General features: G+C 45.0%; 2 protein-coding genes across 5 annotated transcripts; one reads left to right on the top strand and one right to left on the bottom strand.

The window, feature by feature from the left end:
• The first annotated feature begins 235 nt into the window (after positions 1–235).
• Positions 236–44,155, top strand: CARD19 (caspase recruitment domain family member 19). 3 transcript variants are annotated; one of them, XM_069736741.1, is made up of 7 exons: positions 2,020–2,170; positions 35,505–35,647; positions 35,762–35,915; positions 38,627–38,686; positions 39,037–39,108; positions 40,269–40,303; positions 40,405–44,155. In XM_069736741.1, exons 1-7 carry the CDS (start codon positions 2,059–2,061, stop codon positions 40,483–40,485), a joined length of 657 nt encoding a protein of 218 aa, XP_069592842.1. In that variant the 5' UTR covers positions 2,020–2,058; the 3' UTR covers positions 40,486–44,155. The 3 variants fall into 3 exon arrangements, with proteins under 3 accessions (XP_069592843.1, XP_069592842.1, XP_069592841.1); XM_069736742.1 differs by lacking the exons at positions 2,020–2,170; positions 40,269–40,303 and adding an exon at positions 236–363; XM_069736740.1 differs by lacking the exon at positions 40,269–40,303 and having other exon boundaries at positions 2,039–2,170.
• A 304-nt stretch (positions 44,156–44,459) lies between these two features.
• On the bottom strand, positions 44,460–94,545 carry NINJ1 (ninjurin 1). Of its 2 annotated transcripts, XM_069736743.1 has the most exons (5): positions 94,269–94,425; positions 86,048–87,029; positions 51,764–51,983; positions 51,324–51,490; positions 49,805–49,940 (listed from the first exon to the last, which is right to left on the bottom strand). In XM_069736743.1, exons 2-4 carry the CDS (start codon positions 86,168–86,170, stop codon positions 51,339–51,341), a joined length of 495 nt encoding a protein of 164 aa, XP_069592844.1. In that variant the 5' UTR covers positions 86,171–87,029; positions 94,269–94,425; the 3' UTR covers positions 49,805–49,940; positions 51,324–51,338. The 2 variants fall into 2 exon arrangements, with proteins under 2 accessions (XP_069592845.1, XP_069592844.1); XM_069736744.1 differs by lacking the exon at positions 86,048–87,029 and having other exon boundaries at positions 44,460–49,940; positions 94,269–94,545.
• Positions 94,546–144,179: the final 49,634 nt, after the last annotated feature.

Below are 144,179 nucleotides of genomic sequence, written 5' to 3' on the forward strand. Positions count from 1 at the left end.
ACAAAATGTATTGCTTGGAACTTCGGAGACATGTTGTCAGAAGTTTATAGAATAAAAGAACAATTTACATTTTACTCAAAAAATATATCTATAAAGAGAAAAATCAGACAAACTGAACATTTTGCAGGAGTCTTAATTTTTGCCAGAGCTGTATATACCCAGCAGGAGTAACAGGACATAAGCAGGATTCCCGCGTGTCGGGATTACTCCCTCCCAGTCTCCCTCTGCTGGATGCAGCTGGTATTGCACCTTGGCTGTGACGTCCCCGTTTCACTTTCTTTGACAGGGAGGGTCTTTCCAAGTCTGGTGATGATCTGTCAGCCGATCCCAGGAGCCGAGCGATGATCCTCCGGTACCGACCATGTGAGTCCATGATGTGTATCTGCTCCTATTGACATAGTGAGACCATTATTACAATGGAGGCCGGGGGGCGGCTGCACTACTCCGGGGTCTGTGTAATAATATTGGGGCAGTGGGTGCAGAATACGTTAGTTTGGGGGTCACAGATATTGAGGGAGTGGGAATAGTTAACCCCTTGCTTCCAAGAAACTTGCATTGTGTCTTTTCTCCCTTGGAGGAAGTGAATGTCACAGGTGAGGAGTGTGGTGGCAGCCGGCGGTGGCAGCAGGTGACAGCACACCGACAGGGACGCAGCTGGCAACCTTCGCCATCAAGCCGCTGCTCCTCCTGGCAGCCAATCACATCTCAGCTGCTAAGTTTGTGAACAAAACAGTGACCATATCGGTTGCTATGGCAACTATACTCATGTCATGCGTAATGGGTTTACAAATAAAAAAAAAGTTTCAAAAAATAATTAAAAAAAAAGTAAAACAAAAAAAAGTAAAATAACAAAGAAAAAAAAATATGTGGAATTCTTTGTTTATGGATGGAGGAAAAAAAAGTGTTTCCCTTCTGAAAATAAATAAATGGTGAAAAAAAAAATAAGATGGTTCTTGGAAGAAGGGGAAGAAAACTGCAAATGTGAAAACTAACTGACTGCAGAGGCAAAGGGTTAACAACATTCAGGGGAGCGGATGAGCATGTGACCACAAATATGCAAATCACATATTTATGGTCACGTGACGGCGGCTCGAACCGGATAACAGAGACGAATCCTTTGTATTCTGCAAACTTAACGTTTTGTCAAAAGTTTGCCCAAGGATGAAAAAAAGCTTTAATATATAAATATAAATAAATAAATATATATATATATATATATATATATATATATATATATATATATATATATATATATATGCTCCTTCATTTATGTTCAGATCATTGAAACATCTACTTGATTTGACCAATTTTTTTATTTAATTCCTTTCCTTGCTGACCAGTGGGAGCAAGTACCACTCCTGTAGGATTTGTTTTACACAGCTTTTCCAGGCTCCTGAATGGTGATTGTACATAGGTACTTTCCACCCTGTCCTTATATTAGGGACTAACTAGGTGCATTTTCCATTCAGGAGGCCGGAAATGCTTGATGACAAGGGAAAGCTATAGAGGCCGGCGTGTCGGAGTGGGGGGCCCGGGGCCCACCAATAACCAGCTCCAGGGTCCCACTCTTCAGCTACACGCAAATGTGACTTTATCCTCATTCACAAGTTTATATAGCAATAAATGGGGATGATTATTAAATAAATAAGATGCCGCCTTTGTCTGTAGATAGTGAATCAAGTGTATTGTGCCAAGTACTGCTCATATAAAAGGCTGATGATGACCCTCTGCTGCACAGGGGCCACCGGAGGATTCTCCGCTGGGCCAGTCCACGCAAGACAGTAATGCTGGCTGATCTTTCCAGTCATTCCCTAAGATAAGCTTCTGACTTAGGTATCCCAGGATTAATCCCTTGTGCAGAGCAGAAGGAAAGTGTTCCTTCTCCTCTCTGTGTGCACATAAAGGGTTAACCTTTCCCAAATTCTGGCCTTGTGTTGGCTGCTGCACTGAGCAGAGAAGGGAAACCACAGGCAGAAGTGGCAGCTCCACCTTAAGAAGAGGGGAGGGTTCTCTGGGTGTAACCCAAGCTGGAGCCTGCTGCTGTCACTGACAGTCATCATGGAAGTACTGGAGGAGGGACAGACAGACAGACAAACAAGGAAGTCCTCTGCCCCAACACTGCCCTGTCCACCAGAGGAGGCTGCAGCATCTCCTAATCCCAGCATGTCAGGTCAGTGCCCCCCTCACAGAGAGACCACCCCGGTGACTATGGTGTGCGACCCATTCTGTGCAGCCAGGGGGGAAAGTGACATTGAGTAACTTTGTAGCCTGTGATTACTCCACACACTGTATCAATGGAGTGTTATCAATGAATGAATGTGAAAAGTGAAAGTGGCTCAGTCATCAGGCAGGAGTGATGTGAGAACGAGCTCCTGACACCATACATCTCACCGCTGCATTATGTGTGTGTGTGTGTATATATATATATATATATCTATCTATCTCGTCTAAGGGGCACTTCTGTCTGTTTGTCTGTCACGGAAATCCCCCCCCCCCCAGTCAGCGCCCACCGCCCACATAGCGTTTTAGCAGTCCGTTAAACCGACCGCGTTACACCGCAGCATAACGTGGTGTATCGCAGTCTGTTAACGCCGCTATTAACACTGTGTGACCAACTTTTTACTATTGATGCAGCCAATGCAGCATCAATAGTAAAAAGATATAATGTTAAAAATAATTTAAAAAAAATAAAAAAATGGTGCTAGACCGCTAAGTCATCTGGGTAATTTCGCAATGCATCACTGGGAACGGAAGCTGGCGGCAGCCTGGCACGCATTGGGACAACTTCGGTGGACGCCGGAGGGTGAGTATATAACTATTTTTTATTTTAATTATTTTTTTTTAACAGAGATATGGTGCCCACACTGCTGTATACTACGTGGGCAGGGTTATTTACTGCGTGACTGATATATACTACGTGGGCAGTGTTATTTACTGCGTGGGCTGTGCTATATACTACGTGGCTGTGCTATATACTTCGTGGCTGTGCTATATACTTCGTGGCTGTGCTATATACTTCGTGGCTGTGCTATATACTTCGTGGCTCTGCTATATCCAGCGCCCCTACATCCCGCGACCAATCAGCGACAGGTGCAGTCCGGCCGCAAATTGGCGCCACATTTGAACCACGCTTCACTGATAGGCCAGCCGGGCTGCGACCAATCAGCATTATTGACACGGAATTTAACCCCCACTCACAGCGCGACGTACATACATATTCTAGAATACCCAATGCGTTAGAATCGAGCCACCACCTAGTGTCTCTCTGTCTCTGTAGTATATAGCACCGGCCACGCAGTATAGAGCACAGCGATGTAGTATATTGCCCAGCCACGTAATATATACCACAGCCACATAGTATATAGCACAGAGATGTAGTATATAGCACAGCCCATGTAGTATATAGCACAGCTCACGTAGTATATCACACAGCCCACGTAGTATACAGCAATGTGGGCATCATATCCCTGCTAAAAAAGAATTAAAATAAAAAATAGTTATATACTCACCTTCCGCCAATGTCGCTGATTTACTTAGGCAGCATCTATAGTAAAAAGTCTGTCACATAGGGTTAATAGCAGCGTTAACACACTGCGTTACACCGTGTTATGCCGCGGTGTAACGCAGTCGCTTTAACGGACTGCTACAATGCTATGTGGGTGGCGGGCGCTGACTGAGGGGGTACTAAGTGCAGGGGAGTTTTGCGGCCGGACTGTGGCCGTCGCTCCCAAGAGTGCATTGCGGTCTACCGAGATGATGACGTAGCGGTCTCGTGAGACCGCAATGCATGGACCGGTCACCGGAGCGTCGCGTGGAGCGGAAAAGGCCTCAGCTGGATCCGAGGGGCCGACGGACAGTGAGTATATAATGATTTTTTTTTATTATTATTATTTTTAAGATTAGATCTTTTTACGATTGATGCTGCATAGGCAGCATCAATAGTAAAAAGTTGGTCACACAGGGTTAATAGCAGCGTTAACGGAGTGCGTTACACCGCGGCATAACGCGGTCCGTTAACGCTGCCATTAACCCTGTGTGAGCACTGACTGCGGGGAGTAAGGTGCGGCCATTTTGCCGCCGGACTGTGCCCGTCGCTGATTGGTTGTGGCTGTTTTGCTGCGACCAATTAGCGACTTGGGATTTCCGTGACAGACAGAAAGACAGAAGGACAGACAGAAAGATGAAGTGACCCTTAGACAATTATATACGGTAGTAGATTATTATTAGACAGGAGTTTGGCCACATCTGTGCTGGAGCCTCGGTCACAGATTCTGTCAGCATGTTGCTCAACTTTTCCTGGTAAAATGATTGACCTCGTTATCGTCAAAGAGTCCGTCACCTGGCAGATCAATCCATTTTCTGTTTTTATAGCAGAACAGAATTCCTAACGCAGATATGAAGAGAGGCCTCTCTAGCTGTTGTAGAACTACAACACCCAGCTGTGATAATTGTCATTTTGCAGCAGAGCAGAGAGGACTGGACTAAGCAATGGCATCAGGCATGTGCTAACTTCTGGAGGAGCTTAGATAATGGAGGACATTTATTTAAAAGAAAATAAATAACATTTTGGTGCCTCCCATAAGCTGTATACATGCAGTGCGCCTCAATGTCCAATGCGTACACTGCATGGAGTAAAGTTTTAAGAAGCATGTTGTAGGCTGAATTTAGATTTCCCACCATGGACCAACAGCCTCATATATGGCTATGAAAGCGTGAAGTTCAGGTCAAGAGGCCTGTGGTCAGTCCGTGCTCGGACTGTGTTTTACAAACCTCTAAATGAGTCCTAAATCATTAATTTTGGGGTTTTTCTTTCAGTGCTAGTGACTCCGGTGTTTCATTCAGCCGCTCGCCTGCTGTCTGCCATTACTAATGTTTGTGAAAGAATAGGTCTAAAGAATAGGTCTTCTAAAAAGGTCACCGATACCAGTGCGGTCCTGTAATAGGTCCATTCATGACATTTCTTCCCCCATCACCTGTGAGTGATATTATTGAGAAGCTAAAGGAGCTCTGCCACGAAGTGGAGACCACGTACCATTATAGAGCGTGGTCACCGTTATGGGTATAAAACAACAATATCTAACACACAGGCATCATAAACAAGACCAATATTGTCACATATTAGAAGCTTAGTCCTGTTTATTCCTTGTGGCATGATTCAGGCTTTCTTCGATTTTATATATACATACCAAAGGTTGTTAGGATATTAGAGGATATAGGGATATTAGTTACAGAACTATTGCAATTGAAATTTTGGTGTTAATTTGAGCTGAGGATGAAAATTTGTTTTGTGGAATTATCAACTTACAGTAATTATTGAAGTGAATACACATATGAAAAAATCGTATGTGCTCCCATAGAAGTCAATGATAGATACCACTGCCCGTTATGAAAGAACTACGCTGTTCTCTAGTATCACTCTATACTGCTATGAACCTACCTAACGTGGAGGTTGGCACCCTATAAAACCTGCGCAAATGGTGCCCCCACTCAACGGCGGCTGTCCCTATATACCTGTCCCTACCAATTCCTATAATGGATAGGAAAGCTGTGCGGGTGTATAGGGAATGAGAAATCCCACAGATTTCAGCAGCAAATTGCCTGCTCCCTTATCTTCCTGAGACGCTGCATGCTGGCTGGCACAGTGGCAGAGTCCTCAGTGCAGTGTACTGTGTAGCCAGAGTTCACTGCAGTCAGCTCTTCTCCTGTGTAGCCGGAGTTCACTGCAGTCAGCTCTTCTCCTGTGTAGCCGGCGTTCACTGCAGTCAGCTCTTCTCCTGTGTAGCCGGCGTTCACTGCAGTCAGCTCTTCTCCTGTGTAGCCGGCGTTCACTGCAGTCAGCTCTTCTCCTGTGTAGCCGGAGTTCACTGCAGTCAGCTCTTCTCCTGTGTAGCCAGAGTTCACTGCAGTCAGCTCTTCTCCTGTGTAGCCGGAGTTCACTGCAGTCAGCTCTTCTCCTGTGTAGCCGGCGTTCACTGCAGTCAGCTCTTCTCCTGTGTAGCCGGCGTTCACTGCAGTCAGCTCTTCTCCTGTGTAGCCGGCGTTCACTGCAGTCAGCTCTTCTCCTGTGTAGCCGGCGTTCACTGCAGTCAGCTCTTCTCCTGTGTAGCCGGCGTTCACTGCAGTCAGCTCTTCTCCTGTGTAGCCGGCGTTCACTGCAGTCAGCTCTTCTCCTGTGTAGCCGGCGTTCACTGCAGTCAGCTCTTCTCCTGTGTAGCCGGCGTTCACTGCAGTCAGCTCTTCTCCTGTGTAGCCGGCGTTCACTGCAGTCAGCTCTTCTCCTGTGTAGCCGGCGTTCACTGCAGTCAGCTCTTCTCCTGTGTAGCCGGCGTTCACTGCAGTCAGCTCTTCTCCTGTGTAGCCGGCGTTCACTGCAGTCAGCTCTTCTCCTGTGTAGCCGGCGTTCACTGCAGTCAGCTCTTCTCCTGTGTAGCCGGCGTTCACTGCAGTCAGCTCTTCTCCTGTGTAGCCGGCGTTCACTGCAGTCAGCTCTTCTCCTGTGTAGCCGGCGTTCACTGCAGTCAGCTCTTCTCCTGTGTAGCCGGCGTTCACTGCAGTCAGCTCTTCTCCTGTGTAGCCGGCGTTCACTGCAGTCAGCTCTTCTCCTGTGTAGCCGGCGTTCACTGCAGTCAGCTCTTCTCCTGTGTAGCCGGAGTTCACTGCAGTCAGCTCTTCTCCTGTGTAGCCGGCGTTCACTGCAGTCAGCTCTTCTCCTGTGTAGCCGGCGTTCACTGCAGTCAGCTCTTCTCCTGTGTAGCCGGCGTTCACTGCAGTCAGCTCTTCTCCTGTGTAGCCGGCGTTCACTGCAGTCACCTCTTCTGTACAGGGCGGGGGTCCTTATTATACTTATTATTACATGTAATAAGTGCTGTTTGGGGGGGCTGATGGGGAGATTGGGGGCTTATTATAAGCCCAGCCTCTTAGTATAACAAGCCCCCATACAGTATCCACGACATGAGCTGTGTTATATGTAATACTGTTATAGTAAGTGACTTATTGTTGTTATAAATAAAGTTATTAACGTTCTCCTGACCGGTGATACAGGCCGCTCATGGTTTGTACAGCGTCTGTCAGCATCGGCTGTAGTGTACCAGACGGACATGTTTGTCTCTGTGAGGGTAGGTGCACGCGGTCAGTAAATGCTGCGGGTTGGACTCTGCGTACTTGTGCCTTTAATTGAAAAACATACTAATAGCTGCTGCCTAGAGAGCGGCGCAGTGCACTAGTCCTACAGACAGGTCCCAGTAACATTGACTTTGGGGAGCCCACTTCTTCACATACATTTCAATGTTACACTTCCCTCGTTCACAAATTTACCTATGCTTCTATATAATAGTAAACTGGGTAGTTTGGTTAATGAGTGATGAGATGCTGTTTTTTTCTGTACACAGTAAATCAAGTGAATTATGCCAAGTACTGCCCATAGAGCGGGTTTGGGGGCCTATATCTACACAGAGGCCCACCAGGGGATTCCCCGGTTCCCCTATGGGCCAGTCCGAGCCTGGCTGTACTGTAATCTCCTATCTGTTCTGCAGTAGCGGTATCTAGCACCATATGGTGGTAATAACAGTGCTGTTTTTTATAGAGATTTATTTTCACTAATACCATGGTCATCAGCAGCGGTTCCCCTATGCTGACAATAGTTGTAATCAGGGTTACCTGGCTAGGGGCCCACTCAGATGTTTCGCCCCCTGAGCTAAACCCCTAGCTACACCTCTGCCAAGAGATTAATAAGTCTCACCATATGTGTACATAGGGAAATGTTGTCTATCACTTGGAGGTGGGGAGGACCTGCAGCGGTCTCATCTCATTTCTCCTGACCATCTCTTAGGCTACGTTCACATTAGCGTTGCGCCGCCCTGCGTCGGCGACGCGACGCATGTTAAAACGCGCGCAAATGCGCGCGTTTTGCGACGCGTGCGTCGTTTTTGACGAAAATCGGACGCACAGAAAATGCAACTTGTTGCATTTTCTTGCGTCCGACGCTAGCGTCGGAAACGACGCACGTGGCGAAAAACGCCACCCAAAAAACGCACGCGTCCCCTATGTTAAACATAGGGGCGCGTCGCCGCTGCGTCGCCGCTGCGTCGCCGACGCAACAGCGGCGCAACGCTAATGTGAACGTAGCCTTAAAACCATTTTTTTTTCTCTGAAACATTTGGTCGTTTCAGAAAAAAAAAATTAACACCTGGCTGCAATCATGCAGTACAAAGTACGCTTGCGCAGGAGCCGCAGCAGGAAGAAAAGAAGACGTCATCGTAGAAGATAGGAGGCGCTGGACCGGACCGCGACACCCATCGGACCGGACTGCAGCAGAACCGCCCATGGGTGAGTATAATATAACTCATTTTTCTCATCTTTCAGGTTACATCGGGGGCTTATCTACACCATTACAGAATGCATTACAGAATTCTGGAGATAAGCCCCTGATGGCGGTGGTCTTAGTTTATAGGCCAATTTTGGGGTGACAGATTCCCTTTAATGTTGCTGCTTCTGTATTGATAGAAAGGGAATGCAACATATTTACTATTAATGCATTTACAAAGTAAGGGAAGTCATCATGTATTATTTGCATGTAAACCTCAGTGTTTTGGAAGGATGGCCTAAAGGTTTTGCATTTTTAAAGGGTCTTTTGAGCTTGTCTGTTGTCAGCACTGTTACACCTGAGGTTTACAAGATTCCAAGACTTTGATTGTAGTGAAGTCTTTAATGAAATGAAAGAGGATGAATTGATGTGGACCTCCATATTGATTAACCTTTATTCTATCTACTATATAATTGTCTAAGGGTCACTTCTGTCTGTCTGTCTGTCCTTTCTCTCACGGATATTCAGTCGCTGATTGGTCTCACCAGCTGCCTGTCATGGCTGCCACGACCAATCAGCGACGGGCACAGTCCGATTAGTCCATCCATACTCCCGTCCAGTCAGTACCCGGCGCCCGCTCCATACTCCCCGCAGTCACCGCTCACACAGGGTTAATGCCAGCGGTAACAGACCGCGTTATGCCGCGGATAACTCACTCCAATACTGCCGCTATTAACCCTGTGTGTCCCCAACTTTTTACTATTGATGCTGCCTATACAGCGTCAATAGTAAAAGGATCTAATGTTAAAAATAAAAAAATTAAAAATCATTATATACTCACCTTCCGCCGCCTTTCTCAGTCCTCTTGATGCTCCAGTAACCGCTCCATGCAAGCGGCAGGTTCCGGTGGCAAGGATGGTATGCGACGAGGACCAGCCATGACGTCACGGTCATGTGACCGCGACCTCATCACAGGTCCTGCGCTACCAACCCTGGGACCGGAAGCTGTCGCGTGCACCGCACACAGGCGACATGACTACAAGGGCTCCCTCGGAAGGTGAGTATATGTTTATTTTTTTATTTTTTAACCTGTGACATACGTGGCTGGGCAATATACTACGTGGCTCTGTGCTGTATACTACGTCGTTTTGCAATATACTGCGTGGCTCTGCTGTATACTACATCACTGGGCAATATACTACATGGCTGTGCAATATACTACGTGGCTGTGCAATATACTACGTAGACATGCATATTCTAGAATACCAATGCGTTAGAATCGGGCCACCATCTAGTAATAACATATCTTCATAATCTATAAGTATCTTGTTTTTCAACAATTGGTCTGCCATAAATATGGACACCTGAAAGACTCCATAAACTTTAATGGGCACTTGTTCTATCTTTTTAGCTGAAACACGAATGTCTGAATGATATCTAAATTGTATTCCTATGTGTATAACGGTTTAAAGGGAACCTGTCACCTGAATTTGGCGGGACTGGTTTTGGGTCATATGGGCGGAGTTTTCGGGTGTTTGAGTCACCCTTTCCTTACCCGCTGGCTGCATGCTGGCCGAAATATTGGATTGAAGTTCATTTTCTGTCCTCCATAGTACACGCAAGCGTGTACTACGGAGGACAGAGAATGAACTTAAATCCAATATTGCAGCCAGCATGCACCCAGCGGGTAAGGAAAGGGTGAATCAAACACCAGAAAACTCCGCCCATACGACCCAAAACTAGTCCCGCCAAATTCAGGTGACAGGTTCCCTTTAATGTTCTTAACTCCCCTTTCCACTCATACCATGAATCTTCCTATAATTACAGGGGTTGTGTGACCGTTTGAAAAGAATTAAAAAAAAAGTAATTTATAATACAAAGCTGCCAGATTTTTATATTTTCTGCTTTAGTGTTAAAGTAACTTGTAATGTCCTAAATTTCTTCTCAACCTTGTTTTGCATTTGTCTTGCCCTGCGGAGAACTAAATGTTTATGAAAACATTAATAATACTAGTATCAAGGTCATGGGAGGTGTCTAGATGTGAAAACATGAGGAGTCAGCTTTTAGGAGTTGCCTCTTTAAATAACATACTTGGCCTCATGCTTTAAAACTGTTCCAATGCTGGCTTCAGTGCATTCATGGCTTCTGTCTGGATTCCTGAGAAAAGCGGGATCCAGAGGTGCCCTTGATGGAGCTACTCTGGACAATGAGACAAATAGAGTTCAGTGGCCTTCCTTGCTGGCAGAGCCTGTTCCATGACTGACACCCTGTTCTGCAGCGTGTGTGCTGCCCAGGATGTCTGTGAAGGATCAGGGGGGCTGATTACAATCCACTCATTGTGTACGAAGTGCTGACTGGTCACATCCCCCTAGCACCTCCTTGATAACTGGAAGCATGTAGCCACAGTGAGAATATAACTTCATATTCGGGGATGTTGGGCGTTCAGGGATCCACTGGGAAATTCACCCGCTTCCCTATGGGTCAGCCTGAGTCTGCCTCTGACAGTTGCCAGTAAGAGCTGAAAGGGAGAAACCTATCACAAGCAGAAGTCAAGGAGACAGCCTGCATCACATAGAATACACTGAGATTCTGCTGTGTGAATCAAGAAAAAGGCATTAATTTATCATTGCTGCCCACAGACCAAACTGAGAAGAGGACAAGTGCTATGTGTTAAGACTCTTCCCTGTCTGCACAGTAAAAGGCATCGTGGGAGATGTCTGTGTTAGGGGGAACCACAACAGTCGGAAACAAGGGCCTAAAAGGCATATGCAAAAGAATACAATATGCTACACTCAAAAAATGCCGGAGTGCTGCATTATCTCAACTTTATATTTTTTTCAGCAAAACAATAGTTGTTCTTGCTCCCTTTACTATGTGAAGTAATGCTAAGACCCCCATATACATTAATGTTGGATGAAGCAGCCGAAAGGCTAAGGAGTATGGTTGCTTCCCGTCTCTTTCCCATCAAATGGGAAAGGATTTGGTTTCATAAATTTCAACACCACTCTCCCCTTTGTTGAAACTATTTGTACCATGCCAGATCAACGGTGTATAATATTAATCAAGCTATAAACCTTTGACCGTCAGAATCGTCCTGGTTAATATGGCTTCCACTTCTCTCCGACGGCCGACATCACACGTTAAAGATGTTAGATTCTGACAATAAACCCTACTCTGGCTGTTATATTGACGATCTTCAGAAGGAGTTGTGTAAAGGAGACTGAATATGTACGTTTTATAGCATTATAAAGGGCATACCATACGGTAATTATATTTTATTACATGTACAAACCCAATAAAGGTCCAAAACTAAAGTCAGGAATTCTATATAGGACAAGATAACTTCTGTCTATGAGGCTTTTCTTCCATACAGGTATGTACAGTAATGGTATGATGAAGTCAGCAGAACTTCTCTCATCAGTACGATATCAGGTCTTCTACCCCAATTAAGCCAATGATCTGTGCAACTTATAGGATCTACTTGAATAGGGTAGTTCCTACTGGATGTCCTTAAAGACACTTCCTTGTGCCTTTTTCCACATTAACTTTGTCACGATTCCCCTGACCGCTGTCAACACTGGGTTAGGATTCCCACCGTGACCGTCACCCCTACGTCACGGATTGAGGTGACTTCAGGCCAACAGACGGCTATCACATGTGCAGGGGGGCTTATCTTAGTTATCCCTCCACTCCACGATGTGATGAAAAACCACACACAAGGCTATTGACCTCTTGCTTACAGCAGGGGCTTATTCTAGGTATCCCACTGCTTTTCTATATACCACGAACTGCAGGGATTTATGTATATCCCGCTTACAGTTCCACTTAACACTTGCAGCTCTCTGGCGCCCCCTTAATTTCAGGTCAGATTAGGTACTGCACCCTGGGTAATTAGTCGCCAGGAAGGCTGCCTGCTATGTACTGGCTATTGGGCACGCTGCAGCGACACGGTAAACTACTCCCACTCAGGCAGGAACAATAATTATCAAACCCGCAGTTGCTTCAGCATAATCCAACAGTCAGCGCACTTTCGCTGCCACCAGCTTCGATTAAACGGGTCTGAAGCTAACCCAACTCAACAGTAACAGTAGCGTTTTCCCTTCAGAAGACTTAGGGTACGGTTTTTAGAGCATGGAGAAGAACTAACATATAATAGTATATCCCATTAAAAATTAGGCAGTGCGTTATCAAAAATATTTTATAAAGAAGTTACAAATGAGACAATTGCAAATATGTACCAGGGTAATTATAACATAAAGGGAATAAATGAGAAAAAAGCAACACTTACATGTTCAAAGCATGACAGGCAACCAGGCTAGTGGAGTTTTTCCCATACGTCCCAGCTCATTGGGACGTGAGCAGGGCTCTTCCATGACAGGACAAGAAATCCAGCAGCAAGAGACTCCTCAGAGCCTGCCAGACACTTAAAACATTAAGGCTGTGACATCACAGAAAGGCTGGCTTATCCAGACCCTCCTCTCTCTACATTCTGCCTAAACTTTAAACTATTCTCTCTAGTTTCTATAACTTCACTACAAAACATGTCAGCGTCCTAAAAAGCTCATCATTCATCTCAGATTAACGTGAGCATTCTAATGAGATCAAATATGTCCTAACTGGGATACATATTTACAGAGAAATCCCTACTTCTTTACCAGATGGAGTTAGAAGCCCGAGTTTCATGAGATGTGTAGCTACACCGAGTGAGACTACGAATATATTTTTTCGTATTTCTAGCTTAAATCGTTTGCCTAATATCTAACAAAAACTAAACAAAGGATCTTTCATGAATTTTGGAGCCACTTAACCAGTTCTGACTAGTGAAGGTGGGAGGGGTGAGGGACTTTCCTCTGAGCCTGGAATTTACGACCCCAGGGCAATAAAACCCCCTTCTAGCATACAGTCCGTAGCCCAGAGAGAAACAAGTAGAGTCAGCTAGTGAAGGGGGGGTTTAGCCCACCTCATGAGCTGACGAGCAACTAAACTTATATGATATTTCATACCATATCGTGACACCTCCCCCTTTTGGTGTGCGCTAGGGAGGCAGTACCCCACGGTATGCCTCCATGGGCACCTCAGTAGGTTCACCCTGGCGGGAGAGTCCATCTGCATTCCCATGCTCTTTGCCCGTTTTATGTTCAATGGTGAAGTCAAACTGCTGAAGGGCAAGGCTCCAGCGTAGCAACCTGCCGTTGGTTCCACACATGGCGTCTAGCCAGCGCAGAGGGTCGTGGTCGGTCACCACAGTGAAGGTGTGACCGTACAAGTTGGGCTGCAAGCGCTGCAGGGCCCAGACTAAGGCCAGGCACTCCGTCTCGATGGTGGAGTAGGCCACTTCCCTCGGCAAAAGCTTCCGGCTCAGGTATAACACGGGGTTCTCTTGGTCCTCCGAGTCAACCTGGCTGAGCACAGCACCAAGGCCAAACTCGCTGGCGTCGGTCTGCACCAAGTACGGTCGACTGCTGTCGACTGCTTTCAACACAGGGGCGTTGCACAGTGCGGTTTTCAATGCCTTGAAAGCCCCCTCACAGCCATCTGTCCAGTTGACGATGTGGGGTAGCTTCTTCCTGGTGAGGTCCGTCAAAGGTTTTGCCAGGCTACTATAGTGCTTTACGAAGCGCCTATAGTACCCTGCAGTGCCCAAGAAGGACATCACCTGTTTCTTGGTCACGGGAGTGGGCCAGTTCACGATCACTCCCACTTTGTCAGGCTCTGGCTTCAGGGTGTTACCGCCTACCCGGTGCCCCAGGTAGTGAACCTCCCTCATGCCCATCTGGCACTTTCCGGGCTTGATAGTCAGTCCTGCTTGGTGAATTCGCCTGAGCACCTCCTCTAGATGCTGCAGGTGTTCCTCCCAGGAGGAACTGAAGATGGCAATGTCATCCAAGTACGCCACAGCGTACGTCTCCAGTCCCTGAAGGTTGACCATCCGCTGGAAAGTGGCAGGGGCATTCTTCATGCCAAAGGGCATGACCGTGGACTCGTACAGTCCGAAGGGCGTGATAAAGGCGGACTTCTCCTGCGCCTCAGGGCTCAGGGGAATCTGCCAGTATCCTCGACTCAGATCCATTATTGTTAGGTAATTTGCGCCAGCTAATTTCTCAAGCAGCTCCTCGATGCGCGGCATGGGGTGCGCGTCAGAGGCTGTAATGGCGTTGAGCCCCCTGTAGTCCACGCAGAACCGTGTGGTCCGGTCCTTCTTTGGCACGAGAACTACAGGTGATGCCCACGCGCTCTTTGACTGTCGAATCACCCCCAGCTGTAACATCTCATCGATCTCTTGGCGCATAATCTGCTGCACCTGGTCAGAGATTCGATAGGGTGTTCGCCGTAGTGGGGCGTGATTCCCGGTGTCCACCTCGTGGACTGCTAACTCAGTCCTCCCAGGTCGGTTGGAGAACACGACCCGGAAAGGTTCCAGTGTGGTTTGCAACTGCACCCGCTGGGGTTCAGTTAACGAGGCGCTTACCTCCACATCCTCGATGGACCCATTGGCCTTGGCTTGGGCCAGCAAGTCCAGGAGGGTGTCTTCCTCCCCGTCTTCGGGTAAGCTGCAGACCGGTAGGACGAAAGGTTCACGTTCGTGATGAGCCTTCATCATGTTGACGTGAAAGGCCTTTCGCCTACCCCGAGCGTGGTCAAGCGTGACCACGTACGTGACCGGGTTGAGCTGTTGGTGGACGACGTACGGGCCCTCCCAGGCGGCCTGAAGCTTATCCGTTGGTACCGGGACCAGCACCCACACCTTTTGACCCACGTGGTAGGTCCGCTCCCGGGCGTTCTGGTCGTACCAGTGCTTCTGATCAGCCTGAGCCTGCGTCATGTTGTCATGCACCAACTGCGTCAAGGTCTGCATCTTGTCACGGAAGCGCATGACATACTCCACTATGGACACTTCAGAAGGGTTCGGCTCCTCTTCCCAGGATTCTCTTACCAACCCAAGGGGTCCCCGGACTCGCCTGCCGTACAGGAGCTCGAAGGGGGAGAACCCCGTCGAGGCTTGCGGAACTTCTCGGTAAGCGAACAGCAGGTGTGGGAGGTACCGCTCCCAGTCGCGCCCTTGAGTCTCAACCAGCATGCGTAGCATCTGTTTGAGGGTACCATTGAAGCGTTCACACAAGCCATAGGTCTGTGGGTGATACGCACTCGATACCAGGTGCTTCACCTGCATTCTCTTACAGAGAGCCACCATTAGGCGAGACATAAATTGGGTCCCTTGATCAGTAAGCATTTCCCTGGGAAATCCTACACGTGAAAAGATGGCCAACAGGGCATCCGCCACCTTATCTGCCCTAGTTGACGACAGAGCTACTGCCTCTGGGTACCGGGTAGCATAGTCTACCACAGTAAGGATGTATTGCTTTCCAGAGCTGCTGGGGACGGCCAGCGGGCCCACAATGTCCACCGCGATCCTCTGGAAAGGCTCCTCTATCACTGGCAAAGGGATCAGGGGAGCCTTAAGAGCAGGCCCCGCCTTCCCCACTCTTTGACAAGTGATACAAGAGCGGCAGTAGTTTGACACATCTGTCCCCATCTTAGGCCAATAGAAGTGTTGAGACAGCCGGGCCTTAGTTTTGCTGATCCCCAAGTGTCCAGCTAGCGGGATCTCATGGGCAATCCGCAACAACTCACCCCGGAATTGCTGTGGGACGACCAGCTGTCTTTCCCTCAACCACTCCTTTTGTGATTCTCCGGGTACTGTCTCCCGGTATAACCTTCCTTGTTCCCAGAACACCTTCTCCTTATCAGTCTCGGAGAAGGGCGTCCCGGCAAGTTGTCTCAAACTCTCTAGGCTCGCATCTGTGTGCAGAGCGGCCTGAAACTCCTGGCTAGGGGAAGCCAGAAGCGACGTCAGGGTCCCTTCCCCACGGGAACCCTCTTGGACCTGCTCTGGGTCCACCTCTGGTTCAGTCACAGTGGTGACTGAGGAGGGTCCGGAAGGCTGACAGTTATCTGCGTTCCGGGCACTCTGACTGCGGGTGACAGCAGCTACGTAGGCTGTCTCCCCGGGGGTTCCTACAGACCCATCAGCCGGCGCTGCTCTGGGCTCTACCTCCCCATCCACCCCCAACACTCCAGGGGCAGTGCTACTTATGGGCCAGTTACCTTCCTCGGTGGCACTGGTCACTTTCATGGCATCACCTTCCTCACGGTTCCCATGCATCTCCCCATTTCCTGTAGCACCGACACTTGCCCCTGTTAGGGGTTCCTCAGCCGTCTCACTCCGCAGAGCGACGTGGCTGGGCACGCCTGTACCTATGGACACATTAACCTTCACAGAAAAATCATTATCAGGTTCAGCTGGCACAGGTACAACATTTTCACCATCAATCCTAGGGAAAAAATGGTTATTAGATGCATCATTACAAGATAAAGCATGGTCAGGTAACACATGCGATTTCCCATCATCATCATCATCAGGGTTAACTCTACCCTTATTAGTAGATTGGGGAGGGGTGTCAGGGACGTAGTATGCAACCATCCTCCCCAAATCAGTCCCCAACAAAACATCAGTGGGCAAATTATCAGACAGCCCCACTTCCTTCACCCCGCTCCCAGCACCCCAATCAATAAAAACCCGGGCCATCGGTAAGGGACAGCTGATGCCCCCAATCCCAGTGACAGTTAGGGTTTTCCCCGGAATGATTTCTTCAGGGGCTGCCAGTTCGGGTCGGATGAGGGTTCGTTCAGCCCCGGTGTCCTTGAGGCCTGTAGCAACATGGCCTCCCACAGTGACGTGCTGTACGTTGTCACACACCCTCCCAACCACACCACCCACCAAAAGAACTGCTGCATTAGGCCCTGGGGCCTTGGCTTGGGTGTTCTTCTGCTTGGCTGGGCAGTAGGTACTGATATGACCAGTCTGATTGCAGTGGTAACACGTGCGAGGTTCGGTGGTCGGTCTGGTGCTGTTGGCCACGGGGCCAGGACCTCTGGTGTGTTGGTTGCAGGCTTACCCCCTCTCCAGCTGGTGGTGACTGGCTTCCGCCCTTCCGATCTACGGTTGGCCTCATAGGCATCGGCAATCTGGGCTGCTTTCGTCACATCTTTGGGTTCTCTGTCCATCACGAACTGTCGCACCTCAGCTGGGCAAAGATGAAAGAACTGGTCTTTGATCATCAGGTCTCGCAGCTGTGCAAAGGTGGTCACTGACAGTCCTTGGGCCCACTGGTCAAAGTGGGTCCCCAGTCCATGCACCACATCACTGTAACTGTCGTGTGGGCCACGTTGGAGGGTCCGGAACTTTCTACGGTACACCTCGGGTGTAAGCTGGTACTTGGCTATCAGAGCCTTTTTGATGGCCTCATAGTCACCTGTTATGTTTGCTAATGACAGGTGTTATGAAGGCAATCCAGAAACACAGTGTGCTTAGCGATCAGAGCGCACACAGTGATCTGACAAATACCCAAAAATACAAGAACGAGCTCTGAGACGTGGAATCTCTGTAGACTGCACACCTGATCCTATCCTAAACACAACTAAAAGCGGCTGTGGATTGCGCCTAACAACTACCTAGGCAACTCGGCACAGCCTAAGAAACTAGCTAGCCTGAAGATAGAAAAATAGGCCTGACTTGCCCCAGAGAAATTCCCCAAAGGAAAAGGCAGCCCCCCACATATAATGACTGTGAGTAAGATGAAAAGACAAAACGTAGGGATGAAATAGATTCAGCAAAGTGGGGCCCGATATTCTAGGACAGAGCGAGGATAGTAAAGCGAACTTTGCAGTCTACAAAAAACCCTAAAGCAAAACCACGCAAAGGGGGCAAAAAAAAAACCACCGTGCCGAACTAACGGCACGGCGGTACACCCTTTGCGTCTCAGAGCTTCCAGCAAAACAAAAGACAAGCTGGACAGAAAAAAAGCAACAAAAAAGCAAAAAGCACTTAGCTATACAGAGCAGCAGGTAACAGTAACAATCAGGAGAAGCTCAGATCCAACACTGAAACATTGACAAGGAGCAAGGATAGCAGCATCAGGCGGAGTTAAGTAATGAAGCAGTTAACGAGCTCACCAGAACACCTGAGGGAGGAAGCTCAGAAGCTGCAGTACCACTTGTGACCACAGGAGTGAATTCAGCCACAGAATTCACAACAGTACCCCCCCCTTGAGGAGGGGTCACCGAACCCTCACCAGAGCCCCCAGGCCGACCAGGATGAGCCGCATGAAAGGCACGAACAAGATCGGAAGCATGAACATCAGAGGCAAAAACCCAGGAATTATCTTCCTGAGCATAACCCTTCCATTTAACCAGATACTGGAGTTTCCGTCTAGAAACACGAGAATCCAAAATCTTCTCCACAATATACTCCAATTCCCCCTCCACCAAAACCGGGGCAGGAGGCTCAACAGATGGAACCATAGGTGCCACGTATCTCCGCAACAACGACCTATGGAATACATTATGTATGGAAAAGGAGTCTGGGAGGGTCAAACGAAAAGACACAGGATTGAGAACCTCAGAAATCCTATACGGACCAATAAAACGAGGTTTAAATTTAGGAGAGGAAACCTTCATAGGAATATGACGAGAAGATAACCAAACCAGATCCCCAACACGAAGTCGGGGACCCACACGGCGTCTGCGATTAGCGAAAAGTTGAGCTTTCTCCTGGGACAAGATCAAATTGTCCACTACCTGAGTCCAGATCTGCTGCAACCTATCCACCACAGAATCCACACCAGGACAGTCCGAAGACTCAACCTGTCCTGAAGAGAAACGAGGATGGAACCCAGAATTGCAAAAAAATGGAGAAACCAAGGTAGCCGAGCTGGCCCGATTATTAAGGGCGAACTCAGCCAACGGCAAAAAGGACACCCAATCATCCTGGTCTGCATAAACAAAACATCTCAGATATGTTTCCAAGGTCTGATTGGTTCGTTCGGTCTGGCCATTAGTCTGAGGATGGAAAGCCGAGGAAAAGGATAGGTCAATGCCCATCCTACCACAAAAGGCTCGCCAAAACCTTGAAACAAACTGGGAACCTCTGTCAGAAACAATATTCTCAGGAATGCCATGCAACCGAACCACATGCTGAAAGAACAAAGGTACCAAATCAGAGGAGGAAGGCAATTTAGCCAAGGGCACCAGATGGACCATTTTAGAAAAGCGATCACAGACCACCCAAATGACTGACATCTTTTGAGAAACGGGAAGGTCAGAAATGAAATCCATCGAAATATGTGTCCAAGGCCTCTTTGGGACCGGCAAGGGCAAAAGCAACCCACTGGCACGAGAACAGCAGGGCTTAGCCCTAGCACAAATCCCACAGGACTGCACAAAAGTACGTACATCCCGTGACAGAGATGGCCACCAGAAGGATCTAGCCACTAACTCTCTGGTACCAAAGATTCCAGGATGACCAGCCAACACCGAACAATGAAGTTCAGAGATAAGTTTATTAGTCCACCTATCAGGGACGAACAGTTTCTCTGCTGGACAACGATCAGGTTTATTCGCCTGAAATTTTTGCAGCACCCGCCGCAAATCAGGGGAGATGGCAGACACAATGACTCCTTCCTTGAGGATACCCGCTGGCTCAGATAAACCCGGAGAGTCGGGCACAAAACTCCTAGACAGAGCATCCGCCTTCACATTTTTAGAGCCCGGAAGGTACGAAATCACAAAGTCGAAGCGGGCAAAAAATAACGACCAACGGGCCTGTCTAGGATTCAAGCGCTTGGCAGAATCGAGATAAGTCAAGTTCTTATGATCAGTCAATACCACCACGCGATGCTTAGCTCCTTCAAGCCAATGACGCCACTCCTCGAATGCCCACTTCATGGCCAGCAACTCTCGATTGCCCACATCATAATTACGCTCAGCGGGCGAAAACTTCCTGGAAAAGAAAGCACATACACAATCCCTATGCGGAGGTAGAGCATCGGACTTGGGCTCTTCAAATACATCCTGATAATCAGACAAGAACTCTGGGACCTCAGAAGGGGTGGATGACGAAATCGACAAAAATGGAACATCACCATGTACCCCCTGACAACCCCAGCTGGATACCGACATGGAATTCCAATCCAATACTGGATTATGGGTTTGTAGCCATGGCAACTTCAACACGACCACATCATGCAGATTATGCAACACCAGAAAGCGAATAACTTCCTGATGTGCAGGAGCCATGCACATGGTCAGCTGGGCCCAGTATTGAGGTTTATTCTTGGCCAAAGGTGTAGCATCAATTCCTCTCAATGGAATAGGACACCGCAAAGGCTCCAAGAAAAACCCACAACGTTTAGCATAATCCAAATCCATCAGATTCAGGGCAGCGCCCGAATCCACAAACGCCATGACAGAAAACGACGACAAAGAGCATATCAAGGTAATGGACAGAAGGAATTTGGACTGTACAGTACCAATGACGGCAGACCTAGCGGACCGCTTAGTGCGCTTAGGACAATCAGAAATAGCATGAGTGGAATCACCACAGTAGAAACACAGACCATTCAGACGTCTGTATTCCTGCCGTTCAACTCTAGTCATAGTCCTATCGCACTGCATAGGCTCAGGTTTAACCTCAGGCAGTACCGCCAAATGGTGCACAGATTTACGCTCGCGCAAGCGTCGACCGATCTGAATGGCCAAAGACAAAGACTCATTCAAACCAGCAGGCATAGGAAATCCCACCATGACATCCTTAAGAGCCTCAGAGAGACCCTTTCTGAACAAAGCTGCCAGCGCAGATTCATTCCACTGAGTGAGTACTGACCATTTCCTAAATTTCTGACAATATAGTTCTATATCATCCTGACCCTGGCACAAAGCCAGCAAATTTTTCTCAGCCTGATCCACTGAATTAGGCTCATCGTACAGCAATCCGAGCGCCAGGAAAAACGCATCGACACTACTCAATGCAGGGTCTCCTGGCGCAAGAGAAAATGCCCAGTCTTGAGGGTCGCCGCGCAAAAAAGAAATAATAATCAAAACCTGTTGAATAGGATTACCAGAAGAATGAGGTTTCAAGGCCAGAAATAGCTTACAATTATTTTTGAAACTTAGAAACTTAGTTCTATCTCCAAAAAACAAATCAGGAATAGGAATTCTTGGTTCTAACATAGATTTCTGATCAATAGTATCTTGAATTTTTTGTACATTTATAACGAGATTATCCATTGAAGAGCACAGACCCTGAATATCCATGTCCACACCTGTGTCCAGAATCACCCAAATGTCTAGGGGAAAAAAAAAAATGAACACAGAGCAGGAAAAAAAAAAAAAATGATGTCAGAACTCTTTCTTTCCCTCTATTGAGAATCATTAGTTGTCTCCTTGTACTGTTATGTTTGCTAATGACAGGTGTTATGAAGGCAATCCAGAAACACAGTGTGCTTAGCGATCAGAGCGCACACAGTGATCTGACAAATACCCAAAAATACAAGAACGAGCTCTGAGACGTGGAATCTCTGTAGACTGCACACCTGATCCTATCCTAAACACAACTAAAAGCGGCTGTGGATTGCGCCTAACAACTACCTAGGCAACTCGGCACAGCCTAAGAAACTAGCTAGCCTGAAGATAGAAAAATAGGCCTGACTTGCCCCAGAGAAATTCCCCAAAGGAAAAGGCAGCCCCCCACATATAATGACTGTGAGTAAGATGAAAAGACAAAACGTAGGGATGAAATAGATTCAGCAAAGTGGGGCCCGATATTCTAGGACAGAGCGAGGATAGTAAAGCGAACTTTGCAGTCTACAAAAAACCCTAAAGCAAAACCACGCAAAGGGGGCAAAAAAAAAACCACCGTGCCGAACTAACGGCACGGCGGTACACCCTTTGCGTCTCAGAGCTTCCAGCAAAACAAAAGACAAGCTGGACAGAAAAAAAGCAACAAAAAAGCAAAAAGCACTTAGCTATACAGAGCAGCAGGTCACAGGAACAATCAGGAGAAGCTCAGATCCAACACTGAAACATTGACAAGGAGCAAGGATAGCAGCATCAGGCGGAGTTAAGTAATGAAGCAGTTAACGAGCTCACCAGAACACCTGAGGGAGGAAGCTCAGAAGCTGCAGTACCACTTGTGACCACAGGAGTGAATTCAGCCACAGAATTCACAACAGTCACCATCTTGCTCTTGAGGGAGGGCAGCAAACGCCTCCAGAGCTTTACCTCTCAGCCCTGGTGTCAGGTATCGGGCCCATTCATCTGTAGGCAGCCGGTACTGTCTGCAGGCTTTCTCAAAGGCTCGCAGAAAAGTGTCCAAGTCCCCGTCCTTCTCCATAACAGGGAAGTGATCGGGCCGGGGCTTAGGTATCTGAGCGCTGCTGGGCTCATGTCTCTGGGCGGTGGAGGGCATCCCCCCTTGCCGGAGCATCTCCAGTTCATGTTCTCGCTGGGCTTGGCGCTCGGCTCTTATAGCCTCCCGCTCGGCTCGCTGGGCCTGGGCCTCTCGCTCAGCTCGGGCCTCTCTCTCGGCGCGCTCCTGGTATTGCTGGATCAGCTGCAGACGTCTCTCTAGGTCATCTGCGGAGCATTGTTGCAGAGCCAGCTGCAGGAGGAGGTCTGCACCCCCCTGGTTGCCAGTAGGGCCCGTATTCAGTGGTTGGACCACTGCTGCAGCACCATGTTCACTTGTGCTGGCTTCTGCGGCCTCTGGGCTCTGTGACCTGGCTTGGTCTGCTTCTCATAAAAGGTTTCTCCCAGCACAACCATGGTTGCCAAATAAAAGATAGGATAGAAAAACGAAGAGAAAGGGAAGGGATAATTACCAGTACGCAATTGTCTCACAACTAAAAAGCACTGAGTTCGTTCTCCAAACTTATTTGCGCAGAGTCCTCGCAAGAACTTTCTGCAAGTTTTTAGTGAGAGGAATGACTACTCAAACCAAATCACTAATGTTCTAAGATATCCCACCGCCTTGCCACCAATTGTCACGATTCCCCTGACCGCTGTCAACACTGGGTCAGGATTCCCACCGTGACCGTCACCCCTACGTCATGGATTGAGGTGACTTCAGGCCAACAGACGGCTATCACATGTGCAGGGGGGCTTATCTTAGTTATCCCTCCACTCCACGATGTGATGAAAAACCACACACAAGGCTATTGACCTCTTGCTTACAGCAGGGGCTTATTCTAGGTATCCCACTGCTTTTCTATATACCACGAACTGCAGGGATTTATGTATATCCCGCTTACAGTTCCACTTAACACTTGCAGCTCTCTGGCGCCCCCTTAATTTCAGGTCAGATTAGGTACTGCACCCTGGGTAATTAGTCGCCAGGAAGGCTGCCTGCTATGTACTGGCTATTGGGCACGCTGCAGCGACGCGGTAAACTACTCCCACTCAGGCAGGAACAATAATTATCAAACCCGCAGTTGCTTCAGCATAATCCAACAGTCAGCGCACTTTCGCTGCCACCAGCTTCGATTAAACGGGTCCGAAGCTAACCCAACTCAACAGTAACAGTAGCGTTTTCCCTTCAGAAGACTTAGGGTACGGTTTTTAGAGCATGGAGAAGAACTAACATATAATAGTATATCCCATTAAAAATTAGGCAGTGCGTTATCAAAAATATTTTATAAAGAAGTTACAAATGAGACAATTGCAAATATGTACCAGGGTAATTATAACATAAAGGGAATAAATGAGAAAAAAGCAACACTTACATGTTCAAAGCATGACAGGCAACCAGGCTAGTGGAGTTTTTCCCATACGTCCCAGCTCATTGGGACGTGAGCAGGGCTCTTCCAGGACAGGACAAGAAATCCAGCAGCAAGAGACTCCTCAGAGCCTGCCAGACACTTAAAACATTAAGGCTGTGACATCACAGAAAGGCTGGCTTATCCAGACCCTCCTCTCTCTACATTCTGCCTAAACTTTAAACTATTCTCTCTAGTTTCTATAACTTCACTACAAAACATGTCAGCGTCCTAAAAAGCTCATCATTCATCTCAGATTAACGTGAGCATTCTAATGAGATCAAATATGTCCTAACTGGGATACATATTTACAGAGAAATCCCTACTTCTTTACCAGATGGAGTTAGAAGCCCGAGTTTCATGAGATGTGTAGCTACACCGAGTGAGACTACGAATATATTTTTTCGTATTTCTAGCTTAAATCGTTTGCCTAATATCTAACAAAAACTAAACAAAGGATCTTTCATGAATTTTGGAGCCACTTAACCAGTTCTGACTAGTGAAGGTGGGAGGGGTGAGGGACTTTCCTCTGAGCCTGGAATTTACGACCCCAGGGCAATAAAACCCCCTTCTAGCATACAGTCCGTAGCCCAGAGAGAAACAAGTAGAGTCAGCTAGTGAAGGGGGGGTTTAGCCCACCTCATGAGCTGATGAGCAACTAAACTTATATGATGTTTCATACCATATCGTGACAAACTTCCTATGGAAACTGACCTTTTGAACCTTTTTTTTTAGTTCTTCAAAAGGAACTGTTCCTAAAAGGAACTTTTCCGCCAATCTTTGTTTTGTTCCATCAGAACAGACGTGACCTTTGCAAGCAATCACTGACTGCAGTGGTTTCCAAAATGTCTTTGTTGCAGCCAGTGATTGGCTATATTAACCAAATGACTGTCAACAGCCAATGTTTTTTGAAACATTGCGCAATGATTTACCCTCTTTTAAGAGTTTGATAATCCTCTCCTGTGTTTCAATTGACATCTCTCGTGTTGGAGCCACGATTCATGTCAGTCCACTTGGTCCAACAGCTCTCCAAGGTGTGATCACTCACTTTTAGATGCAGAATAACGAGCAGATCTAATTTGATGCAGGTGTTAGTTTTGGAAATTGAAATTTAGAGGGTGATTCCATAATTTTTTCCCACATAATTGAGTGAGTCCATAATTTTTCCCCTCTGCTTGTTCTAAAAAAACAATTACTGACTGCAACATTTTTTGTTCTTGATTTCTTTTAGTGTTAATTAAAGCCAGAAAGTTGCCATTTGAAATGACTGCAGTTTGGTGCCCTGTCTGTGATCTGCTTTTTTTAATAAAAAATAAAGAACTGAATGAACATCCTCCAAGGCCGGTGATTCCATAATTTTTGTCAGAGGTTGTAGTAGTTTGGTGAATGCCTCAAGAGGGGCCAAACGTGGAGGTAGAGAAGCTGGATCCACCTTGATTACCGGACTTCATTTTAAAAAGGGAATGTCAGTATGAAACATGGCGTTTATTTGTAAAGCTGGCCATACATGTGTTGATAGCTGTCAGCTGAACGATCTTTTGCCTGACACCTGTCGTTCTTTAATGGGTTGTCCAGTGTTTTTATAATGGCGGACTGTCCTCAGGATAGGTCATTAATATCTGATCTGCAGGGGTGCGACACGCTGCACCCCTGCCGATCAACTGTTCCCCGGTGGCGGTCGGATGTGATCAGTTGTGGAACAGCACAGTTCCATTAACTCTAGTGGCCGATGCTTGGTACTGCAAGTCTGCCACTGTTTGAAAGACGCTCTTCTGTTCTGCCCCGCAACTGATCACATCCGGCAGGCACCGGAAATAACTGATCGGCAGGGGTGCTGGGTGTCGCACCCCATGTATCAGATATTGATGACCTACCCTAAGGGCAGGTCTTCAATATAAAAGTACTGGACAACTCATTTAAGTCTCAGATTGAACAAGCGCTCCTGTGTACCCTATGAGAGAGCTGCTGGCAGAATTATCTGGCGGCAGCTTTTTTTTTTTTCCCTTCTAAACAAGGATCTGGTGATTGAATTCCAACCACGTGATCCTGATCTCTTTCGATATACTGTAATCTGTAAAAGGACAATCGTGAGGCCGTCTATACACAGCAGATGGTTGGCCGATCTTCTCAAAATCATTCTTAGGCCACATTCAGTATTCGTAAGCCAAAATCGGAGGAAAAGTGTAATAGAAACACATCACCACTTCTGTATTTATCACCCACTCCTGGTCTTGGCTTACAAATACTGAGGTAAATTACCGACCAAACACTGACCGTGTGAACGTGGCCTTATAGATGCGATGTCACAGATTCTTCAGCTTGTGGCAGGAAAAGCTTTTAGTTTGTTTCGGCTCCTTCTGAGTAACTTCCCATCCATCGAAATCGCTTATCCTATTCTTGCAGACCTTTCTTTTCCATGCCGAAAGTCAATTCAGCCGGGACATAAGTTCTTATGCGTAAAAGGAGATGAGTCCGCCGCCCGGTCAGTAAGAGGATTACTGAGCAGTGTGTCAGTGCTGCTGCTTAAGAAGATGATTAAACTTTCCTCCTAACAATGTGAACAGCGCACACAAACTATCCCAGAAGGATGAGGTTTACCTTTGAAGAAACGTCACTTGTAAAATATTTGGATATATAGAAATTACCGAAGTATATTTATATTACCAGAAATGTCCGTTAGACGTCAGTCTGTCTCTGGCACTCCGTAAACTGCAGCAATCAATGTCCGTCAGTATTCTGCTGAAAAAGCCAGGATTGGAACAAGCAATCATGGGTCAACACTCGCCTTAGCAAAATCTGGGATGAAGGAAGGCAATTTTCAGCACAAGTCTCTCTATATTTTTTTAATGCACACAGTGATGTAACACTCAATGCACAAAGTAGCGTCATGGCACACAAATCATGGACATATTCGAGTCTACTGTAAAGGGATGATGTACATAGTAATGGCACAGCGTAGAAATTGTGCAAAAAGTGAACTCATAAGTGATTTGCATTTAATTCTTCAATCTCCTGATTTATCATGCGTAGTCATCACTTGCTGGCAAATTACACATTCACTCCAATAGGGGGCAGATGTGGGGGCCGGTACCCGGGTGCAGCCACTATACAGTTGACGTAGCTGTGCAGGGCAACCATTGAACACATCCGCTGCCATAGGCACCAAGAACTGCTGATTGATGGGGATGCCCCCCCCCCCACCGATCTAGTATTTTATGACCTAGTCTAAGTATAAGCCATCAATATATAAGCACCAGACAACTTCTTTAATGCGAATGTTCTAGCCTTTCGTTCTCCAGGTAGATAAAGGACTGCCAGAGATGTATGGCGGCAACTTATTCCTTTTTCCCCATGAAGAACCCCGGATTATTCATCCGTTTGTATTCAGCCCACATGTATGTAAGATCTATGGGCACGTTCAGGAAAGTTGTGTCAGACTAACATAAGGAGTTGACTCTTGAGTAGGAGAGGAGCTGCAGTTCTTGGTAACAGCCACCAAATAGTGTATAGGGGTATTCCCATCTCCAATATCCTATCTCAATATGTTGGAGGTGTAATAATAATAATATTAGCAAATAACTCCAATTAGAAATGTAGTATAGTTCTTCTGATTCGCTATGTCTTTTTCCTCGTGTGCAGGTATTGTGGGACCTTGGGCATCATGGGTTACGACCACTAGCATCTAACTGTCACTATATCAGTGGTCGTAACCATGGATACCGAAGGTCCTGCAATACCTGTAAATAAGGAAAGAGACAGTGAATCAGAAAAACTGTACTACATTTCTAACTGGAGGTATTTGCTAATATTATTATTATTATTAATCTATTTGTATGGTCTATTTCTTTCTTTTCTCTTGTATAATGGCATATTATATATAGACCTGGTTGGATCCCTCTAAAATTGTGGTGCCCCCTCTCTTTGCTTACTATTATTATTATTATTAATCTACTATATATTGAGATAGGCTCTTACAGATGGGAATATCCCTTTAAGCTGATTGGTGGGAGACCTCGATAGATCTGATATTGATGACCTATCCTATGGATAGATCATCAGTGCCATAATGTAAAAACCCCTTAAGTATATGTGCACACAACGTCTTTTTCAGGTTAATTACTCTTGGATCCACCAGAAAAAGCACTGAAAAAGTACCTAAAGAATGCACAACAATGCAAAACCGACTTGCTGTGCACATGTTCAGTCTTCTTGAATGTCGTTTCACCGCTACAGGCATCCAGAGCCGCAAAGTGCTTAAAAGAAGTGACTGGTTCAATTTTCAGGCGGCTTCTGCTTTGGAGCCTCTCACTATTAATCTATGTATTTTCTAAGAAAAACGCTGGTGGGAAAGCCACCGAAACAGACATTTAAAAATATGATGAAAGCGTTTTTTTGCAGGAAAAACTCAGCAGGCACGACGGCATCTAAAAGACGTTGTGTGCACGTACCCTAAGGCCATGTTCACACAGTGCGTTTTTTACCGCGGAACCGCGGCGGTTTTGCCGCTGCGGTTCCGCAGCTGTTTTCCATGCAGGGTACAGTACACTGTACCCTATGGAAAACAGGACACACTGTGCACATGGTCCAGAAACTGTAAAAAAAAAGACGCGCTGAATAGCTCCCGGAAAAAAGAAGGAGCATGTCAATTCTTTTTCCGGAGCCGCAGCGGTTCTGCACCCATAGACCTCCATTGTGAGGTCCAAACCGCAGTAAAACCCGCAGATCAAAAATATATCTGCGGGTTTTACTGCGGTTTGATGTGCAGAACCGCTGCAGCAGGAAGTGCGGGGAGCGGGCGGAAGTGCGTGGGCGGAGTGTGGCTGCCCCCCCGTGCTCCGATCCCGCCCCCCCCGTGCTCCGATGCCCCCCCCCAGTGCTCCGATGCCCCCCCCCAGTGCTCCGATGCCCCCCCCGTGCCCTAATCTCCCCCCCTTATACTCACCCGGCGTCCCGGTGTCCGTCCGGCCGTCTTCTCCCTGGGCGCCGCCATCTTGCAAAATGGCGGGCGCATGCGCAGTGCGCCCGCCGAATCTGCCGGCCGGCAGATTCGTTCCAAAGTGCATTTTGATCACTGAGATATAACCTATCTCAGTGATCAAAATAAAAAAATAGTAAATGACACCCCCCCCCTTTGTCACCCCCATAGGTAGGGACAATAAAAAAAATAAAGAATTTTTTTTTTTTTTTTTTCACTAAGGTTAGAATAGGGGTAGGGTTAGGGGTAGGGTTAGGGGTAGGGGTAGGGTTAGGGTATTTTCAGCCATTTTAACCCTAAAAAAATTCCTAGAAAACACACAGACTCTGGCTAGAAAACTGCATCAAAAAAACGCATCAAAAAACGCATCAAAAAACGCATCAAAAACGGACCAAAAAAGGACCAAAAAAAGGACCTGCGTTTTCTGCCAAGAGCTGCAGTTTTTAAAAAAACAGTCAGGAAAAAAAAAGGATGGAAATCCTGAACGTGTGAACATACCCTAAGGGTGCTGGCCATGTAAGCGCCCCCAAAATCTCTCCAATTGTCCCATCTGTACAGGTGGATGGAGGGCAGGGATACATTGGATAAAACATCTATGCTCTTAGAACTTTTTCAATCCTTTGATAGTCCAGAAGTACTTGAGTTACCATGAAGAGTGGTCGCTGGGCCTCATCTCCTACATCGCCACAAAGGAATCGGTAATTGCCGTATTTAATACAGATTTGTAGCACAATCGCTGTCATATGTAATTGTCTTGCCTGAGTGCATGTGGCATCGGCTAATTGATTCCTGAGAGTCTCCTGGGTGTCCTAAAAGGGTTTTGATTGTCTGAGAAAATATAGGGAAACGTGGGTTTTCCTATGGGAAGACTGAAAGAGTGATTGAGACTGAATGAAGAGGAAAAAAAATACTGCAACAAGCAATTTTACACATTACATCTCTGCTGTTCCTGGGACTGTTCACTTTATATACTTTTATTTTTTTATTTGCAGTTTATTGTGGGTTAAAATAGTTGTACACTTTTTGGACAACTGTTTAAGAAAAAAAAAAAAGAGGTAGTCAACTACTCAGACAAACCCTATGTTTTCCCCCAAGTAAAATAATAACACTTCTGCTCCCCTCCGGTGCCATTCTAGTGCCATTTCCCGGGGATTGCATAACATTTGGCAGCAGGGATTGCATCACATAATAATCAGCATTAGCTTCACTCTCTTCTCCTATGAACATAATTGACGTGGGGGGAAATGAGAGCTGCGGCCACCCTGTCAATTCCTCTGGATGTCTGGCTTTGTCTAAAAGAGGGAAGAGTAAAGGCCGTGTTGATTGGATGAGCTAAAGTCACGCGAGCCCTGGGAGAGTCAGTGCCGACACTGCTGGAGGTGAGAGTGTTATTTTACAGGGAGGAACCTAGAGATTTACAGTAGTGAACAATACCTTTTAAGCAGTGGCGTAACTACCGCGGTCGCAGCGGTCGCCATTGCGACGGGGCCCGGGCTGGTCAGGGGCCCTCCCCCCGGCAGATCAGAGGCACCGGCCGACACCATGTTCATGGGCGGACATACCGCCGGTTCAACCGGTGCAGCTCTGGGGGGCCCCTGCAGTGCGGCCAGGGACGCTACTAGCGGCAGAAGAGAGGGCGGCAGAACTGGATTTGCGCTGCTAGTTTTTTTTTTTTTTTTTTTTTATAAAACTCTGGGGTCAAGTGCCCGCCCCCCCTCCTTCCCACCCTCCCTCCTTCCCGCCCCCCCCTCCTCCCTCCTTCCCGCTCCCCCTCCCTGAAGACGTAATACTCACCTTCCTCCAGCGGTGGCTGCAACTGCATCTCAGCGCCGGCAGCGCGTCCTGTCTTCAGCGGTCACATGGTACCGCTAATTTAAGATCATGAATATGCGCATATTCATGACCTTAATTAGCGCTATCATGTGACCGCTGAAGACAGGAAGGAAGACGCTGCAGAAGAGATGCCAGGAAGGAAGTTCTGTTCTGTGCTGCGCGGTAAGAGGTAAGTATGACAGGGAAAAAGGACGGGGAGCCATGCACACAGGGAAAAAGGATGGGGAGCCATGCACACAAGGAAAAAGGATGGGGAGCCATGCATGCAGGGTGGGAGGATAGGGGAGGCATGCACGCAGGGGAGAAGGATGGGGGAGCCGTGAACGCAGGGGAGAAGAATGGGGGAGCCGTGAACGCAGGGGAGAAGGATGGGGAGCCGTGAACGCAGGGGAGAAGAATGGGGGAGCCGTGAACGCAGGGGAGAAGGATGGGGAGCCGTGAACGCAGGGGAGAAGGATGGGGGAGCCGTGAACGCAGGGGAGAATGATGGGGGAGCCGTGAACGCAGGGGAGAAGGATGGGGGAGCCGTGAACGCAGGGGAGAAGGATGGGGGAGCCGTGAACGCAGGGGAGAAGGATGGGGGAGCCCAGCACACAGGGGAGAAGGATGTGGGAGCCATGAATGCAGGGGAGAAGGATGGGGGAGCCGTGAACGCAGGGGAGAAGGATGGGGGAGCCGTGAACGCAGGGGAGAATGATGGGGGAGCCGTGAACGCAGGGGAGAAGGATGGGGGAGCCGTGAACGCAGGGGAGAAGGATGGGGGAGCCGTGAACGCAGGGGAGAAGGATGGGGGAGCCGTGAACGCAGGGGAGAAGGATGGGGGAGCCGTGAACGCAGGGGAGAAGGATGGGGGAGCCGTGAACGCAGGGGAGAAGAATGGGGGAGCCGTGAACGCAGGGGAGAAGGATGGGGGAGCCGTGAACGCAGGGGAGAAGGATGGGGAGCCGTGAACGCAGGGGAGAAGGATGGGGGAGCCGTGAACGCAGGGGAGAAGGATGGGGGAGCCCAGCACACAGGGGAGAAGGATGGGGGAGCCATGAATGCAGGGGAGAAGGATGGGGGAGCCGTTAACGCAGGGGAGAAGGATGGGGGAGCCGTGAACGCAGGGGAGAAGGATGGGGGAGCCGTGAACGCAGGGGAGAAGGATGGGGGAGCCGTGAACGCAGGGGAGAAGGATGGCGGAGTCGTGAACGCAGGGGAGAAGGATGGGGGAGCCATGAATGCAGGGGAGAAGGATGGGGGAGCCGTGAACGCAGGGGAGAAGGATGGGGGAGCCGTGAACGCAGGGGAGGATGGGGGAGCCATGAACGCAGGGGAGAAGGATGGCGGAGCCGTGAACGCAGGGGAGAAGGATGGGGGAGCCCAGCACGCAGGGGAGAAGGATGGGGGAGCCGTGAACGCAGGGGAGAAGGATGGGGGAGCCATGCACACAGGGTGGGAGGATGGAGTATAAATATGGAGTATAAATACTGGGCCCTATAGGGGGGACACAGTGTGAGTGGACAGTGTGAAGAGGGGGCCGGTATAGAAAGGAGAGGTCAGTGTGAAGAGTATGTACCATAAGAAGGACAGTGTGGGGGTCATATTTTGTGCAGACAATATAGTGAGGGGCAATTTTTTATTCCAGAGCATTATAATGACACTTGTATCTTTAAGAGCATCTTGTGGAGACTTTCTGCAAAAGAGCGGAAAAGATGGAAGTCTGCAGAGACGGCTGTGGATGAGAAAACTCATCATGGGATCTGGACAAGATGAAGAAAAGAAGAATGGCTCCAGAGACGACGTCATCTATAAGGTACCTGGATGTAAATGTTATTTGTGATACTGACTAACTCTCATGTTTTTATTTATGTTAGGAGCTTTAAAGGGGTTGTCCAGGTTTGTAATGAGTCTGCTGTCATTCTTTGTGACTGCAGACTTCTGACTTCTCACAGTGCGCCCTGCACGCTGTCAGGATTCTGTCGTGCTGGCGATTTACATACGTGCGGTCACATGCTGACTAGACATGTGTAGCCTCCGTCAGTGAAAATGAACTGAGCGAGGCCGGGCATGTCTAGTTGGAATGTGGCCAGAGGTATATAAATCGCATACTTGTGCTGACATGACCGTCCACCGGCAAGGGAGAATCCTAGTAGTGTGCAGTGCATGCGTTGTGAGAATTCAGAAGCTGCAATGTCAGGATTCAGCTCTGCAGGTTCTGGTGATGGTGGCCGCCATATTGGCAAAGCCTGAGGCGGCTGCTGGGACCGGGAACAGGTAGTGCCGGAGCTAGTGGGGGGCACGTGGACCAAGCCGCCCAGGAGGGGGATGCCGCAGCGGCTCAGCCATATGGAGGATCCGGGGATGAACATGGTGTACGGGACCGGCGGAAGTGAGGTGTGTCTGCTGCCCGTGTGTCGCCGTCTCGGCCCCCAGCGTCCCTGGCCCCCTGTGACACCAGCCCCGTTTCCTCCCTGCTGTCCCGTGCCCCATGTCTTAGTAGGTCCCCAGGTTCAGGTCATGGTGCTCCTCTGGGCTCCCCGTACACACCTTGTTCCTCCTCCCCTGGTCTCCCAATGCTCCTCATCTCCCATGCCCTGAGTCCTCCTGCACCCCCCATGCATTCCCTGCCCCTTGTCCCCGTGTGACTCGTCTGCCCTGCTCTCAAGTCTCCCCTGTCACCTTTCTCACCGTGTGTTCTCCATCTACCCTGTCCTTGTAATCCCTGTGCCCCCTTCTTCCCTCCTCCCAAGTTCCCCCCCCCCCCCCCATCTTCCTCTGTCCCCTTGCGTCCCTATCTACTCTGCCCTCGGAGTCCCCTTGTGTCCTCTTGTGCCTGTCTCCATTGCACCCTAGTCCCCGTGTGTCCCATTGTGCCCTTCTCCCCTTCCTCTTAGTCCTTATGAGTCCCCTTGTGCTTCTATCCCTTGTCCCCGTGTGTAGCCGTGTGTCAGTGTCCCTTGCCAACTAGTCCCTGTGTGTCGCCTTGCGCCTGTCTCCCTTGTCCCCTTATGCTTGTGTCCCTTGTCCCCGTGTGCCAGTCTTCCTTGCCCATTAGTCCCTGTGTGTCCCCTTCTAAGTCTCCATGGCCAACTAGTCCCTGTGTGTCCCCTTGTGCCAGTCTCCCTTGTCCCCTTGTGTCAGTCTCCCTTGCCCACTAGTCCCCTTTTAACCTTCTCCCCTGCCCCCTAGCCCCCAAGTGTCCCCTTGTGCCTGTCTTCCTTGCTCCCTAGCCCCCCTATATTACTATTGTGCCTGTCTCCCCTACTCCCCTTGTGTCCTTGTCCCCTGCCCCCTAGTCACCATTTGCTCATGTCTTTCTCACTGCCCCTGTATGAGGGGCTGCATTATACTGTGAGGGGGGCTGCATTATATTCTATGGGGGTTACATTGTATTGTATGGCCGGGCTGCAGTATACTCTGTGGGGTGGCTGTATTATACTAAATGTGGGCTGCATTATACTGAATCGAGGACTATGGGGAATATATTATACTATATGAAGAACTATGGTCCATCATACTATGGGAAGTGAATTGTACAACATGGATGACGATGGCGGTGCATTATACTATATGGAGCACTATGAGGAGTATATTATACTATATGGAGGACTGAGCAGTGTATTTTAATATATGGAGGACTATGTGGAGTGTATAATACTAAATAGAGGACTGAGGAGTGTATTATACTATATGGAGGACTATGAGGGGTTCATTATACTATATGGAGCACTATGAGGAGTGTATTATACTATATGGAGGACTGAGCAGTGTATTTTAATATATGGAGGACTATGTGGAGTGTATAATACTAAATGGGGGACTGAGGAGTGTATTATACTATATGGAGGACTATGAGGGGTGCATTATACTATATGGAGCACTATGAGCAGTGGATTATACTATATGGAGGACTGAGCAGTGTATTTTAATATATGGAGGACTATGTGGAGTGTATAATACTAAATGGAGGACTGAGGAGTGTATTATACTATATGGAAGACTATGAGGGGTGTATTATACTATATGGAGGACTGAGCAGTGTATTATACTATATGGAGCACTACGAAGAGTGTATTATGCTATATGGAGGACTGAGGAGTGTACAATACTATATGGGGGACTATGGGGAGTGTATTATACTATAAGGAGTACATTATAGTTCTCATATGGATCCCCATGACTTCTATGTTAACCCCTGATGAGTATAATGGTTTATTTTCTTTTATACATTACATAACAATGGCAGTACGGGGGACAAATATATGCCAGGATGGGGCACTGGATAGTTATGCAACTGAGGTCACACTATACAACTTTGCAATAAAGCTATAGTGTGCAATATTAATAGGGAAAATGTGAATTTGGGTGGAAAATATTTTGGCATGGTGGGGGGCCCCATTTGAAAGTTCGCACCGGGGCCCATAACTTTGTAGTTACGCCACTGCTTTTAAGGCTGCGTTGACATGTAGCAGCCGCGAAGTGACTGACTATCGCAGGACCATTATTTCTAATAATGCAGTGGAAAGCCACCGTGACATTTAGGATGCGCCTACTCAACTAGACACCCCTTGGATGCATGCTGCGCGTGTACCGAGCACTATGTCACCCCAGCCTCTATGGTCCCATGTGGATGAGTAGCATCTAAACAACCAAATCCACTCTTTATCACTTCGCTTTGACCGTTCTGGAGATGATAATCAATGTTAGAAGATTATTCCGACTTGCTCTTACTCTTCTGCCATTTCGTTCCTATTGTTTTCAGACCACACTTACTCCGAGCGGCTCCTGCAGGACGTAGCCCACCTGAAGAGTAACAAGCATTTGACTGAAAGGGTGGTGGACAAAATCATTTTACAGCTAAATCGTGTCTATCCCCAAGTCCTGTCCAATAAAGAAGCTGAAAAGGTAACGTAAAAGTTCTGTGTCGCCAGTGTAAGGAGAGCTGGTCATCAGACTGGAGTCGGATGGGAGGTTCAGCAGCTTAACATTCAGACAGACTTTAAACATGGTTCTTTACAGTTTAGGAGTCTTCAAACCCCTCTGCGCACCCGACTGTCTGATCTACTGACGCATCTACAGAGAAAGGGGGAACGAGAATGTCAGGAGTTCTACAGGGCGCTCCAAAACAACGCAGACGCGGTGTACACCACCCTGCCCAGCAGAAGCAACCTGAGTAAGTGACAGCGAGCAGCTCCAACACCGCTGCCATCCAGCAACAAGCCCAGGTAGCCATCATGGCACCACCTCCCATATCATCAGGTGTCAGATAATAGCAATTTATATGTTCTTATGGAAACCCAATGGACTGAATCGCCACTTCTTCTGCTGTAGTCCCCGTTTTATAAAAATAAACGTAGTCCCCTCCTGCACTGGTGCCGCTACTGCGATGTTGGCGTTGTCTTCCGACGCTGGTATGCTCCTTGTCATAGCCTGCAGCTGTCACGTGGCATAACAATCAGCATTAACACTTCCATCGGATGTCCTAGTTCCATCTCAGGGAAGCGTGAGTGCTGCAGCCCATCAGCGCCCACTTATCGGCTGCAACACTCACGTGAATTGTCGGACTCGGGTGCCAAGGGCCCACCAGTAACCAACTCAAGTCCCACATGCAAAACGTGACATTACCCTTAATCACAAATTTATACAACAATGGACTGGGTAGATTGATAAATGAATAAGATGCTGCCTTTGTCTGTACATAGAGATTCAAATATATAGTGCCAATTACCGATCATATAAGATCACAGGGGCCCACCGGAGGATTCTCCTGTTCTCCGCTGGGCCAGTCCAATCCTGCTCATGTGGCATCACTAACACGCAAGCACTAGGAACGGCACCAGTGCAAGAGATGTGTACTTTTTTTTTTCTTTATCTATCTTGCATGGGGAATTACAGCATTTAAGAAGGGGTTACCAAGTTCTGGGCAACACATTTTAAGGGGTATTTCAGTTCCACTTAGTTGCCTCTAGAATACCTCTTTCAAAGCTATGAACACCTTTTACATAGAGAAAAAAATGATTTACACTTGTTCATGGTTACTCAGACGCGGTTGACCATTGTGACTCGGACACTGTCCAATCACTGCTGACAATGTCAGATTGTGTAGAGACACACCCTGTTGACAAGGAGCCCAGTTGGCAATTTAATTCATATACAGTACAGACCAAAAGTTTGGACACACCTTCTCATTTAAAGATTTTTCTGTATTTTCATGACTATGAAAATTGTACATTCACACTGAAGGCATCAAAACTATGAATTATCACATGTGGAATTATATACTTAACAAAAAAGTGTGAAACAACTGAAAATATGTCTTATATTCTAGGTTCTTCAAAGTAGCCACCTCTTGCTTTGATTACTGCTTTGCACACTCTTGGCATTCTCTTGATGAGCTTCAAGAGGTAGTCACCGGGAATGGTCTTCCAACAATCTTGAAGGAGTTCCCAGAGATGCTTAGCACTTGTTGGCCCTTTTGCCTTCACTCTGCAGTCCAGCTCACCCCAAACCATCTCGATTGAGTTCAGGTCTGGTGACTGTGGAGGCCAGGTCATCTGGTGTAGCACCCCATCACTCTCCTTCTTGGTCAAATAGCCCTTACACAGCCTGGAGGAAAAATAAAGTCCTGTTGAAAAATAAATGATGGTCCAACTAAACACAAACCAGATGGAATAGCATGCCGCTGCAAGATGCTGTGGTAGCCATGCTGGTTCAGTATGCCTTCAATTTCGAATAAATCCCCAACAGTGTCACCAGCAAAGCACCCCCACACATCACACCTCCTCCTCCATGCTTCATGGTGGGAACCAGGCATGTAGAGTCCATCCGTTCACCTTTTCTGCGTCGCCCAAAGACACGGTGGTTGGAACCAAAGATCTCAAATTTGGACTCATCAGACCAAAGCACAGATTTACACTGGTCTAATGTCCATTCCTTGTGTTCTTTAGCCCAAACAAGTCTCTTCTGCTTGTTGCCTGTCCTTAGCAGTGGTTTCCTAGCAGCTATTTTACCATGAAGGCCTGCTGCACAAAGTCTCCTCTTAACAGTTGTTGTAGAGATGTGTCTGCTGCTAGAAATCTGTGTGGCATTGACCTGGTCTCTAATCTGAGCTGCTGTTAACCTGCGATTTCTGAGGCTGGTGACTCGGATAAATTTATCCTCAGAAGCAGAGGTGACTCTTGGTCTTCCTTTTCTGGGGTGGTCCTCATGTGAGCCAGTTTCTTTGTAGCGTTTGATGGTTTTTGCCACTGCACTTGGGAACACTTTCAAAGTTTTCCCAATTTTTCGGACTGACTGACCTTCATTTCTTAAAGTAATGATGGCCACTCGTTTTTCTTTAATTGGCTGCTTTTTTCTTGCTATAATACAAGTTCTAACAGTCTATTCAGTAGGACTATCAGCTGTGTATCCACCAGACTTCTGCACAACACAACTGATGGTCCCAACCCCATTTATAAGGCAAGAAATCCCACTTATTAAACCTGACAGGGCACACCTGTGAAATGAAAACCATTCCCGGTGACTACCTCTTGAAGCTCATCAAGAGAATGCCAAGAGTGTGCAAAGTAGTCATCAAAGCAAAAGGTGGCTACTTTGAAGAGCCTAGAAAATAAGACATAATTTCAGTTGTTTCACACTTTTTTGTTAAGTATATCATTCCACATGTGTTAATTCATAGTTTTGATGTCTACAGTGTGAATGTACAATTTTCATAGTCATGAAAATACAGAAAAATCTTTAAATGAAAAGGTGAGTCCAAATTTTTGGTCTGTACTGTATTTCCAGGAGGAATAACAGAGGAATGGCGCGGCACAAAGTTATAAGAAAAGTTGTTGCAGAATTGTGCGTCTTCCTCATATTTAGGTGTTCTTTTTTCTATCACAGATACCTCAGATCCTATAGAAATCAGCCCTGACCTGGAGAAAGTTATCCTCAATGACCGTGGTAAGTTACTAGCAGGTAAAGTCAGTACTTGGTGTACACGAATGTAGTGCAGGATATCTAGATCCGAGGTTGTCCTGTGGTGCTTGAGCTGCAGACATGCACACCCTGTCTGTAGGGAGTACGCCCCATTGTCCCTGCAGCATGTCCTGCAGCGAGGAGTATGATCATAGCCCCAGGAGCACTCGGCGTAGAAACATTATCAAATGCTGATCCCATGTTATTAGATTCATTCAAGTCCAGTCTCGTTTTCTGTAATGGAGGGGGTCCTAGAAGATGCCCCCCTCCCCCCCCGACCATCATACTTGTATCTATCGTGTGATCTTTTTCTGACGCCTGTCTTCCATTCGCAGGACCCGTCTTCTTCCTGGCTTGCTTCAGTGTTGCAGCAGGACTGGCATTGTTAATGTATTACAATAACCCAGGTAAAGATCGAAAAATCTAAGAAAGCCTAGCTGTGAGGTCGTGTAAGGCTACGCAAAATGTACAAATTTTTTTTGCATAAAGGGATGTTTCAATCATTTCAAAATATCCCCAATCCATAGGACAGGGGTGTCTTACTGATAGCTGGGGGTTTGGCCTCTGGGAGCCCCAGAGATACCAAGATCAAAGCTTTGGCTTCCAAGAACGAGGCTCTTTAGAGCTCCATTTTGGATGAGGCATGCTCAAGCTTTGCTCTATTCATTGTCTATGGAACGGAAATATTGGAGTGCTGCACTCTGCTTCTCCTCCGGTCTGTGGCCGGGTTCGGATAAGCCAATTTTTGGTCCGGACCGAAACAGACCGCACTGTGGTCCATGGTAGTCAGTGTGAACTAAAAACCATTCAGCGTGCACTATCCTTGTCCATTTTCCAGGTGCGTGTAATGACAAGCAGCTCTTGCACCCATCCACAATGAACAATTGCACACGGACACTGCAGTTGTATAAATACATTGACTTCTGTGCATTACCATTTCCCTTGGTGCTTACGTAGTCTGACAACGTCAGTACTGTTTGTCCCAAGGAAAGTAAAATCGTGATGTCAATGTATTACTACATTTCTAGGAGGAACAGCAGATTGCAGATTTACTAAAATTTCATGGTTGGAGTTATAGGGATTTTTTTGTTTGCATTTTTTCTCTCTAATCTATTGTTGAGACAACCTCTGGACCCATAGTTTTAGATTAACTTTGCACATTCATAATACAGGCCACTATTTGTCTCCATTCTGTCTATCCTCATGCTCGCTGCCTGTTGTCAAGTGTAATCTGTCTCTGGGAGCTGGGATGCCAAAATGGTTTTTAGGTTGTGGGGCAGATCTTTTACAGACAGGAGAGCAGGAGCAGAAAGACCAACTTCATACAGCAATAACACAGGCAGGATTTCAGTTTTGGTGAAAGGCAAACTATAGGACTGTGGCAGGTACAATACTTGCCGGAAAGTGGGAGAACAAAGTTCCAGCAGCTATTGTGTGGGCAAGATGAGGGTGAAAAGGAAATGCCTATCCAAAAAGATGGACGGAGACAGCTACTGGAGCCATTATACTGGTTTGTGCACTAAAAGTGGGGGAAAAGGACAGCAAGATAATTACTTTTTTTTTTTAGAGGTACCATCTAATAAAGCTACACTTCAGATTACAGTAAGAAAAAAGTACAAGTTTTCAATTATCAGTTTGTTTTTCTCTGTATTTTTTAATTCTCAACTTGGACCAATCCTGTTGATGTATGTTTTTCGTTGTAGAGGTTAAGTCGCCCGACTCGGCCAGGAAAGTATTTGGCTTTACTGCTATTGGATTTGGGAGACACATCAGAAACATCTTAATTTCTTTTCTGGAGGACACGGCGTTGAGTCACTGAAAACCCCCACCACTAGGTGACCATGTACTTGAAGCAATCTGCCGTGCACGACGCTTACATTTACCAAAGATGAGGATTCTTCTCCGTCCATGGTGTTCTTAGGTCGTCTTCCACCACGTTAAAGAAAGGCAAGAATATTATGGAAGACAAGTATTTTGTGTGGAGTTTTCCAAAAATCTTGCCGTCCAAAGATTTATTGTGGACCAAAGGCCGATACAAACTGTTATCATCTTCTATCTGTACATGAACCGTTACCGAACAAAACACCAACGTGCTCAAGATGGGTCAAACTCCGTTACCTGCGTTTTTAAGTATTCAGAAGCTCCTTTGTCTTCTCATTCAACAGGTTTTTCTTTAGTTTTAATAATGTTTTCCCATTTTTTATGACCTATGAAACGGTTATCACTTGACCGTAATATACGGTCTGTTGCATGCACTGCATGTGTTTTATGTTATGAATATTTTAATCTATATTTTCTTTTTTCTCTTGTTGGGGTTTATGGTTCCTTTTGGTTATTTTAAACTATTTTTTGGCTAAATCACATAAGCAGTTTATCTACTTGGTTTACTTTGAGTGCAGGTGGAACGGTTGGATTGGGTGGGCGATTTTGGAGATAGATGAAGGTCAGAGAGGTGGGTTCCACATCTGTTATACAGATCATTGCCTTCTTCTGCTCCCAGCAGCTATTCTAGAACTTTGTGCTTCACGTAACTGCAGTTCTACCCAACCAGCGCCTTCTATGTGGCTGAAATCACTCAATGCAAACCTACGAGACTCACATTGGAGGTTGCTTTCTCTATGTAAATCTATAAATCCTCAAAGACAGCCGGCCAGTAAGAACTGCAGTTATGTGGTGCAGAAGAGGACAGGAACAGCGCTGAAAACGGGAGAGGACAGCGATTGAGAAGTGTTTTAATGCACATGATATCTCTGATTAACGGGTGACTAGGTATTGCAAAAAAACATTTCTTGAGTGCTACCTTAAATTCTCCAGACACAAGTAGGAAGGGTTTAGAGTCACGATCCATAAGAAGGAGGTGCCTTCTGTAGAAAGCATATACCGTAGGTTTCATTCAGAAGAATGGGACAGTCTAGAAATGTCTGCAGCACATTTGATACACGTACACATAGGATGAAACCTTTCGGGATTTTTTTTAGTCCAGATTTGCTGGTGAAAAATCAGCAGCGTATTACAGAAGAAGCAAAGTGGATGATATTCGAACAACCCTCATCCACACATTGCAGAAAAAACCCACATTGGGAATTGACCTGTGCTGTGAATGAAAAAAAGTTATCCAGCACAATTTAACTTTTTTATTATTGGGCCTTAGAATTAACAGGCAGGTATCTGACCACAAAGAAGTCTCAGGCGATTCGGCATCTTTCGCTGAAATCAAATCGACAGAGAAGCGGCTTCTCTTCTGCTCTGTCAAAGGGGCGTGACTGCGAACATCATATTGATTTAAAAGACGGCTCCCCGCTGCCTAACTGCAGGGAGCCAGCTATCTATCAGTATGACGTCAACACTCACGCCCCATCGACAGATGAGCCCAGAAGAAAAAGAACTGCTCTGTTGACATGGAGCAGCTGAATTGCCGGCTGGAGCGGTCAGTGACCGTTCTGAGCCAGCGCCTTTTAAAACGGGCAAAGTAGTTGCCTCTGTTTAGAAACAACCTTCTTGTAAGTTTTTAGGCCCATAGTAAACAAGAAAAATTAAAATAATCCTGGACAATCCCATTTTAAAGTCAACAGTATTTCGACATGCAAATTCGGTAAAATCTACAGGATATATATATTTTTTTCTGTATGTGAATGGAATCATAGGGAATGTTGACCTCAGAAAATCTGCAGCTGATATGTCCCTTTTATGGAGAAACCATTACTCTTCCATTAGTCCATCTTTGTTACAGATTTTAAGACCAGCCAGAAAATAATTTTTTAGTAATCGCCATTGTATTCATTACATCTGACTTCTGTGCGAACAATCGAGAGTCGCCCAATATCTTGTATGTAATCTTGGGATAATGCGCCCCTGCCAGTGTTTTTGTTGCACAGGAAGGTTGAATGGTATCACATTATTGATGGACATTAGATTCAAGCTTTGATCTCTCAGGTGATCCGAGGTTATTTTGACAGTATTCATTTCTTGTGGCCACTGTCCGTGGATGCGGGTTCGGCCAGGCATTGATGCTTTGCTCTCAGGTGAGCTGTATCGTACAGATTCTCTCTGACATCCCAATGATTTTAGCTACAGATCACTGTGCACATCACCCTCCATATTGTATATAGGAAGGTACTTTAGGCTTTGTTCACACCGCCGTATTACGGTTCCACGAGTGATATATTGAGCACCAAGAAAAGTTATCCTGCAGGATTACCCTTACAGGAAGATAACCACTACAATATATATGTACCCCATAATAGGACCACCTATTGTCATTTCACTGCATAGATAACAATTCCCTAATACGTTTGGGTCCTTAATGCAACCAGCAACAACGTTCATTCCAACAGGTCTTCTAGGATTTAAAGAACAAAAATGTTGTCGTTTCACATTTGGAAGGACATCTGAAGTCTTTTCATCTACATTTTCTATACAGTAGATTCTTTTTTGGCCTGTATAATGAAAGCAAGAAGAAAACACATAAAAAACAGGTCTAGAGAACGCCCCCCAAAAACTGCCAAGAGTGGAAAAAAAAAAAAATCACAAAAAAATACCCTTAACAGTATTTTCAGTGTACAGATGGTACCTTATAAGCTATAGTGCACTACAGTGCGTTTTAACTCGTACCCCTTTAGGTAACTTTAGTGGATTGGGTTTTTTTTTTAGGGGGTTCGGTTTGTTAACCAAACACTAAAATCATTTTGAGAAGAATGCTATGAATCACCGAGACTTTTTTTTTTTCCTGTATATAAAGGAGAATCTCTTCCACGTTCCTTGCTAAACTTGGGCTGTTCCTATTTTTAAGGTCCCATACACATAACATAAAATTGGGCAGAACCTGACAATTTTGGCACGACCAGCTGATGTGCACCAGGGCATCCTGATAGATGGTTCTGGGAAGAGAAGGAATTTGAATGGCCACTGTTTTTTTGTTTTCAGGGGACATAAGCTGCTGCCAAAGGATCCTGGCAGCGGCTTTATCCCCATTGAAGACACAAGAACGCTCAGCCGAGTAGTCGTGTACGGGGCAAGGGAACATGAAAGAGAACGATTCTACAGACACCTGTCCTGCTCTATTGACCTCGACAGCCTCCTAGATGGATGTGTGAATTCAGCCAAATAACCACTGCACTAATTTACTGCTCTTCACTCCCACTTATACAATCGAGTGATAAGAGCATCTTGCACCTCACAGGGAGCTAACGGTCCCATTGATGCCCAGTTCTATTCTAATGCAACTCGACACAAGCATCTTGTCTCACCGTGCACAGCGCTCTGGAGCTGAAATCATTGTTCAGCTCTTAGTGTTTTTTTTTTTTTTTTTTTTAATTTTGTTGTGGAATTTTACACCCATCTGTAAAGCGAGATGTTGTACACAATATTGTCATGTGCCCACTGTATATGAACTGCACCTATTATAGCCGGTGGCTGATGGTTTATTTTTCTATATTAAAACCTTTGCTCAATAAAGTGTCTGATTTTTTTTTTTTTTTTTTTTATTATTATTATGATGGCAGTATCACCAATTCCTAATCTGAGATGATCCATAGAATTGTGTAGTTTAGTTAATTATATAGGTTTTTTTTTTTTAATGTGCAAGCATAGTGAAAAGTAATCTAAACACTATTATTGACATTGTTCTGGTCAGAAGCATGAACGCTTTCAAGGGGTTTTCTACCCCATCAATTTGTCGGCCATCTTATAGGTTAGGAAATGACGGCGGGGCCTGTTTCGTTCTGTACATCTTAAAATAAATAAATAAACCACAGATATATGAATAAAAAAAAACTTTAATAAACAATATATTTAAAACCATAAAAAAACTTCATAAGAGGTGCAAGTGGTTTTATATAAATTTGGTGTAAGGAAGAACTTTATTTATTTTTACATATTTGTACATAATCTCCAAACTTGTGATTGTGAATAAATAAAAGTTGACATTTTTATAGGCTACATATGAACACACACTACGTATAAGGCCACTGTCACACTAGCAGTATTGGGTCAGTATTTTACAGCAGTATTTGTAAGATAAAACCAGGAGTGGATGATAAATGCAGAAGTGGTGACGTGTTTCTATTATAGTTTCTATTAGTTTAAAGGATTCTGGATTATCAGACGGTCCTGTGCTGGAGAGACAGACGCATTCTGAATTAAAGAAATCTAAGAATATAAGTGCTAGAAATCTAAAGAAGAACTCTGTCCCTGCTCACTTCCACACAAGTGCTGAGATGTGAGTCCTGAGATCCCCTCACACCGATCACTTGCACCTAGAAATGCTGAAGCAATACTAGAGAGCACGCAGAGTGTGGAATGGACTTACTATTGAGCCCATACACTGACCGGCTGCTTCAAAGTGTCCCATTTCTGGTGGGGAGACTTACACAGATCAGGAGGACTAGGAGACACGAGACCTCTAGTCCTCTAGTGATAATCTCCTGCTGGTAAAACACTGATTTTCTTGAAACAACGGTAAGTGACGCATCGCTGGAATCAGGATCTCAGCCCCGTATCATGGGGTGTTACATAACCAAAACCTGCTAATGGAGTCCCTGTAAAAGTCATAAATTCCTTCGTGCAGGGATATGTGCACATGCGTATGTCCAGTGTAAACACTGGAGCTGCGGATTTGACATCGGCATCATGTCATCGTATGGGGAATATGCGGTAAAAGTGCAACGAAATCAGCAATGGAAGTGATTTTTTTTTTTTATGAGTCCTCAATGTAACTCTGTCCCTATGCATAGGTTGGCAGTAAAGGAAATGCAATATCTGGAAGACACTATAATAAATCATTATAGTAAATAGCAGGTCAGTAATAGCAGCTTTTTTTTTTTTAATTAGTAGATTGTTCCCCATGGTAATCCAGCAAATGAGTTTTGTTTCAAGACCGGGCCTTCCCTTCCCACATCCAATAACCACTGGTACATGAGGCTACAGCACTTTATATTAGACCCTAAAGGGGTCTGTTAGTGACCTGATCCATTGACCATGATCCGGGAACGTGAGTTTAATCCCAGGTGTTAACAGGGTTGTCCAGGCTAGGGTCAAAAGTTTGCAGTTGCTCCTCGCAGTCACGAATCCCTGGTTTGCATATGTGCGGTCACAAGCCCACTAGACTCCTTCTCTTCTTGCAATTTTCTTCTATTGAGAGAAGCCAAACAAGTCTAGTTGGCACAATACCACAAATCGCATATCCATGTGACCTCCCGCTTTGGAAATACCGCACGCTGTCACCTTTCGGAAGGTCTGCGGCCATATAAAGGGACGGAAAACATTTGTTCCAAGTAGCCCTTGAAAGGGATTTTTAAGTTTTCATCCTACCCCAAATATTGCCATCAATGTGAGATCGGTAGAGGTACCGCGGTTAACAAAAAAAATTACTAAAAGAAAAACGTATCCACCAACTAACCCCCATATCAGAAAGGTCCTGGCAGCCATAGTGGGTGACTTAGTAGACTGACAATCTATTCTAGCCCAACGTTGTCGATCAATCTTTGTCATTCAAGATGGGAGACTTAAAGGAAAGCACTTACAAGTGACCCTATCCACCATCGGCATTTATGTGAAGGGGAATAGCACCCGATGCTGTGAATGAGGTCTTGTGGACTTAGGAGAAACTGTGGAACACGGGTGTCAAAATGTAATCGGGCCAATGAGAGGTTAAACACTGGGTGAGTCCTCAATAGGCTCACCTGCAGAAAATCAGAGGGGCATCGTTGTGATGGGTGGTTCGCTGGGTCCAGCTCAGAAACCCACCATTAACCCCAACAATCTGCAGGGTAAAGGCACATCAGTCTGTCCAGACTAGGCTTGGAAACCTGGTCCCATTCAATTACCTGGAGAAACACTGTTTGGGCTCGTGCAGACACCGGTATAAATCAGACGAGCACGTCTCATAACCGTCCAAGAAAACAAAGAGTTGCAGCATGGACAATTTGCCTCACAGAATCGGATGGCACTCGGATTCACATCTATGGGTCCGTAAAAAAAAATTGGAGCACATTCTGATGACATCTGAGTATGGTCCGATTTTCACGGACTGACAGAATATGGGGAAACTGTTTTTTTTCCCTCCACCTCCAAGAAAATTGGATCAGAGTCTGATCAGCATAATCGGACCGATTTTCTCAGATGAAAACGGTTGTGTGACCCCAGCCTTCTAATGAGATACTAGGCAATGGTGGGCTCAGGGCCTTACCTTAACCCAACCATAACAAGCACTTGTGTATTAGGTATCACTTTTGGGAAACATTTCTCACGAGATCGGTGGACGCACATACCTTCGGCGTTTGGTTTTCACAGATTGATGCTACATTTTGCCTTTCCTTCTGCTGTGCACATTTCCTCACAATGACCTCCCCTGGACTGAAATGTCCCATAAAGAGAACTAGTGATGAGCGAGTATACTTGTTGCTCGGGTTTTCCCCGAGCACGCTCAGGTGGTCTCCGAGTATTTGTTAGTGTTTGGAGATTAAGTTTTCATCGCCGCAGCTGAATGATTTACGGCTACTAGCCAGCCTGAGTACATGTGGGGGTTGCCTGGTTGCTAGGGAATCCCCACATGTAATCAAGCTAGCTAGTAGCTGTAAATCATGCAGCTGAGGTGATGGAAACTTAATCTCCAAACACTAACAAATACTCGGAGATCACCTGAGCGTGCTGGGGAAAACCCGAGCAACGAGTACACGCGCTCATCACTAAAGAGAACGTCAAGGCTTAAAAAAATAATCCTATTCATTGCGTAATGACTGACACTAATTCTTCTGTATGCCGTGAAATGAGAAAATAGGAAGACACTTGTCATGACAGAAGGCACATTTGCAGCAGGCACAGTGCTACGGAGCCATGGAGAGGGTAAGTGCACTGACGCGTTTTGGACACCAGCTGCGTGTTTCCTGAAGCGTCTCTTTTGTCATATTTTTGTAGTGTCCACCAATCTATTTTTTGTATTATTAATTCATTTATAAAATAGGAGGTGGTTTCAAGAAGAAGCTGCCTGATAATGTCACACGAGACTCTGGTACAGTCAGCGCCGACAATCGCTGGTAGTGCGCCAGCACCAGAAGTGAATACCTCTATTATTTTACAAGGGACAAACATACTAATTAAGAAGGGGTTGTCTGATTAGTGGACAAACCCTCAAAGTGGTGTGTGCCTATTAACAAACTAGGCAGTCTTTTTCCAGCAGACCTCTCTTTAATTGCTCATATTCACTTGTGAGAAACTCGGATGAGTATCGCACGGCAATACCCGGCGCTGCTGCCGGCACTCAGATCGGAGCGTGCGGCCGCATAGCAATACATGCAGCCGCACGCTCCGCTCCTGAGTGCCGGGTATTGCCGTGCGAGACTCATCCGAGTTTCTCGCAAGTGAGTATGAGCCCTTAGACTAGTAAAGAAAACGCCAGCCTTATTCTGAGTCCATGAGTCTATTATTTGGCTTAATAGCGAATGTGAAAATTGCAAAATTTGTGCATTTTTTGTTTCTATAGCTAGTGATATGGAAAATTTTAAAAAAGAAAAAACATTACAGCTTTAATGTAAATGTTCTACAAATATATTCCTAAAATGAATATTTAAGTAGCATATACCTTTTAAATCAGTGGCTTTCAAGCCGGTTACATTTCTCAAAAGTAGGTAAAAGTGTTTTGTTTTTTTTAAAGACAAACCCATTTTTGCCCAATCACAACAAGGACATTGAAAGGGACCTAAAAATCATCATAAAAACATAGGAACATTTCCGAAGGTATCCCTATAAAGACTAAAATAAATTAAATTGCAAATAGTACATTCTTGAAAAGATATAAAGATCACTCCGGGAATATTTATATCAGATTGTGAGTGGACGGATGAAATTAGGTAAAAGGATTTTAGGGAAGAGTCAGACGGCCATATAAATTGGACAATGATCGCAATGCAATGCTCGGACTGGCCGGCGGCTCTTCCGACCTGAGCATGTATTGCTACGCAGCAGTTACGCAGGAGAGCCGCCAGCCAGTCCGAGCACTGCATTGTGATCCCCGTCCGATTTATACGGCCAACTGATTCTTCCCTTGTGATAAGCCGTTTTGGATAATGAAGCAAAAGTTTGGGAAGAATTGGGTTAATGATTAAAATTGGGCACTTGTTTGATGCTTTTTAAACCATAAAAACTTTGTTGGCTCAAGACGTACGGGACACAGATGTGGGCAAATTCTGTACCCTTTCGTTTGACAGCCATGCAGGTCCTGTGGAGAGTGGATTTTTGGAGATGTACTCAGCAACCATTAGGATAAGGAAAACAGTCAATGCGATCTCGGCCTCCTCTCTTTAGGAAATCCAGAGAATCCATCTGATCTACCTCTATGGCACATGTGCTCATATTTAGCAGATGGGTCTAAAAAGACAAATGACCTACTATGACTTCATCCTGACTAGAGCCGACCATCTTATCCGCACATTCGCTGTTGAATGTTGCAGATGTAAAAGCTATTTTGCAAACTGATGAAATCGTGAAATTTTCACCAATAATTTTGCTGCTAATTATCTCAGTCTACGTTCTGGAAAAGGAATTGTTATCCACACCCTGTACCCGAATAACCATGGAAATTTTGCTTATTTACTTCTCTACTATACCTGAAATAACCTACTCAAAAACAACATTGTTCTTCAGTAGAAAATTATATTAAAAAGTTTAAAAAGAAAACCTCAAATTGAAGTATTTACATCCCGCTGGTAAAACGGCTACAGCACAGTGGATAGCGGTATTGTAGTATTTCCGTTCACATGGTCCATCCCGCGTCATCTCCCATAGAGTTACATACGAGTAGAATGATAGGAATCAATCATGCTGCGATTCATAACCTCGCTCCGATTTGCTCTATCTTCCGAATGCCCTTTACTTTGGCGCAGGAGAACCGATGAGGGGTCATTGCGCTATTCACAGATGTAAAGTGTTCAGTTTTTTGATTCTGCTTGATCAGAATTCCAAAAAAAATTCCAGGTTTCTTACTTTACAGACCTTTGTATACTTAGAAGGACACAAAGCCTCTTTCATTAAGCGGACAGCAAAAACTAAAGAACTTCCATTTGTCTTACAGTTTATCCAGAGAAGCATCAAAAGGTTCTAGATTCTAGTCCACATTTTATATCCAGGTGAAGACGGTAAAAAGGAAAACTGAAATGCCTCGGCGACCGAAATCTTCATTACAAATATATCTACAGTGCGGTACATGGGTGCGATAAATATATCTTCTCTTTTAGCCCTAACATATCTGGAAACAGAAGGATAAAATATGATGAATGCAGGTGTCTTAACATATGCAAAGAAAAATTTTTAAACGTTTCATCTGCTGTCAAAAAGTATCAGCCCGACACCCGATCCTCTAATAAAGGGCAAAATTTCACAACTTTCCCTGCTCGACAAAATTTTTGAAAAAAAAAAGTTACTCTTTACATTTTTCAAATCATCAAGCTAAAACAGGTGCTTCTCACAAAATTAGAATATCAAAATTAATTTTATTTCAGTTCTTCAATACAAAAAGTGAAACTCATATAGAGTCATTACACACAGAGTGATCTATTTCAAGTGTTTATTTCTGATAATGTTGATGATTATGGCTTACGGCCAATGAAAACAAAAAAGTCATTATGTCAGTAAATTAGAATACTTTATAACACCAGCTTGAAAAATGATTTTAAAATCTGAAATGTTCTCCCACTGAAATGTATGTTCAGTAAACGCACTCAATACTTGGTCGGGGCTCCTTTTGCATCAATTACTTCATCAATGCGGCGTGGCATGGAGGCGATCAGCCTGTGGCACTGCTGAGGGGTTATGGAAGCCCAGGTTGCTTTGAAGAACTGAAATAAATTAACTTTTTGATGATATTCTAATTTTGTAAGAAGTACCTGTATATTATAACTCGCTGATTGGTGGTGGTCTAATAGCTACAATCCTCACAAATCAAGAGAACAGGGCTCTGAAATGCCCCATCTGACTAGGGATGGTCAAACATACGGGTATCTACTCCTTTCACAGTCTATGGGACTGCTGAAGATGGCAGAGTCCAGCACACGGCTTTCTCCGACACTCCCATAGACAATGAATTACGCAGTAGTACTTATACACGGCGACCGGTGGGCATGCAAGCATTCGGCCCTCCACCCATCTGCAAGATAGCACCTATAGGTAATAACATGTAATGGTGGAAATAAGCCTTTAACTTGTAAATTGGATTTAGGGTACACAAAGAGGATCTGTCTGCTCTACGGATGACTAACATTCCTTAAGGCTGGTATTTATAGGCTTTACTAAGGCAGACATAACACAATCCTTTAGCATCTTTGCCTAGAACCTGGAGGAGTACATTTCCTCTGTTACTTCCACTGGAAATATTTGCCTCTAAAAAGAAAACTGGGATGGTGACGGCACTAATCAGGCAGTGTGGGAACATGTCGAGTCTCAGCCCTTCCACAAGAGGACAGATAACATGACTCCTTTTTTATTAAAAACGGCACAAATCTGCCTGTAAGTTGGTACGGCGGCACAGTCTCATGCCAGACTGATCCCATGGTGCCTGTAGACCATCCTTACACGTCTTCATACGACCTATAGTCTACGTTGCGATGATGAATCGGGTAGCGCCTCCATTTACCTTTTTTCTTTAGTTCTATACATTTGTAGGTCCCGCCACTGGCTTCTGCACCCCAAATGACGTAATGAAGACGTTGACCACCACGATGATGAACACAAGTCCAGTAGCAATGTTATTAAGGTTGTCCAGTTTGGCGTGTTTCTCTCGATTATTAAGGTCATACTTTACTGAAGAAAAGGAAAAAAAAGTTATTTTCCAAAGTTATCAGAAACTCAAAAAACAATCAGTTCTGTTCTAACGAGAAATTATGAGGTTATTGCAGATATCAAGAGTCTTACAAGCTTACAGACCATTTTAGAAAGCCAGAGGGAAAAAAAAAGTTCATATACGAATAATAACCAAAATGGAAGGAATTCAATGGGCTGTGCATATAGAAATGGTCAAGAAATATAGAAAAAGAACCAACAAATTGTGGTAAAAAAAATAACAATCATACAAACCAATAAAGATGAGAAGCACCCCGACCAAAATCTGGAGGATGAGGGATATGGAGATCAGGATGATGAGTGGGATGTAGTAAGTGAATGAGGGTCCCTGGTCAATTACGGCCTTCAGCTGAGACGAGTTGGCCATCAGCAGGGCAATATCCAGCATGCTCTCGGCAGCACTCTTTTTATTGGCGTAATGATTTATATTCAGCTTCTTTCTGCCACGTCCATTCTGTAGAAAAAATTTGCAAAAGTTTAGTTAATTTGCATATTTAAGTTCCCAGAGGAGCATGCATGGCTTAATTCTCCTCACTCTGACATGCCAGGCTTGGCTTGTCACTCTTCACAAGGTGAAACCTTATCCCTTAGACCCCAGTCCCAATCCGCTCACCCAGCCAAATCAGATCACATACTTTGCACTGATGAGGGGCAACACCCTAAAACAAAAATGTTTGCAAACAGATTCTGGTTTGGCTTTTATCCTAAGTCATATTGCAAGGCTCGATAAAGAGTCAATATTGACTTGTAGGATCACTGATTCCAATAGGTGGTACGAGTTCTAGTCCTCTTCCTCTCTGAAGAGACAATTTGCATATTTAATTTCCTAGAGGAGCATGCATGGCTTATAAGTCTCCTCACTCCGACATGCCAGGCTTGGATTATCACTCTTCACAAGGAGAAACGTTAATCCTTATGGGGAGGCACTGCATTGTATCTTAAATAAGACAACTATTTTTTACAAGTGAAGAAGAATAGTCTGTTATCTATATGTTGACTTTTGAATGTAAGCATTTCTTTCTGATTGGTCAAGTAAACAGACTTTTGTTTGTGTAAGCCTGTAATATTGACTTGTAAGCTGATATTTCATGTAACATATTGTGCGCTTACCCTTGATGTCTAGCGATGTGTACGGATATACTAATTATGCAGTGTGTAGACAAGATAGTTTGTTGACTTTGCGAAAAGAGGAGAAAAACCTATGCAAATAGATTAAATAATCAAGTAATGCTACTTCATCTCATCACCATTTTTACTCTTTATGTAAATACAGAATGAGGGACACTTGTTAAGTCCAAAAATAGGTTACATGTCTCTGTATAAAGAGACTGACACAGAGACAGAGAGAAACAGTGAGAGATTCTGCCAAGACATCCATACATCCAAAGGACCAGAGACAGGACAGCATCCAATTCATCATGGCTCCATCATGAGGGACACTGATCTATCATTCTACAGGAAACAACCTAGGGGTTTTCGGCCCCAGTTGGAAAAATACAGATCTGCTCCATTGACCATCGCTGAATCGTGGGTACATTTGGAGAAACCAGGATTGGGACCCGCTGGTCGCCTGGCTCCATGGAGATGTTCAGAGAAGCCAGGTTGTGACCCTCGAGACAACTGGCCTTGTACCTCAATGGAGTATCATCTTCGTAAGCTTGTCGTTACCTCCTCTCTGTGCGTGCCAAAGGTGGGGTAGCCGACCTTGGGAGATCTGAAGTAACAGCTGCCATTATCCCGGCGAGTCAGCGGAAGGGTGAGACTCTGTAATGTGCACCATCTTGGGGTATTTTGCTGGGACTGTTCTACATGTTATCTGCCTGTTTTGTGGTTCAATAAAGCATTGGCACACTTTTACCCTCACCCTGTGTTGTCCGAGTAGAGTTATGCCCACGTTTAAGGGAGAGTGGGCGTTCGGCGGGACGATCCCTGGTCCATGCGGTTCTGCCTAGCGGACCTGGGCGATCGCCGACCCCCATGTCTCCACACCTTAGACTAAAAGGTTGGTGTAAATGTATTAATGTGTTGTCTTAAAAAGAGGTATTCGGGTGTCATCAAATAATCATTTTGTTTCATATTATGGAAAAGTTATACAATTGTCTAACATAATAAACTATTCGTATAATTTCCTCAGACCTCAGAATGTCTCCTTGAAGTCACTGATCTTTATGATCACAGATTTTTAGGTTACAATTCAAACAATGAGTTTTACAAGCAGAAACCCTATTCAAGGAAGTATGGTATGTGTACATAACGTCTTCTTCAGGCAAATTCAAATGCCGCAAAAGTGCCACAGAAAATTAAAATAGTGCACAGCCAAAACAACATTGCTGTGCATGTGTTCTGTCTTACATCACTATTTTTAACTACTTTAGGATTCGTAAACCTTTGGGTGATGAAAAGAAGTGCCAATGTTCATTCTTTGGGTAGCTTCCGCTGGGAAGCCGGCAGATCTCTTCACTAGTGATGAGCAACTATACTCGTTACTCAAGATTTCTTGAGCACGCTCGGGTGACCTCCGAGTATTTTTCAGTGCTCGGAGATTTAGATTTTATCGCCTCAGCTGAATGATTTACATCTCTTAGCCAGCTTGATTACATGTGGGGATTCCCTAGCAACCAGGCAACCCCCACATGTACTTGTGCTGGCTAACAGATGTAAATCATTCAGCTGAGGCGCTGAAAATAATCTCCGAGCACTAAAAAATACTCGGAGGTCACCCAAGCATGATCGAGAAATCTCGAGTAACGAGTATATTCGCTCATCACTACTCTTCACCTAAAAGATTGAGTAAAAAACAATGGTAATGGGGCTGCGGAAAGAAGGACAGCATGGCCACCAGTGAAGCCGTCTCAGGATAATGACCTCAGTAAAGCGAGAGATCCTCCAATGATGAATTACTGAAATTAATTTGATTTATCCCCCAGCACTACTTACTAATCATAACTTTTTGCATCTATATAGACATATGAGGTCTTGATTTTTAAGGAACGAGTTGCAATTTTTTTATGATTGCACCATTCATTTTATTATACTGAAAAATTGGTTAAAAAAATCCAAATGGGGAAAAATGGTGAAAAAAAAGCAATTCTACCATGAATTTTTGGGTTTATATTTAAGGAATTCATTGGGCAATAAATACGACTTGGCAACATAATTCTCCAGCTCAGTAAAATTACAGATACCATATACCAAATTTGTATTTTTTTTTAATAATTTTATTTGTAGAAAAATAAAATTCAGAACCTTGTAAAAGAAAAAAAAATTAGGCTTATTTTTCCACTTTCTGAGTTGTTATTCAACTGCTGTATCAGATGTGCGAAAGCTTGTTTTTTTGTATGGCAAACCGTGGCTTTTATTGGTAACATATTAAGGCATACACATGCACCAGACTTACTGGTACATTTTATGATCGGAAGGGAATACTGGTTCTTACTTAAGAGACTCAACTCAATATGGAGACCTAATTTCAAGGCAAGGCTAAATGAGAGAAAAAAAAAAAAACATTTACAACACTAGATGGTGGCCCGATTCTAACGCATCGGGTATTCTAGAATATGCATGTCCACGTAGTATATTGCCCAGCCACATAGTATATTGCCCAGCCGCGTAGTATATTGCCCAGCCGCGTAGTATATTGCCCAGCCGCGTAGTATATTGCCCAGCCGCGTAGTATATTGCCCAGCCGCGTAGTATATTGCCCAGCCGCGTAGTATATTGCCCAGCCGCGTAGTATATTGCCCAGCCGCGTAGTATATTGCCCAGCCGCGTAGTATATTGCCCAGCCGCGTAGTATATTGCCCAGTGACGTAGTATACAGCACAGAGCCATGTAGTATATTGCACAGTGATGTAGTATACAGCACAGAGCCACGTAGTATATTGTCCAGCCACGTAGTATATTGCACAGCCACGTAGTATATTGCCCAGTGACGTAGTATCTTGCCCAGCCACGTAGTAAATTGCCCAGTGACGTAGTATATTGCCCAGCCACGTAGTATATTGCCCAGCCACGTAGTATATTGCCCAGCCACGTAGTATATTGCCCAGCCACGTAGTATATTGCCCAGCCACGTAGTATATTGCACAGTGACGTAGTATACAGCACAGAGCCACGTAGTATATTGTCCAGCCACGTAGTATATTGCACAGCGACGTAGTACATTGCCCAGTCACGTAGTATATTGGCCAGTCACGTAGTATACAGGTCCTTCTCAAAAAATTAGCATATAGTGTTAAATTTCATTATTTACCATAATGTAATGATTACAATTAAACTTTCATATATTATAGATTCATTATCCACCAACTGAAATTTGTCAGGTCTTTTATTGTTTTAATACTGATGATTTTGGCATACAACTCCTGATAACCCAAAAAACCTGTCTCAATAAATAAGCATATTTCACCCATCCAATCAAATAAAAGTGTTTTTTAATAACAAACAAAAAAACCAACAAATAATAATGTTCAGTTATGCACTCAATACTTGGTCGGGAATCCTTTGGCAGAAATGACTGCTTCAATGCGGCGTGGCATGGAGGCAATCAGCCTGTGACACTGCTGAGATGTTATGGAGGCCCAGGATGCTTCAATAGCGGCCTTAAGCTCATCCAGAGTGTTGGGTCTTGCGTCTCTCAACTTTCTCTTCACAATATCCCACAGATTCTCTATGGGGTTCAGGTCAGGAGAGTTGACAGGCCAATTGAGCACAGTAATACCATGGTCAGTAAACCATTTACCAGTGGTTTTGGCACTGTGAGCAGGTGCCAGGTCGTGCTGAAAAATGAAATCTTCATCTCCATAAAGCATTTCAGCCGATGGAAGCATGAAGTGCTCCAAAATCTCCTGATAGCTAGCTGCATTGACCCTGCCCTTGATGAAACACAGTGGACCAACACCAGCAGCTGACATGGCACCCCACACCATCACTGACTGTGGGTACTTGACACTGGACTTCAGGCATTTTGGCATTTCCTTCTCCCCAGTCTTCCTCCAGACTCTGGCACCTTGATTTCCGAATGACATGCAAAATTTGCTTTCATCAGAAAAAAGTACTTGGGACCACTTAGCAACAGTCCAGTGCTGCTTCTCTGTAGCTCAAAAGTGGCTTTACCTGGGGAATGCCGCACCTGTAGCCCATTTCCTGCACACGCCTGTGCACGGTGGCTCTGGATGTTTCCACACCAGACTCAGTCCACTGCTTCCTCAGGTTCCCCAAGGTCTGGAATCGGTCCTTCTCCACAATCTTCCTCAGGGTCCGGTCTCCTCTTCTCGTTGTACAGCGTTTTCTGCCACATTGTTTCCTTCCAACAGACTTACCATTGAGGTGCCTTGATACAGCACTCTGGGAACAGCCTATTTGTTGAGAAATTTCTTTCTGGGTCTTACCCTCTTGCTTGAGGGTGTCAATGATGGCCTTCTTGACATCTGTCAGGTCGCTAGTCTTACCCATGATGGGGGTTTTGAGTAATGAACCAGGCAGGGAGTTTATAAAAGCCTCAGGTATCTTTTGCATGTGTTTAGAGTTAATTAGTTGATTCAGAAGATTAGGGTAATAGGTCGTTTAGAGAACCTTTTCTTGATATGCTAATTTATTGAGACAGGTTTTTTGGGTTATCAGGAGTTGTATGCCAAAATCATCAGTATTAAAACAATAAAAGACCTGACAAATTTTAGTTGGTGGATAAGGAATCTATAATATATGAAAGTTTAATTGTAATCATTACATTATGGTAAATAATGAAATGTAACACTATATGCTAATTTTTTGAGAAGGACCTGTATTGCCCAGCTATGTAGTATATTGCCCAGCCACGTATGTCACAGGTTAAAAAATAAACATATACTCACCTTCCGAGGGAGCCCTTGTAGTCATGTCGCCTGTTCTGCGGTGCACTCGGCAGCTTCCGGTCCCAGGGTTGGTAGCTCAGGACCCGTGATGACGTCGTGGTCACATAACCGTGACGTCATGGCAGGTCCTTGTCGCATACCATCCTTGCCACCGGAACCTGCCGCTTGCATGGAGCAGTTACCGGAGCGTCGCGAGGAGCGGGAAAGGCGGCGGAAGGTGAGTATATAATAATTTTTTATTTTTTTAAAATTATTTTTAACATTAGATTCTTTTACTATTGACGCTGCATAGGCAGCATCAATAGTAAAAACTTGGTCACACAGGGTTAATAGCGGCGGTAACGGATTAAGTTACCCGCGGTATAACGCGGTCCGTTAGGGCTGGCATTAACCCTGTGTGAGTGGTGACTGCGGGGAGTATGGAGCGGGCACTGACTGCGGGGAGGAAGGAGCAGCCATGTTGCCACCAGACTGCACCCGTCGCTCATTGCTCGTGGCAATGGTCATGGGCGTTTTGCCACGACCAATCAGCGACTTGGATTCCATGACAGACAGAGGCAGCGACCAATGAATATCCGTGACAGACAGAAGGACAGACGGAAGTGACCCTTAGACAATTATATAGTAGATAGCTCATACCTTAGAAAGCACTGTTCAGGGTTTTTTGCCCCTTATCAATACAGATCGTGTTACTAATTGGCTGAATGAGATTCCTTAGATGTAGCTCAGGGGAATACTCGCTCTCCTTTAAGACGGTTATTTTCAAAACAAAAAAATATTATGCAAAGTCACTCAAACGTTAGAAAGCATTGTTTAGGGGTTTTGCCCATCATCAGTACACAGCAGAGTACTAGTTGGCTGAATGAGATTCCTTACATGTAGCTCAGAGGATAACTGACTCTCATTGAAGAGACTTATTTAAAAAAAAAATTATGCAAAGTAGCTCAAACCTGAGAAAGCACTGTTTCTGAGTTTTTGTCCCTCATCAGTACATAGCATGGTGCTAGATGACTGAATGAGATGACTTAGATGTAGCTTTGGGCAATAATGAATCTCATTGAAGAGGCTTATTTTGAAAAAAAACAAAAAAAAACGGTATGTAAAGTAGCAAATATCAGCCAAACCTGCTTCTAAGGCATCTCGGTTAGCTAACCAGTACTCCGTTTTGTGCTGATGAGGGGCAAGAACTTTGAAACCACACTGTCCACAGATGTGCCCCTTGTTTGACTAGTATGAGTTTCTAACTTTGTAAAAAGACCTTTACAAAAAAGACCAGTGTGCAGGGTCATGTCTGATTGACACCAGGAGAAGGAGAAGTTGCAAAACATAAAGACTAAGTCCTAATTGCATAAATTCTTCTGCTATTATGAAACATACTGGGCAACACTGGACAAACCAAGTTAGTCATGAACAAATAACCCATGTATTTTTTATAAGACTGAAGAAGCTACATCACTTACTTAGCTATCTAAGGATGGGGGTCATTTCATTAAAAGTGAATATTCTAGTCCAAACACTTTTTGATATAAGGGGTTTATCCATCTTATCAGTATTTGACATGATTCAAAGTAGAGCGATGTGTCAGACAAGACTTCATCCAGTCAGCATTTCTCTCCAAGTTATATGAAGAATTTAGGAGAATAGTCACACCAGAATTTTAATTTGCAGACACTGTGTTTCAGGATGCTGGCCCTCAACAGTGCAAAGCGTGAGATCTGGTTTGGCTGATTGAAAGGTGTCTGATCAAGATCCAAGTGGTAACGTTTTTCCTTGTGGAGAGTGACATCCAAGCCTGGCATGTCAATGTGAGGAGACTTAAGCCTTGCAATGGTCTTCTGGGAAATTAAATCAAATTGCCTCTACAGAGAGGAAGAGGACTAGAACTCTAGAGGCACTAGTGCCTCTAGTACCATCACTGCAGAAACAAATCATGGTCAGAAGAATAGAAGGAACAAGGCGAATAGGAAGATCAGCAACCCGATAGCTTGATAATATCAAGAGAATGGTGGAGAAGACCCTAGTGGACCTATCTAGGCTTGCACAAGATCGATCTTCCTACAGATCGTTCATCCATCAAGTCACAATGGCTCAAGATCGAGTCAAGGGAATTAAATAAAATAAATCGTTATTTGACCAGATGTGTTGGGGACACGATTATACTGCACTTACTACTATGTAAGTATTACAACGCCTCCTCCTTTTCAGAAGAGTCTTATTTAATGAAACCTGTTATGATCCGGTGACCTTGGAGTCGCACGGAACTTTCTCTGAGTTGGTGGAACCTGTACTGACCGCAAATCCTGAACTTAACACCGCAACTAGAAGTAGCCGTGGGGTGTGCCTAACAAATCCTAGACACCTTAACACAGCCAGAGGACTAAATACCCCTATAGATGGAAATAGGAAATCTACCTTGCCTCAGAGCAGAACCCCAAAGGATAGGCAGCCCCCCACAAATATTAACTGTGAGTAGTAGAGGAAAAGACACACGCAGGCAGGAAACAGGATTTAGCAAAAGAGGCCACTCTAGCTAAAATAGGAAAGGATAGGACAGAATACTAAGCGGTCAGTATTAAAATCCTTCCAAAAATATCCACAGCAGAAAATAAAAAAAATTCCACCATCTAACTAAAGATGTGGAGCGTATATCTGCAACTCCAGAGAATCCAACAAGACTGAGAAAACACTGACACAATCTAAGCTGGACAAGAGAAAACAAATGAATAGCACAGAATTATTAAGCACACTGCATGTGTGCCACAGAAACAAAAACCAGACACTTATCTTTGCTGAATTGGCAGCAAGGCAGGAGGAACCAGACAAAGATCCAAAACCTCCCAGAACCATGGACAACTGGCAAGGACTAATGAATCCTGCACACCTAAATATCCCAGTCAGAACTGCAATCAGCAGATACACCTGGCCAGGACTGCAACTCAGGGACAACTGCATTCCCACCTACAACCACTGGAGGGAACCCAAAAGCAGAATTCACAACAGAAACCTCTCTCACACACGGCGCATGTCTCTCGCTAACGGAATGACAGTTGATGGCGCAGTGGTTAGCACAGCAGCCTTGCAGCGCTGGAGTCCTGGGTTCAAACCCACCAAGGACAACATCTGCAAAGAGTTTGTATATTCTCTCCGTGATTGCATGGGTTTCCTCCCACATTCCAAAGACATACTGATAGGGAATTTAGATTGTAAGCCCCATCGGGGACAGTGATGATAATGTGTGCAAACTGTAAAGCGCTGCAGAATATGTTAGAGCTATATAAAAAATAAAGATTATTATTAAAGATTATTATCATGTGACCAGACCTGCCCATCAGCCTCCTCCAATTGAAAAACAGCTTCCCTTGCTTAGTGTTTTTTTATTGGAGGAGGCTGATGGGCAGGTCTGGTCACATGATCCTCCATCAACTTTTATTCCGCGAACAAGGGAACTGTGCAGGGTGTGATAAAGGCAGCATTAATGAGCAGGCATCACATTCGATAACACAAAGATAAAGTGTACTATACCTTTAGTGAGACAGTAAAATCTTCCATTGTCTGGTGGGGTTTCCAATATTGTACAAGGATGATCATGTAAAACTTTTCACAGAGTTTTACCTAAAAGTATTGAGCAATTATGTGAAAATCTCTACAATATTTTCTTCTCTGTTCCTGTTTAAACTGAGAATTCTGCTGGTTTCCAGTTAGCAGAGAGACTTGCATTATGGGAGCACAATTAGGCGGCTTAAAGGGTACGTTCATAAAGGGTTTTTTGATGCAGATCTGTGTACAGAAAATCTGCCGAGTATTACAGAATGTGCTAATTGAGAGAAGCATGAAAAGTAGATGGTGGACACCTGTCCGCAAGTATGCCAATGACATACAGTGTCAAGTAATGACAGCTTGAACCTCCCAGCACAACCAAATCCTAAAAAAGTGTGTTCACATCCTTGGAATACGGCTTGCTGAAAATTTGCTGTTGGCCTGGAAAACCCCTTTAAGTAAGGAGCACTTGTTTTACGAACACTAATCTCAGCATTTCTTGATGGGAACTTCCATACAGAACTGAAAGTCCGGTTTTGTGGGAAATTTTTGTCTTTTTTTGTCACAGAGGAATTTCTTAGATCATCTAACCGATCTAAAAGCTAAAGACCACATGTCCTACCCTGTAATGGGGTGGTATTTCAGGGAAAGCATACTTTGAGAAGCCGACTGGAAACTATGGGGGCGATTCACGATGAGGGAACGGTTTGGGACACGCGACCTTAATGAATCAGTCAAGGCGCGTAGTGATGAATCGCCCCCGCGTGTCTCGGCTGACTAGTCCAAGTTAGGTCATCAGCAACTTCTCTCAGCCCAGATCCCTTTGACTCACAGGTCCACTGTACACTGGAAAAGACCTGCCAGTGAAAGGGATCTGGGCAGGGAGAAGCTGTGCAGACATAGAGAGACCCGTCAGTCTACTGGAACGGTCAAGGAGATGCCGCCAGGAAACTATCTTGGACTAGTGAGCCAAGACATAGTCCACAGCGGGCTTTTCAAAGTATTTTTTCTCTAAAATGCCACAGGATTTCAGAGTTTAGCATACCTGGCTGCAAACACGTACCCAGTGTCTAATTCATGCTGCTCGTGATTAGGGCAGGATGAATCTGATGACAGGTTTCTTTTAAAGGGGTTGTCCAGGACTGTTAAAAAGAAAATTGCTGCATTCTTAAAGAAATAGTGTGGTGGCTGTGTGGACTCATACTGTACATAGGGGGTGCTGTTTGGGGGTCTCATACTGTATAAACGGGGTCATGTGGTGGCTCATACTGTATATAGAGGGTGCTGTGTGGGGGCTCATACTGTATATAGAGGGTGCTGTGTGGGCTCATACTGTATATAAGGGGTGCTGTGTGGGGGCTCATACTATATATAGAGGGTGCTGTGGGGGCTCATACTGTATATAAGGGGTGCTGTGTGGGGGCTCATACTATATATAGAGGGTGCTGTGGGGGCTCATACTGTATATAAGGGGTGCTGTGTGGGGGCTCATACTATATATAGAGGGTGCTGTGGGGGCTCATACTGTATATAAGGGGTGCTGTGTGGGGGCTCATACTGTATATAGAGGGTTATGTGGGAGCTCATACTGTATATAGAGGGTGCTGTGGGGGCTCATACTGTATATAAGGGGTGCTGTGTGGGGGCTCATACTGTATATAGAGGGTGCTGTGTGGGAGCTCATACTGTATATAAGGGGTGCTGTGTGGGGGCTCATACTATATATAGAGGGTGCTGTGTGGGGGCTCATACTGTATATAAGGGGTGCTGTGCTGTGGGGGCTCATACTATATATAGAGGGTTCTGTGGGAGCTCATACTGTATATAGAGAGTGCTGTGTGGGGGCCAATACTGTATATAGAGGGTGCTGTGTGGGGGCTCACTGTATATAGAGAGTACTGTGTGGGGGGCAATACTGTATATAAGGGGTGCTGTGTAGGGGCTCATACAGTATATAGGAGGACAGTCTGGGGCTCGTACTGTATACAAAGGGTGCTGTGTGGGTGCTCATATGGTAGACAGGGGGGTGTTCACATACTTAATTCTAGTCAATATTAAGTTATAATTATAAATAATATGTTAATATTAAATTGAGCAGAATTAATTTCAGCCTATTGTTTCGGCCCTTCCCAACAGTCAGAGTCTCTAATGTGGCCCCTTGGGAAAATAAATTGTCCACCCCTGGGGCAACTCAGCCCCACTATTTCTGAAAGAGAGCAGCAATGTTTTTCATAATGCAGGGCAACCTCTTTAATTATTCCCATTATGAACAATTATGGAGCTGTTTGCAAATGGGACGCCTGTTTTGCCAGAGATGGGACCCAAATCTTAAAAACAGATTGATGGCATATTCTGAGGTTGTACATGTAGTCATCTGGTGGGATTAAGTCATAGACTAGAAGGTTTGATTATAAGCAGTAAGTAAGGCTGACCAGCCCTTAGTAATTAAAGTTTGGTACTGCAGCTCTTCCGACTATAAAAAAGGTACTAACATTTTCTGGCCACGTTGTAAGCCTCAGAAAACTAGTAAACGGCTTTTGTAAAGCTGACCATAGACATGAGAGGCCTACGACACTTTCTCCTGACTGCACAACACACACATAAAGACACGGATGAGTATTGATTTCGACTTAATGGGCCAAGGGGACATAGTCAGATTCATCTATTAGCGACTGATCATCGCCTGCAAACAAAAGGATCACGGGTCCGATTCTTTATTGCATTGGCGTCTTTTTTTTTATTCTAGTTTTTGGTGTTTTTTAATTTGCGCCTTATTCTTCTTTTAATCTTGTGCCTTTGATAAAGTTTATTTTACATGTGATCTCCTATTTTATTTTTTATGCCCGATATTGTGGGTGGTGTTGGGTTAACCAGTCGAAAACATCTGGAAGCCCCCTATTGTGCCTTTTCAAAAAGTCACAATTTATTTACTCAAATGTACTCCGACCCCCCTTCCCCATCCCTTGTAAAATTATTTCATATATGCCAGAGATTTTTGTGCATATTTTGCGACTTTTTAGCGGAACATGCAACTTTTACTTCTATTGAGCCAAATATGGCAAAAAAAAACAAAAATGTTGTATTTTTTAAGCAGTATTCATAAAACGTATCATAAGCCACAAGGGCCCATTTATTAAAAGGCATTGTCCAGCCTTAAGATAAAAGTCTGCACTCGACATTTGTGACTGCAGACTCCTACCAACGTGCAGTGCGTAGGCTGTCAGGAGTCACCGGTAATGCCAGTGAGAGTGGGGTGATCACATGATCAGTGTGTGATTTGCATCCTGCCAGCCACATTCCAACTAGACGTTCTCGTCCTCTCTTGATACAAGTGAATTGAAAGAGGCTGAGCACGTCTAGTCGGAATGTGATCGCATGCATGCAAATAGAGGACTTGTGGTCGGGATTCAGAAGTTTGCAGTCACAGTCACACCTTAACTCCCTAACATCATATATTGGGAGGCCCCCACATACAGCAGATATTTGGCCTGGGCTTATCGTCTGATTACAAAGGACACAGGGCGAGCAGATATTTAGGGCATTGCCTGTCCTTATAAACTAGATTATGTCCAATATAGGTGTATATATAATGTAAAGGAACAGATAATGTAACCGTAGACACATAAGGCACACCGCTAGTGAAATATTAACGTGGTCACTGGATCTCCGTACATGTGAGTATTTATAGAAGTGAAGTCCGTGGTCTCTCCTATCAGTAGTCACACATTGTTTAGGCACAAGAGGCCCCTCGCTGCAGACTGGGTCTAGAAGGACAAAGCGAAATGCCACAGGAAAGAAAGGCTCATATTACAAGTAGTCTGCCGAGAAGACAAAATGCAAAATCGCACATAGCAAAGTACAAAAACTCCAAAAATGTGTTACATGGGAATAGGTACTTAAAGGAATTGTTTAGTTTACAGAAGACTTTTACATATAGAAAATTCTGAGTTAATACAGAGTTAGAATACCCCCCCTATTCTCAGCTCAAAAATATAGAAATACCATTACTACTGTTATTATTTTTTTTATTATTAATCTACTATATAATTGTCTAAGGGTCACTTCCGTCTTTCTGTCTGTCTGTCCTTCTGTCTGTCACAGATATTCATTGGTCGCGGCCTCTGTCTGTCATGGAATCCAAGTTGCTGATTGGTCTCGCCAGCTGCCTGTCATGGCTGCCGTGACCAATCAGCGACAGCCACAGTCCGATTAGTCCCTCCCCTGCAGTCAGCGCCCACTCCATACTCCCCGCAGTCACCGCTCACACAGGGTTAATGCCAGCGGTAAAGGACCGCGTTATGCCGCGGGTAACTCACTCCGTTAACGCTGCTATTAACCCTGTGTGTGACCAAGTTTTTACTATTGATGCTGCCTATGCGGCGCCAATAGTAAAAACACCTAATGTTAAAAATAATAAAAATAATAAAAAATCATTATATACTCACCTTTCGCGACGCTCCAGTGACTGCTCCATGCAATCGGCAGGTTCCAGTGCCAAGGATGGTATGGGAGAAGGACCTGCCATGACGTCACGGTCAAGTGACCGAACTACAAGGGGCCCTCGGAAGGTGAGTATATGTTTATTTTTTATTTTTTAATCTGTGACATACGTGGCTGGGCAATATACTACGTGGCTGGGCAATATACTACGTGGCTCTGTGCTGTATACTACGTCGCTGGGCAATATACTACGTGACTGGGCAATATACTACGTGACTGGGCAATATACTACGTGACTGGGCAATATACTACGTGACTGGGCAATATAATACGTGGCTGGGCAATATACTACGTGACTGGGCAATATACTACGTGGCTGGGCAATATACTACGTGACTGGGCAATATACTACGTGACTGGGCAATATACTACGTCGCTGGGCAATATACTACGTGACTGGGCAATATACTACGTGGGCTGTGCAATATACTACGTGACTGGGCAATATACTACGTCGCTGGGCAATATACTACGTGGCTGGGCAATATACTACGTGACTGGGCAATATACTACGTGACTGGGCAATATACTACGTGACTGGGCAATATACTACGTGGGCTGGGCAATATACTACGTGGGCTGTGCAATATACTACGTGGCTGGGCAATATACTACGTGGCTGGGCAATATACTACGTGGCTGGGCAATATACTACGTGGCTGGGCAATATACTACGTGGCTGGGCAATATACTACGGGGGCTGGGCAATATACTACGGGGGCTGGGCAATATACTACGTGGACATGCATATTCTAGAATACCCGATGCGTTAGAATCGGGCCACCATCTAGTGAATAATAAAACTATATATCTGTATTTGGCACTTCCGTATCCATAAAAGTTTGAGCTATGAAAATATAAAATTAATTAACCCTCATTACAAACTGTAAAGACGTGGAAAAAAGGTTGAAATACCGCCACAATTGCTGTATTTCGGTCGCCGCAATTCCTGAAAAAAATGCAACATAAAGTGATGAATACAAGCACTTACAGTATATGGCTACTTCAAAGGAAGAATAAAATATGGATCTTGGAAGAAAAAAACAAATTGCAAAAACACAAATTGCCTTGCATCATCAAGGGGGTTAAAAACTTTTTTCTTCCAATATTTGTATTCATTTATTTTTAAGTCACCTTAGGAGACTTGAACCTGCGTTCAGTTAATCACTTATACGAAATACTGCAATAATACCACAAAACAAAAGCAAAAAAAAATAATAATTAAAAAAAGCCGGGGTCAATATTGACATATAGGGTTCCTGCTTCCACAGGTATCGTCGGATACTCCCTTCCCCCCTGAATAGGTGATTTCCACAGATTTCGTGGTGCAGCAGAGCACCTTATCCGCCCTTATTATTTACATCATTTTTTCCAGTTCTTCATTTACTTAGCAGCCGACACCTGTGGATCAGCGACGGATTCTCCTCATGTGAGGCCTACAGTAAATGAGCCCTGCCTGGGAAATGTGAGTGTCCTGGGGCGGCCCACAATCCGGGGATTAGAGGAATCGGATAGTGGAAGGAGGGAGGCATGTGACTGGTTTCTGCACCGGCCCTGTCTGTTCAGGAACCTCATACACCATGTACTAGAAAAACCTGTCTAGACGGCTTAATTACACGGGTTTAATGTCTGGCCAGGTTTTCATGAAGCCTGACTGTATAGACACTTATATAGGCGACATAGAATTCGCACAGTCACATCCATCATACACTCCATGTAACAGATCACTATTAGTCAGAATTTGGACCTCCATGTATTTCTATTCAAGTATGGGGTGGCCAAGGGTCTCCTGATTCGAAGTAGACGGTTTCATAAACATATGTGGCTGTAGAGATCAGGCCAGAAGACCCACAGCTAGTCCATACATCACTGTTACACAGCTGTCACAGGTATCTTGGGCTTTGCTCCCTTCCCCTGGGTCAGTTGCCTTCTGTTGTGCTCCACATCAGGTTCTGCCAGTTGCCTGACATCATCTCCCTAGACCTATTTAAGGCCCATTGACACACACCCGTGCCTTAGTAATGAGACTCTAGACCTCTATGTTTGGTGTGCTCCACTATCGGTGCTTTACGTGTTCCCATCCCTCCTGGGTTCCACTTCATCCATTCTGCTGCTCCTGTGTGAGCCTAGCATCGATGCCTATGTGTCTTCTAGCTTCAATGCCTGTGCCTCCAATGTTCGTGGACCGTGTGCTCATCCGAACATGGGGCTTAGAGGATCCATCTCATCTGGTGAGCCTTAACAATCACATTTTGTTTTCTGACAGTGATACAAGGACCCCTGAACTGGGCATTACTACTAAGGCCTGGATTGTATATAAGAATTCCTCTATCATATACATAGTGACTAGATTAGGATTGGATTAGGACATCACTATAATTGGTGTAAATCAATTTTGCAGGACCTGATCCAGCAACAATGTCAGTAATCTGTGGCTGCTGGATGGTATCCCTGAGAACCACCTCCTATCTCCCGGCATCTGCAGTTCTTTTTTTTAGCAGCCAGCCTGAGAAATACTTTCATAAGAAAAGCATTAAGCTACTTACTGGTAGCGGCATTTTTCGGAGGCCCATGACAGCACACGAGAGAGAGGGGATCCGCCCTTAAGGAACAGGAAACCTACAGATACAAAAGGGCGGCACCTCTCCCCATGCATCAGTTGTATTTCAGAGCCTGAGAGGACTGCCGCGGTTAGTGGTACACAAATATACAATATATACATTATATACATTTGAAACAAAATAACCCATTATTGTAATAAGACACCATACGTGAGATTTACATATTACGCTATATACATATCAGGAAGTGCTACCCCCACGTGAATAGGGAGGGAACTAAGGGTGCTGTCATGGGCCTCCGAAAAATGCCGCTACCAGTAAGTAGCTTAATGCTTTATTCGGACTCCCATGACAGCACACGAGAGATTTACAGAGATGTAAGCTACCTTAGGGAGGGACTATAGATTGTAGCACCCTTAACCCAAAGGAAAGATCAGAGGAGGACCCCAAATCCAACCGATAGTGTTTAAAGAAAGTGGAAGGGGATGACCATGTGGCCGCCTTACATATCTGCTCCACTGACACTCCAGATCTTTCTGCCCAGGATGACGCCATGGCCCGGGTGGAATGTGCCTTTAGGTTCTGCGGAGCTGGCCCCCCACCTGCTGTATAAGCTAGAGAGATAGTTTCCCTAATCCATTTAGCCAGTAAATATTTCGATACTCTAAATCCTTTCTTTGGACCTTGGAAGGAAAGAAGCAGTGCCCCATCCTTCTTCCAATTATCAGTAGCTGAAATATACTGAAGAAGAGATCTCCTGACGTCTAACGTATGAAGCTCCTGCTCTTTAGGATTAGAGGGATTAGGAATAAAGGACGGTAAAACTATCTCCTGTGATCTATGGAACCGTGTCGCCACCTTTGGCAGATATGCTGGGTCTGGTCTAAGGACTACTCTGTCTGACAAGATTTCAGTGTATGGAGGAGCTCTGGAAAGTGCCTGTATATCCCCTATCCTGCGAGCTGAGGTTATGGCGATCAGGAAGGCTGTCTTAAGTGTCAACATTTTGATCGAGGCCTCCTGCAGAGGTTCAAAGGGGGGTTTAGTTAGAGAGGACAGAACTAAATTTAAATCCCATGGAACTGTTCTGTCTTTATGCAGTGGTGTAGATCTACTAACTACCTTCATAAACCTCGCTATCCAGTAGTTATTCGCTATATTACAGGAAAACAGGGCACCTAAAGCTGAGACCTGTACCCTAAGGGTACTAGGAGAGAGTTTCAACTCGAACCCCTTCTGTAGGAACTCTAGGATTTGTTGTACTGGCACCCCGTCTTGGATATTAAACTTTGAACAAGACAAGAACTTCCTCCAAGTCCTAGAGTAGATTTTCGTAGTTATTTGCTTTCTACTCTTTAGGAGCGTCTCCACCAAGTTTGGAGAGAAGCCTTTCCCCACTAATAGTGACCGTTCAAACACCATGCCGTCAAATGGAGCCCCGCCACTTGTGGATGGGAGATCGGTCCCTGAGAAAGCAAGTCCGGGATCTCTGGCAGTACCCAGGGGACCGCTACAGACATTGTCTTGAGCCAGGCAAACCAGGTTCTTCTGGGCCAAAAGGGGGCGATAAGGATGACTTTCGCTCGATCCTCCCTGATTTTCCTCACCACTAGAGGTATCAGGTTCAGTGGTGGGAAAGCATAGGCTAGTGGAAAATCCCATTTTATGAGAAACGCGTCTACCGCCAGGGGATTCTCCCTGGGATTTAGGGAGCAAAAAAGTTTTACTTTTCTGTTGTTTCTGGTGGCGAATAGATCCACCACTGGTTGACCCCATCTGCGGACGACAAGATTGAAAATGTCCTCGTTGAGAGACCACTCTCCCTGTTTTAACACATTTCGGCTGAGGAAATCTGCTGCCACATTTTCTTTTCCTTTGATGTGAAGAGCTGTCAAAGATAGAAAATTGAGCTCTGCCACCTGGAACAACCGATCCGTGATCCGCATTAAAGTTTCGGAACGAGTTCCCCCTTGCCGGTTTATGTAAGCGACCGCCACTCTGTTGTCCGACAGAATTCTGACGTGCTGGCCCTGCAGATATACGAGGAATTTTTTAACAGCCAGTTCAACCGCCAACAACTCTCTTTGATTTGATGAAAATGTTGTGAAGGGTTCCCACTGTCCCTGGACCACCATGTCCCCCATATAGGCTCCCCACCCTGAAGAGCTGGCATCCGTGGTTATCACGTGGGTGACATCTATCATCCAGGGAACCCCTGCTGATAAATTTTGTTTATCTAGCCACCATCTAAGGGAATTCAATGTTATCGGCCTCAATGTCAATTTTCCATTCAATGCGCCTCCTAAGGCTCTGTCATGGAACAGGACTTCATTTTGTAGGGACCTGGTGTGGAACTGAGCCCACTTAACTGCTGGGATGCAAGATGTGAGTGACCCAAGTAGAGACATTGCTTGCCTAAGTGTCATGGAAGGTGTATTGATTGCTCTTAATACAAAACTCTGAATTTGGTCCATTTTCTCTATAGGGAGGAGACACTGCTGTGTCACTGAATTCAACATTAACCCCAGGAATTTTTGAACATTTAGGGGCTGTAATTTAGATTTTTCAAAGTTTATGATCCAACCCAACCGTTCTAGTTTGGTTTTAGCAATCTCCCATTGTGACAGACAATGATCTACCGAGTTACCTACAATGAGGAAATCGTCTAAGTAGGGGACTATAAGGATATTTGACTCTCTTAAATGCGCCATAACTTCCGCAATTATTTTAGTAAACACCCTAGGTGCCGAGGTGATCCCAAAGGGGAGCGCTCTGAATTGAAAATGTCGAATCCTACCCCCCATTAGTATCGCTACCCTCAGGTATCGTTGGAAATCAGCATGAATGGGTACATGATAGTAGGCATCTTTCAAATCCACTACTACCATGAAACAGTTGTTGAAAAGCATTTTTATTGCCGAATTGATGGACTCCATTTTGAAAGTATGTTTCACCAAAAACTTATTGAGACCCTTAAGATTTATAATGGTCCTGTAAGATTTATCAGGCTTCTGGATTAGGAACAGGGGAGAGTAAAACCCTTCCCCTGCCTGAGAATACGGCACTTCTACCAAAACATTTTTGGAACAAAGAGTCCTCACTTCCTCTTCTAGGGCGAATTGTTCAGTGGGAGATGAGCGCCAGGGTGTTAACCTAAATTTGTCCTGTGGAATATGAACAAATTCCAGCTTGAGACCATGGGAAACAGTGTCTTTTATCCAAACGCTGTTTGTGATTTTCGACCACTCTGCCGAGAAATGCAATAGTCTCCCTCCCACTGGAATTGCCAGTCATTGGTCTTGTTTTTTATTTTCCGTCTGGTTACGGCGAAACATGAGACCTGTACCTCGCTTTCGCCTATCCTCCCATCTGGGACGATCTCTCCCTGGTGAAAAGGCTCGCTTTCCTCCCCGGTTGAACCTTCTTTTGTTGAAGGGACGACGGTATGGATTGAACAGGTTGGGAAACTTTTTCTTATCATCTCCTGCTTTCTCCAGGAGTTCATCCAGGGTAGGCCCAAATAAATATTCGCCTTTACAAGGGATAGCGCAGAGCTTCGCTTTTGCCTGCATATCCCCCGGCCAGCATTTCAGCCATAGGGCTCTCCTTGCAGCATTAGAAAGTCCTGCTGCTCTAGCTGCCAACTTTACGGAGTCAATTGAGGCGTCTGATAAAAAAGCCGCCCCCTCCTGGATTACAGGTAATGCTGAGAGAATGGACTCTCTAGAGGCCCCTTGTTTTAATTGGGTCTCCAACTGGTCCAGCCAGACCATCATTGACCTTGCCGTGCAGGTTGAAGCTACCGCAGGTCTTAAGGAGCCAGCTGCCATCTCCCAGGTTCCCTTCAGGAAGGTATCCACTTTCCTATCCAGGGGGTCTTTAAGTGTTCCCATATCTTCAAATGGGAGAGAAGATCGTTTAGCTACCTTGGCAATTGCTGCATCCAGCTTGGGTGCTTTCTCCCAGTTACCTACTGCTGGGTCATCAAAAGGGTATCGGCGTTTTTGCGCAGGTGGTAAGGAGCCTTTTCTCTCAGGTTTCCTCCATTCCCTATTAATAAGATCTTGTATTTTCTCATTTAAAGGAAACACTCTGCGCTTCTTTTGCTCCAATCCACTGAACATCATTTGTTCTTTGGATAGTTGAGGCTTGGGTTCCGATATACCCATTGTGCCTCTGACCGCCTTTACCAATTTGTCTATCCTTTCTAGGGGTAGGCAAAACCGAGCAGCGTCTTCTTCCGAAGAGGAGGATGATGCTGCTGAATTGTCTGATTCTTCGGACTTGTCCTTTTCCACAGACGAATCAGATGCCCACTCAGTTCTCTGCCTAGAACCTCCTGACTGTGAAAGGTTTTTAAAGGACTCTTTAACCTCCATTCTAATCATCTCCTTGAGACTGGCCGTAATAGAGGAGGATTCTTCGGCTACCTACGGGGATAAGTAAGGTAGACTAGAGTGTAAAATCTACATGCTATACCCCCTCCCCTCCTTCCAGAACCTCACCGTCTGCTGGATACAGGGGTCACATAGTTTTTTAGGGTGTGAGTCAGGCAAGGGAACCCCGCAGATGGCACATTCCCTATGCTTCGCCTTACTGACGTTTTTCCTTCCCTGCATAAAACACATGAGGGGAGACTAGTCACTAAGTGAACTTTCTCGAAGATCACTTACCAGTGGCTGCTCACACCCAGAAATACCGAAGCACGAGGGGGATCCTTTTTGACTGACCCTCCAGACCCCTGTCTGGAGGAGCTTCTGCGGCCCGAACCATCGCTCCTTTTTTCATGTTCCTTCTCCTTGGGTTTCTGGGATGCTTGTTCCAGCAGCACAACCTGCTGATCCTGATCTGAATCCATTTTCAGTAAATTGGAGCCAGAACCCGGGAACATGCTGCTGGAGCCGCCTTATAAGGCCCCTCCTTCGGTCAGCGCACCTTGCCCAGCTTGCTTGTTTAATTTTCCCGCCCCCCCGCAGCTGTGGGGAATCAATCATCGCTCCGGAGGGATTGCGGCATGATCTCCGGTGGGCGCCGCCATCTTGGAGCCCCCGCGCATGCGCAGGAGCTCACCGATCCGGAAGACGTCGCTGGCTCCGCCCCCCGACGTCACCACAGCTTACAGCGCTTCCTGTCAGCGCTGCAGCTCTCGTGGAACGCCGAGGCCGGCCAGCTACGATCCGATCGGCGCCCCCCAGATGCCGCCGCGCTCCCCCCTGCTCCAGAGAGACCCACAGCCCACGGGAAGGGCGACTTACCAGACGCTGGCCCCGGAGACCGGACACCCCCTGGCGACCGCTCCTCGCTGCCTAGTCACCGCCGTGCCGCCCTGCCAGGGCCACCGTGACTACTTCAGGTACCCGCACCGGCCGAAGTGGGAGACCCTCTCGCCACCAGAATCGGTCCGGCCGGCCTGGACTCCTGTAGTATCTATAGGCATCCAGTCCCTTCAGGAACAGGAAACCAACTGATGCATGGGGAGAGGTGCCGCCCTTTTGTATCTGTAGGTTTCCTGTTCCTTAAGGGCGGATCCCCTCTCTCTCGTGTGCTGTCATGGGAGTCCGAATAAATTACGAGTGATACCTATAATTTGCACGACACATGATTAGATCATTTTCCTGACAATTAGGTTTTTAACCTCCATTAAAAGGTCAGTCTATTCAAACTGCTAGTACATAGGACCTCGCTGTTTGGTCAGAGGTGAAAGTAAGCTACATATAGACTTTGGTCACCAAGGAAAGCAACTGGGCATTAATTTCGGCAATAGAAAATAAATAAAAAAGTACCGTAAATGTAATTAGAAATAAATACCAAAAATACCTTTAATTAGCAAATCATTTTCATCTTAAGAGGGTATTACTATAGACTGGAGCAGTCCACTAACAAAAACTTGGCCCAGGTGATATTCTGGTGATGCTAAGGGTGCAGAGGTAGGAAGACGCTGCTCACACTGCTGCCCACCCTGTCTATCTGACCTAATACTGGAGATACCAGGAGTACTGAGGGAAGAAGAGGCTGCTCACACTGCTGTCCACCCAGTCTATCTGATCTAATACTGGAGATACCAGGGGTGATGAGGTAAGAAGAGGCTGCTCACACTGCTGTCCACCCTGTCTATCTGATCTAATACTGGAGATACCAGGAGTGCTGAGGTAAGAAGAGGCTGCTCACACTGCTATCCACCCTGTCTATCTGATCTAATACTGGAGATACCAGGAGTACTGAGATAAGAAGAGGCTGCTCACACTGCTGTCCACCTCGTGTTTTGGTCTAATACTGGAGATAAAATTAATTCTGAGATAAAAAGAGGCTGTTCAGACTGCTGTCCACCCTGTCTATCTAATCTAATATTGGAGATACCAGGGTGCTGAAGTAAAGGTACCGTCACATTAAGTGACGCTGCAGCGATATAGGCAATGATGCCGATCGCTGCAGCGTCGCTGTTTCGTCGTTGTGTGGTCGCTGGAGAGCTGTCACACAGACAGCTCTCCAGCGACCAATGATGCCGAAGTTCCCTGGTAACCAGGGTAAACATCGGGTTATTAAGCGCAGGGCCGCGCTTCGTAACCCGATGTTTACCCTGGTTACCAGTGTAAATGTAAAAAAAAACAAACACTACATACTTACATTTCGATGTCTGTCGCGTCCCTCGCCGTCACCTTCCCTGCACTGTCTAAGCGCCAGCCGTAAAGCAGAGCGGTGATGTCACCGCTGTGCTCTGCTTTACAGCCGGCCGGCGCTGACAGTGCAGGGAAGCAGAACGCCGGGGGACGTGACAGACACCGGAATGTAAGTATGCAGTGTTTGTTTTTTTTTTTAAGTTTACACTGGTAACCAGGGTAAACATCGGGTTACTAAGCGCGGCCCTGCGCTTAGAAACCCGATGTTTACCCTGGTTACCAGTGAAGACATCGCTGAATCGGCGTCACACACGCCGATTCAGCGATGTCTGCGGGAGATCCAGCGACGAAATAAAGTTCTGGCCTTTCTGCTCCGACCAACGATGTCACAGCAGGATCCTGATCGCTGCTGCGTGTCAAACACAACGATATCGCTATCCAGGATGTTGCAACGTCACGGATCGCTAGCGATATCGTTAAGTTGTTCAGTGTGAAGGTATCTTAAGAGACTGCTCACACTGCTGTTCATCCTGTCTATCTGATCTAATACTGGAGATACCAGGAGTGCTGAGGTAAGAGTACCATCACACTCAGCAACTTTGCAAAGAGAACGACAACAATCCGTGACGTTGCAGCGTCCTGGATAGCGATCTCGTTGTGTTTGATACGCAGCAGCGATTTGGATCCCGCTGTGCCATCGCTGATCGGAGCTAGAAGTCCAGAACTTTATTTGGTCGCCAGGTCGGCGTGTATCGTCATGTTTGACATCAAAAGCAACAATGCCAGCAACGAGCATAGGGCTCCTAGATGTGTGTCGGATCGGTACACTCCGGCTGTTTGACATGGAGCTAACAACCAGCAAGAACGAGAAGTGAGTCACCGTTACGTCACTGGATCGCTCCTGCATCGTTCTGGAGTTGCTGTGTTTGACGTCTCTACAGCGACCTAAACAGCGACGCTCCAGCGATCTAGTTTAGGTCGGCTCGTTGTCTATATCGCTGCAGCGTCGCTGAGTGTGACGGTACCTTAAGAAGAGGCTGCTTACACTGCTGTACATACCATCTACCTGATCCAATTCGGGAGATACCAAGGGTGCTGAGGTAAGAGGAGGATGCTAAAACTGCTGTGCACTCTATCTCTGTTGCTTCTATCTTCATTATTATATCCAATGTCCTTCCTTGATGATAAAACGCTTTGATGCAAAGAAATGATGAATGCAATTTTGTCCCAGCTAAGACAAATTGGGTGTACCTGGGGCCAGACAAAAAGGCGTAAAATTAATGACGAGTGGTGCAGTTTCTTACGCCAGTCCTCAACTGGAGTAAGTCTTGTGGGGAAGCACACGCCACTTTTCATATTAACTAGATTATTAAGAGGCATGCACCTTTTAATGAATCAAGGGCGTCTGACTCCAGCATGCCTCCTCATCAAGACCAGTGTGAAAAATGCAGATCTCTATGAATTGGGGCCAATGATATTAAGAATCAGTTGTTTTCTTTTAAAGTACCTAGTCTGCTCTTATAATTCAGTCATCAAGACAGTGATATCAGTTGCCTTAGCGCAGTCAGATGGCCGTACAAATCGGACCGAGATCGGAACGCAATGCTAGAACTGGCCGGTGGGTCTTCCGACCCGAGTGTGACTGTTTCATATATTTCTATGCAAATGTCACCCTCGGGTGGGGAGAGCTGCCGGCCAGTCCATGTACTGCGTTGTGATCTTGGTCCCATTTATTCGGCAGCTGTTTGACTGCATCCTAACACTTTCTCCTAAACTAACGAGAAGATTACTGAAATTATGCAAGCAGGTAATTTTTTTGTTTTGGAAAACCTGAAATTTAGTGGAAATTATTTTTTTGCGATTAAGTGAAATTTAATGGAAAAACATGACTTTACAATATTTTGCAATTCATCATGTAGCCGAGGAACAATGTCCTCATTCCTCAAAGGGAGTTTTTATTTTATGACTCTGCAATTCATCTATTAGTTTGGGTGGGGGTTTTCCTGGAAATCCTTCAATCTGATCTTTTACTCTCTATCAGAGGGTAGAATTGGCTCTGATCCAATCTGCTGAAATCACTTGTATGTGAATCATACAGCAGTGTGTGAGCATTACAGGAAATGGTTATAAACAGCATCGTGGTCGTTAGCGCCCGCACCTCCAGCTTCTGCACATCCGAGAAGTATATGCAGCCTCATTCATACATTTTAGTTATTAACTTTCTTTTCAAAAATATTTACTTGCTCTAATGAATTATCTGAAACACCATCTACATTGGATATAAAAAGTCTACATACCCCTGTTAACATGCCAGGTTTTTGTTAGGTTAAAAAAAAAAAAAAAATCACACCGAGAAGAATCATTTCAGAACTTTTACCACCTTTAATGTTACCCACAATCTGTAACATACAAATTGAAATTCAACAGAAATTTTTTCAGGTGAAAAAAGAAAAATAAAAGTAATAAAATAATGTGGTTGCATAAATATACACACCCTTTGCCCAATACGTTGTTGAAGTACACTTTGAATTTATGACAGCAAGGAGTCTTTTGGGGGTCGGAGTCTATCAGCATGGCACATCTAGAATTGGCAAACTTTGCCCACTCTTCTCTGGAGTAGCTCCAAAATTGACTGATGCATCTGACCAGGGCATTACCTGTGTACAGCACCCTCTTCAAGACCCACAGATTTGGATTCATGTTTAGGCTGTGCCATTCCAAAACTGGGATCTTATTCTGGCAAAGCCACTCTTTTGCTTGTATACTTAGGGTAGCTGTCGTATTGAAAGGTAAAACTCATCTTCGGCTTTTTTAGCCTGAAAGTTTTGTTGTCGTCAAATTTACTGATATTCTTAATTATCATAATTAATTCCACCTTGACTAAAGACCCAATTTTAGCTGCTCAAAAAAGCTCCCAAATCACAATGTTGCCTCCACCATGCTTCACTGTGGGTATGGTGTTGTTTTGGTGTTGCAGAGTGTTGGCATTGAGCCAAACATATCTTTTGGAATTATGACCAAAAAGTTCAACCTCGCAATCATCAGACCATAACATGTTTTTCCCACATGCTTTTGGCAGACTAGATGAAGGTTTTGGTAAAACATAGTTCGGCATGGATGTTTATCCTTGTAAGAAAAGGCTTCCGTCTTGCCACCCTACCCCACAGGCTAGACATATGATGAAAACAGGAGATTGTTGACACATGCAGTACACACCCAGTACTTGCCCCAAAAAAATTTCACCTCTTTTTTATCAGATCATTCTTATTAAACAAAACCACTTTATATACAGTTTGTCATTTTCTTTTTCCAAACAAGAAAATAAAACAATAACAATTATATTGACATAGTTACAGATTAATTCAAGGCAATCATATTTGTATATATAGATGTCAATTAATCAAAAACTACAATTGGTATTAACTAGAGAAAATATCCATCCATCCAACCAAGAGCTGATTCTCACTGTTTTGTCTCCAGGTTCTAATTTCGATTACCGTATATACTCAAGTATAAGCCGACCCGAGTATAAGCCGACCCCCCTAATTTTGCCACAAAAAACTGGGAAAACTTATTGACTCGAGTATAAGCCTAGGGTAGAAAATGCAGCATTTACCGGTGAATTTCAAAAATAAAAATAGATGCTCCATACCGTTCATTATTGCCCCATAGATGCTCCATATACAACTGTGCTATATAGAATGCTCTGCACCGTTGATTATGGCCCCATAGGTGCTCCTTATAATGCTGTGCCCCATATATGCTCTGCACCTTTATGGCCCCATAGGTGCTCCTTATAATGCTGTGCCCCTTATATGCTCTGCACCTTTATGGTCCCATAGGTGCTCCTTATAATGCTGTGCCCCATATATGCTCTGCACCTTTATGGCCCCATAGGTGCTCCTTAGAATGCTGCTGGTGCTGCCATAAAAAAAAAAAAAAAATCACATACTCACCTCTCTTCTCAGGACGCCGGCGCTTTCAATAATTACCTGCTCCTCTGCGGCTCCGTCTCCAGCACTGACGCTCAGCAGAGGGCGCGCACTGACTACGTCACAGCGCCCTCTAACCTGAGCGTCATTGCTAGAGGACACTGCAGACGGAGCCGGAGCGAGGAGCAGGTAATTATAGCGCTGCGCTCCCCTTACCTGCTGCGGCGCGGTCCCTGCAGTCCCTGGCTTCTCCGGCGCTGCAGCTTCTTCCTGTAATTGAGCGGTCACATGGCACCGATCATTTACAGCAATGAATATGCGGCTCCTCCCCTATGGGGGTGGAGCTGCCTATTCATTTCTGTAATGAGCGGTGCCATGTGACCGCTCAGTGCAGGAAGAATCTGCAGCGCCGGAGAAGCCAGGGACTGCAGGGACCGCGCTGGGAGCAGGTAAGTATGATTACACAGCCCCCGCTCCCCCTCCCCTGCCGACCCCCGGGTATATGACTCGAGTATAAGCCGAGAGGGGGACTTTCAGCCCAAAAAAATGGGCTGAAAATCTCGGCTTATACTCGAGTATATACGGTATATTTTCTTTTCTCCAGGCCTAAGTGTAAAAGGACGGAGAAAAGAAAGATTTACTCTCTCTCTTAATAGCATGTCAGAAAATAAACCAGTAGTATCTAACCAGGGTCCCCCCCATCGACTAATATTATTGCACCTTTATTGCACCTCTTTTAATGTTGCTGTAGGCCTCTTGGCAACCTCCTGGACCAATTGTCTCCTTGTATTTTCACCAATTCTTGAGGGACATCCAGTTCTAGGTAATGTTACTGTTGTGCCAAATTTAATCTACCTTTTGATGACGATCTTCACAGAGTTTCATCTAGTGATTTCAAATTGCTTTTGTACTCTTCTCCTGACCGAGAACTTTAAGCAATGAGAGCCTTTGCTGTGTTGTAAGATGTTTACGGACACAGCAGTTGTAAAATAATAATAATAATCTTTATTTTTATATAGCGCTAACATATTCCGCAGCGCTTTACACACATTATCATTGCTGTCCCCATTGGGGCTCACAATCTAAATTCCCTATCAGTATGTCTTTGGAATGTGGGAGGAAACCGGAGTGCCCGGAGGAAACCCACGCAAACACGGAGAACATACAAACTCTTTGCAGATGTTGTCCTTAGCGGGGCTTGAACCCAGGACTCCAGCGCTGCAAGGCTGCTGTGCTAACCACTGCGCCACCGTGCTGCAGGAAAATCCTACCAAAACAGCTAAAAGTTATAAATATTATATAACATGAGCTTAAATGTGATTGGCTAATTTTGAACACAACCACATCCCCAATTATAGAACGGTGTTCCCACTTATGTAACCACATTATTTTACATTTTATTTTCCTCGCAAAATGATTTCTATTTGTTTCTCAATGGATTTATACAGATCATGAGTCACATTAAAGATGGAAAAAGTTCCGAAATGATTATTTTACAAAAATCTGGCATTTTAACATGGGTGTGTATACTTTTTTATATCCACTGTAGAGCTAGTAGTGAGAAATTTTTACAACTGTATTAATTCTACACAAACCATTTATATGTGTTAACTTCTTTCCTATCTTTTCACTATTTAGGATTCTACTGGTATTTGACCTCTATGTGTGGACTCATCCTATGAAGCTAGGAGCAAACAATATGAAGCACTTTTCATTATTTAAGTGATATAAATGAGAAAACAATTACCAGTCATAGTAAAAAAGAAAAAAAAAACAAGTGATAAAGCCCAGCCCAGAGACAACAAGCCGCCAGATATTAAATTGCTAATTTGTTTTAGTTAAAAGGAAACGCTGTAAAATGAGGTCGTTGTTGGAGAAGAATCTAAATAAAACACAGAGAGACTTGTTCTCCACTGACATCACTCAAGTATTACACCACAACTGGAACAAAAAAGGTTAACGCCAACTAGATAAATACATTTTCTGAGTGTAGTTCAATAATAATTCTAAAAACTTACTTCTTACACCCCCAATCCTTTAGCTTTGTTTTCCTGAAAACACGAGGCACCAGAGCACAGATTAATTATTTATTCTAATCTTACATCATTTTTGTAAGAGTCAATGTCGCGGGTATACCAAACTTACAGGGCTGCTCTAGAAATCGAAAAAAATAAATAAAATAAATGTCATTATCAATAAATTGTGCAGTGTACATGGGCTGCTGATCACCTGACAAAGCAACAAAATGCTCGTACGTTGGATGAAATATTTTGGGGCGCTTGCTTAAAAAAAAATTATAAAGCACTTGACCAGGATGATGTGCTGCCGAGAACAATGACAATCTGTGTGTGCGTGGAATGAGCTATTACTGATCCTTCTGGGTACATCAGAAGCATGGTCGGACTTTGTAAACAAGCTTTTAAATGGCCGACAATTAGATTCTATGAAGTCAATTGACAGTCGTTTACAGCTGCGGGTCAGAATGTATAGAAGCCTTAGGTTTCAGGCACGGCAGTTGCGCCAATATTACGGATATTCAAGGATACCCTTAATGAAAGGTCTCATAATTACAAGTTATGACCTATCCACAGTATTGGTGATAATGTATGATCACTAGGGCTGCCAAAGTAGGCTCCTCTACAAATCATGGAAAAAGAGGTCCTTACCATGCTGGGTCACAGCAGTATCCCAGCTGCTGATCTTTTTTTTTTTTTATAGTCTGCGGGACAGATGCGAAAAGCTAGGTCCAGCCCTATGCATGACCTCTACTCCATTCAAGTATGGGAAAAAGGCGCCCCATACTCGTAATCAGGGCTTTGGAGTCGGTAAGCCAAACCTCCGACTCAGATTCATCAACTTCCATGACCCCAACTCCATGACTCCGACTCCACAGCCCTGCTCGTAATAAGTGGGGGACCCACCAGCGATCATCTGCTAGTCTGCTATCATGCAGTTGGAATTGTGAGAAAACCAATTTAATCACCAGCAAGTGAATGGGACACGCGCCAGTACCCACCATAACCACCCGTACCGATGAGCAGCTCAGCCAGTGTAAACCATGACAAGGGGCTTACTTCATTGTCTGGATCGGCAGGGTCTGGACTCCTACCCAAGACTGTTGGTCATACACATTGAAGTCCTGGAGATGCAGCAACTTTAGAGACATTTTCTATCTAATGGTCCGATGAAGATGAGACAAGTAGAAATTTACTACTGGTGTACTACTATTTGAGTTTGTTTTTATGTTTTACAGTTTTTCTTCTCGAGTCGCAAACGTTCTTTGAGTTCTCGATCTAAGCCAAAGTCTAAAGGAATTTGCTTATCTCTTGGCACCCTGCCTCTGAAACTTAATCATTTCCCATGGACGGGAGCAAAAAACATCCCGCTCGCCAGCAGCCTCCGTCCTAAGATTAGGCATCGGAGATTTCACTGACAGACTGAATAAACAAAGTCCAAGTGTAAAGCCCCCATAACCAATAGGTAGATGGGCTATCGTATGGCTGACACCTATTTCTCCCTACTGCTCCTATGTTCTCTATGAGAGAGACACTAGCAGAATCCTTTGATGGTTACTAATCCAACCAAGAGCAAAAGGCTTGGCAATCCGAAATTGGACATCCAGTTCCTTGTCTCCACCAACATTATCTGATCCGGAAGAGTCAGGAGACCCCATACACAGACTTCTACCGACACCTCGATGTCTGAAATGACAACAAGTCTCCAGACCAGAACTTAAGGTTGGCCATGGCCACTATTTTTTTTATTAGTGGCCTTTGCTTAGGATAACTTATCAATATTTGAGCAGCGTAGATGTGACACCCGGCACCCTTGCCCTTAAGCCGTTACCAGCATCTGCAACAGACAGAAATTCTCAGCTAATACCGGAACACGTCAACTCCATCAAAACTATAGTAGCCGGATACTACAGATTCAAACCATCTTCAAGGATCTGCAGGGCCTACAGGTAACAGCTGATTGGCATTAGTGACGAATATTGCACCCACCACAGATCAGATATTGGTGGCCTATCCCAGGAAACCAAGTGATCTCTGCCCCTACACCATGCTGCTTTCAGATTACATAGTAAAACCCTGCTGACAGATTCCCTCTAAGAACTAGAGAAATAGGCTAAAGTTTGTTTAAAACCTGTAACTATGGACACAAATAATTCTATATATGAGCTGTATACTCCAAACAGTAGGATTTTCTGGATTCCAGACTATTTGTTGCTTCATTCTTTAATTTAGATGCAATGGACCAAAAATATTATAATATTGTTTCTTCAATTCTTTAAGCCGCAAAACACATGTGCAATATATATCCGTTAAAACAGGAGGCTGCATAATTGATGTTTACGAGGAAAACACAACCACAAGAGCCACAGCATCATGCATTCCAAGCACACTGACGAACATTAGCTCCTTTCATGTACGGTATATAACAAAAATTGACATGAAACATGTGATGGAGGCTTTGCAGGCAACGTGTCAGCAGGATATACCCTTACAAGCCTCTTCCAAAATCGTTTGTCTCCTGAAAAGATCCATCAGTCAACCAAAGAGCTGCATACCGTAGGGTTCTTTGGAAAATTTCTGCAAAATATTCAAATAAAGGCAGAACTGTTGGCTGTACGTAATCTAAGGACCATTCGGAAGGCCAATATGTGCTCCAAAACAATAGCTGAACGACTAAATACAAGTCGATCGACACTTGTTTGTGACACCGTAGGAAAAAAAAAAAAAAACAAAACCAAACCAAGCAAAACAAACAAAAAAAAGACTTTGGCAATGATACATTTAGACTGAAGTGTTTAAAACATCGGAGTTTAAGATAGTGCTGGAGTAACGGTGCGCTGAAATCGTGAGTCTCTTAAAGAGTTTCACCCCTAAACAATTTGTTGGGCAGCCTTGCCCATAACCTGTCCGAACTCCACCCACTGTGCAAAAACGTTGGGTCTATCCTAAAAATGCCAAAAGTCAACATTTCAAGAATTCTGGATTAAACTGCCCCCTACGTGTCACTATCCGGTTTGCATTACTAAAAGAGAATTTAAGTAATACATTCTCTTTAAAAGGGGTTGTCTTCTTTTAGAAAACATTCTTCCATATGTTAACATAGCTATATAAAAAAATAAACTGAGTATCAGCCCGGATTCTCCCTTCCATGGGTCTTGGTCCAAGTATGGACTGGGTGCGGGTCTCCTTCCCGAACCTGACAGCCTCATACAGTATACGCGTACGAAACGGTTGAGTTTGGGTCCAGAGACTGTGAAGCACGGATGTGTGAATGCGACCTTACCCTCCCTGGGTCCAGCGCCAGTCTTTTGGAGAGCGGTGGTGGAGCAGAAGAAGAGCCTTTAGCCCTGGACCCGAAGAGGGAGAGTAAAGAATGAAAAACGGAACTGTCCACTGGACCAGGGTCATACAAATAGATTCACTCAATCGATCCTACCAGTGATTTCTGCTCTAGAGCTGCACATAATACACATACTGGACTTCTGCCATCATTTCCCCCCCCCCCCTTTTTTTGGGTCCATCTCCAACATGAGAAGACCCTCAATATTGAAATCACATTCAAAATGCACAAGAAAAATTGAAATGGAAATCGGAAAAAAAAAAAAAAATCTCTATCTCATATGCTAGGTTAAGGCTAGTTTCACATTTGCGTTTAAAAACGCAGGTGGTGAAAAAAAACGCATGTAAACGCTGCGCTTTTTAGACGCATGCGTTTTTGCAGGTGGTAAAAAAAACGTGGCGTTTTGACGCATTTACATGCGTTTTTTCCTGCGTTTGCGTTTTTGAAACGCATGATGAGAAGTGTGTGACAGCTGCCAATCATCAAAATCAACTAGAAAACCCACTATAAACAGAAATAGCTAGGGTTATGGTTAGGATGCCTAGGGTTAGGGTTAGGATCCCTTTAGGGTTAGGATCCCTTTAGGGTTAGGGTTGGGGGGTGGCTTAGTGTGTATTCTTGTGTTTTTCTATTGAAACGCATGCGTTTAAAAACGCAAGCAAACGCATGTGCTTAAAAATGCATGTGTTTACATAGACAGCAATGCGTTTTTTTGCGGCAAAAAACGCCTCTAGAAATTACTACATGTTGCATTTCTGCAACAAAACGCAAACATAGAAATGACGCATGCGTCGGCAAAACGCATTCAAAAAAAGCGCATGCGCTTTTAATGTTTAGTATAGAAAAAAAACGCATGCGTTTTGCGCTAAAACGCAGCGGCAAAAAACGCAAATGTGAAACCAGCCTAAGTGGGGAAAGTTTCTCAATCTATTAAAAAAACTCTATTTTTTTTTTTATGAAGTCCTGCCACTATAGGAAGTCATCGTAGGTAATACAATTGTGCAAGTCCCAAAAACAGAAACAAAATTACCGTAAGCAAATTTCTCACTGAAAACACCTAGCGCGGACAAAGTACTATTTTTAAGTGTCAAAAGGATGATTTAAAAAGGCCCAATGACCATTTGTGTGGGGGCCTCAAGCCCTTCATTCTCCCTGTATGTCCACAGTGAGAAAGCGAGCAGTGGTGAAGCATGTGCACTCCGCTTGATAACCTCTAGTGGGGGTCTTCGCGTTGGGGCCCACTGCTATGCGATATCTCAGGTTTAGCTGATAAATGTGGCTTGTGGCAAAACTTAAGGCATAATTTTTGAAACCCAGCAATCGTAAGTCGTCCAAACCGATCAGGTATTTAATTCCGCAATACTCATTTTCTTAAGAACGTTGGGGGGGAGGGGGAGGCCTGGAAGGAATGACAATATAAGGAGACATAATGGGGATATGTCCTAACCTGATGCTCAGATCCTTGTCTAAAACTACAAGTGACCTCTCTGCCAGGCAACGTAACGTAAAAATCAAGAACAGAAGAAGCCCCAAACCGGTCGTCCTAGGACCTGAGATACATTACCCAAGAAACAACACAATCGTTAGATAATTGCTCCGAGCGGTGCCAGAACATTGCCACCAATGACACCCGGGTGGGGGAAGGGGGGCGTATCCGCGAAGCAGAACAATGCCAACATTGTGATTCAAGGGCAAAACTAAACTGTATTACCGTCACTCACTTCCAAATAAAAATTAGGTCAAATCTTTCCTGATCTTGACTATTACTGAATGTTCACAAGAGCAAAGGTGCAAATGTAGGGAAAGCTTACTCAAAAAACAGATAGTGACATGTGGACTACATCTGGTATTACCACCGCGTCCCATTTATTTTAATGTTGCAATACTAGATATGTCCTTTAGGGGCAGCGATGATTTTCAACTTTCATACAATCATAAGAGGACGTCCTTCCTTGGAGATCGTTTTTTTAATAGTTTTTATTGACAAATCAGGGCATAATGAGGTTACACTGTATTATACAGTGGGGAAAATACATATATTTGATACACTGCCGATTTCCAGAAAATCACATTGTATAATTTTTAAATCATTAAACTGCATTATATTGCATGAAATAAGTATTTGATCACCGACTAACCAGCAAGAATTCTGCGCCTCACTGACCTTTTTCTTTAAGAAGCCTCCTACTCTGCTCTCATTACCAGTAAGACACACCTCCTTCATAAAAAAATTAAAATAAAAAAAAATTAAAATTAAAAATTTACACTGAAAAGGCCCGTATCTCATGAACCATATGGCGGATATCCACAACAGAAAAAAAATCTGAATATTTAGGGAAGCAGAGGGAATAAAATAAGAGCAAAAAATTGTTCACTTTTGAACTGTAACTGCGAGGCCACGCCAACATCACCGCACTAAGTGTGATTACGCGCTGACTATCCCCGCTGAGTGTAGTGATTGGCTGCCGCTGTCATATGCGTCGGCACAACAATTAGGACCCCCGGAATGGCTGCAGATTTATCAGGTTATTTTTATCATTTAACCATATTTCATACTTTGCAGCTATTTTTAATAAAAACTTGGATAACACCTTTAAATTATTACGGGACCATATGTTCTAATCACAAGATACAATCACAGCAAACATAGGAATGGGAGGAATATGTTTTTGGAAATGGGGGTTCCAGCCATAGCAAGTTATGCAATAAGGCTAGAAAAAAAAAACAAGAACAAAAAAAAAAAACGGGGGGGGGGGGGGGGGGTTTCAGGTATTGCAGTACCTACATGTTGTGCTTCGAAGGCTGAAAAAAGAAAATTCCCACACCCCAATATTCATTTAAAGCCCCTAGTGATCAGTGAGTGATGGCAAATCAAACCCAAAACAATCTTCATTGGTTTTGCTAGGATTAGCGCCCACGTTATCATGGCAGGGTCCTTTACTCAGTTTCGCTGCTGTACAGGAATTACGGTACTTTCCAGGCAGGGAACATCCCAGTAGCAAATTGCTGCTGGAAATTCCGATTATATATTGGCAACTGTGTGCAAAATCCACAGGAAACTGAGAAATCCAAGCCAAGGGGTGATGTCAGGTCGAGCTGAGGGAACCGTCAGAAGCGATCACTTCAATTCCTTGCTCGTAGTTCTCCTAAATACATAAAAGCATTACTTATTAAAAGGGCGAAACAACCAACTCGTCATCACGTAAGACCATAAGCAGCTGCAGCGCGGACAGGCAGGCATATGCCCGGTATCTGCAGCTGAAAGGATTCCTTTGTACGTTCACATCAGTGTGTTAGAAACTTGGGTCACGCTCAAGTAAAAAGGACTTATGACAAATGTATGTGAGGTGTAAACAAGAAGCGCCAGGAGATGTTCTATTGTAGGCAATGTTCTTTCGGGAACGGTTCCTTAAGATTACCACAGAGGTGACTATTTTTCCCAGATGTTTCTCTATAGACCAGTCTACTGGCCAGATGGACATGCTTTGCCTCGTTGTGGCTAATTTATCCTAATGGACAGATTTGAGGCTAAACGCACATCACTAAGGTAATGTGAACATGGCCTCAAACTAACAAGACCACTTTGGACTTTTAGCACTTGTTATGTCAATCCATCATCATTCAATTCCACGCTGAGTACAAGCTCTTCTCCACGCTGACTACAAGCTCTTCTCCACGCTGGGTACAAGCCCTTCTCCACGCTGGGTACAAGCCCTTCTCCACGCTGAGTACAAGCTCTTCTCCACGCTGACTACAAGCTCTTCTCCACGCTGAGCAGAAGCCCTTCTCCACGCTAAGTACAAGCCCTTCTCCACGCTGACTACAAGCCCTTCTCCACGCTGACTACAAGCCCTTCTCCACGCTGACTACAAGCTCTTCTCCACGCTAAGTACAAGCTCTTCTCCACGTTGACTACAAGCTCTTCTCCACGCTAAGTACAAGCCCTTCTCCACGCTGACTACAAGCCCTTCTCCACGCTGACTACAAGCTCTTCTCCATGCTGACTACAATCTCTTCTCCACGCTGGGTACAAGCCCTTCTCCACGCTGAGTACAAGCTCTTCTCCACGCTGACTACAAGCTCTTCTCCACGCTGGGTACAAGCCCTTCTCCTTGCTGGGTACAAGCCCTTCTCCACGCTGAGTACAAGCCCTTCTCCACGCTGGGTACAAGCCCTTCTCCACGCTGGGTACAAGCCCTTCTCCACGCTGGGTACAAGCTCTTCTCCACGATGACTACAAGCTCTTCTCCACGCTGACTACAAGCTCTTCTCCACGCTGAGCACAAGCCCTTCTCCACGCTAAGTACAAGCTCTTCTCCACGCTGACTACAAGATCTTCTCCACGCTAAGTACAAGCTCTTCTCCACGTTGACTACAAGCCCTTCTCCACGCTGACTACAAGCTCTTCTCCACGCTGACTACAAGCCCTTCTCCACGCTGACTACAAGCCCTTCTCCACGCTGACTACAAGCCCTTCTCCACGCTGACTACAAGCTCTTCTCCACGCTGACTACAAGCCCTTCTCCACGCTGACTACAAGCTCTTCTCCACGCTGACTACAAGCTCTTCTCCACGCTGACTACAAGCTCTTCTCCACGCTGACTACAAGCTCTTCTCCACGCTGACTACAAGCCCTTCTCCACGCTGACTACAAGCTCTTCTCCACGCTGACTACAAGCTCTTCTCCACGTTGACTACAAGCTCTTCTCCACGCTGACTACAAGCCCTTCTCCACGCTGACTACAAGCTCTTCTCCACGCTGACTACAAGCTCTTCTCCACGCTGACTACAAGCTCTTCTCCACGCTGACTACAAGCTCTTCTCCACGCTGACTACAAGCTCTTCTCCATGCTGACTACAATCTCTTCTCCACGCTGACTACAAGCCCTTCTCCACGCTGACTACAAGCTCTTCTCCATGCTGACTACAAGCTCTTCTCCACGCTGACTACAAGCTCTTCTCCATGCTGACTACAAGCTCTTCTCCACGCTGACTACAAGCTCTTCTCTCGTGAAAGCTGCAGTCCGATTTCGAGGAATTCAACGAGAAGGAATGTGGGGAATGTAACTATCAGACCACTGATTACAGAAATCCCCTCTAAAACGACAGCAGCCTTCTCACACAGAAAACAGTTACAAGGGCACATCGGAAATTGTGCAAAGAAAAAAAAAGTGGACAGAATAAGGCCGGGATCACACATACGCGAGATATGGCCGAGTCTCGCAGATGAAGACCCAGCTCTGGCGCCGGCACTCCGGAGCGGAGCGTGCAGCCGCACAGCAATACATGGAGTTACACGCTCCGCTCCGGAGTGCCGGTGTCAGAGCTGGGTTTTCACCTGCGAGACTCGGCCGTATCTCGCGTATGTGTGATCCCGGTCTAAGGGTAGATCACAATACAATGAAAAATAAATAAATAACCTTAACCAACAGCACCACCCTTGCCCACAGTCCGTGTCTGGTACTACAGAGCACAACATTTTAAGGGTGTTGTGTCATCTGAAAATTAGCTTTAATATTTTTAACATAAAAATATGATTCAATTTCCGGTTACATTTTTCTTCAATTTTAATTTTTCATTAATAAAATAACATCTTTTCATTCTCACTCTGGCCACTAAACATAATAATAGACTGAAAAGTCCTGTTCTCTACAGTACTCTTTTCGGTAGTCTCGTTATCATCACAGGCACAGATAAGGCAGCATCCACCATTCACAGTAAGTAATGGTTACAGCTCAACTCCTCTCTCTCCCTGCACAATGACCTGTGCACAGATCAGTGAGCATGCCTAGAAAACACTCCCAAAAGAAATCAAAGAACATCTCAGGACTATTATCCAAGATCCATGTAACTGCTGTAAAGACGATCTCTAAATGCTGGTAATGGAAGCTCAGGCAAGATGGCTGTGCCGATAATCGTCTACAACAACGGTAAATATTTGATCTTCTGATACTAAATGGGGCCAATCCTAAGAGGACAAGATAGCAATCTATTGTTACTGAAAAGGTTTCTGACTTTATGACATCATTTATCCATAACAATGCACAATATCACAAGACGTAAGTCCAAATATGACCGATGACACCTCCTGTATGCGGTACAGCTGCTCTTTTACTTAATCTGGGGCGGATCGCAAACCCTGATATTTCCATAGGGATCTATGTGTTCTATTCACATCTGTGTGCAAGATGTACGGAAAGAAATACTGCCCACACCCTCTGCAGCTGCAGGCCCTGCGACCTGGGGCCGAAGTGTAATAATTAGTATATTAACTATGACGTATACAGCGCTCAATTAATTACATCTTACATATTCTGGAAGAAATAACACATAAGTGGACCATTACGGACAGCTGGAGACATTAAGAGGCACCATGATCAGTAAGGGACATTTTTCTTGACTTTCTCTGTATCTTTGTCTAGTCGAATAAATAAACAAACCATAAATCGTCCATGTTCACACTTACGGAAAGAAAGCGGCATTTTTGCAAGTTTCTACACGAAAATATGCAATGCCAACCTGACCTGATCATTGCGTTTTTTGATGCATTTTTATGTTTTGTTTTTTGTTTTGTTTTTTTTAAATTCAGACACACTGGAATTTTACCCTACAAAAAACACAATTGTGCTTACATGCATTTTTCTGACTCAAAAAAAAAAAAAATGCACAGCTCAACAGTCTAAGGGTATGTTCACACGTTCAGGATTTCCATCCTTTTTTTTTCCTGACTGTTTTTTAAAAAACTGCAGCTCTTGGCAGAAAACGCAGGTCCTTTTTTTGGTCCTTTTTTGGTCCGTTTTTGATGCGTTTTTTGATGCGTTTTTTGATGCGTTTTTTTGATGCAGTTTTCTAGCCAGAGTCTGTGTGTTTTCTAGGAATTTTTTTAGGGTTAAAATGGCTGAAAATACCCTAACCCTACCCCTAACCCTACCCCTAACCCTAACCCTACCCCTAACCCTACCCCTAACCCTAACCCTACCCCTAACCCTACCCCTAACCCTAACCCTACCCCTAACCCTACCCCTAACCCTACCCCTAACCCTACCCCTAACCCTAACCCTAACCCTACCCCTAACCCTACCCCTACCCCTATTCTAACCTTAGTGAAAAAAAAAAAAAAAAAATTCTTTATTTTTTTTATTGTCCCTACCTATGGGGGTGACAAAGGGGGGGGGGTGTCATTTACTATTTTTTTATTTTGATCACTGAGATAGGTTATATCTCAGTGATCAAAATGCACTTTGGAACGAATCTGCCGGCCGGCAGATTCGGCGGGCGCACTGCGCATGCGCCCGCCATTTTGCAAGATGGCGGCGCCCAGGGAGAAGACGGCCGGACGGACACCGGGACGCCGGGTGAGTATAAGGGGGGGAGATTAGGGCACGGGGGGGGCATCAGAGCACTGGGGGGGGGCATCGGAGCACTGGGGGGGGGGCATCGGAGCACGGGGGGGCGGGATCGGAACACGGGGGGGGCAGCCACACTCCGCCCACGCACTTCCGCCCGCTCCCCGCACTTCCTGCTGCAGCGGTTCTGCACATCAAATCGCAGTAAAACCCGCAGATATATTTTTGATCTGCGGGTTTTACTGCGGTTTGGACCTCACAATGGAGGTCTATGGGTGCAGAACCGCTGCGGCTCCGGAAAAAGAATTGACATGCTCCTTCTTTTTTCCGGGAGCTATTCAGCGCGTCTTTTTTTTAACAATTTCCGGACCATGTGCACAGTGTGTCCTGTTTTCCATAGGGTACAGTGTACTGTACCCTGCATGGAAAACAGCTGCGGAACCGCAGCGGCAAAACCGCCGCGGTTCCGCGGTAAAAAACGCACTGTGTGAACATGGCCTAAGGCCGGTTTCACACGTCAGCGGCTCCGGTACGTGAGGTGACAGTTTCCTCACGTACCGGAGACACTGACTCACGTAGACACATTGAAATCAATGTGTCTCTGCACATGTCAGCGTGTTTTCACGGACCGTGTGCAAAACACGGAGACATGTCAGTGTTCGTGGGAGCGCACGGATTACACGGACCCATTAAAGTCAATGGGTCCGTGTAAAACACGTACCGCACACGGACGCTGTCCGTGTGCCGTGCAGGAGACAGCGCTACAGTAAGCGCTGTCCCCCCCACGTGGTGCTGAAGCCGCCATTCATATCTTCTCTCCAACAGCGTTCGCTGGAGAGAAGATATGAAAAATCCTTTTTTTTTTTTTTTTCTCGTGTTTAAAATAAAGATCCATGTCCCTACCCCCTGTGCGCCTGCCCGCTGTTAATAAAATACTCACCCGGATCTCTCGCAGCGTCCTCTCCGCGCCACAGCTTCTCCTGTATGTGCAGTCACGCGGCTCCCATAGCGGTGGAGCCGCATATTCAGCACTGTAATGGGCGGCACCACGTGACCGCTCATACAGGAGAAGGTGCGGCGCGGAGAGGAGGCTGCGAGGGAGCCGGGTGAGTATTTTATTAACAGCGGGCGGGCGCACAGGGGGTGGGAGGGGGGTGGGGACAGGGATCTTTATTTTAAACATGAGAAGAAAAAAAAAAAGGATTTTTCATATCTTCTCTCCAGCGAACGCTGCTGGACAGAAGATATGAATGGCGGCTTCAGCACCAAATGCAGGGGACAGCGCTTATCTCTAGCGCTGTCTCCTGCACGCTCCGTGTGGTACCCAGTCGGCACACGTGTGCCACACGGATGGCCTACGTGAGCTCACGGACACGGATAATTCCGGTACCGGAATTATCTGGACGTGTGGGACAGGCCTAAGTATGGTGGAGTTTTCATGAAATTGCATCCACGTGGCATGAACGGTACAGCACAAAAAATGCATTGAAAAAAAAAAAAAGTGTATTGACGAATAATACCTCCAAAATATGGCAGACGTGCTATAATTTTTTTTTTTAGATTCCTATGAAGGTTGTGTGACCTTATATGAAATCAGAGGCAAGTAGAGATACGTAATCGATGCTAAAAACAAAGATAGCAAATACTCGGCAGTAAGTAAATAAATAGTAATAGTACATGTAAATAACAAACATTGTTTGTATCAAAAAAGCATAAAATCATCCCACTGAAACAACGTTCCATCTGAATCCTGTTTTATGGGGCTTCAGGTGGAAACTCCTGACAGATTCTCGAACATTGGGCGAAACAAGACGTGATCCCAGCCAGAGGCTCGGGTCACACCGGCGCATATTCTCACATCCGATCGATTATGCAAATCACACTCTGATCAGTGTCAGCACAGTGTGTGATCATAGTGTGATCCGATTCTCCATTCAGTCAGTCCTTGGAAAGCAGACTGCACTCAGATGTCATCAGAGTGCAGCTGAATGTTTTCCAAGCAGTCATTGACTTGCATGGCAGAGTTCAATACAAATATCAGATCGAACTAGGGCATGATGCGATTTTTTTTTTTTTTATCCCGGACCGGATCTGTCCGAGGAAAAAAAATAAATCAGACGTGCATGATCTAATAGGCAAACATTGGTCCGATGTTTTGTCGGATACGCTCATCTGCACCTGCCCTTAGGAACACTCTTTTCCAGTCTAGACAAGCTGCCAATCACCCGACAAATGAGCCAAACATTCGTTCACTGGAAGAAATGATTTTCGAGCTTGCTAAAAAAACAAAAGTCCTCACTGTCGGCAGCACATCGTCCGCTGTAAACAGGACCCTGCTGCTCATAACACGATATTCTTTGCGCACAGAACGATCCTACGCTGTCCGTCAGTGTAAAGGCATTCTGATCTGTCCGGTGTCCAAAGTGCAAATTAACCACAATGTCAGCGGTGGATAGATGATTAATGACAATAACTCATCCATTGTATTGTCTGAGCCAAGATAGGTGGTGTATACAATGTGAGCGGTGAGACATGCGGCTGCGGGGACTGGAACATATTTTTCGAGCAAGACGACGACATTTGGTTAGGACCCGAGCATGCTCAGATAACACCTTATCCCAGCACGCTCACTCATCACTAGCGCGGACACATCCAAAACAAACACAAAAGTATAAGAAGCCAGGTAAAAGTACCAAAGAGGCATTTCTAGACAGGCACAGAGGCAGAAGAATATCCCCTGAGATTAGAAGGGTGCAGCCCTAATTCCCAGGCTGACAGATGATGGAAATTCACATTTTCACATTATTTTTTCTAATTGGGGCCAATGAGTTCTACGCTGGTGTCAGTGCCACCTACAACCTGCTGGTGGCGCTATGGAGCAGATCAGTGTGAACAGGTGACAACTGGATCAGAACTGTCACCATGGCAGAAAGTTGTGTGTGCAGCAGCTCGTGACGTCACTACAGGGGGATACACCGACTGTCAGGCACGGCAGCACCGTGTATGACCTCTGTCAGCCTTCCCGCAGCCCACCGTTACCTCCTCCTCCTCTGGATGCTCCCCGGGGCCGCCGTTCATCTCTAGCTCCTCAGCTCGGGTCCCCATGACTGGCTGCACCATGCACCGGGAGCTGACGGGCCGTGTACGGTGCAGCTCGGCCGGGATGGTGTCGCAGGATCTGCCTCCGCCTGGAAGTGAGAGCAAGGGAAGTGCGGCCGCCGGTGATAACGGGAAGGACGCAGCGCCTCCCCCTGGTGGCCGACACTGGAAGTGAGAGCAGGGGAAGTGCGGCCGCCGCTGATAACGGGAAGGACGCAGCGCCTCCCCCTGGTGGCCGACACTGGAAGTGAGAGCAGGGGAAGTGCGGCCGCCGCTGATAACGGGAAGGACGCAGCGCCTCCCCCTGGTGGCCGACACTGGAAGTGACAGCCGGAGTCCAGCAGCTGCTGCTCCAACGCTGCACAATGCCAAGTCATCATCAGCAGAGTACCATCATCCATCATCAATCATTATTATCAATCTTATCAGTTATCAATCATTATCATCTATATTATCAGTTATCAATCATTATCATCACTCAGTATCGATCTTATCATCCATCATCAATCATTGTCATCAATCCTATCAGACATCAATTATCATCATCCATCATCACTATCAATCATTATCAATCTTGTCAGCTATCATTATCATCACTCATTAGTATCAACCTTTTCCATCATCAATCATTATTATGAATCTTATCAGTCATCAATCATTATCATCAATCATTATTATCTACATTATCAGTTCAATCATTATCAATTGTCATCATTATCCATCTTATCAATTATTATCAATCATCAAATCAATGATCATCCCCATCATTATCAATCATTATCAGTTATCATTCATCCATCATTATTATCAATCTTATCAACAATCAAATTAATGATTATCAATGATCATTAAGCATTATCATTTTTATGAATTATCAATCATAATCCATCATTATCAATCATTATCAATTATCATTATCCATCTTGTATGTTCTCTCTGTGTTTGCGTGGGTTTCCCCCGGGTTCTCCGGTTTCCTCCCACATTCCAAAGACATAGTGATAGGGAATTTAGATTGTGAGCCCCAATGGGGACAGTGATGATGATGTCTGTAAAGCGCTGCGGAATATGTTAGCGCTATATAAAAAAAATTATTATTATCTTATCAGTTATCATGAATTATTAAATCAATCGTCATCCTCATTATCAATGTTATCATTCATCCATCATTATCAATAAACAATCATCAAATTCACCATTATCAATAATCGTCAAACATTATCAATAATTTTCAATCACAATCATTATCAATTTTATAAAATATTATCAATCTTATCAATTTAAATCACAATCCTCAGATCATCATCATCATGATCATCAGTCTTGTCAAACAATCTGCACTCCGATGTCATCCGAGTGCAGTCGGATTTTATCACGGACCCATTGACTTACATGGCCGATATTAATCCAACACCAAGATCAAAATCGGACGTGTTTTTCCGCAGGTCTCTGGGTCTAAGGATAAAATCAGACATGTGAATGAACCCAGGTATGAGGGTTATTTGTGAAAATCGGACGAGTGAATGATGCATCAATCTTATCAATAAATACCATCATCATCAACTAAGAAAATGCAAAGTTACATATAAGATTTATTTAGCATCACCTTATTTTGAGAGCTATCATTTTTCCATATTTTGGCTGACAGAGTCATATGAGGGCTTGTTTTTTGCGGGACGAGTTGACGTTTTTATTGTTACCATTTTTTGGCACATGACATTTTTTGATCGCTATATATTCCGATTTTTGGGAGGCAGAATGAACAAAAACCAGCAATTCTGTAATTGTTTTTTTGTTTTTTTTTATGCCGTTTCGGATGTGATAAAGTTGATAAAGCGGTTTTATTCTTCAGATCAGTACAATTACAGCGATACCTCATTTATGTCATTTTTTATGCTTTGATACTTTAAACACCTTTCTAGAAAAAAATAATTGATTTTGCATTGTTATATTCTGAGAGTTATACGTTTTTAATTTTTCCGCTAATGGAGCTGTATGGCGTCTTGATTTTTTGCACGACAAGATGACGTTTCCAGCTGTTTGATTTTTATTCACATTCATCTTTCTTATCTCATTTTATTCACTTTTTCCCAGCGGTATGATGAAAAATCATAGTTTGCCAAGTTTTCGGTTTTTTTTTTTTTACAGCGTTCACTGAAGGGGTTAACTAGTGTGGCACTTTTTGACACTGTGTGCAGAATTATTAGGCAAGTTGTATTTTAGAGGATTATTTTAATTATTGATCAACATCTATGTTCTCAATCAACCCAAAAGACTCATAAATATCAAAGCTTAATATTTTTGGAAGTTGGAGTGGGTTTTTTTTTTAGATTTGGCTATTTTAGGAGGATATCTGTTTGTGCAGGTAACTATTACTGGGCAGAATTATTAGGCAGCTTAAAAAAAACAAATATATTCCCATCTCACTTGTTTATTTTCACCAGGTAAACCAATATAATGGCACAAAATTTAGAAATAAACATTTCTGACATGCAAAAACAAAACCCCAAATAATTAGTGCCCAATATCGCCCCCTTTCTTTATGATGACACTCAGCAGCCTCCATCCATAGATTCTGTCAGTTGCTTGATCTGTTTACGATGGACATTGCGTGCAGCAGCCACCACAGCCTCCAGACACTGTTCCGAGAGGTGGACTGTTTTCCCTCCCTGTAGATCTCACATTTTATGGTGGACCACAGGTTCTCTATGGGGTTCAGATCAGGTGAACAAGGGGGCCATGTCATTATTTTTTCTTCTTTGAGACCTTTACTGGCCAGCCACGCTGTGGAGTAGTTGGAGGCATGTGATGGAGCATTGTCCTGCTTGAAAATCATGTTTTTCTTCAACGATACCGACTTCTTCCTGTACCACTGCTTGTAGAAGTTGTCTTCCAGAAGCTGACAGCAGGTCTGGGAGTTGAGCTTCACTTCATCCTCAACCCGAAAAGGTCCAACAAGTTCATCTTTGATGATGCCAGCCCATACCAGTACCCCACCTCCACCTTGCTGGCGTCTGAGTCGGAGTGGAGCTCTCTGCCCTTTACTGATCCAGCCTCTGGCCCATCCATCTGGCCCATCAAGAGTCACTCTCATTTCATCAGTCCATAAAACCTTTGAAAAGTCAGTCTTAAGATATTTCTTGGCCCAGTCTTGATGTTTTATCTTATGTTTCTTGTTCAAAGGTGGTCGTTTTTCAGCCTTACTTACCTTGGCCATGTCCCTGATTATCGCACACCTTGTGCTTTTTGTTACTCCAGTAACGTTGCAGCTCTGAAATATGGCAAAACTGGTGGCAAATGGCATCTTGGCAGTTTCACGCTTGATTTTCCTCAATTCATGGGCAGTTATTTTGCGCCTTTTTTTCCCAACACGCTTCTTGCGACCCTGTTGGCTACTTGCCATGAAACGCTTGATTGTTCGGTGATCACGCTTCAAAAGTTTGGCAATTTCAACACTGCTGCATCCCTCTGCAAGACATCTCACAATTTTGGACTTTTCAGAGCCCGTCAAATCTCTCTTCTGACCCATTTTGCCAAAGGAAAGGAAGTTGCCTAATAATTAAGCACACCTTATATAGAGTTTTGATCTCATTAGACAACACCTCCTCATTACAGAGATGCACATCACCTGATTTACTTAATTGGTAGTTGGCTCTCAAGCCTGAACAGCTTGGAGTAGGACAACATGTATAAAAAGTATCATGTGATCAAAATACAACTTGCCTAATAATTCTACACACAGTGTATAGAATTTATCGTTCCAGACCAAATATGTGTGCTTTTTTTTTTACGTAAAAATGTGTCTTTATCAGGGTAATTTTTTTTTATCTTTTAACTTTTAAAAAAATATTTTTACAACTTCTTTTTTTTTTTTTTTTTACTTTTTTACTTGGTCCCTCTATGGGACTTTCACTTTTTTAACTTTGATCACACGTATACTAGCATACTTATACAGAAGCTTCTTAGGCCATTCTTTGACCATGGTCTATGAAGCTTTCCATAGCTAGGTGACCCAGGGGTTGTCAGGATGACCCTGGGCCACCATGGCAACGATTTGGCCCCCCCGATGATGTCGTGGGTGTGCCGATCTGAAGGCCTCTTAAATATTGCGATCACTCTCAATCACAGCATTTAGGGGGTTAAACACCCGGGTCAGATCTGGCACCGTCCCTGGCTGTTAGTGCAGGGGCTCGGCCACTAGCAGCTCTGAGCTCCTGCTGATGTTCCAGCACCTCCTGAGAAATCACAGCGTCCTGAGTGCAGGGTCCCACGACACACGGGTCCTCGCACCTCTTCCCATGCTGCTCAGCTGTCACTGACAGTTTAAATGCATGACGGACATAGCACGTCATGATGTGGGAACTGACACCCGCTCATGACGTGCTATGTCCCTCATTGGGCGTTACGGGGTTAAAAAGTGCAATAAAAACGCAATTTTGTAAATCCTTAATTTTCTAGATTTCTTACACATTTGTTATGTCCTAATTTGGTGCGGATATTATTTATGTTGTTTTAATGGCGACATGAGATGTTTACAACTATTGAATTAAAATAAACTATAATAAATGATAAAAAAAAAAAAGTTATGCTCATGGCCACCAAAAATTGACTAGGAATATTGTGTAACGCTCATCATAATTGATGGAGATTGCAGAAATACTGAAAATTACATTACATTAAAAAGGAAGAAAGTTAAAAAAAATGGCCAAACTTTCCAGGAAAACAATTGCAACACTTAAAAATGCTTAGAACGTAAATAAGCCAGGGCATATGACAAAAGTTGCCTACTAGTATGGAAACCTAACCTAGGATAAAACCAAACTGAGCAAATATCCTGCAGTAAGTAACTAGTAATAATACGTCTATGTACATAACGGAATACTTGGTTCACATTATTTTGATCAAAAAAGTGGAAAAGTCATCTCACCACGACAAGGTGTACCCCACCAGGATGGTCCAATCTCTTGTATTAAACTTCTCTATGTGCCAGGATAGTGTCATCTCAGTACCTTATGTTATTTACATACACTATTACTATTTATTCACTCACTGCAAGGTGTTTTGGTTTTATCCTATGTTATCTTTGAGTGTGAACCTGCACCTACACATTGCACTTGTACCAACATGTATTCCGGCTCATTTCTTTGGTCTTGCTTTCCTTTTTTGCACTTTGTACCTACAGGGGCGTGGCTCCTTTTTTTGGGCTGTGCATTTAAACTATATAGCTTTCCACGGGCAGGTGTTTAAATTAGATTTGGGTCATGCTCTGCTCCCATCTATATTGAGGTCGGCTGACACATGGAGAGGCTTAATACTAGAGATAGGACCATCCGAATAGGGTACACTGTTATGATCCGGTGACCTTGGAGCCGCATGAAACTTTCTCTGGAGTAGGTGGAAACTGTACTGACCGCAAATCCTGAACTAACACCGCAACTAGAAGTAGCCGTGGGGTGTGCCTAACAAACCCTAGACACCTCGACACAGCCGGAGGACTAAATACCCCTATAGATGGAAATAGGAATTCTACCTTGCCTCAGAGCAGAACCCCAAAGGATAGGCAGCCCCCCACAAATATTGACTGTGAGTAGGAGAGGAAAGACACACGCAGGCAGAAAACAGGATTTAGCAAAATAGGCCACTCTAGCTAAATAGGAAAGGATAGGACAGAATACTAAGCGGTCAGTATTAAAACCCTTCCAAAAATATCCACAGCAGATAATACAAAAAATTCCACCATTTAACTAAAGACGTGGAACGTATATCTGCAACTCCTGAGAATCCAACAAGATTGAGAAAATACTGACACAATCTAAGCTGGACAAGAAAAAAACAAATGAATAGCACTGAATTATCAAGCACACAGCATGTGTGCCACAGAAACAAAACCAGACACTTATCTTTGCTGATTTGGCAGCAAGGCAGGAGGAACCAGACAGAGGTCCAACACCTCCCAACAACCATGGACAACTGGCAAGGACTAATGAATCCTGCACACCTAAATACCCCAGTCAGAACTGCAATCAGCAGATACACCTGACCAGGACTGCAACCCAGGGACAACTGCATTACCACCTACAACCACCGGAGGGAGCCCAAAAGCAGAATTCACAACAGTACACCTTGCTGGGGTGCGATAGCTTTATGCTTTTTTTGAGCAAAATAGCATCAATTAAGTCCCCTTTGTTAATAAAACCCAGAAAAAAAAACAATTGGAGAAGCTGCAAACCACCAACAAAATAATTAAAACAACATTGTATTCATAGATATTCAAAATTACTGTCAAAAATATACATACAGGTCTTATAAGGAGGAAATAGTAGGGATAGCATCAAAATATCAAAAAATTCCACATTGCAACTACCAGCATGAATCATATAAACAGGCCATGCTGCCCCGACGCGCGTTTTGCATAATGCTTTTTTAAGGGGAGAGAAAACATTACGTTAAAAGCATGTTGACCTAGTATGGTGGGCTCTTCTATCCTCCCTCATCATGGTAAGCAATACATTTTACACTAAGCACCATGTGTTACTGTAGGTCATTTTCACGTTAACACTACATGCTTTAAGTACTTTACATATGGATTGTTTATAGGATTCATGCTGGTAGTTGTTATGTGGAATTTTCTTGTATATTGATGATCTCCCTACAGTTTCCTCCCTATTAGACATGTATGTATATTTATGAAAGTCATTTTTAATATCTGAAACGAAAATGTTGTTTTAGTTATTTTGTTGGTGGTTTGTGGCGACTCCATTTGTTCTTTTCTGGGTTTCATTCATTTATAGGAGTACTCCACCCATGATCCAAATATGATTTTTTTTAATTATATACGTGGGACTGTGTACCTTTGTTCCCAACTTGGATATGTAACAGGTGTGTGATGAATATTTTTGTAGTGATAAGTCCTCTGCGTTATTTACATGTAAGATTAATATTAATAGCTGACAACCAGTTATAACTGACAACCAGCATGGGTCCATGAAGAATAAGTCGTGTCTAACCAACATGTTGGGTTTCTTTGAGGAGGTAAGTGCAAATCTGGATGTTGGTAATGCAAAAGATGGGCTATATCTGGATTTTGCAAAGGCATTTGATGCCTTACCACGTAACAGCCTTATACTGAAGCTACAGAAGCCGGGACTGGGGAAAACTATGTGCAGGTGGGTAAGGAATTGGCTAAATGACAGGAAACAGTCGTAAATGGTACATTCTCTAAATGGGATATAGTCAGCAGTGGGGACCGCAGGGATCTGTACAGGGAGCAGTGGGGACCGCAGGGATTTGTACAGGGAGCAGCGGGGATCGCAGGGATCTGTACAGGGAGCAGTGGGGACCGCAGGGATCTGTACAGGGAGCAGTGGACACCGCAGGGATCTGTACAGGGAGCAGTGGACACCGCAGGGATCTGTACAGGGAGCAGCGGGGACCGCAGGGATCTGTACATGGAGCAGTGCGGACCGCAGGGATCTGTACAGGGAGCAGTGGACACCGCAGGGATCTGTACAGGGAGCAGCGGGGACCGCAGGGATCTGTACATGGAGCAGTGCGGACCGCAGGGATCTGTACAGGGAGCAGTGGACACCGCAGGGATCTGTACAGGGAGCAGCGGGGACCGCAGGGATCTGTACAGAGAGCAGTGGACACCGCAGGGATCTGTACAGGGAGCAGCGGGGACCGCAGGGATCTGTACATGGAGCAGTGCGGACCGCAGGGATCTGTACAGGGAGCAGTGGACACCGCAGGGATCTGTACAGGGAGCAGCGGGGACCGCAGGGATCTGTACAGAGAGCAGTGGACACCGCAGGGATCTGTACAGGGAGCAGCGGGGACCGCAGGGATCTGTACATGGAGCAGTGCGGACCGCAGGGATCTGTACAGGGAGCAGTGGACACCGCAGGGATCTGTACAGGGAGCAGCGGGGACCGCAGGGATCTGTACAGAGAGCAGTGGACACCGCAGGGATCTGTACAGGGAGCAGCGGGGACCGCAGGGATCTGTACATGGAGCAGTGCGGACCGCAGGGATCTGTACAGGGAGCAGTGGACACCGCAGGGATCTGTACAGGGAGCAGCGGGGACCGCAGGGATCTGTACAGGGAGCAGCAGGGAACAGCAGGGATCTGTACAGGAAGCAGCGGGGACCGCAGGGATCTGTACAGGGAGCAGCGGGGACCGCAGGGATCTGTACAGGGAGCAGCAGGGAACAGCAGGGATCTGTACAGGAAGCAGCGGGGACCGCAGGGATCTGTACAGGGAGCAGCGGGGATCGCAGGGATCTGTGCTAGGACAGATTCTTTTTAATCTCTTCGTTAATGACCCTGTGGATGGGATTGAGAGTAAAGTGTGAGTCTTTGCTGATGACACCAAACTATGTAGAATATCAAAATCTGGCCACATAAAAATATTGCAAAACGATCTGGATAAGATGACTGAATGGTCAGATACTTGATAAATGTAATCTCATTTATCAACATTAAGAGTAATGCACCTAGGACGGAGTAATCCTATAGTTACATATACATTAAATGGGACCATACTCGGGATTACAGATCAAGAGAAGGACTTGGGTATTCTGGTTACACATAAGCTGAGCAGCAGTGCTCAATGTCAGGCAGCAGCTGCTAAAGCAAACAAGATTTTAGGGTGTATAAAAAATAGACCAAATCCCGTGATCCCAACGTATTATTACCCCTTTTTAAATCACTGAGGCCACATCTAGAATATGGGATCCAGTTTTGGGCTCCACATTTGAAAAAGGGTATTGGGAAGTTAGAGTCAGTTCAAAGATGGTCAACTAGATTATTAAACGGGATGGAAGGCCTCTCATATGATGTAAAGTTGGCCTTGTTTAGCTTAGGAAAAAGACGTCTCAGAAAAGATCTCATTTAGGCTACGTTCACACTAGCGTTATGCTAGTTTGCGTCGGGTTTGCGTCTGGCGACGCAGCGGCGACGCATGCGTCATGCGCCCCTACATTTAACATGGGTGACGCATGCGTTTTTGTTTGTTGCGTTGTGCGACGCATGCGTCTTTTTTGCCGCAAGCGTCGGACCAAGAAAACGCAACAAGTTGCATTTTTCTTGCGTCCAAATTTCGGCAAAAAATGACGCATGCGTCGCAAAACGCAGCGTTTTTGCGTGCGTTTTGGTGCGTTTTTATTTGCGTTGTGCATTGCGTCGCCGATGCAGCGGCGCACAACGCAAATGTGAACGTAGCCTTACACGTATAAATATATGTGTGGCCAGCACAAAACAACGGCACATGATTTATTCCTTCCAGTGACCACACAGAGGACCAGGGGGCACTCATTACCGGTGGAAGAAAGGCGAGTCCAGCAGCTATATAGGAAAGGGTTCTTTACAGTTAGAGCAGTCAGACTGTGGAAGAGGTGGTAATGGCCGACACTATAGCAGATTTAAAAAAAGGGATGGATGATTTCCTCACTACACATAATATTGTGGTTATAGTTAAATTAGTGACAAAATGAACAATTGGTGGAGAATGATTGAACTTGATGGACCTAGGTTTTTTTTTCAAGCTATACTGCACTTATACTGCAGGGTTTTTGTTCACTTTGTTTTTATCTTAGGTTATGCCCATTGTGGAAACTTGTCCAGATGATTGCAGGGTTAAATCCATGGTGACATCTGCAGCGTGCAGTGACGTGCTGGAGATTTTAAATGCCGAGTGCTGCTCAAATTAGGCTGCTGTTTTCCCTGCGGCAAGCGCACTAGATTTTGTGGAATTTCAGCCACAGCATTTCTTCTTACTACCATGATATGACTAACTGGTTAGAAAAGATGCCTGGTAAAGAGGAAGCTTTCATGGTAAAATACACGATGACACCCGCAGCATAGATTGACATGTTGGGGATTTCAATTCTAAGTATGCTGAACAATTTACACTGTTGAAGTTGTAGCAAGAACAAAACAGAGTGGGTCACGTTGCAAATTTAAGACACCAATGTATATTAGCATAACACACAGGCTTAAACTTAGCGCATAGAGTCCACTTATTTAGTGAGCACTTTTTCCGTCGTTTCAAAACTCAGACCAGGTTAATCATTAATTCGTCAAACTTCACACGTAGGAATACAGTCATCCTCTCCTTTTCATCATCCTTTAGAAAATGAACAAAAGTGCCCAATAGCCCATAATAGTGAAGTGACACAAGACCAAAGGTTCCTTACATAAAAATTAATTAAAAAAACAGCATTAAAAAATATTAATTGCATAAAGACTGACTCGAGTTTCACCAACATTGGCTTCATCAGAGGTGTTGCTAACATCTCTTAATATTTCTTATTTATATCAGTAGTATGTCAATCATAAATACATATAAAAAGTTAAACTGGAATATAAAATGAAATTATTATATTTGTTACAAGTTATTATTATATCCAAATCACTAAATAGGATAAAAAATTCAATATACATGAAATAAAAAAGGCAGTCGTATTTACCAACACCAGGACATAATACTAATGCATTACAAGATGGATCAGACCACCCATGAGAAAGGCAGAAGCAGCGCATGCGCAAACTACTGATAAAACAACCACTTACATACAGTGGCATCCAAAAGTATTCACTCCCATTGTCATTTTTCGTGTTTTGCTACCTCACAACTTGAAAGTTCATTGTTTTTTTTTAGGATTGCCTACAACTGTGAACTGTGAAAACTTCAGTGTGCATAGCTGTTCACCTCCCTAAAGTCAGTACTTTAAGCATATACAGTGGGGCAAAAAAGTATTTAGTCAGTCAGCAATAGTGCAAGTTCCACCACTTAAAAAGATGAGAGGCGTCTGTAACTTACATCATAGGTAGACCTCAACTATGGGAGACAAACTGAGAAAAAAAAATCCAGAAAATCACATTGTCTGTTTTTTTTAACATTTTATTTGCATATTATGGTGGAAAATAAGTATTTGGTCAGAAACAAACAATCAAGATTTCTGGCTCTCACAGACCTGTAACTTCTTCTTTAAGGCCGCCGTCACACATGCGAGTTTTACGGACGTAAGAGCGCAGAATCTACGTCCGTAAAACTCGCAAAAAATACGGCACAATTATTCTCTATGCCCCTGCTCCTATTTGCCGTATTTTACTGATCAGTATTATACGGCTTTCTACGGCCATACAAAATCGCAGCATGCTGCGTTTGTCACCGTACTGCGCAAGAAATACGCCAATGAAAGTCTATGGAAGCGTGAAAAATACGGATTACACACGGACAAGCAGTGTGACTTGCGAGAAATACGCAGCGCTGTTAGAGAGAAAAGCCGGTAATTCAGTGCGGTGTACAGTAAAATCACACTGACAGCTTACAGTAGAATAGGTAGAATAAATGTGTACACATAGAATAGGTATATATATATATATATATGTCAGTGAGACACATATATGTATATATATTAATATTTATTCCAGCGCTATACAGCTTGAAAGCCGGAAATTCAATTACCGGCTTTTTCCTTCTCCTTCATAAAACCCGACATGATTTGAGACATGGTTTACATACAGTAAACCATGTCTTCTCTCCATTTTTTTTGCAGATTCCACACTACTAATGTCAGTAGTGTGTATCTGCAAAATTTGGCCGTTCTAGCTCTTAAAATAAAGGGTTAACTGGCGGAAAAAATTGGCGTGGGCTCCCGCGCAATTTTCTCCGCCAGAGTAGTAAAGCCAGTGACTGAGGGCAGATATTAATAGCCTGGAGAGGGTCCACGGTTATTGGCCCCCCCCTGGCTAAAAATATCTGCCCCCAGCCACCCCAGAACAGGCACATCTGGAAGATGCGCCTATTCTGGCACTTGGCCACTCTCTTCCCATTCCCGTGTAGCGGTGGGATATGGGGTAATGAAGGGTTAATGCCACCTTGCTATTGTAAGGTGACATTAAGCCTAATTAATAATGGAGAGGCGTCAATTATGACACCTATCCATTATTAATCCAATTGTAGTGAAGGGTTAAATAAAACACAAACACATTATTTAAAATTATTTTAATGAAATAAAAACAATGGTTGTTGTAGTATTTTATTCAACGCCCAATCCAGTCACTGAAGACCCTCGTTCTGTGAGTAAAGAAACATAATAAACCAACAATATACTTACCCTCCGCAGATCTGTAACGTCCAACGATGTAAATCCTTCTGAAGGGGTTAAAACATTTTGCAGCAAGGAGCTGTGCTAATGCAGGCTGCTCCTCGCTGCAAAACCCCAGGGAATGGGGCTAAAAATAGATCAATGATCTATATTTAGCATCATTTGCGGTGAGGCGCCCTCTGCTGGCTGTTCATAGATCGTGGGAAATTACCTAGAAAGCCAGGGAGCCAGGGAGCTTTCTAGGTAATTTCCCACGATCTATGAACAGCCAGCAGAGGGCGCCTCACCGCAAATGATGCTAAATATAGATCATTGATCTATTTTTAGCCTCATTCCCTGGGGTTTTGCAGCGAGGAGCAGCCTGCATTAGCACAGCTCCTTGCTGCAAAATGTTTTAACCCCTTCAGAAGGATTTACATCGTTGGACGTTACAGATCTGCGGAGGGTAAGTATATTGTTGGTTTATTATGTTTCTTTACTCACAGAACGAGGGTCTTCAGTGACTGGATTGGGCGTTGAATAAAATACTACAACAACCATTGTTTTTATTTCATTAAAATAATTTTAAAGAATGTGTTTGTGTTTTATTTAACCCTTCACTACAATTGGATTAATAATGGATAGGTGTCATAATTGACGCCTCTCCATTATTAATTAGGCTTAATGTCACCTTACAATAGCAAGGTGGCATTAACCCTTCATTACCCCATATCCCACCGCTACACGGGAATGGGAAGAGAGTGGCCAAGTGCCAGAATAGGCGCATCTTCCAGATGTGCCTGTTCTGGGGTGGCTGGGGGCAGATATTTTTAGCCAGGGGGGGGCCAATAACCGTGGACCCTCTCCAGGCTATTAATATCTGCCCTCAGTCACTGGCTTTACTACTCTGGCGGAGAAAATTGCGCGGGAGCCCACGCCAATTTTTTCCGCCAGTTAACCCTTTATTTTAAGAGCTAGAACGGCCAAATTTTGCAGATACACACTACTGACATTAGTAGTGTGGAATCTGCAAAAAAAATGGAGAGAAGACATGGTTTACTGTATGTAAACCATGTCTCAAATCATGTCGGGTTTTATGAAGGAGAAAGAAAAAGCCGGTAATTGAATTACCGGCTTTCAAGCTGTATAGCGCTGGAATAAGTATTAATATATATACATATATGTGTCTACTGACATATATATATATATATATATATATTCTTTTCTTTTTGGGACACATGGATCACTTCTATAGCGGTATGTTGGTTTTGCAAGCCTGCGAGAAAACCACGCAGTACGGATGCCATACGGATTACATACGGAGGATGCCATGCGCAAAAAACGCTGACACAGCCTGCCTACGGAGGAGCAACGGACCATTTTTTTGGGGACTTTTCAGCGTATTACGGCCCTAATATACGGACCGTATTGTTTTACGCTGTGTGTGACGCCGGCCTAAGAGTCTCCTCTTTCCTCCACTCATTACCTGTAGTAATGGCACCTGTTTAAACTTGTTATCAGTATAAAAAGACACCTGTACACACCCTCAAACAGTCTGACTCCAAACTCCACTATGGTGAAGACCAAAGAGCTGTCAAAGGACACCAGAAACAAAATTGTAGCCCTGCACCAGGCTGGGAAGACTGAATCTGCAATAGCCAACCAGCTTGGAGTGAAGAAATCAACAGTGGGAGCAATAATTAGAAAATGGAAGACATACAAGACCACTGATAATCTCCCTCGATCTGGGGCTCCACGCAAAATCCCACCCCGTGGGGTCAGAATGATCACAAGAACGGTGAGCAAAAATCCCAGAACCACGCGGGGGGACCTAGTGAATGAACTGCAGAGAGCTGGGACCAATGTAACAAGGCCTACCATAAGTAACACACTACGCCACCATGGACTCAGATCCTGCAGTGCCAGACGTGTCCCACTGCTTAAGCCAGTACATGTCCGGGCCCGTCTGAAGTTTGCTAGAGAGCATTTGGATGATCCAGAGGAGTTTTGGGAGAATGTCCTATGGTCTGATGAAACCAAACTGAAACTGTTTGGTAGAAACACAACTTGTCGTGTTTGGAGGAAAAAGAATACTGAGTTGCATCCATCAAACACCATACCTACTGTAAAGCATGGTGGTGGAAACATCATGCTTTGGGGCTGTTTCTCTGCAAAGGGGCCAGGACGACTGATCCGGGTACATGAAAGAATGAATGGGGCCATGTATCGTGAGATTTTGAGTGCAAACCTCCTTCCATCAGCAAGCGCATTGAAGATGAAACGTGGCTGGGTCTTTCAACATGACAATGATCCAAAGCACACCGCCAGGGCAACGAAGGAGTGGTTTCGTAAGAAGCATTTCAAGGTCCTGGAGTGGCCTAGCCAGTCTCCAGATCTCAACCCTATAGAAAACCTTTGGAGGGAGTTGAAAGTCCGTGTTGCCAAGCGAAAAGCCAAAAACATCACTGCTCTAGAGGAGATCTGCATGGAGGAATGGGCCAACATACCAACAACAGTGTGTGGCAACCTTGTGAAGACTTACAGAAAACGTTTGACCTCTGTCATTGCCAACAAAGGATATATTACAAAGTATTGAGATGAAATTTTGTTTCTGACCAAATACTTATTTTCCACCATAATATGCAAATAAAATGTTAAAAAAACAGACAATGTGATTTTCTGGATTTTTTTTTCTCAGTTTGTCTCCCATAGTTGAGGTCTACCTATGATGTAAATTACAGACGCCTCTCATTTTTTTAAGTGGTGGAACTTGCACTATTGCTGACTGACTAAATACTTTTTTGCCCCACTGTATCTCAAAACACACAGTAGTAGCATTGTCAGATATTCAATATCCTAATAATACCAATATATATGAAAGTACACATGCTTATGCTACTTCGGGCGGACTACCGTAATAGGCCAATCGTTATACATATGGATCCAAAACACACAAAAAAGAACAACGATCTGTAGGCCAGGGTATATTGAAAAAATATAGCAATTTTTATTACATAAATACAATAAAACAGGTGTGACAGTGGGTACTCCCACAGGACATGTAGATAAATTTAAACAGTAGAACGGGACATGGAAAGTCTGGCGATAGTAACTGCTCAAATACTAATATAGAGAGCCTAGATGTTAGAACTCCTATAATCACATATTTCTATATGACGAAGGCTGTGTCGAAACGCGCGTCGGGGCGACGTGGAAGGTACTGGTGGGTCCCCTGATCACTTTCCCGGCGGTTGCTAGTTGCACACTAGGTAAGACCATGAAAATATCTTCTACAATGTGATACTCTGAATACTAGGGCAGGTCACTGGTCTTTTCCATATATGTGCGCTAATTATTTGAATATCTATTACTCTGCACCGCCGCTATATTATCTTGGGTTTTAAAGTCAGTACTTTGTAGAGCCTCCTTTTGATTTGGATAAGTCTCTGTCCAGCACTATGCAAGTTCATCCCACAGGGACATGCAGCCATCAATGAAGGGCTCAGCTGCGACCTGCAAAAGATGAAGAAATGTGCAACAAAAAATATGAAAAAGATGTAAAAAAAAACCACATTAGGTATTGACCAATATTTTGGCCAAAATACTCAAGCTTGCAACGCAGGTCAATGAACATTACAGGTAGTGTGTGACAGCACAGCAGTGAGAAATAGCTACTATTTGTTAACCAGTAGCCATATATGTTGATATTAGTAAGGCTGTGTTTGCGTTAAAGAGCATAATATGGGATGGTAACAGTCCTAGGAGACCTCAGAGTGTTACACGCATCTTTTCAGGCCATTGGATTACTTGCGATTCGTGGCAAACCAATTTCTCTTAAATAGAATTTTGGAGACAAATTCTGCAAACCTGGTGAGCATAAATATCTTTAATAGTGTTAGCACCTCGCCAATATTTATGAGCTTTGTCTACTGCTTGGATTATATAAACTTTTTGATGTTTATGTTTTGTTTGTTTTTTAATGTGAGCAGATGCTGTGCACTACCAAACCAGTTTTAATATTATAAATATTTTCTAATTCAGATCTTAATTTTTCACATTGTTCTTAAATACTGGAGTTCCATAAGAGAAATCCAGGAAAGGCGGGTTTACCGTCTCCGACTTGTAGTTCTGCTACATGCTTGCCAATTGGCAGTCATTTAATAGCCTGTTTAGACTGACGGAACAGCCCTAACCATGCAAACAGAATAATCAGTAATGGTTCTGTGCGCATAAACTGTCATCATTTACACAAGACTATGTGCTGCCGAGAACAATGGTTTTTACGCAAGTTTAAAAATCAGTTAGCCCAAAGATCGGGCGTTTTGTTCAGTTGTCAGCTGAGTGGAAGCCTGCGATTATCAGGAAATAAATGTTCCTAGGAATGCTCGTTCACGTTATTTATAATCAGCCAGTGTGAATGCGCTCTTAGTATATAACATTTGTGGTCTCTCTGAATGTTGAGATTGCACCTTATAAATCGCATTGGCTGTATTGGATTTAAATGAATGTATTTTTTTTAAACTCATTTGTGCTCTCCAGAAGGTGCAAGGAGGCATAGTGAGGCCATGAGGGGGTATTGCAGTCACAGGTGTAGCTGTGATTACAATGGTGAAGCAGTGACTGATTAAAAGCCCTGTAGTATAGGGAAGAGGTGTGTCAGTGTTGGTCTTGGAAGCAGACAGAGCAGGAGACTCGTGTAGAGCTCTGTCTGTGTGGAGTCTAAAGCCTGACACCCCAGAGTACACAGTGGTATAGTTCGTCTATGACAGCCAGTCACGGACTGTCGTTTGTTTTTCCGACTGCGATCCAGAGGATACAGCATGCTGTGCACTGTGTGAGTTTTTGGACATTAAACACATTTTGCTTTGAACTTGCTTGGGTCACTGCCTCATCACTGCGCAGCGTGGACACCGCTGCACTACGCAACCAACACAATAAACAAGTCTCATAAACCCTTGCCACTGTCCCTTTTTTGCTTTCTCACAAACAGCTGCTTACTGTAGTGCTACGTTGTAGATTATTACCAGTTTATTCAGGATTAAATGGCCAATCTTGGGGTAATATTTTAATACACCTCAGTTGTTTTCAAGTAGCTAGGAAGAATTTCTGCTACAGTTCAGGAGAAACGCATACAGTACTTGTATTTTCCGTCTTTGCTTTAAGATTTCATCATACTTTTAATATTTTGACTTTGCTCATCCACTTCCCTAAAATATTTTACTACTTCCTCTTTATTATATTGTTTCTCCAAGAATCGACTTTTTAAAAATTGGGTCTTGGTATTGTCAGTCATAGAGAAGTATGGACCCAGAGATGTGATGTATTAAAACCTGGCCGAGGTAGGTAGAGAAAGAATACGGTGGCACTCTGTACATGCTAAGATGTATGCAAGCATTGAATATATAGCAGATTGCACCTGTTCACACATGCGTAATTCTGCTCAGAGGTGCTGGTCAGTTTTTTTTTTTTTAGGGGGGGGGGACTTGCAGGTAGAGAAGGCTTGCAGTATATTACATGACCAAAATTAAATGTATTGTACCAGAAATTTGAGGCTACAGTATGTTCTGCCAACTATTACAGAATAAACTAAAAAAGGAAAAACAAGAACGAAGGATATTTCCAAAACAGGAAACACTGTAAGAACTGTGTCAAAGATCAGATCCACTGGAGGGGGGTAGCAGGGTCTTCCTCTCTGCCATTCAAAAGGCCACAGACTGGGCACAAGAGCCAAATCAACATATGTGACCCCTAACTCGGTACCCCACTATCAGCAAGGTTCAACTGGATCAGACAATTACTCAGCGTGAGGCAACTAGTTTTGTGGTTACAGTCTCTCGGTGAGGGCACAATCTTGGGAGTTACACATTCCGACTAAGGCACAGAGCTTGGCAGTTGCACGTAGGAGTGTAGACACAAAGCTTGGAGATTGACAGAAGCTGCAGACTTGATCATCATTTCATAGCACTCTCTCAAACTAGGGCCTCTTGTCTTTTAGCTAATGAAGAGTTAGACTGTAGGCTAGAAGTGGAGCGTCTAATATTGCCTTTATTAACAGAGCTCTCACTCCAGGTGGTCGTATAGTGAGAGCAGGTCTATGGCATAGGAGCCGGTCTCACAACGCTTTTTCAGACTCTACTTACACATTTTTTTCCCCTTGTTGGCAGTGTGTTGCTGCCTCACCTCTGGTTCCCCAGGAGGTACGAGAAAGCCCTCAATGGCCTTTTAGAGAACCAGGTCCAAGGTGGTGCTCTTTAGTTTTTAGTTGTGCAGCTAGGGTCTTTCTAGTCTGTACAGGGACCAGTTGGTGTAGGTGCAGCATTTGCCTGTTGTGAGTGTGAACACGTTCATAACAGATGTGCCACAGGTCCAAATTTAGCTGCTAGCAGGAGTGGCTTTGCCTCTGCAACGTGGGAGAAGAGCGCGATAGCGCTGAGACTTGTTGGATCAAGCGATCCGACCAGTTTCAAAGCGGCGTCATCAGGCTTTAAAGCATAGAACTAGCGCTCCCTACATAGGTCGCTGACCTCCCAGACTTCAGGGAGGCCATTAACCTAGTGAATGAGCTGTAAAGTCTAAAATTAAAAATCCCTCCATTCTTGAAAATGGAGAGGATTTTTAAGAAGAAGAAAGTTGCAAAGTTTCTTATTTTTCCAAGCGCTTTGCAATTTTAACCTATTGAACGTTGATTACTGTGTCCCATGCAAGAGACCCACTGCTAGACATCTCTTGCTGTGACTTAGCTCTTAGAAAGCAAGAGGATAGGCTCTCCAAAATCGTACATGTCAGATAATTCTGTTCCTTGAGTTTTTCTCACGGTGCTAGCGGGGATCTCACTGAGGTCACGGCAGTTCAGCCCGGCTGGGAATGCAGCCTCAGTGACCGGAGGTAACCTCGATGACGTCACCACTAGTCACTGAGTCTGCGCTCACAGCATCTCATTCATCAGTGGTTCTCAGCCTGGACGGTCGCATTTCGGCACCGTCCAGGATGAAAACTGTTTTTCCCCCAGACATGGATTACAGCTTGGGACAGAACGACGGATAGGTGAGGGATATTGTTGTTTTTTTTATTTTTGTATTATTAAAGGAGAACAATGGCTTCAGGGGAATAGGTGTTTGATGAGTATAACTGTGGTTGTTTTTTTTTTAATTAAAATAGTAAAAGTGTGTTTTGTTTTATTTCTGATAAAGGACTTTATTCTGGCTGTGTTTTTATTTACCATGTAACTGTAGGGTTAGTAATGGATAAGTGTCTTATAGACGTTGCTCCATTACTAAGCCGTGGGCTTGATGTCAGCTGACAATACAAAGGTGACATCAACCCCACAAATATGAATCCCACTTGCCGCCAATACAGGGCAAGTGGGAAGAGCCGGGCAAAGTTCCAAAAATGAAGCATCTAATAGATGTGCCTTTTTTTGGCAGCTGCGGGCTGCTATTTTTAGGCTGGGGGGCAATATCTATGGCCCCTTACCAGCCTGAGAATACCAGCCCCCCCAGCTGTCTGCTTTAGCAAGGCTGGTTGCCAAAAATGGGGGGACTCACGCCGTTTTTCAAATTATTTATTTAATAATTTAAAAATACAGCATGGGATCCCCTCTATTCTTGATAATCAGACTTGCTGAAGCTGACAGCTGAGGGTTGCAGCCCCCAGCTGTGAGTTTTGCCTGGCTGGTTATCAAAAATACAGGGGAACTCAAATCAGGATTTTTTTTAATTATTTAATTACAGCACAGGAGCCGGCTAATGAATGCACCCATCAGCCGCTCCTTCTCTCGCTGTTATTAACGGCAGCACGTGTCAGATGATGGGAGCTGTAGTCCCATCCTCTGACACCAGTGACCGAAGGTAAACTTTATACCTCTGATCACAGCTGAGTGCTCACGCTGTCTTTTGACAGCATGGGAACCGTGGCTCTTTGACCAGCGGGGATGATTTCACCGCTGATCAGAAACAGTGTTTGCCGTGCTGTCATGCAAATGACAGCATGGCAAACACTGGATGTTCGGGCCCCCCATTAAAGAAAATGGGGTCCGGGTTCGGGTCCGGGTACTGTTCTTGTACCGGAACCCGAACTTTCATCCAGGTGTCCGCCCATCTCTAGCCAGGGGCGCAGTTACAGCCGCTACTCACTGTATACTGAGCGGAGAACTTAAACCACAACAGAGCCACCTATGATTGGAAGATGAATGCTTCTGGGAGGAATAAAATTAATCTCCTCCCGACAGCGGGGCTCTAAGTGCAGGCACCGGAACAGGTTCAGAATGCACAAGGGAAATCATTACCCCACTAGAATTAAGCCTCAAAGGAATCTTGCAGTAATTTATAGTTAAATATTAAAAGGTACAATAAAATGGCATTAAACGCCGACCACATACTTAGATGTTTTACATAGCATGGCATCACCAAGGGTAACTTATCATATAGTAGGACCACCAGCTACTTACTAGGCAGTCAACAGTTCAAGGATACATTATGTAAGAAGGGTGTGGACCAGACCCTACGGACACTTCCTTCTTACAGACACTTTGTGATTGACATTAGTGTTCAGGAAGCAGCTGTCAGATAAAAGTCACTTCTTTCCCATCGGAAACCAGAGATACTGTTACCGATCCCTGTTACAGAGGTTAGAGCAGGAAAAGGAATCTTCATGAGATTAGCGTATCAATGCCCACCAAGTATATCCCGTCACACTTTACATGTACAGCACAGACCAAAAGTTTGGACACACCTTCTCATTTAAAGATTTTTCTGTATTCTCATGACTATGAAAATTGTACATTCACACTGAAGGCATCAAAACTATGAATTAACACATGTGGAATTATATACTTAACAAAAAAAGTGTGAAACAACTGAAATTATGTCTTATATTCTAGGTTCTTCATAGTAGCCACCTTTTGCTTTGATGACTGCTTTGCACACTCTTGGCATTCTCTTGATGAGCTTCAAGAGGTAGTCACCGGGATTGGTCTTCCAACAATCTTGAAGGAGTTCCCAGAGATGCTTAGCACTTGTTGGCCCTTTTGCCTTCACTCTGCGGTCCAGCTCACCCCAAACCATCTCGGTTGGGTTCAGGTCTGGTGAATGTGGAGGCCAGGTCATTTGGCGTAGCACCCCATCACCCTTCTTCTTGGTCAAATAGCCCTTACACAGCCTGGAGGTGTGTTTGGGGTCATTGTCCTGTTGAAAAATAAATGATGGACCAACTAAACGCAAACCGGATGGAATAGCATGCCGCTGCAAGATGCTGTGGTAGCCATGCTGGTTCAGTATGCCTTCAATTTTTAATAATTCCCCAACAGTGTCACCAGCAAAGCCCCCCCACACCATCACACCTCCTCCTCCATGCTTCACGATGGGAACCAGGCATGTAGAGTCCATCCGTTCACCTTTTCTGCGTCGCACAAAGACACGGTGGTTGGAACCAAAGATCTCAAATTTGGACTCATCAGACCAAAGCACAGATTTCCACTGGTGTAATGTCCATTCCTTGTGTTCTTTAGCCCAAACAAGTCTCTTCTGCTTGTTGCCTGTCCTTAGCACTGGTTTCCTAGCAGCTATTTTACCATGAAGGCCTGCTGCACAAAGTCTCCTCTTAACACTTGTTTATGTATGAACTGGAGAAACACACGGAGTTTCTTTAAAAGTTGTACAAAAAAACCTTTAATAGTAACAACATACAAATAAATACTTAAATAACAGAATGACCTGATGTGTTAAATAGACACCTAAAACATTAAGCGTGCTGCATATCCATTAAATACCATCTCAGAAATATATGCGGTAACAGGTGAGAAACACCCACCTATCTCACAACTCCCAAAAAGGTCAAAGAATGCCTTACAGTAGCGCTGTCTCCTGCACAGTCCGTGTGGTCCTCAGTCGGCACATGGGAGGCACACGGCTGCCGCACCTGTGCCACACTGATGTGCTATGTAAGCACACGGACACGGATAATTCCGGTACCGACTTTTCCGGTACTGGAATTATCTGGACGTGTGGGACAGGCCTTAGACGACTATGCAACCTTTTTTTTTGGGGGGGGCACTTAAAATCTCAGCCAAACAGAATGGTGCACAATACCCCAGATAATACAGTAAATTTCACCCACAGAGCATGTTTTCACATTTCCCTGAGAAAGCTGATTAAAAATTTGCCACCCAAACAATGGGGCAAGTATCCTTGCAGCTCAAAAATGTCGGCTCCAGTAGAGTATGTTAGAAATGCTGCAGATGAAAAGCTGGTAGTATGATGTTGGGACGAGGCTTGCTACCAGTTAAAAATTTCGCCCACAGAGCATGTTTCCACCTTTCCCCACATAAGTTGATAATAAATTTCACCCACAGAGCATGTTTTCACATTTCCCTGAAAAGGCTGATTAAAAATGTCACACCCAGAAAATGGGGCACAGTATACCCAAAAGGCGGGGTTGCACAGTACACACAGCGGCTTAAGGCCAGCCTCACACTCAGCGTATAAAAATACGGTCCGTATACTAAGCTGCTCCACCAATCGTCAAGGTATACCCATATAGAGCAGTCCTGTCTAATGTATATAATCCCTATCTGATGTATTTAAAAACCTGATCATCTGTATAGTACCTGTATAAGTCTATATAGTACAATGCACAGCCATAGTACTACATAGTAACATAGTAACATAGTAACATAGTTAGTAAGGCCGAAAAAAGACATTTGTCCATCCAGTTCAGCCTATATTCCATCATAATAAATACCCAGATCTACGTCCTTCTACAGAACCTAATAATTGTATGATACAATATTGTTCTGCTCCAGGAAGACATCCAGGCCTCTCTTGAACCCCTCGACTGAGTTCGCCATCACCACCTCCTCAGGCAAGCAATTCCAGATTCTCACTGCCCTAACAGTAAAGAATCCTCTTCTATGTTGGTGGAAAAACCTTCTCTCCTCCAGACGCAAAGAATGCCCCCTTGTGCCCGTCACCTTCCTTGGTATAAACAGATCCTCAGCGAGATATTTGTATTGTCCCCTTATATACTTATACATGGTTATTAGATCGCCCCTCAGTCGTCTTTTTTCTAGACTAAATAATCCTAATTTCGCTAATCTATCTGGGTATTGTAGTTCTCCCATCCCCTTTATTAATTTTGTTGCCCTCCTTTGTACTCTCTCTAGTTCCATTATATCCTTCCTGAGCACCGGTGCCCAAAACTGGACACAGTACTCCATGTGCGGTCTAACTAGGGATTTGTACAGAGGCAGTATAATGCTCTCATCATGTGTATCCAGACCTCTTTTAATGCACCCCATGATCCTGTTTGCCTTGGCAGCTGCTGCCTGGCACTGGCTGCTCCAGGTAAGTTTATCATTAACTAGGATCCCCAAGTCCTTCTCCCTGTCAGATTTACCCAGTGGTTTCCCATTCAGTGTGTAATGGTGATATTGATTCCTTCTTCCCATGTGTATAACCTTACATTTATCATTGTTAAACCTCATCTGCCACCTTTCAGCCCATATACATACATACATACATACAGTATATTGTATAATGAACTCCCAATAGGTCTAAATATAGTACACTGGACTCACCATAGGCCTCCATGTGATATAATGCACTCCCATATGCATCTATATAGTATAATGCACCCCCATATAGCATAATCCACTCCTCATAGGTCTACATATAGTATAATGCACTCCATATAGGCCTCTATACAGTATAATGCACTCCTCATAGTCCTCTATATAGTATAAGGAACTCTATATAGCCCTCTATATAGTATTATGCACCTCCCATAGGCCTCTATTATTATTATTATTATTTATTATTATTATAGCGCCATTCACTCCATGGCACTTTACATGTGAAAGGGGAATACATAATAATAAACAAGTACAATAATCATGAACAATACAAGTCACAACTGGTACAGGAGGAGAGAGGACTGTTATGACCTGGTGGTCATGACAATAATGGACCTGGTGGTTAAGAGCACACGGAATGACCTGATAGTTACTGATAATAAGGACGAGCTCAGGGACGTGGGAACTCTGCTGACCGCAATCCCTAAACCTATCAAACACACTAGAAATAGCCGTGGATTGCGCCTAACGCTCCCTATGCAACTCGGCACAGCATAAGAAACTAGCTAGCCCTGAAGATAGAAAAATAAAGCCTACCTTGCCTCAGAGAAATTCCCCAAAGGAAAAGGCAGCCCCCCACATATAATGACTGTGAGTAAAGATGAAAATACAAACACAGAGATGAAATAGATTTAGCAAAGTGAGGCCCGACTTACTGAACAGACCAAGGATAGTAAAGGTTACTTTGCGGTCAGCACAAAAACCTACAAAAAGACCACGCAGAGGGCGCAAAAAGACCCTCCGCACCGACTCACGGTGCGGAGGCGCTCCCTCTGCGTCCCAGAGCTTCCAGCAAGCAAGACAACAAATTAAATTGCAAGCTGGACAGAAAAATAGAAAACCAAAGAAATACAAGCTGGTACTTAGCTTCTGATGGGAAGACAGGTCACAAGAACGATCCAGGAGTGAACTAGACCAATACTGGAACATTGACAGGTGGCATGGAGCAAAGATCAAGTGGAGTTAAATAGAGCAGCAGCTAACGAATTAACCTAGTCACCTGTGAAACTCAGAAACACCCACCAGAGGAAGTCCATGGACAGAACCAGCCGAAGTACCATTCATGACCACAGGAGGGAGCCCGACAACAGAATTCACAACAGAGGACCCTGCCCGTGAAGGCTCACAATCTACATGGGATGGGTAAGGATACAGTAGGTGAGGGTAGAGCTCGTCATGCAGCGGTTTGGTCGATCGGTGGTTACTGCAGGTTGTAGGCTTGTCGGAAGAGGTAGGTCTTCAGGTTCTTTTTGAAGGTTTCCACGATAGGCGAGAGTCTGATGTGTTGGGGTAGAGAGTTCCAGAGTATGGGGGAAGCACGGGAGAAGTCTTGTATACGATTTGTGGGAAGAGGAGATAAGAGGGGAGTAGAGAAGGAGATCTTGTGAGGATCGGAGGTTGCGTGTAGGTAAGTACCGGGAAACGAGGTCACAGATGTATGGAGGGGACAGGTTGTGGATGGCTTTGTCCTCCTCCACCAAACTTTACAGCTGCCACAATGGAGTCAGGCAGGTAATGACATTCGGCAAACCTAGAGTCATCCATCAGATGCCACCTAGAGAAGCGCGATACGTGACTGCACAGGACGCGTTTCTACTGCTCTGCAGTAAGACAGATTTAAAAGTGATAATACTCAAAAGACATTTTAAGACCGATGGAGAGCGGAAAATCAGGGTATTCAAGCTGATAAGGACATTCAATAGCTTAGGTATCCATGGTTAGAATCACGCACATAGTGACGATTAGTTAGCTGTTGGTGGTTGTAACCATGGTTAACTATGCTACGGCAATGCCCTGCACATGGGGTAAGTGATATAGTGAATCAGAAGAACTATACTACATTTCTAATTGGAGGTATTTGCTAATATTATTATTATTACTACACCTACTACATATTGGGATAGGATTTTGCAGATGGGAAAAACACGTTAAGGCTTGTAATATTTTGTATAAGCCAATGCGATGCCTGGTTGGTGGCCATCATCTGAGTCAAAGCTGGTGTTGAGCTTGGTCATCAGAGGGTGTTGTGCAGGAATCAGTAATCAAACCCCTATTGATTGAGCAGTCATATGCTAGTCATAGGAATAAGTTGATAATGGAGGGAAAAACCGGAATAAAACTTTATTACATTATTATGCATTGAAAAAAAAAAAAGACAAATACCTATATATATAGCTTGAGAGTAGTTGAGATATTTTGAGAGTGTGTTATGAGCTGTTAATAAGCACCAAAGATAACTGCATTGCAGCAGGATCTGAATCACTGTAGACTTATTTTCTACCAGCAGATGGCGCTCACTGACCTCAGCTTTTGGAAAAACTGCAGCTCTGGCCCACTGGTCCTTATGGGGATGAGTCATGAACAAGTCATTCTATTGACTACATGTGAATTGTTAATCAGGACAGACCTAATAAATTGCAGAGCAGCGGGGAGAATATATACATGAAGACCTGCAGCGCAGGATTTGTTATTGGTGTTGCAACAAGTTAGGGCAGATTTGTTGTAGAACTTGAAAACTCTCATACAGCTGAATGGAGCAGTTTTGTATGGATTTCTGCAAACCCCATACAGATAACTGGGGCAGTTGTGAGATGCTTTTTATTTTCTATAGTGATGATAGTGGAATATAATGGTGCTATATAAGCAAAGCATAATAAATAAAATGCCAGGTTTTTGTCATGTAAATATATATATATATATATATATATATATATATATATATATATATATATATATATATATATATAATGAGCAGAATAATTTCAGAACTTTTTCTACCTAAACTCTTTCCCCATAATCTGTAGAAATCCATTGAATAATATACTGAAATAATTTTGGGTGGAAAATGAAAGTAAAATGAGGCAGTTGTATAAATATGCACACCCTTAAACTAATACTTTGTTGAAGTACCCTGACAGCATTCAATTTTTTTGGGGGGGTAGGAGTCCATCAGCTTGGCACATCTAGAATTGCCAAACTTTGTTCACTCTTTGCCGTAGTCCCAAATCTATCAGATTGTGGGTCATCTCCTGTGTACAGCGCCCTCTTTAGGTCACCCATAAATTTTCAATTGGATTCAGGTCTGAACTCTGGCTGAGTCATTCCAAAATTGTGATCTTCTTCTGGCGAAGTCATGCTTTTGTTGATGAGCAGGTCGCATAGAGTTGCTGTCATGCTGGAAGGTGAAATTCATCTTCAGCTTTTTAGCAGAGGCCTGAAAGTTTAGTTGCAAAATTGACTGATACTTAGAACTGTTCATAATTTTTTCCACCCTGACTAAAGCCCCAGTTGCAGCTGCCAAAGAACAGCCCCAAAGCATAATTGTGGCTCCACCATACTTCACTGTGGGTATGATATACTTTTGGTGATGTGCAGTGTTCACTTTGCGCCAAACAATTATAGCCAAAATGTTCAACCTTGAGCTCATCAGACCATAACACATTTTCCCACATGAGTTTACAGACTTGATCAGGGATGCACAACATTTTTTGTTCCAAGGGCCACAATTTTTTTAAAGGGGTAGTTACATGTCATGCACAGTGTGAGAAAGACTAAGTGCAACACGAAGGGATGAGGGGAAGGAAGCCCAGACTCTAGGGAAAGGGTGAGCGGAGACTCTTAGGCAGATCTAATAACATCCTACCTGCCCTACTGTCCCCAAATTGGCTCCTCACCAATCGCCGAGCAGGAAACCTAAGCCCTGTATCTTCTTAGAGCTAAGCCCTGGATAGGGGGGTAGGATGAGCACTGGTCAGTCCCCACTGTAAATTAAAGATAAAAAGGTAGACAGACAAGGGGAATGAACTTAGCTTGAGCAGACTCAGAGAGGTAACACCAAACGTCTTCAAGCAGCTCCAGAGAGGCAGTTAGCCGACTGCTATAGCTCCAAGCCTTCACAAAAGAAAAATGTGAATATTACCAGCAATTCTCTGCTGCAGAATGGGGATTTATAAACCCCCAGGTCCAGGTGTGTCAACTAGAGCCGGAGGAAGGTTGCCGCTGGGTCCAAGAGTCAGAAGGATTAAGGAGGCATCTGTAATGCCAAATATAGAGACCTTCTGCAGCCAGATGCAGAGCAACAGTCTGTTACATCTGACACACCCGTGACATTACATGAATGCATCACCAGAATCACCATCAGTACATTAATAGATTACCAGAACAAACTTTTGAGCATTTTAAAAAGGATTTGGAGAGTTTCTGCTAAAAAAAAAAAAAAAGAAAAAAAAAAAATTGTGTAAACACACGCTAACTTAAACTGAGTTTTTGGAGCAGAAACTCTGCAAATCGTCCTCATAATCCCAAATCTCTAAGTTTTGACAGTTTTTAATGTTTAACATAGCCATGAAACACGTTCTGGATTGCTACATGTGTACAAGAGCAGAACCGCCAGTGCATGAGTGCAGCGCTAGAACCTTCGTCAATGCATGAGTGCAGCACCAAAACCACTGTCAGTGCTTGAGTGCAGCGCCACAACCACCGTCAGTGCATGAGTGCAGAGCCAGAACCACCACCAGTTCATGAGTGCAGAGCCAGAACCACCGCCAGTGCATGAGTACAGTGCCAGAAGCACAGTCAGTGCATGAGTGCAGCCCCAGAACCACCGCCAGAGAATGACTACAGTGCCAGAACCACCGTCAGTGCATGAGTGCAGAGCCAGAACCACCGCCAGTGCATGAGTACAGCGCCAGAAGCACCGTCAGTGCATGACTACAGCGCCAGAACCACCATCAGTGCATGACTACAGCGCCAGAACAACCGTCAGTGCATGACTACAGCGCCAGAACCACCGTCAGTGCATGAGTGCAGCGCCAGAACCACCATCTGTGCATGAGTGCAGCGCCAGAACCACCATCTGTGCATGAGTGCAGCGCCAGAACCACCATCTGTGCATGAGTGCAGCGCCAGAACCACCGTCAGTGCATGAGTGCAGCGCCAGAACCACCATCTGTGCATGAGTGCAGCGCCAGAACCACCATCTGTGCATGAGTGCAGCACCAGAACCACCGTCAGTGCATGAGTGCAGCGCCAGAACCACCGTCAGTGCATGAGTGCAGCACCAGAACCACCGCCAGAGAATGACTACAGCGCCAGAACCACCGTCTGTGCATGAGTGCAGGGCCAGAACCACCATCTGTGCATGAGTGCAGCACCAGAACCACCGTCAGTGCATGAGTGCAGCGCCAGAACCACCGTCAGTGCATGAGTGCAGCACCAGAACCACCGCCAGAGAATGACTACAGCGCCAGAACCACTCTCTGTGCATGAGTGCAGGGCCAGAACCACCGTCTGTGCATGAGTGCAGCGCCAGAACCACCATCTGTGCATGAGTGCAGCGCCAGAACCACCATCTGTGCATGAGTGCAGCACCAGAACCACCGTCAGTGCATGAGTGCAGCGCCAGAACCACCGTCAGTGCATGAGTGCAGCACCAGAACCACCGCCAGAGAATGACTACAGCGCCAGAACCACCGTCTGTGCATGAGTGCAGGGCCAGAAGCACCGTCAGTGCATGAGTGCAGCGCCAGAATCACCATCAGTGCATGAGTGCAGCGCCAGAACCACCATCAGTGCATGAGTGCAGCGCCAGAACCACCATCAGTGCATGAGTGCAGCGCCAGAACCACCGTCAGTGCATGAGTGCAGCGCCAGAACCACCGTCAGTGCATGAGTGCAGCGCCAGAACCACCGCCAGAGAATGACTACAGCGCCAGAACCACCGTCTGTGCATGAGTGCAGCGCCAGAACCACCATTAGTGCATGAGTGCAGCGCCAGAACCACCATCTGTGCATGAGTGCAGCGCCAGAACCACCATCAGTGCATGAGTGCAGCGCCAGAACCACCATTAGTGCATGAGTGCAGCGCCAGAACCACCATCTGTGCATGAGTGCAGCGCCAGAACCACCGTCTGTGCATGAGTGCAGCGCCAGAACCACCATTAGTGCATGAGTGCAGCGCCAGAACCACCATCTGTGCATGAGTGCAGCGCCAGAACCACCATCAGTGCATGAGTGCAGCGCCAGAACCACCATCAGTGCATGAGTGCAGCGCCAGAACCACCGTCTGTGCATGAGTGCAGGGCCAGAAGCACCGTCAGTGCATGAGTGCAGCGCCAGAATCACCATCAGTGCATGAGTGCAGCGCCAGAACCACCATCAGTGCATGAGTGCAGCGCCAGAACCACCATCAGTGCATGATTGCAGCGCCAGAACTACCGTCAGTGCATGAGTGCAGGGCCAGAACCACCGTCAGTGCATGAGTGCAGCGCCAGAACCACCGTTAGTGCATGAGTGCAGCGCCAGAACCACCGTCAGTGCATGAGTGCAGCGCTAGAACCACCATCAGTGCATGAGTGCAGCGCCAGAACCACCGTCAGTGCATGAGTACAGCGCCAGAACCACGGCCAGTGCATGAGTGCAGCGCCAGAACCACCGCCAGTGCATGAGTGCAGCGCCAGAACCAGCATCAGTGCATGAGTGCAGCGCCAGAACCACCATCAGTGCATGAGTGCAGGGCCAGAAGCAACGTCAGTGCATGAGTGCAGCGCCAGAATCACCATCAGTGCATGAGTGCAGCGCCAGAACTGCCATCAGTGCATGAGTGCAGGGCTAGAACCACCGTCAGTGCATGAGTGCAGCGCCAGAACCACCGTTAGTGCATGAGTGCAGCGCCAGAACCACCGTCAGTGCATGAGTGCAGCGCTAGAACCACCGTCAGTGCATGAGTGCAGGGCCAGAACCACCGTCAGTGCATGAGTACAGCGCCAGAATCACGGCCAGTGCATGAGTGCAGCGCCAGAACCACCGCCAGTGCATGCGTGCAGCGCCAGAACCACCATCAGTGCATGAGTGCAGCGCCAGAACCACCATCAGTGCATGAGTGCAGCGCCAGAACCACCGTCTGTGCATGAGTGCAGGGCCAGAAGCACCGTCAGTGCATGAGTGCAGCGCCAGAACTACCGTCAGTGCATGAGTGCAGCACCAGAATGACCGTCAGTGCATGAGTGCAGCGCCAGAACTACCGTCAGTGCATGAGTGCAGCGCCAGAATGACCGTCAGTGCATGAGTGCAGCGCCAGAACTACCATCAGTGCATGAGTGCCGGGCCAGAATCACCGTCAGTGCATGAGTGCAGCGCCAGAACCATCGTCTGTGCATGAGTGCAGCACCAGAACCACCGTCTGTGCATGAGTGCAGGGCCAGAAGCACCGTCAGTGCATGAGTGCAGCGCCAGAACCATCGTCTGTGCATGAGTGCAGCGCCAGAACTACCGTCAGTGCATGAGTGCAGGGCCAGAACCACCGTCAGTGCCTGAGTGCAGCGCCAGAACCACCGTCAGTGCATGAGTACAGCGCCAGAACCACCGTTAGTGCATGAGTGCAGGGCCAGAACCACCATCTGTGCATGAGTGCAGCGCCAGAACCACCATCTGTGCATGAGTGCAGCGCCAGAACCACCACCAGTGAATGACTACAGCGCCAGAACCACCGTCTGTGCATGAGTGCAGCGCCAGAACCACCATCTGTGCATGAGTGCAGCGCCAGAACCACCATCAGTGCATGAGTGCAGCGCCAGAACCACCGTCTGTGCATGAGTGCAGGGCCAGAAGCACCGTCAGTGCATGAGTGCAGCGCCAGAACTACCGTCAGTGCATGAGTGCAGCGCCAGAATGACCGTCAGTGCATGAGTGCAGCGCCAGAACTACCGTCAGTGCATGAGTGCCGGGCCAGAAGCACCGTCAGTGCATGAGTGTAGCGCCAGAATCACCGTCAGTGCATGAGTGCAGCACCAGAACCACCGTCTGTGCATGAGTGCAGGGCCAGAATCACCGTCAGTGCATGAGTGCAGCGCCAGAACCATCGTCTGTGCATGAGTGCAGCACCAGAACCACCGTCTGTGCATGAGTGCAGGGCCAGAACTACCGTCAGTGCATGAGTGCAGGGCCAGAACCACCGTCAGTGTATGAGTGCAGCGCCAGAACCACCGTCAGTGCATGAGTGCAGCGCCAGAACCACCGTCAGTGCATGAGTGCAGGGCCAGAACCACCATCTGTGCATGAGTGCAGCGCCAGAACCACCATCTGTGCATGAGTGCAGCGCCAGAACCACCATCTGTGCATGAGTGCAGCGCCAGAACCACCGCCAGTCAATGACTACAGCGCCAGAACCACCGTCTGCATGAGTACAGAGCCAGAACCACCGCCAGTGCATGAGTACAGAGCCAGAACCACCGCCAGTGAATGACTACAGCGCCAGAACCACCGTCTGCATGAGTACAGAGCCAGAACCACCGCCAGTGCATGAGTACAGAGCCAGAACCACCGCCAGTGCATGAGTACAGAGCCAGAACCACCGTCAGTGAATGACTACAGCGCCAGAACCACTGTCATTGCATGAGTGCAGCAAACTAAACATGAATACAGTACCAAGCTTAGTACAGCGATCAATTGTAATGTCAGGTCAGCCCCATATACATTTGTATTGCACGGACCTACAATTCCCAGTATGTCCGTAACAAAAGTAAGGAGATACTGGGAGTTGTTACCAACCATCATCAGACTGCGGACCACACAGGAACCACAGTGCTGAAGAGAAGCAGTCATCATCACAAATAAACATTGTCCTCAGGTAGCTCATAGGTGACATCTTCTCTGATTGACATCACTCCTATCCCTTTTGTCAATTCAAATTCAAATGAGCTTTATTGGCAGGACCAAGTACATGTTAGCATTGCCAAAGCATATGGTAAAAATACGGGGGTGGGGGAGGGAGGCATATAGAGGTCCAGGGAATATCAAATTCCTTTTAGAGGATAGGGGATGTTTCCAGGGTGGGGTATAGGAGTCCATGACATATCGGGCTCTTTAGTCGGGGGATAGGGATATGTCCAGTGTTGGGGTACAGGAGTCCGTGAGATATCAGGCTCCTCTTAGTCTGTGGCAGGCACTGACATATTCCGCTGCTACGGCCACTGCACTTTCCTCTTCCCCCAGTATTATCGGCAGTTTCTCTTCCTCCTCCTTGGAGGTGAAGTCTGGGAGGAGATCAGACAGCCTTTTGAAGTGAGTGTCCCTCACTGCGGAGTATTTGGGGCACCTCAGCAGGAAGTGGGCCTCATCCTCCACGGCCTCCTGGGGGCACTGCTGGCAGAGTCTGCTCTCTCGAGGCTTGTAGTTCTGTCGGTGCCGCCCGGATTCGATGAGTAGGCTGTGGGCGCTCAGTCTGTACCGGCTCAGGATCTGTCGATCTTTGGGGTTTTCTAGTTTCTCTAGATATGGGGCCAGTTTGTACTCCCTCTGTAGATTCCGGTATATATTGTCAGTTTCTGGGATTTGTTTATGTCGTTCCTCCAGATGCTGAGATATTCCTCTTTGACTTTGTGTACCATTTTCTGGATTTCACCTTTTGTCAGGCCATGGAGGTTGATGGCTTGGTCAGACTGGCTTTGGGTACTTTTACTTGGGAGGCTTCCTGAGGCTTCCTGGTGTAGGAAGGCTTTGTGATGGTAGGAGCTGGGACTGCTACTTTGTAGATGAGCCTTGAATGACAGCGCCTTCTTCTTTATTGCGATGTGTAGTGGGAATCTGCCCAGCTCTGCTCGGCAGGCGCTATTTGATGTGCTCCGATGGACTTGGAGAAGATGCTTGCAGAACTCTAGGTGGAATATTTCTGTCGGCCCAGCGTGCCACTTTGACCAGTTTGGGTATGAGACTGGGCCCCAGACCTCACTACCGTATAGAAGAATTGGGGCAATGATGGAGTCAAAATTTTTTAGCCATACGGTTACTGGTGCCTTGAGGTGGTACAGACGCCTTCTGATGGCATAGAAGGCTTTGGATGCCTCGTCTTTTAGTGACTCTATGGCTTGCTTGAAGCTCCCTGACTGGCTGAGTTCTAGGCCCAGGTAGGTGTACCTGTTGGTTTCAGTAAGTGGACGGTTGTCTATCATAAAGGTAGGAGTGCCAGTGGGTTTCTGCTTTCTTTTCTGGAACACCATGATATTAGTTTTTTTCTCGTTGATTGGCAGTGCCCATGTGCTGCTGAAGGTCTCTAGGATTTTCAGATGATCTTGGAGGCCTTTCTCAGTTGGTGATAACAGCACGAGGTCATCTGCATACAGCAGAAATTTCACCTGGGTGTCATGGAGGGTGAGTCCTGGTGCTGAGGAGGACTCTAGGGCCACTGCCAGCTCATTGATGTAGATGTTAAAGAGCGTTGGACTGAGGCTGCAGCCCTGTCTCACTCCTCGACTTTGTTGGAAATAGGCTGTCCTCCTTCCGTTGACCTTCACACTGCAACTGTTCTCTGTGTAGGAGCTTCGGATGACATCATATGTTTTGCCTCCTATTCCGCTCCCCAGCAATTTTAGGAATAGTCCTGGGTGCCACACTGAGTCGAAGGCCTTCTTGAAGTCCACAAAACAAGAGTATATCTTCCCGTTCTTTGTATTGTGGACGTGGCTCTTGATGAGGCAGTGCAGAGTGTAGATGTGGTCAGTGGTGCGGTGGTTTGGCATGAACCCTGCTTGGCTCTTGCTGAGGACGTTGTGCTCGGTGAGGAAGGTGAGGATCCTCTTGTTCAGGATGCAGTTGAAGAGTTTACCCAGGTTGCTGCTGACACATATCCCTCGGTAGTTTGCTGGGTCGTACTTGTCCCCATTTTTGTGTATAGGGGTTATGAGGCCTTGGTTCCAGTTTTTGGGGAAGCAGCCGGCCTGCAGTACAATATTAAATAGTTTTGTTATCGCAGCCTGGATGTCTGGAGGGCTGTATTTCAGCATTTCTGGGAGGATCCCATCTGGACCACTGGCTTTTTTACCTTTTATCTGTGTGATCCTTTCTGTTATTTCTGTCAGTGTGATTGGTGTATCCAGAGGATTTTGGAAATCTTTGAACTTTTCCTCCATATCTTTCAGTTTTTTCACAAGCTCTTTTTGTGCCAGGTTCAGGTCTTCACTTGGGATGTCATTGTAGAGGTCCTTGAAGTACTGGAGCCAGATGTTGCCGCTCTGGATGTGGAGGCTGTTGCTTTTCTGGTTGGATCCAAGGTGATTCCACAGTTCCCAAAATTTGTTGTCTTCAAGGGCATCTTGGAGTTGGAGGAGTTTGGTAGAGATGTCGTTTTGCTTTTTCTTTCTGAGGATGGCTTTGTAATTTCGTTGTACGGTGTGGTAGGCTTCTCTCAGAGTGGGGTTATTGGGGTCTCTGTGTTTTTTATTTGAGGCCATTCTTAGGGCCTTCCGTATGGTCTTGCATTCTTTGTCAAACCAGTTGTTGGGATTTTGTTTACTCGGTCTCTTGTTGATGCTTCTTTTCAGGTCAGACATTTCTGCCATGGCACATAGAATGTCGTTAAGGTCTCTTACCGCTAGGTGTACTCCTTCTGGGTTGAGTTCATACACATTATTATGGAAACATTGGAGCTTCTCCTTGATCTCTGGTCTGTTGATGGCATCTTTGTATTTTGGGGCCGACATCTTGGACCATTTGAAGGATGGTGGCAGGCTAAAGAGGCCGGTCTTTTGCGGGGTTTGTGAGGGTGATTTCTTTGTGGATGTATAGGAGCAGTTGGTTATGGTCTGACAGATGTGTTTGTGGGGTGACTATAAGGGCGCCAATATTTGTAGGGTCCATATCTGTGATGGCATAGTCTATCACACTGCTGCCCACATGGGAGTTTAGGGTATGTCTTCCCAGTGAGTCTCCCTTGGTGCGGCCATTGAGGATACGAAGTCCAAGGCTTCGGCATAGGTTCAACAGCGTTCTGCCACTTTTATTAACTGTGCAATCATAGCTGTTCCTGTCGGTGTGCACTGGGTTGTCACAGTCGGTATCTGCTCCAAGTATATAGATGTTTCCATCAGTGGTCAGGTAGTCTCTTTCTCTTCCCGTTCTTGCGTTGAGGTCTCCGTAGATGAGAACGTTCCCAAGAGTCTGGAAATGGGCAGCTTCAGTCTTTAGGGTCTCAAAGCTGTCTGGGTTGAAGTATGGAGACTCTGGAGGAGCTACGTACACTGCACAGAGGTAGATGTTGGCCACGGATGTGAGGATGGAGCGGCTTATTCTTATCCAGATATGGCTGTCTCCTCTCTTCACTGCTCTGATATGTTCATGGAGCTCTTCTTTGTACCATACTAATATTCCTCCTGAGCTCCGGCCCTGTTTGATGTTTTTGTTTTTCAGGGCGGGGACAGAGAATTCCCTGTATCCGATGGGGACATAGGATTCATTATTGGCCTTAGTCCATGTTTCAAGGAGGATCTGTATATCAATGTCTTTCAGTCTTTGGTTAAAGTCTGGGTCATTTGTCTTGTATCCAAAGGCTGAGGTGTTCAGGCCCTGGATGTTCCAGCTACTAATGATTAGAGTTGACATTGTGTAGCTGTATACCTTGTAATGGGCTGTCCTGCATAGGACATCTTGGGTTGCTGACTGGTGACCTTGTTGTAGGCAATTGGTCCAGTCGCGTCAGTTTCTTGCATATGGAGCTGATCATGGTCTTTATTTCTGCCAGCTCACTGCTCTGTTTCACTCTGTGTGGGGAGGGTGGTGTCTTCCATGGTTTGTGTCTCTCATAGACTGGTTTTCCATACAGGTTGCAGTTTTCAGTTCGTTGAGCATATTCCATTTTAGGTCTGTTAGTTGGTGCTCTTCCTATAGGTTTTCGGTTTGTATGGGTTCTTGGTCCAGGGACTCTGTTGAGTACAATGTCTTCGTCTCCATGTAGCACAGATGCCTGGATGAGATTTCACTCCCAAAGCTTCTCTCTCCAGATTTCCCTCTTCTTCAGCAGCGATAGCCCCCCCAACATGTTTTCACTTTGTTTCTCAATAGCTTTGTACAGATTATGGGTGACAAAGTGGAAAAAGTTCTGCCATTATTCTGTTCAGTATGTTTCTTTACATGACAAAAAAAAAGTTGCATTTTATCAGGGGTGTGTAGACTTTTTGTATCCCCTATACATGTCATCCTGTCCTACATTGGCATCACTAGAATTCAGAGGGACTTAGCAATAGAGGGTGGGCATGCACCTCCTAGTGGCAGAAAACTAAAACAGCACCCTACAGAGCCCTAATGAAAAGTTTTGCAATAAGTTAAACTTTAAAAACGCGGCATTCTTGGGGTGTTCAAGCAAAGAGTGCGGAAGTGACATTAAGGAAGTATTGCTTGAATTTAATAAATAAAAAAACATCATTTTTTGTAATTATGTTCTTCAGATTACTTTCTCGCATTATATACATTACCTTTCACATTAACCGAAAAAAGATAATCTTATGTCTGAAAACCAAGCCACGTGCATCATTTCATGGTCTTCCATCATTTATTATATGGAAAATGGAATGCTCACGAAAGAGCCGTAATTAGTGTCCCCTTTTTGGACAGATCCGTAGCCCCGGTGGCCTTGCAAGTGTACGCCACCTTGTAAAAAAAAACAAACATATATCATTTTCTCATTTAATGCAGCAACAAGCCCATTTTATAAGTAATACAATGTTACAAGGTACCATATATACTGTTACTGAACAAGGTCCACTATAACTAGACTAGTATTACCGGTAATAATAGCAAATGAATGCTGCCATAGCGCGACCATATATTGCAAGCATATGCAGTGGTGACTGAATAATTCACCATACTGATCTCTAACAAAAACCACTGTAAGTAATACAAATATTACCCCCATACAGTGACCATATAGTGGCAGATAGCAGTTATACACAAGAGCTCTGCAGACCATATATGTATATATAGCACTAGTAAACCCACGGACTGCTCAAATTAAGGTACCGTAATTCATTTTCGGCTATTCTTCCTGCCACGATTCGTGTCTGCATGTATGCCCGTTCACGTCTATAGCTCCCTCCCCACTTCTACATAAGCTCTACAGAATGTGAATATCACATTTTTCACCCAAAATAAAAGCATCATCAAAAGTAAATCCCCATAAATTAAAAAGCGCCCCCATAAATTAAATAACTTTCCCCATTGTGCCCCCATACAAACATTTCAGAAACTAAGCCGAAACTCTCCAAAACCTGGAATTTCTGCCCATTTTCTGCTCCGAAAACTGCAAAAGACAACACCATGTGCACATAGCCAGGAAGCAGAAACTCCAAATGTTCAAGTTTTGAGGAGGATCTACAGAGTTTCCGCTCAGTTTCTTCTCCAAAAAATTTGTGCTCATAGCCATAGAGCCCCTCTTAAAATCTGTGGCATTTCTGCAAGGTAATGAATACGCTAAAATTTTGCAAATCCACAGCGTATCCATTTTACAAGTGGATTTTTTATTTTTTTTGCTTATGGTGGACAATGTTAGGGAAAACATATCCAAGTATATTGTACTGTTAGTTACTCCCAATTTACAGTGTGGAGTTCTTCCTACCCATCCATAGAAATTAAAGGGGTATTCTTGTGATGCTAGTCACTACTCATGGACCAGCTGTGAGGCTGGATAGTCAAGAGGTCCAAGGTCAAAAGCCAGGAGAGTACGTCATAGACAGAGGAAGGAGACAAAGGCTAGTCAGGGAACAGTCCAAGGTCAGAATACCAAGAAGGTAGCGGATCAAGACAAAAGGGCTAGGCAAGGGGACGGTCAAAGAAAATCCAAGGTCTAGCAGCAAAGATCAGGATACAAGACTAGGAGCACAGAGCAAACACACACCTCTTGAGAAAAGCTACAATTGGCAGCTATCTAACGGTGCAGAGTTGCACATGATCCATTCACATGCGGCTCTTCAGAGCCACAGTTCTCAAGATCAGTGGGATCAGGGGATTACGTTTATACTTGAAAATACCCCTTTTAGAGGTATATGAATAGGCATTTTTCTGACACCTAGGAATGGCCGGGCGAAATAAGGTGCAAGTGTCCATGAGAAATACACAAATATATTAATACAATCTCCACTTAGTAAGTATAACTGTGGTAGGAGAGATCATTAGTAGCGATGAGCAAACGTGCTTAGATAAGGTGTTATCCGGGCATGCTTGAGTGCTAACCGAGTGTCTTCGGCGTGCTCGAAAAATATGTTTGAATCCCCGCAGCTGTATGTCTCGCCACTGTTTGAGAGCCGCAACACATGCAGCCGCGAGGAATCGAATATATTATTTAAGCACGCCAAAGTCACTCGGTTAGGACCCGAGCATGCTCATATAACACCTTACCCAATCCATTCGCTCACCACTAGTTATTAGTACCAGCAGGTAGGTTTGGGCAATCTTAAAATCTAGGGTATTCACAATAAATACAGTTCATCATCTTCCTGTCATCTCCTGGATAAATTGTACGACATCTATGACCAATGGTTCATCATCAGCTACTTTTCAAAGGCCATTTAGAAAACGTACAAATGAGGCGCGGAGCACAGAATAGTGTAGTTACTGTATGATTCAACCTAATCAGTGAGGAAAGTGCCTATAGGTAACCGTTTCCCGCATTGTTCCCTTTCCCGTTGTGGATAATGGATTTCGTCTTTAGGGTGTTCATTAAATGTAATAAATGACTAAATGTCAGCCCATTGTAACAGATTCAATGGAGAGCAAACTGCGTCGCGTTCTCTTGAAAGTGTAAAGCGTGACACGTCTGCCTGCCATCAGGTATAAATGCCTCTGATTGACACCTTACAGCTCACATCCTACATCACTGGTATTTAATACGGATGAGGCATTTCTCTCCCCGGAGCTCTCGTCAGGATCAACCTTTAACATTTAACAGTAAAAAAATGATAGTGTGCCATGGTGCCATGTCCAGACGTAATTGTTCTGCACAGCAGACTTTGACTTCTACCCCTTTGGAACAGATATGCGTGTCTGATCTCTACGTTTACCACTGATAGTTTTATGTAAGACAACAAGACCACGATTTGGGGCATGATGGTGGCTCAAGAAGCACAAAGGAGAGAAAAGTTGCGGACAGGGTCCCTCCAATCAATAGCCACATCATCCTATACTGATAACGCGTTTTCGGAGTCTACCAATATATTCTGTGTGTGTTATTGTGTCAGCCAGTTAAAGGGCTTGTTGAATGTAGATAATCCGTGTCAAAGACCCAATTAGGGTGTATATGGCCATCATGTAGGGTGATTTCTCTGAGCGTCTCATTTCACATGTTTCACAGATAAAAGAAAGGCATTTGGAGAACGGGGGAGGTGAGTTTTTTTTAATTTTTATTAGTCCGTACTTGAATAGGACCGTGGTGGTCACTATATTGGTCATCATACTGAATGGTCAGGCTTTGGGGGCTATCATACTTTGTGAGATGGAATCATAATGTCTATGGGGCAGTCATACTATTTAAGTCTGTCTGTCACTGTGGGCCCTCATGCTGTGTGCAGGGACTGTGGGGCCATGTTTTTGTGTGTCTGAACTGTGGGGCCATGTTTTTGTGTGTGGGGACTGTGGAGCCATTATACTGTGTGTGGGGACTGTGGGGCCATCATACTGTGCATAGGGACTGTGGGGCCATCATACTGTGTGTGGGGACTGTGGGGCCATCATACTGTGCGTGGGGACTGTGGGGCCATCATACTGTGCATAGGGACTGTGGGGTCATCATACTGTGTGTGGGGACTGTGGGGCCATCATACTGTGCGTGGGGACTGTGGGGCCATCATACTGTGTGTGGGGACTGTGGGGCCATCATACTGTGTGTGGGGACTGTGGGGCCCTCATACTGTGTGTGGGGACTGTGGGGCCATCATACTGTGCATAGGGACTGTGGGGCCATCATACTGTGCATAGGGACTGTGGGGCCATCATACTGTGCGTGGGGACTGTGGGGCCATCATACTGTGTGTGGGGACTGTGGGGCCATCATACTGTGTGTGGGGACTGTGGGGCCATCATACTGTGCGTGGGGACTGTGGGGCCATCATACTGTGTGTGGGGACTGTGGGGCCCTCATACTGTGTGTGGGGACTGTGGGGCCATCATACTGTGCATAGGGACTGTGGGGCCATCATACTGTGCGTGGGGACTGTGGGGCCATCATACTGTGCGTGGGGACTGTGGGGCCATAATACTGTGCGTGGGGACTGTGGGGCCATCATACTGTGCGTGGGGACTGTGGGGCCATCATACTGTGTGTGGGGACTGTGGGGCCATCATACTGTGTGTGGGGACTGTGGGGCCCTCATACTGTGTGTGGGGACTGTGGGGCCATCATACTGTGCATAGGGACTGTGGGGCCATCATACTGTGCATAGGGACTGTGGGGCCATCATAGTGTGTGTGGGGACTGTGGGGCCATCATACTGTGTGTGGGGACTGTGGGGCCATCATACTGTGTGTGGGGACTGTGGGGCCATCATACTGTGTGTGGGGACTGTGGGGCCATCATACTGTGCATAGGGACTGTGGGGCCATCATACTGTGCATAGGGACTGTGGGGCCATCATACTGTGCATAGGGACTGTGGGGCCATCATACTGTGCATAGGGACTGTGGGGCCATCATAGTGTGTGTGGGGACTGTGGGGCCATCATAGTGTGTGTGGGGACTGTGGGGCCATCATAGTGTGTGTGGGGACTGTGGGGCCATCATACTGTGTGTGGGGACTGTGGGGCCATCATACTGTGCATAGGGACTGTGGGGCCATCATACTGTGCATAGGGACTGTGGGGCCATCATAGTGTGTGTGGGGACTGTGGGGCCATCATAGTGTGTGTGGGGACTGTGGGGCCATCATACTGTGTGTGGGGACTGTGGGGCCATCATACTGTGTGTGGGGACTGTGGGGCCATCATACTGTGCATAGGGACTGTGGGGCCATCATACTGTTTGTGGAGACTGTGGGGCCATCATACTGTATGTGGGGACATCACACTGTGTGTAGGGACTGTGGGGCCATCATACTTTTCTGGGGGCATTATGTGGTCATCACACTGTGCATGTGTGTGGTGGAGATACAGTGGCAGTTATTCACTGTGTGGGTATCACACTATGTGTATGGGGGCATCATAACAGGTATTGCAGTGGGTGGGAACACTAAGGCTATGTGCACACGTTGAGGATTGGGGTGCAGAATTTTCTGCACAAAATCCGCATCTCCTGGCAGAAAACGCAGGTGCAGATTTGATGCTTTTTTTATGCGAATTTTGTGTGTTTTTGTTGCAGATTTGATGCGGATTTTGTGCAGATTTTCTGCGTTTTTTTGTTGAGTTTTTTGGATGCAGCGTATTTTTACTGCATCAAAAACGCAGCATCTTACAGTTACAGCAAAGCGGATGGGATTTATAGAAATCTCCTTCCCACTGTGTCTCTTTTTAAAGCTGCGTAAACTCATCTGCGGTGAGTGTTTTAAATCTGCAATATGTCAATTTCTCTTGCGGTTATGCTGAATTTTCTGTGTGGTTTTCCCCATAGACTTAGCATTAGGTGCAGAAAATCCACAGTAAAAAAAACTGCACGTGTTTTTAGTGCTTTTCTGTGTTGGAAACACATCAAAAACGCATGTAATCTGCACCTAAGTGTGTCAATAAAGTTTTGCCAAAGCAAAAATATCAAAGCAAAGTGTTTTGTTTTTTTTACACTTTGGTTTTTAGGTTGTGCTAGAGTTCATATCCCCTTCCATCAAAAAAGAAAAAAAAAGTGAGCAAATGTTTGAAAATCAGAAGGGAGAGAAATAAGCAAAATGAGACTGGATTGTACATACTGTGTAATATTTGGAGAGACGGCGCCATCGGCTGTGCGTGATATATTGCAGCTCACCAACAAATCCCGGCTCAATCTGTATGAGTCACAAGCGAATTTGTCATGTATTTTGCCTCATGCAGTGCATAGGGTTAAATCCACAGGGAAAATCTACAGGGCAAGTCTGACTTAAGTTCATAGTTTGAGCATTTGGTGTAAAAGTGGATGAGACCGTAACACGTCTCAGCTATACATTGCTGAATATTTCGGTGCACCACTTGGCACGAGATATGGAGTTTTGATTTTTGGTGTGGAATTCGGTGCAGATTTCACCCTATGTGACGGAAATGGTAAATTCAGCAGCAAAATGTGCATCGAACATATACGCAACGTATGAACTTACTCTTGGTCAGTCTCCAAATGGATTTTTTTTTTTTACATATCAAGCTCAGGAAATTTTGGTAAAATTTTTACCTACAGTGCTATCACTGTAAAAAGCTGTGGATTTTCCCCATGGAAAATTTGAGAGGAAAATCTGCACCAGAGAAAATATTCACACTTACGTCTGCCATTCTGGTAGTACATGAACAGGCTGTGTCTGACAGAGCAGGAGGCACTGTTTTTTGGATAATTTTCTTCTCCAAAAGAATTTCCAGAACCAGTTTAAAAGGTAAGTTCATAATAGGCGTTTTCTCAGCGTTTTTTTTTTTTCTGCCGCAAACCTGATCTCTTGGCAGGAAAGAAGCTGCAGAAAAAAAAAACAGGTTTTCCTTGCTGCAGTTTTGGCATGTTAGATTTGTCTCTTAGGCATGCTGATATAGTTTAGTGTTAAAAAAAAAAAAAAGTCCTATTCCATAGAACAGTGTTCCCCAAGTCCGGTCCTCAAGAGCCACCGACGGGTCATATTTTCAGTATTTCCTTAGTATTGCACAGGTGATAACTGCATCACCTGCACAGGCAATAATTCCATCACCTGGGCAATACTAAGGAAATCCTGAAAACATGACCTGTCGGTGGCTCTTGAGGACCGGACTTAAGGAACACTGCCATAGAATCAGGTTTTGGCACACAAAAAAAGCTGCAAAACTTGATATCTGCAAAGTGACATGCTCTATGTCCAAAACCATGCAAAGCACAACATCCTGATGACAAAAGAAAAAAAAAAGTGTGCGCATGAGATTTCTGAAATCTTATAGACATAGCTGGTATTGTAAAATGCAGCAGAAAATTTGCATTTAAAAAAATGTCTAGTGTGAACTTAGCCTTAGAGGAATCTTTTGGACTGTCCTAGTTTTGGGTCGATGACTATCTGATTCATCATGAACTTTTTTTTTTCCACCCCGCATTTTTCAAAACCTCTTCAGGATGAGAAAACAAAACTCTCAAAAAAAAACTCTTTATATGAACAGCAAAGTGAATTTCCCATAGAACTAAGTAAGTTTTGAAGTTTTCAAAGAGGATTTCGGAGCGGATTTTTTCCAGAAAAATACATGTGAACATAGCCTAATGCTTAACTACCATGGAAAAGTTTTACCTCCAAATTAGCCCCAAACGTCACATGATTCCTTCCTGACCGGAGGCTCAGCTCACCTGCGTATAATAAGGTGTGTAACCTGCTGGAAAGTTGTGTCAGTCATTCATTATTTTACCAGACCAAGAGAGGTGTAAACTGTAAATCTCCGAGCTAGAACAGTAAGTTTCCTTCAATATCCGGCAGTGTTGTGTGATCCTATATCTCAAATACCAAGTACATAAACTACAGAAGGCGAATTGCCGCAATGGATCACCTGTGCGCTGCTGATACACAAGGGGTGCACTGCGCTGGGGCAATAGGGTAGTTTTGGATCACAGGACAGGCTCACATGGATCTCTGCGTGAATTCTGTGCAGAAGCTATACTGCCCAGTATATGATTATTTTATAGCGAAAACCCCTCTTATTTTGACTCCCCTTCCCCCCCCATTGATCACAAGAATTTGTGTTCTGTCTGTTTTTTAATGCTCCATTTTTAAAGCCTAGAGATTAGGAACGGTCCATGGAACCGAACATATCCTGAGTCTAAACTCACATGAGCTTATCCGAAAAAGTACATCCAGAAAACTCGAGTGACCTCCATTTTTATACATCACTATTTACGTATGTTCATGATCAAATGCAGTTTATATTAGTTAATATTGGCAATGTATCCATAAAAATGGGGTGCTGTATAGTGATCCTTATGCGACCCAATTTTTGTTTTTTGTGCACCCATAGACTTGAATAGATGAGACTTATCTGACATACAGAAGAAACGAATGCCTGCTGCAATTTTTTCTTTTTCTTTTTTTTTTTTTTTCCAATATTCACAGATTTGGTTCGTGAATTAAAAAAAAAAAACCCTTTTCTGAAAAGACCAACTGAATAACGTTAGCTCCGTTCGTGTAAGGTCAGTTGTTTTACAGACAGAAATCGAACTGAAAATACAATCATGAGAAATTAGCCAAACTTGAGCTTTTGATGTTGAAGATTTTCTGCACCCATAAAGTAAAACAGGTTACTTGTGTTTTGTGGGGGGTTTTTCCCGAAAATACGCAGCATAAAAAAAACTCACTGTGGGAACCTAGTCTTAGCTATCTCAATGGGTTGTACTATAAGGTTTAGTTCACATGTTGCATTTTTGCTGCTTTTTTATGCAAATTTTAAGCTGCGTTTTACAGTACAAGCAAAATCTGAGATTTCAGAATCGTTGCAAAGTGGATGGATCTGATGTCCACTGTGCTTCTTAAGGGTATGTGCACATGCCGCGGATTCAGTAGAATCCGCAGGTAAAATGACCTGCGTTTTACCTGCGGATTTTCTGCAGGTTTTATACGGATTTCACCTGCGTTTTCACACCTGCAGAATCCTATTAAGGAACAGGTGTAAAACGCTGCGGAATCCGCACAAAGAATTGGCACCCTGCAGAAAATAATCTGCAATGTTTCCGTGCCGAATTTTCCGCAGCATGTGCACTGCGGATTTGGTTTTCCATAGGTTAACATGCTACTGTACAACGCATGGAAAATTTGCAACGTGTGCACATACCCTTATAATGATGCGTAATCTGACCTGCGGTGTTTCAAATCCCCAGCACGTCAATTTCTGATGCGGGTACTCTGAGTTTTCTGTGCGAATTTTCCCCATATACTTGTATTAGGTGCAACAAAAAGAGACAAAAAACAAAGTGTCAAAACCGCATGTTAAAAAAAACGCACACAATGAGGCTTAGTTCCCACGATGAGCTTTTGGTGAGTCTTTGTTGTTGCAAATTTTTTGCACTTATTGTCTAAATTCGGTTACTTGCATTTTTTCATTTTGTCTGTTTGGTGCGTCATGGTTTAAATAAAGCTGCTTTGTTTTTTATACTACTTTGTTCTTTGCTTTGACAAAGCTTTATTGTTATATTTAAATGTGGATTGCATGTGTTTTTTATGTGTTTTATGTGTTTTCATGGCAGAAATGCACTAAAAATGCATGTGAGTTTATTTGGAACAGATTTTCCGCATCTAATGTTAGGCTAGTTTCACACTAGTGTTTGTCAGGGCTGCGGACTTCCTCTGTGAAGCCCCGCCCACTGCCGCACCTCTTCATTCAACTCCGCCTATGGCTGCATTGGTCCTACGTACCCTATCTTTAACATTGGGTATGCAGGCCATGCAGATGTATGCGGACGCCTCCGCATGCGTCGTTTTCACGCTGCGCCGAACGCAACATGTTGCAATTTGTTGCTGTCGGCGCAGCGTGAAAGTGACGCATGTAGTTGTGGCGGAGCACAAAGTTGCTGGCTCTGTCTGCGGCCTGCTGGAGGCCAGCACCAAGCAAGGGACATCGCCAGTGCAGTGACATCACTGCTTCGTGCCGCCAGCATCCACTGCGAGAATAGGTAGAAGAGGAGACAGATGCTACGGAGAATGAGGAATCTCAATTAGGTGAGTATAGGGGCTTGTTTATTTTTGGGGGGCTCTGGGGTCCCATCACAATATATAGGGTGCTGTGAGTTGAAGCGTCCTATTATATAAGGGGATATGGGGTGGATCACCATAATGTATAGTGTACTGTTGGGGGGCCATCATACTACATAGGGGGCTGTTGGGGGGGACATCGTACTACATACCTCCTAACTTTTGAAGAAGGGAAAGAGGGACAAAGTTTGCGGCGCGCGCAGAGTACCGCGGCAAACATTAGGCAACGCCTCTGACCAAACCCATTTCACAACTAGTCACACCCGTATCCATGCCTCAACCACACCCATTTAGCACTGGTGATCACACTGTTTCATAAACAATAATTATAAACAAAAATGTAGCCACACAGTGCCAGTGCTCCATACTGTTTAATGGCCACACAGTGCTCCATACTGTATAATGGCCACACATGATGCTCCATACTGTATAATGGCCTCACATGATGCTGGGTACAGTATAATGGCCACACATGATTACCCCACCCCCATCATTGCCGTCACACCCCCATCATTGCCTTCTACCATCACTACACCTCGTGCACACGCAGCTCCGCTACATCCACACTGTAAACACCTCCTGACTAGCGATGAGCGACTATACTCCTTGCTTAGGTTTTCCCGAGCTCGCTCGGGTGGTCTCAGAGTATTTATGACTGCTCAGAGATTTAGTTTTCCTTGCCACAGCTGGCTGATTTACGGCTGCTAGCTAGCCTGAGTACTTGTGGCGCTTGCCTGGTTGCTAGGGAATCCCCACATGTAATCAAGCTGTCTAACAGTCGCAAATCATCCAGCTGAGGCAAGGAAAACTAAATGTCTGAGCAGTCACCTGAGCGCGCTTGGGAAAACCTGAGCAACATAGTAACATAGTTATTAAGGTTGAAGGAAGACTTTAAGTCCATCTAGTTTAACCCATAGCCTAACCTAACATGCCCTAACATGTTGATCCAGAGGAAGGCAAAAAAAAACCCATGTGGCAAATAGTAGGCTCCACATTGGGGAAAAAAATTCCTTCCCGACTCCACATACGGCAATCAGACTAGTTCCCTGGATCAACGCCCTATCAAGGAATCTAGTGTATATACCCTGTAACATTATACTTTTCAAGAAAGGCATCCAGTCCCCTCTTAAATTTAAGTAATGAATCACTCATTACAACATCATACGGCAGAGAGTTCCATAGTCTCACTGCTCTTACAGTAAAGAATCCACGTCTGTTATTATGCTTAAACCTTTTTTCCTCCAAACGTAGAGGATGCCCCCTTGTCCCTGTTTCAGGTTTATAGTCCATATACACTACCTCCACTGGGTTCCCTTGGTCCAGTCCGGAACTTAACCTCTTCATAGAACAATATGCTCGCTCATCACTACTCCAGACCCCACACAAACTTACCCTCATCCAGTACCATGACAACCAGCAGAGTCCTGCATACATACAGGGAGGTCCCGATCATGTGACCCCTGACTTCTCCACTCCTATAACCTCATCACAGGTCCTGTGCGCACAGAGCAGCCATTTATGTGGTGTTCTGCTCTGTGGGTGGAGGGCTGAGGCTGACATTGCAGTGCGGGAAAACTAATGTCCCGCCTGTGACCACGGGGAAGACTGTGAAAATCGGGACAGCCCCACTGGATCCGGGATGGTTGGGAGGTGTGGTACTATATGGTGGCTATGAGGTGAACTATCATACTATATGGGTGCTGTTGGAGGTACCATCATACTATATAGGGTCAGTGAGGTGTACCATCATAATATATAATGAACTTATGGGGTGTACCATCATACTATATGGGGGGGCATTGTACTATATAGGGGTCTGTTGGAGGGATCATCATACTTTATATGGGGCTGTGAGAGGCCATCATACCGTATTTGGGCTATGGGGTCCATCATACTGTGTGGGGTACATTATACCTTGTTCGGAGCTGTGGTTACCATCATAGTGTATGGGATGGTTATGGAGGTCATCATACTGTACAGGGGGGGGGGGGGGGGGGGCTTTGGTGGATATCACACTTCAGGGGCCTGTGGATATTATACTGTATGGAAGGCTGTGGTGACAATCTTACTATGTGGGGTGTCATACTTTGTCTAAAGTTTGTGGGGAAATCATACTGTGTGGGGGCATGAAAGGGGTATCAAAGTGAGTGAGTCCACTTAGGGGCTTAAGTAAGGACACAATAACTGTCTAACTGCTGCAATACATTTCCTTCTCCGTTTCTTAAAATGTTGGGAGATATGCTCTTTGACTGTGACGTGATGGGACTTTTTCTATGGTGCGCCTTTTATTTTTCTTTTATACGCCCATGCTCAGGGGCATTATTACAATAAAGAGTCACTGAGGTTCATTATTATAAGGAGCCACAAAGGGGAAATCATTATAATTTTTTAGGGGAAGCAATGAGTCATTATTATTATTATTATTATTATTATATAAGAAAGCACAGGGGATAATTTTATTATTATAAGAGGTCATGGGGCATTATTAAAGGAGGCAGAGGTGAATTACAAGGTATCATAAGCTGTAGTTACGCACCTGATCATGTTACCGCAAGTATGAGATTTGCATACATGTGGTCACATGCTGACTAGACGTGCACAGCCTTCCTCGATACAAGTGAAATTAGCAAAGCCGAGTACAGTCAGTAGGAATGTGGCCTGAGGTGTAGAAATCACATAAATGTGGTCACATGATGGCCATCCCAATGACAGCACCATATCAGTATGGTGGTATTATTAATATTGTGTATGCTGGTAATATTTGGTGATGGTTTGTTGGTATTTGTCTGTAATATTGCAATCTTATCATTTTAATATTATAGTTATTTAATGCTATATTGCAATATTATTGGCATTACCGTATTTTTCGGACTATAAGACACACCGGACCATAAGACGCACCCCAAATTTTGGGGTGGAAAATAGCAGAAAAAAAGATTTTTAGAAGACGAGGGTCCGTCTTATTTTCTGAATTTAAGGTATCTTACCTGAGGGCCGGCGGTGGTACAGCGGGGTCACAGAAGGCATGGTCCCTTCCTCAGGAAGCTGGCGGCGGCAGAAGTGGGGCAATGCTGCGGGTCCAGTTTCGGTGGAGAGGCAGAGCTGACGCAGGGTCCCTTCTTCAGGATCCGGCAGCAGACATGTGGTGACGCCGTGGCCCCATGTCCACGGTGAGCAGAGCCAAGTGCATCACCGGTTTCCCTGCGGCCATCTGCCTGAAGCCGTGGGCCAGAGGCTTCAGGAAAATGGCCGCCAGAGGCTGCTCGTGCGCAGATTGAGATCTCGGCGACTATTTTCCTGAAGTCGAGTGCCGCTGAGATTTAATTCAGTGCACGCGCAGCCACCAGCGGCCATTTTCCTGAAGCCTCCGGCGGTCCATGGCTTCAGGAAGATGGCTGCAGGGAAAAAGGTGATGCACTCGACTCTGCTCACCGTGGACACCGGGCCGAGACGTCACCACATTTCTGCCGCCGGCATCCTCAAGAAGGGAACCTTCTCAGGTGCTCTCCGCACCGCCACCGCTGCAGCATCGTCA

This window comes from Ranitomeya imitator, chromosome 8, assembly GCF_032444005.1.
Source record: "Ranitomeya imitator isolate aRanImi1 chromosome 8, aRanImi1.pri, whole genome shotgun sequence".
NCBI classification, from domain to species: Eukaryota; Metazoa; Chordata; class Amphibia; order Anura; family Dendrobatidae; genus Ranitomeya; species Ranitomeya imitator.

What these genes read in the sequence shown, in the direction of transcription:
- CARD19 (XM_069736741.1), top strand. Translation starts at nt 2,059, where the DNA reads ATGGAAGTACTGGAGGAGGGACAGACAGACAGACAAACAAGGAAGTCC. An exon ending in CCAATAAAGAAGCTGAAAAG is followed by an intron (nt 35,648 to 35,761) that starts GTAACGTAAAAG and finishes GGTTCTTTACAG; the next exon opens with TTTAGGAGTCTTCAAACCCC. An exon ending in GCCCAGCAGAAGCAACCTGA is followed by an intron (nt 35,916 to 38,626) that starts GTAAGTGACAGC and finishes TTTCTATCACAG; the next exon opens with ATACCTCAGATCCTATAGAA.
- NINJ1 (XM_069736743.1), bottom strand. Translation starts at nt 86,170, where the DNA reads ATGAGATACGGGCCTTTTCAGTGTAAATTTTTAATTTTAATTTTTTTT. An exon ending in GAGGCTTCTTAAAGAAAAAG is followed by an intron (nt 51,984 to 86,047) that starts GTCAGTGAGGCG and finishes TTTTTTCTACAG; the next exon opens with AATGGACGTGGCAGAAAGAA. An exon ending in GGTGCTTCTCATCTTTATTG is followed by an intron (nt 51,491 to 51,763) that starts GTTTGTATGATT and finishes CCTTTTCTTCAG; the next exon opens with TAAAGTATGACCTTAATAAT.